Source organism: Rana temporaria, chromosome 4 (genome assembly GCF_905171775.1).
Source record: "Rana temporaria chromosome 4, aRanTem1.1, whole genome shotgun sequence".
Classification (NCBI taxonomy): Eukaryota; Metazoa; Chordata; class Amphibia; order Anura; family Ranidae; genus Rana; species Rana temporaria.
In genome coordinates, this window is record NC_053492.1 from 112,341,937 (window position 1) to 112,486,115 (window position 144,179).

The following is a 144,179-nucleotide window of genomic DNA, read 5'->3' on the forward strand; positions in this document are numbered from 1 at the left end:
ATTTCCCTCTTCATAGACATCAATCAGAACCGCACTTCAGATGGGTGTGAATACTTTTTTTATGTGTAGATTTTTACATATTTCCCCCCCTCACAGAAATGTGCCCAGTCCCATTCCGAAAGCGAATTAAATTTGCGTTACAAATCGCACTGTCTTTAGCACAAATCACAATGCAAAATCTCAAGGAAAAATCTGCACGAGAATTGCACCCTTTTGCATCGCATAAGCATGAACCCAGTGTTAAGCATGTATTCTGTAGATGCAGTCAGAAAGCACTGTCCTTCTATCAATTACTTCCTAGCCATGGGTACTCTATGAAGGAGAGACATGATCAATATAAGAATTACCTGTAATGGAATTCAAAATACAGGTCCCAAATAAACAGAGGAAATCAGATGCTGGCGTACAATTTGAACCATCTTCTCAAAATCACTCAAGTTATAAAGTGCAAATAAATCCAATGCTGCCAATTCCCACCTTTAAAATCCACTTTATTTTGCTTTTTTTCCATACAGAACTTAAGGCATCTGCACAAGACACACAACTCTTGCAGAGGTTATAAAATCTTTCCTTTTTTTGTTTGTTTTTTTAATCATTTTTAATTCCTTATATTTGTTTGTACATGTTGGTCAGGTACCATTCACTTATTTGTCATTTTTGTTCCCTAAAACTGTGTAGGCGTTTGAGATATGACCGTTAAACCAGTGTTAAATCAATTAAATATTTACATAGCACAACACATTAAGCTTTGTAACACTCACAGAGGGGGCTTTGGGTGAGGGGGAAGAGGAGGGATAAAATCACATCAAAAATATGACGAACACCACCAGTATAATGTTCAGAATCAGCTATTTACAGGTCCCCTAATATGAAACGATAATTTATTTATTTTAAATGGTTTGTAAACTGGCCCCACACAGGGCCTTAGAGATGCGTTTAAAGGGAAGATTTAACCACTTATGAGCTGGGGATACGGGAAGCATAAACTCCATCTATATCTCAGCACAGAAGAAGATAAATCGTCAGGACTGGAAGCACACTCGTTATGCTACCCTGGATCATGTGCCATTTACATCGGTTTCCCAGATGGTTTCAAATCCTACAAAAAAGGTATGGCTAATAAAAAACAAAAACAAAATAATAATAATATAAAACAAAAAAGGGAGAACAAAAACAAAAAAACAAAAACAATGTATTCAATTGGACACTGTTTAGCTGCCTAGTTTTATTCCTTCATTTGGACTCTGAAATTGACCCGGCCAAGGAACTTGTCTCTGTCGTCCTCATTCTTCAGGTTAGGAGAGCCATAAATTTTGCATTCTAGCACTATCTCTGATGTACCGGTAGTATTGGAAGGTACGATCTTCACTGCAACCAAAGGCTGCACGTATTGCATCTGCAGAGGGGGAGAAAGTAACAGACAGGTTAAATGGAAGAAAAGAGTCATTCCAGAAACTAACAGGCACACAAATTACAGATCAAGAGGGCGACACCAGCTTATAGAATGTGGTTTTTAAACATACAGAAAAAAAACAAAACCCACACACACACACTTCCACAGTGCAAGTGAAGCTAGACACTTTATAAGCCTGCTCTATCATCTCATGTTCGGTGTGCCTGAAGGGTCTTCAGATCTTCTACTACCAATTGATGCCCTTAGAGAGATCACTGGGCAAATTGACCATGTAATGAGAAAACGATCCTCCTGTAAAGAGGAGATCTTCTACTTATCGGTCCCAACACCTATGCTACGGTGCTCATAAAATCCACTTCAGAAACTGTCAGATGCATGGCTCCCCCAACAAGCAATGCGGTTCCTTCCAGTAGTCCCTACCATACCCTCGCTTTCTTGGTCACCATTGTTACTGGCAAAGAAAGTAATGGCAAATGCTATATATGTCATCTTGTGATAACCAAGAAGGCATTACTATCCAATCTCGGTTTTGTCTTTAAAGCATAACATTAAGTCTCTAGATGGTCTAGATGGGGGTCTTAACCATTCCATACTTTGTTTTTTGCTAAAGGTTCATTTAAACAGGACAACTTCCCCTTCAGTGAATTTGTTTTTCAGCAGCGCTGCTCTCTCTCCTTACAGGACTCAGAGGAAGCCTGCTACTGAAAGTCAAAACATGTGAGGAGGGAGTGGGCGACCAAGCCCAGCTGTTCTCCGTGTGTCAATAGACACACACACACACACACACACAGCGCCTTGCTTGAGTTTGAACCTGCACGAGTGCCATCCATAGCAAGCAGCTTGCTTGAAATGAGCACTCGGCAGGGAGGAGGAGCCGAGAGCACCAGTGGGGCAAAACAATTGCACAGAGCAGCAAGTATAAGAGGTCTATTATTAAAAAATGAAACAAATCAGTTGAACTCCCGTGCTGGAAATGTATTTTGGAGGAGCAGTGCATGTAAAGATTGATGATGTTATCTGGAGTGACCAATTTCCCTCTAATGAACAGAAGGACCCTTCCGTTTTCATCCCACTAAACTCATTACGCCTTTTCTTCTTTTGTATCCGACACATCAGACTTTAGCTTTCATGACATCAACTTTGGCCCAGTTCACACTGCTGTGACTTGGGATTCGATTAGTAAGACCCCAAGTTGCATGACATGTGAAATCCCATGTCAGTCAATGAGAGCCGTAATTAGCACTACCGAAATCGCTCCGACTTTAGAAAAGGTTCCTGTACTACAAGGTGACTTCTGTTAGACCTGTGCCCATAAACTTTAATGGAAGACTCCTCCAAATCGGATCCTCATCTATATTGATGTGATTTGGATCCGACATTACAGAAAGATTACACCTGGCATTCCCTGCGTTGTAGTCCCCCTCTCACTTCAAAGTCGCATTAAAGTAGTACTTAAGCTGCCAGCAAATTGCCTGGCAAGGTTGCACAATAGGTCACAGTAGTGTGAACCAAGTCTAAATCAAGACCTTAACGAAATTGCAATGCACAAATGAGGAACAAAAGAAGATGAGATAAAAAAAAGAAGATGAAATAAAAGAAAAGCTTTAAATGTAAATCTTAATATCGGTTACCAAAACCAATCATTGTTAAACCCATCATCTCTAAGGGAGGTCACTTACATGGATTTTCTTTCCATAATACGGAAAATACATCAAGTCTAGCTTCCCGTATTCAGGGTAATACTGCAGGCTGACGTTATCTACCTGCAAAGGTTAGAGACTGCTTGTTAGGAAACATGCCATCATGTGTGTTAAAAACATTTATTATAGCATATTTGTAAAGACATATTAATTAACTTCTTAAAGGGACAGCGTCACTTTTACCATTCAGTGCAAGCAACCCTGTCTTTGAAAAGGCTTCCACCTTCCAACCCACCGATACCTTTCTAGCCATCACCTGCTATTCCTTCCCTTGCGGCAGTGCTCAAGTCTACTGGCCAATCGCTGCATCCAAGCACTGTCATGTGATGAGTCAGAGGGTCCTTTTCAAAGCCATGGCAGTAAGCACAAGGGGGAACATTTATCAAATCTATCACAAGGCAAAGCAATGCTAAACAGAAGTGACACATCACAAGCCAGATTTGTTACAAGATTACAGCCCAGGTCATAAATTCCTCCTTTAGCTGCTCTAAAGTGCACACCTGAAGCTACATTAAACCTGACCACTAATAATGTGCGTGTTTGGAGTGCATAGCTGTCTCATCGTCAATAATAAATCTTTGACCTTTGCAAACGGTCACACTTGGCTGCATAGGAATACAGAGGCATAGATAGGTCTGTAAACTTGATGCAGAGACTTCACTGAAAAATATGCAGCCTGATTTGCAAGTTGGATAGAAAAATCCAGGATTAACAAAAAATATATTTTTTAAAATTTAAATCAAATTTAATAAAATGCTTTTGAAGTAAACATCTATCTAAAAATAGTTCTCTATTTAAGATACATCGTTTTAGTTTATTCAGCATGAAATGGAGCTTAGTTATGTAGCATGAGGCTGTATATTCTGCAATATTGAATAAATCCAAGCTCTGCAAGCTGAGATAACATGCACTGCGTTGATGCATTCACACAATTTCACAGTAACCATGTGATAAAACAAAGTTCAGGAATATTCCTTTATCCCAATGTTTTGCAAATCTATGTACACTACAAACTGTATGATTAAATCTGTTCTGATATCGCTGTTTTACTAACCTCACAGCTTATTATTCTAAAAAGAGGAAACCTTCATTTTTTGGCAAATATTAAAGATTCTAACTACCAGCAAGAATAAGTCCTTACATTTAAAGAGCACCAGTCATTTCAGATTCATAATGGCAGCACCTGTTAGTGGGCATCCACTCACCTTGTTGCGTCACTGCCGCATCACCAGATGTCCCATTAAAGTGAATGGGACGATCGGTGAATCAACAGCGGGTCAGAGAAGGAGCCACTGCGGGGCAGAGATGACAGTTGCCCTTTAAAAATTATGATTTAACTAGAAAGTTGATTTAAATCAAGCCTTTTTACTAGCGATTTAAAATCAAATCCACCCTGCCAATTTGTGTTGCCAATTTGCTTGATAAAATGTCCCTCAACGTCTCTTCAAAATGACTGAGACAATTTTAATGCACTTTGCTGAAGTCACACCAGTAAAAGATAAAATTCCAATTGGTTTCTAGAATCCAATTTAAATTCTTTGAATACATTTGCAATTGTCTGGCACAGCCCCTTCATCAGATAAGATCGTTATTAATCCGCTTTGAACACATGGCTGCACCACTATCAACAATGAAGGTGGCGATACTGGACTACACCCTAAAAAGCATGAAGCATCATCGTCCTGCAGACACGGCAGGACAGGGGACAAGATTTATGAACATTTGTTCCATAGCTTGTGAGGACGATTGTGGATTTGTGTATTCAGCTGCTCTCACAAACTGAGTTAACCGAGCGCAGCTACAGCTGCCTGAAGAAAAACAAAACACGTGGGGCAATGAGTAAGGGTGTGACTGTGTGACAGGGGGTAAAAGGTGCTGGCTTACAGCCTGCAACACAGGAACAGACCCTGCTGTGTTCTGTACACCCCAGCAGTGCTCTGTGGCATTGTGGGAATTCTCCACATACTCTTGTAAGAAAAGTATCAGCACCACAATCTCATCTGATCACCCACAGGGAGAACTCGCAGCCTTATTTATCAAAGGTTTCCAGGAGAACTCTTCTGACTGCACAAAGCCACCAGCCAGGTTAATCCTTTCACTTGCTGCACTAAAAGAGTGAAAGCCTCTTAGAAAGAAGCCGGTAGGTGATTAACGGATAAGTTCTCCTTTCTAAAAAAAAATAAAATAAATGCACATCTTTTTGCAGGTCAAAAAAAACATGCATTTTTTTTTCTTTTCTTATGAGCCTGCAAAGCACTGTACCCACGGATCTGCAATCTCAGGCTTTTGCAGACATCAGTGTATCAAGGTGGCTCTCAAGTACCCCCAACGGGTCAGGTTTTCCCTTTACTTTGCACATCTGCTTTAAATCCAAATCCATATCAATGACATGGTATTGATACCAGCTATTTTAACTAATGGAAGTTCGCAAAAACATGGCCTGTTGGGGGTACTTGAGGACCACTGGTGTATCCGACAGCTTGCATGGGCAGGTAGCTCCACAATGACAGGAATACTCAATGAAATACCTAGAATGCTCAACAGTGCTGCGGTTGTTCTTTGAGGGCTCGTTCACAACAAAACTTGTTGCATTAAAACTGATGGGAAAACTGCAGCTCTCACGTGCAGACACATCAGTTTTCATTCATGTCAGTTATGTGCCCCATTCACACCAATGTTGATGTCACGTCAGTTATGTGCCCCATTCACACCAATGTTGATGTCACGTCAGTTATGTGCCCTATTCACACCAATATTGATGTCACGTCAGTTTTTTTTCCTGCGCAGAAAACTGCATACACATTGCAGATTCCTGCGCAGAAAAAAAATCTGCACGTTGTGGTGTGAACAGGGCACATAGTGAACCATTGTTTTTTGTACCCTTGCAGAAAAACCGACCTCTCTGCACCATGGTGTGAACGAGGCCTGAGAACTACAAGCTGTCAGCAGCAAAGGATATTGGTACTTGTAGTTTATTCATTCACAGAAAACTGTGAATCAATGATGTGGTCCTGTGGGTGGAGCCAGGCACGGCCATGTTCTTTTCACATTGTGACAGCGGGTGCGGAGTGACTATCCCCAGCCCGCTGACACAAGGAGGGAGGGGGAACCTGAATCGACAAGAGGCTGCAGGAGTGGGAACAAGTTGCAGGCTCCCAAAGGTGAACTTATCCTTTAAACCTTGCAGCATCAATCTGAATGAAATATCCCTTTTGGGTGGAGCTTTTAAAAATGTGTTATGTTTTTAAACTGCTGCTAAGATTCACGATTTCCTATATAAATCATTTTACTTACCCTAGAAGTACAGTTTATTTTCGGATTTCCTAGTGGTTTTAGTCCAATTATCTATAAAAAAAAATACACAAAATATGGTCATAAAATGTGAATCCACAACATTAAACAAAGTTTGATAAATAAAAAATCTTGTGATAATGTGATTAATACAGGAAAAACTTAATATAGGGAGAAAAACCTCAAATTACCCCAATATTCCGACCAATAAAAGATTTCCCTTCCTGTCCCAGGAACAACAGGAAGTGACAGATTTTTTAGACACCTTTAGACAGCTGTCAGCAGAACAGGCGTCTCCTCCTCTGAGCAGATGAGGCTTCTTTCAGGCGCTTTTTTTTTTTTTTACGCTAAAGCGCCTGAAAAACGCCCCAGTGTGAAGGGGTCTAACAGTCTGAAAAAGCAGGCAATTTCAAGTTGAAGGCTTGTTTTTCCAAGAAAGACGGCTCATGCAAAAGATCTTTGAGAGGCAATCAGAGAAAGTGAACTGCACAGCCAGATTTGTCTAAAGATTTCCAAGAAAACCGATTAGAAAGGACCGTGGGAGGCAAGTGTGATGAGTCATGTGTATTTCAATTTAAAGTTATTATACCAATTGCAGTACGAGTTTCCTGTGCCCAGAAGCATTGTTTCAATATGTCATTATATTTTTCAAATTTCCTTCTCAGTTGAGAAAACCAATAATGAAGCCAAATCTTAATGTTGAGAACGGCGCGACATTTACCAATAGGCATCTGCCAACCTACCTGTTGGATACCCGATTGCTGTTCAATATGAGCTATAGAAGCCTGTCTCTTTCAATGCATAGTAAAGGCTAAAGTTAGGCACGTACCATGGCTTGTATAACACAACACAGCTGTATTTTCACCCATTAGGCACAAGTGATCTCTTTAGAGCCGGGTCACACACAGGCGACCCGACTTTGGGGGCGACTCGGCAAGGCGATCTCAAGGCGTCTTGAGAGGCAACTTGCAAAATGACTTCAGTATTGAAGTCCATGCAAGTTGCCCCGAATCGCCCCCAAAGTAGTACAGGAACCTTTTTCTAAGTCGGAGCGACTTGCGTCGCTTCTATTAGAACGGTTCCATTCACTACAATGGGACGCGACTTGTCAGGCGGCTGTGTCGCCTGACGAGTCGCCCCAGTGTGAACCGGGTCTTAATCCGAGACATTATCCGATTATGATGCGCTTTGTTACAAAAAATATTGTTAGTACAAAACTATACAAAATGGATCAGGACACTGGCAAAAGGTTAGATTCGTTATCACGTCACAATTAAAAGTTCATGTTTTGGGGCACCATACATGCTTCATCTTGCTCAAGACACAATGAGAATAGCAGAGCTTGCACTGTATGTAAAACGGTTCTGGCATCTTAAAAACTGTCTAATTGCACTGATTGGTCCTTGTAAAGGAACCTCATACAACTTGGGTCATAGCATTCAGGCATATAGAACTTTCTGCAGACAATGCACAGACATCAGACAGCATACCCTGTTCATCTTGACAATCACGCAGGGGCTTCCTTCATTGTACCCAAAGAACTCGTTTCCTTCAAGCCCGGCGCAAGGGCCCAGGGAGGACCTGTTAAACTGGCAGGACTGTTTTTTCTCTTCTGCGTCCTGTTCAAAATAGTGGCCTGGCGGGCATTGCAAATTTGAGGCTTGAAGGGTGTCGTTGTATGCTGGAAAAGACAACAGAATCAAGAATGGCAGAAAAAAAAACCCCAAAAAATCATAGTTTAGCGGCCTTCCATTCCTGAAAGCCATGGTTTATCTTTAGAAAGAAAAAAAAAAAACACTGTACCGACCATAAGACAAATGTGATTGTTTACATTGGCCAGTAATTATAGCCATTGCGGAAAAAAATTAAATAAAAAAAAAAACATAATTTTTATGAAAGTATCTCCTCCACCTTCCAGCAGGACCCTAAACATGAGAAATGAGACAGATTGCTGCTCCAGGTGAGTATAATCCACCAAAAAGGAAGGGCTGGGTGCTAGCTCCGGCACGTGTAAGACCAAGTGATAAAAATTAGCTGCACACCAACATTCGTCCAATAGGTTTATTGAAATTTATTGAAATAGAGTTTATTATCACAAGGAGAAAACACAGACCATGGGGTGACGACGTTTTACACATACCATTGTTCTGGATCCTAAACATACTGATAACACTTCAGTGGTTTAAAAAGGAACATTTAAATGTTCTGGAACAGCATAGGCAAAGTCCAGATTGAGAATCTGTTGATCGGCTTGCTGTACACCAAAGCCACCATCTAACTTGAAGGAGCTTGTTTAGTTTTGCATTAAATGATGGGCAAAAACCAAAAAAAAGTGATGTGCAAAGCAAATGGAGACATACACCTAGGAAGTAGCAGCAAATGGTGGCTCCAAAAATATTAGCTTTGGGAGGGGACTACTTATGTACACAAGATTTTTTATTTTTGTGTTGTGTACATCACATGGTGCAAATCCCCCCAAAAATACATTTTAATTCTCGGTTGTAATGCAACAACCACGGGGCTGAATACTTTCACAAGGAACTTGCTTTATTTCCATCACTGCAACCCATTAAATAGGAACTAGTAAAATTGTTAGCTCCAAGTCAAAGTCTGGTTTAACCCACAAAACGGCCGTGTCTGCAGCATGAGTGGCAGGTACTCTTTAAGAATATTTGTTAACACAAAGAAACATGTTGCTATCAGTATGAGAGGTACAACGCTGGAAACAGCAATCTTTGCAGATATTTTTCTGCCTCAATTCTACGGGACAGAAGGTCATTTCAGCCCTGCTGGGAAGTGAACAAGTGACCTTCTGATCACAGCATGTCTAAGAAAGGCACATGTAACCATTTCATCACTGGACAGCTTCACCATAAACACAGCTAAAGCCTTGTGAAATCTTAATAACCAGCTTCAGTTCAGCTCCTCCAGCACTGGCTCTGTAAAGCCCGGCAACATAACACCACAAAAGTTGTAATTTGACGGACAGCGTACCTAGAGCAGATTCTGGTTTTAGGGTCAGTTCATACACTAGAATCCCACAGGAATGCTCTGCATGTTTATGTGCGATTCCCATGCAGTTCAGTTGGGTTGCGATTTGAGTCCATTCATTTTAAATGGGCTCAATTCACACTGCACCGTACCAAAAGTAGTGCATGCACTAGTATTGGAAACACTACCATGCCATTTCGTTGACGAAATTAACACCATTTTAGTTGACTAAAATATGACCAATTCAGATGATCAAAATACAACTAAAACTAAAGTTGCATTTTAGTCAAAAGACTAAAACTAAATTTAATGTTATATATACAGTGTTAATTTTGGCGAATAAATTAATACTATTTTAGTTGACTGAAATGGGACAAAACTAAAATGACATTTTAGTCAAAAGATAACTGAAATTAAATCAACAGCTAAATCTGTGTCTGTAGTGTTCAAACCTTAAAGCGAAGTTCCACCCAAAAGTTGAACTTCCGCTTTGCTTTAAGCACTCCTAGCCCACATTGGCATGTCATTTTTTTGTGCGTGTCCTCTTTAGTGGGACTTCCTCCTTCTAGGTCCTCGGCCGCCTAGGAGACTCATCCTCTCGCCCCTCCCTGGCAGTGATCTTCTGGGACACAACACAGATCCCAGAAGATCGTTGGCCAATGGCAGAGCGATTTGCTCATGTGCAGCGTGTTGCCGACCGTGAAGCCGTAAGCGGTCACGGCCAGGTGCCCACCGTAGATATGCCCGCAACAAGGAGAGGAGGAGTTGAGGAGCAGAGCTCCGTGTGGCCGCATCGCTGGACCTTGGGGAAGGTAAGTGTCGGTTTACTAAAAGTCAGCGGCTAGGCTTTTTGTAGCTGCCGACTTTGAGGAAGCTAAAACACGGGTGGAGCTCCGCTTTAATACCATAAATCATAACATATTCGATTTTTACTCCAGGAGTATATAATGTTTGTCAGTTCTAAAGAAATTATGCATTCAAATTTAACTAAACCCATTCGATTTTGTCAACTAAAAATGTACTAGAGATTTTAGTAGACTAAAATACGACTAAAACGTCATTTTAGTCAATATACAATAGCTAAATCGAAATACGGTGTAAAAATGGCCACTGGTGACGGGGCATGGGGGTTTGAAAAGTTTGTTTCTATGCCACCTCATGCTGATTTTGTGACAACCATTGTGCCCTTTTTTCCTTTCCGGAAGTGTATGTCAAAGAAAAATCAATAAAAATTGTTTAAAAAAAAAAAAATGGCCACTGGTTATATATCACAACGGCTAAATCTGTGTCTGTAGTGTATGTCCAAACCTTAATACTATAAATAACATGTTTGGATTTTTTTTTACTCTAGAATTTCCAAATTTCTTGTAAACTTCTGGATAAATGCTTAAATAATGCATTACAAATTTAACTAAACCCATTCGATTTTAGTCGACCAATATGAACCAGAGCTTTTAGGTGACTAAAATGAAAACAATTCAGATGACTAAGATACGACCAAAACTAAAAATGGCATTTTAAATTAAAAGACTGATTAAAACCAAATCAAAATTTGGCGTGAAAATTAATACTACTGGCAAACATTTTGAAAACGTAAGTTAAAAAAATTGTTGACATGTACTCGGTACTCATCCTCTCGCAGGACTGATGGAGCCACATTGTTTAGTGTACGGATGTACTCCATGACATATGTAGAGGTATGGGTGGGTAAGATTTGAATGTTCTGAACAGTCCACAAGTAACCATCAGCATAGGGACGGGTCTGTTGTCATGAAGATCACTGACCTACCGTATTTTCCGGCGTATAAGATGACCCCCTAATTTTCCAGGAAAAATGTTGGTTTTGGGATATACTCGCCCTATAAGACTACCCCCTTCCTACTAGTCTGTCTGGAAGCTGAGGGGTAGCCAGAACAACCGCTGACAGAAACAACCGCTGACAGAAACAGGCTTTTTTTAAGCCTCACTGTGCCATCACTTGCCCCCACAGTGCCATCACTTGCCCCCACTTTCCCCCCCACTGTGCCATCACTCACGCTTTGCAGGCCGGTGACAGTCTCCGTCTGCTGCGGGCGTCCATGATTTCAAAGCCACGCCGTCTTCTCAGCGTGTCCTGTGATTGGCGGAACACAAATTTTCCCAGTAGCGCCTCTGTTCTGTGTTCCGCCAATCACGGATGCCTTCTCATCTCGTCCGAGGATGAGAAGGCATCCGTGATTGGCGGAACACAGAACAGAGGCGCTGCTGGGAAGATTTGTGTTCCGCCTATCACAGGACACGCTGAGAAGACGGCGCGGCTTTGAAATCATGAACGATCGCAGCTGCACGGAGACCGTACCCGGCGTATAAGACGACCCCCGACTTTGGATGCATTTTTTTGCATCCAAAAAGTCGTCTTATGCTCCGGAAAATACGGTATTTACCATTTAATCTTACTGCATGTGCAAAGAAAGCGCAACAATCAAAAAGGCTGCAGAGACTTATTTACCTTTTGCAAAGAATAAAAAGGGCCCAATACTGCTACCTAGGACCACACTTTTTTTTTCCCCGTTTAACCCAGAAGGGACTGACTGCTCAGGAGAAGCCGTTGTACCAACAATCTCATGTTAGTACAGCAATCTCCCCTGCTGTTCTATTGTGTTCTGACAGGACGACAGCCCCCATAGCGCCCCCCCTCCCAGAACACCCCGGTCAGCTCTCCCAGCTATTGGCCGAGAGTGCTGTTCGGGAGCCGTGCAACATACCTTTTTCGGTCATGTCCCATTGACACAAGCCTGAACAGCCGGCTTCTGTTGAACTGGCTGCCGTACACACGAAGGCCAAATATTGGCCGTTTTTTATTGAATTAGCTGATGGTGCCCGACATTCGGCCCGTGTGGACTAGGTTTTAGCAATTCTAAGCACAGGAGAAGTCATCTAGGGAGGTATACACAAACTTTTACGCCTCCAAGATCACTTTTTCCTGTGTTTAGAAGTGCATTTAGAGAATCAAACGCAAGTCTGGACGTGCAGAATTATTTTTTTTTAACAAAAAGGTAAAGCACAATGTGAATGGGCTTCATCGAATAATCATGACCTACACGCCCCGGCCCTTTTGTAGCAGAGATAAGAAATTCCTTTTTTTTTTTTAAACTTGCATTTTCTGCGAGCTGGCTCAGTTCTTGCGTTTGAACAACCAGACAGTTATTTTTAAGATATAAGCAATTGCAGCATACCTACACATACAAAATATACACCGACCAACCATACCTTTATGACCACTGACAGGTTAGGTGAATAGCACTGATTATCTTGTTACAATGGCATCTGAAAGTCTGTGGGATATATTAGGCAAGTAAACACGTTTCCCCTGAAATAGATGTGCTGAAAGCAGAACAAATAGGAACCACAGTTTGTTGTGTATGGGGCTGTATATCCGCATACTGGTCAGGGTGCCCATGCTGACCCATGTCCACAACCAAAAGGGCCTGCAATCGGCACATGCGTGTCAGAATTGGACCACAAAACAATAGAAGATGATGATGGCCTGGTCCGATGTTTTCTCTTACATCATGTTGGACGGGAGCATGCAAGTCACTTACCTGGGAAAGAGAAGATGCCAGGATGCAGTATGGGAAGAAGGCAAGCCAGCAGAGGCAGGGTGATGCTTTGAAGAATGTTCTGCTGGAAACCTTGGGTCCTGTCATTTATGTGGATGTTATTTGACCATCTACCTCAACATTGTTGGTGACCAATTACACTCCTTTATGGAAAGGATATTCACCGATGACAGTGGCCTCTTTCAGCGTGATAATATGCCCTGCTATACTGCAAAATTATTCAAGGTTTGAGGGAAAAAAATGAGTTCAAGGTATGGACTCCAAAATTATCCAGGTCTCAAGTCAATCAAGAATCTCTGAGATGTGCTTGAAAAACAAGTCCAATCCATGAAGAGCCCACCTCGCAAACTACAGGACTGCCATTGACAGCCTGGTGCCAGATACCATGGTATACCTTTAGAGGTTCAGTGGTGTCCATGCCTCAACGGGTCAGGGTTGCTTTGGTAGCAAAAGTCTGTTCTGGCAGCAAAAAAAGTAAATAAAATAAAAAATATATGGACCTATTCAATATTAGGTGGGTGGTCATACAGTTATGGCCAATTGGTGTATGTCTAAAGACTACAGAATGACTGAACAACAACCTCTGTGTAAACTACAATGTCCAGTCCAATTAGACAGCCTGTAAACAAATTCCACTAGTAATATAGAATGGCAAGATTATACTTACGCTTTAGGAAACTATGAAGAGCTGTCACATAATCATCATATGAACTCCTTTCATTTTTATTAAAGATGAGTTCCAATCCGGCTGATTTAGGGGAAATCATAAGACCTGGAATTATAGGGAAACAAATGAGAATTCCACTTCATTTATTGAAGAGGCATGAACATTAAATTGCAGTGATCAGACCAAGATTACATGAAACCCATCTCCCAATTCATAAAAGACATTCATTTCCATAGATTTCATTCACTAAAAGATAAAATGAAGGCGAGAGTCCGAACAATTTCAACAGGATAAAACCAAAGTTTATTTTAACACAATTTGCAATGAGTGGTAGCAAATCAGACACAAAAGACAAACATGTAAAAAAATGAAAAACAAGTTGTACACAATTTGTGTGCAATCGGTGCCAGTGCCAGGAGGAGGTGGAGCCCTCGAGAGACAGGGGGAGACGGGGCTCACAAAGCTGTGTGTGTCAGGCCGGCACACTGACAGTGTAATGTGGAATGTGGAATTTCAGTATGAAAAGATTTTTTTTCCCCCATCAAGGGGGAAGGTGTGGACTGACGCACAGGGCACACTGGGCCCGTTGTCAGGAGATTTTCACGAAAATGAAGGTTAAAAAACAGGTGAAAAGGAAGTTTATAAACTCAAATCACGTGGACTACAGAGATTACAGCAGAGCCATCAGCTGGCCCATCTATTTTTAAAGACAAAATCCTGGTATTCATCTCTTACAGGGTAATTCAATTTATTCAACCTAAAGGGTTTACGGATCAGTGAAGGGAAAAAACACATGGAGCACATGGCATTAAAGATTGCACACGTGGTCACATTAGGTCAGACGGCAGGGTTAAATATGACAGTGAAGGACGAGAAGCAGCTCTGTTCCTCTGTATTCTCAGATCACGTCTTGTCTACTGGCCTCATCACTGCAAGCATGGTCAGCAACCTTCAGTATATAACATACTACTGAGACACAGGGATCAATGGTGAATTACGGCCAAACGTGTACCAAGCAAGGGCTCCTAAACCAGATTTCTGTTTCGCTTGGATCGCATGCTTAAAGTGATATTAAAGTTTTTTTAAACAGGTTATACCTACCTACTCTGTTACAGCAAGCAGCTTACTATGGGGGTACTCATACAGGCTTGCTCCCGAGCGGTCTCGTTTGTGTCCCTTGACAGAACAGGTAGATCAGCTCCGCCTCAGCATTTGAATGACAGCAGCGTGAGCCAATGGCTCCTGCTGCCATCGATCTGCTGAGAGAGGGACAGCGCCTGGAGAGCCTCAGCTCTCATGCACAGCGCTGGATCGTGAATGGGCTCAGGTAAGTATAAGGTGGGACGGGGAAGCAGGATTCTGTTACACAGAAGTTTTTTTTTACCCCGATGCATAGAATGCATTAGGCTTTAAAACCACGTTATTGTATGCAGAGGGAGGTGAGCCATTTTCCAGCATCTCCCATTTCTATATGTTGTGAGAAAATATTGGTGTGGGAGACTGCAATCATGAAAGATTGATCCGAATGCCATTTTTACCAACACCTGCGTGATGGTTTAATTCACCAAATACATGGAAATGGCCAGAAAGGCCCGAGGACAGCTCGGCTGACCTCGGAAATTGAGTATTTTCGTGTCTTTCCGAACCGCGCCGAACGGCTCAGGTGCCCCTCCCCAACCTCAGGGCAAACGCGGTACTGCACACAGATTTGGCCTGAATCCTGTTCGTGTTGCGAGACAACACTCGCAAACCGAGTTAGGATTTTTTTATTTTTTTTTAAATACAGTGCTCGTATTGCGAAACGCTCGTTAACCACGTTACTCGCAATCCAAGGTTCCACTGTAAAGGCTTCTTGCATATTGTTCACTAGATCATTGCCGACATTGGTGATCCACTTGAATTGGTTCCTGACCAAGTGATCCTATTTACACCTAAATACCAGTGTAACGTATCGTGGTTAAAAAGGTTAACTTGGACTTTACACTGCTGTATCTTGGCTTTTGCTTTTTTTCGCTGGGTACAAAGCTGTATTTGCTAAGGTCCACTGCATTAATGCAACGAAGAGAGCAGGATTTTAGGAGCCCCCCACCCCCCCTTTTTTTTAACATAAAAAAAAAAAACCACCCTAATTGAGGACTAACCGTTTTGCAGACCGGCTTGATCTTACCATGACCAGAATAGGTGGCTGCTTGCTATTTTAGTAATGGCTTCTATGCCCATCACCGCAATATCTATGGAATATCTACAGAAAAACTGGCTGGCACAGCAGCAAGAATGGCTAGAGCTCTGGCTAACAAGGTATCCAAGGCAAGTAAAACCGGGTATAAAGCCCAGCACCTTCCCTGTGTCAAGCTCAGATCCACTCCAGTCATTTCACAGCCCAATGCCAAAACATTACTGGACAGTAGTGGCTCAGGTGGTCAAGTGCCAAATGGAGATGTCGAGGATTTATGTGAAAGTTGAGGCCCTGTGTACAGGGTACTATAGGAGAACACTGAAATTGATATTAAACTGGTCCACATTTAATGTCCATTTAACTAGTTTATGCAGGCCAAGCTGGCCCACACAATTTACTGCACTACCTGGTGCACGTGCTGGGCACACTATTAATTGTATGTGGGCCTCAACTACATACAGTGGTATACGGACTTAAAATCCCAATCCCAGAACAAAACAAAAAAAAATAAAAAAGTGTCAGACTCAGTGCTATTCTGCCATTCACAGGAAGATTTATATGGGCAGATGACGGGTGGGAGATGTTACAAGCTACACCTCAGCCAACCAGAGGCGGCTTTATATTCATTAATAGAATGGCACATCGTTGTATACTGTATGTAGCTGGAGCTACATACAGTTAATATAGCAAGCCCAGCAAGGGCACTTGTTAGAGCAGTAAATTGTTAGTTTTGGCCAAACTGACATTAAATGCGGAGATAGGCTTTAAGATCAAAGCAGAAACTTGCAGGCACTTTAGCAGTACTGTTCCCTATAGATGGTTAACTGAATGAAGCCTACTGGAAATGATAAAATCTCCCAATTGTTCATTCTATTTTTTTTTTGTTTTAAAAGGATTTATTTTTTTAAATCCTCAATGTCCGCAGTTTTGCAGGTTGCAATCAGATATGGAGTACGTTATCAATGCTATGTTGATAAATGTCCCAGGATCAATCAAAACCCCATCAGATTAAGAATTGAAGGTGATCTAACAAATATGCACAAACAAACAGTCTGCATGGAACGAATACGCAGTTATACTGGGAAACTCAAATCCATGGGTTTCTGCAAGCAAGAGCTCAGCACTGTGGAGAGAAAATAGTTTACATAACAGGTTAAATTAGAATGGTCCATTATTGGCTTGGCAAATGGATAAAGCAACCCATTAAGCTCAGCCATGCAGCTTAATTCCTCCATCCTTTTCATAAAATATGAGATTTACAGACAGATTGGTTTTTCTGGTAAGCAGTGAAGCCTTGTCTAAAACAAATAGAGTAATCTTCTACCATCTCCACAGAGGTATAAAATGACAGCCGAAATCTGGTTTGTTAGGTATATTTGTACGACAGCTATACATACAGGCAGAAGATTATGCACAGAGATATTCAATTCACCATATGTGCCCAACATGTATATGACTCATGACCATATTTTGTCCCAACAAGGTACCGTATTTATCGGGGTATAGCGCGCACCTCTAAAGTTGCCCCGAATCCTGTGGAATTTTTTTTTTCCTACTTACAGTTTTGGTGTCTTGCGCGGCGTCCATCGGCGGCCTCGTCGGGTTCGGGTGTCCTCTTCGTCGGGTCCGGCGTCCTTCTGCAGCGTCCTTGCATCCTCCCCGCTCGTTTCCCGCGCAGAGTTTGAATACTGCGCCGACATATACAGAGCACAGTACACTCGTGTATTGTCGGCAATGCTCGGCTACTCTCGTGCTGACGTCCTGGACGTCAGCGCGGGAGGAGCCGAGACTGCCCGACAATACACGAGTGTACTGCGCTCGGTATATTTCGGCGCAGTATTCAAACTCGGCGCGGGAAAGCGGGTATCGGCGTATACCGCGCACCCACGATTTTGCCCTGATTTTCAGGGCAAAAAAGTGCGCGGTATACGCCGATAAATACGGTAATTTCCATCTTTACACATGGTTCCACCTTTTAAACACCCCTACTCGGATGGCAACCTAGATCTCCTGCATTCCTGTTTATGGGAACCACATTTTCTGTGTTGCAGCTCCTCCAGTTAAAACATGTTTAAATACCTGCAAATCTTCTACAAAAAAAGAGCATTGGAATGTAAAGAAAAATCCCCTCTTTCCGACTTCTGTTTTTCCCTTGACTGAAGCCCAATTTGTGGGGGTTGCTACTGTGCCTGTTCAGTGAGTGTGCCGGGGGGGGGGGGGGGGGGGGAGACTGTCAGCTAGAGGGCTCCCACCCAGTTCTCCTGTTTAACTCCATCTTTTAATTATTTGTCCGTGGTGCCTAGCATCTTTGGTCGCCAGGACGCTGGCATCATTGGTTGTTATAGTGCAGGCAGCCTCCTGCATCCTAGCAACCAATAAAAAGGCAGAGGGTAGAACGGAGGACAGATATGCCCCCTTGCCCTGAATAGCTTGTGACCGCGCTGGTTTTGGAGAAGCACCTGGCCCCAAAGACAAGCACTGTCCATCATAGTTAAACTGAAATGAAGTATTCATCTCTTTGCTAGATGCATGGTCAGAAGGTGGTGAAATGGGGGCAAAGGGGATTCTGCTATCTCATCACTGAGACAAGCTATAAACAGGAGGAAAGTGCTATATGTACCTGGGGGGCAGGGTGCAAAAGGTGTAAATATGGATTTCCTATATTTACTTGGCCTTTTGACTGAATTTCTAGTTTAAGGCGGTTTAAAAAAATAAAAATAATGGCCAGGGAGGCAAACTTTTCATTCGGATGAGCTAGCAGATCTATGTACAGTCCTTTTCCAGAGGTCACATAGCAATCTAAGGAAAGGAAAAGCTTTTGCAGTCCAAAAGCTCACAATCCCTAAACAACCATTCTGTAATACAGAATAGGCAATCATGCTCTTGACAGAAGTACTTACAAATATCCAGTGTTTATATAGTACCATCATATACACTTTGCAGGGTACATTAGGCCGTCGTCAATCAGTAGTGTTGACATATGTACACACGATTCTGTTTTACAAACACTTTACTTATCTCTTCATGGGCAATAAAGGACACAGAGAGGAAATCCAACAATTTCCAACTCAGCTAATCATTTGTTTTCTGCTGTTCCAAGGTTCTACCACAAGTGTTTGTAGAGATTACTCTATCTGATCCGAGTATCTAAAGTCCCTTTGATCCAAAACATACTAACAGACACAGAATATCAATAAGAATACATACAGATGTACAACAGTGTGAAATTACAGCCTTACCTGGAGAGGAAACCCGATCGCGATATTTAGGAACATTGTCGTCCAGTGTCTGCAGCATTACCCACATAGTCAGGGTGAAGAGTCCGGCCAGGAAGCCATAGAACACCAGGTAAAAGAGCAGGATCAGAGCTGGGGATAACAAACAGAATACATTAGTTCAATTATTCAATTTATTACGTATCACACATTGCTGCCAGAATTCTTCTGATATAAGGGGGGAAAGAAAGGACAAAGAGCTCAAATGTTAAAGTGACACAAGTCCTCTACATCAGCTATGTGATCATGAAAGGAGTTTTGCATTCTGCATACAGCATGTCTGTTACCTAGGCCGAGCACAGAAGACAAATGTATTGGTCTGACTGTCTCTGCTTCAAACTGCCTATGTATTTTATTTTGAAAAAAGTATAAAAGCATATTTTTTTTCCAAAGGAATTTACATTTGAAAGGTAGGCTTGGTGCCACCAACTACCACCTGTCAAGCCAAATACTGCAGGACCCTCTCAGAAGCTAAAAAGCCTGACCGCTGCAGCATTCAATTTTACAAAAATGTCATTCAGGAGCACACTGCCTCCTCATCTCTTGAGAAGTTGTTTTTTTGGAGAAATCATACTCAGGCGGATGCAGCATGGGTCTGATGCTGCATCTGTCCCCCGCCAACTATAAAAGACTGAGAACCAAGCAAGCAGACACCGCCAATTGCTCAGTTCTCAGTGTTCTGAGCAGAGAGCTGGTGACTGTCAGTCACCAGCTCTCTGCCCTGCCCCCCCCCCTCATGCTCACTGGAGGGCTGGACTGTAGAGGGGGTGGGAGCAGCTTGCTCAGCCCCTCAGCAGCTCGCTGAGAGGCTAAACATGGTTCCGGTCGAGGCATCTGGATGGATCCCAACCACATGGTCACAATCTTCCCACAGCCTGGACTGGCAATGACGTCAGCCAATAGCAGGCTTCAGCCCACTGTCTGCTGGAAATGGGATCACAGGAGTGCAGAACGAACTGCACTCTTGTGATTCATAGAAGTACAGCCAAACAGGCTTCGGCTGTACTTTTTTTTAAAGGAATGCAATGCAGAGTCCTCAGGCACCCATTGCAAACTGTAGAGGGGCGTGCCCTAAAACTGAAAAGTGCCATACTGCAAGTGCCAGGGTCTTGGGACTCTCAAGGCATTCTATAGCAATAGTTTAGAAATTAAAGCACCAACTGGCACCTCCTAACCCAAGGGTAGGCAAACTTGGGGAGTCAAGCTGTGCTAAAACTACAAATCCAATAAAGTTCTTACCACTGGATGTCATGCCTGTGCCTGTCTGAATCTTGCAATGCCTCAAGGGACTTTTAGTTCCACAGCTGATGGAGTGCCAAGAAAGCCGAACTCTGCCCTAGTCCATTCAAAAATGAGTTTCCTTTAAAACTATGGAAGACTGCATGCTAGAGGTACTGTATACCTACATACATCTTATTTGCAACGATTTTGCTACGTAACACGCACACACCTTCACCTTTATTAATAAGATAAAATAACTGAATATTGCATGAGGTTATCGGTCAATTATCGCTACTGCGCCCTAGGTTGCCCAGCCGTTTGGCTGCCAGGGCATATGAATGCACAGCCCAAAACCAAAGCAGCCAGGGCAAACAAGTGTGTTGTCCGTTTATAATAAAAGGGCAGACTTTCTAGCTAGGAGAGTTTTTCAGTAGTGGCCAAGCTCATCTATAATTTAGGAGTTAATGGGAGCAAACTGGGAACCAGAAGGCATTTTAAAGAAACCAAGAATAAAGTGCTTCCAGATGCATACAAGCAAATAAACTGGAAAAAGCTTTCAGCTTAGCAGATTTTTACTTGAATTTAAAACAATGTTTACCAATACCAACTCTTTAGGCCCCTTTCACACTGGCAGAGTCCACCAGCGAATCTCTCTGCTCAGCTCAGCAAGGGATCCCTCCGGTGATCCCCACTGACCAGGCAGGTGCAGAGCCGACACGGACACAGCCTGCTGTCCTCCATGGGCTGTGGGATGGAAACCTGTCAGTTTTTATCTGACTGTCATCTGATCTGCCAGAGAGATGTGGATCCCCACCCATCTGTTTTTAGTGGACAGGATTGCATGTCTGCCGACATCCACTGCTCCATAGAGAGCAAAGAATGGTCCAATCAGATCTGTCTGAAAAACTGACACTTATCGGTCCCATCCGCGTGAAGGGGACCTAAAAACATTGTTTGCAACAAGTTGCCCTGTCGGGTTCTTGGGTATGTCTCCGATGGCAATCTGTGAGCCAAAAGCTATATTTTTAAAGAAGCAAGGTCTCATATACATTTTTTTTAAACAAGGGGGGGGGGGGGGGGGTGCCTAATTTTTTTAAAAGTGATCACAATCTCTGTTCTCAACCAAATAAGGGGCCTTAGGGAGGTGAGGTGGAGAAACAGCAATACACCAATATTCCCAGTGAAAGGTGTTACAGGGGGGTCCAATGTCTTGGCCATTGGAGAGTAAGCAGGCTGAAAACTGACCACACTGGATGGATGCATTTTAATGCCTAGTGTGGTCAATTTGAAATAGGAAAGCAAGTGGGCACTATCAGGAACATTATGAATTTCACACTAAAGGGGGCAATACAAGGACAGGATACTTAAAGCGGAGTTCCGGACACAATTTCACTTTTTAAATATAAATACCCCTGTAATACACAAGCTCAATGTATTCTAGTAAAGTTAGTCTATAAACTAAGGTCTTTTTTGTTAGGTTGTTACAGCATTTAGACACTTTATAAAATAGAAATTGACTGGGGCCATCTTAAGTGTGGGCATCATGAAGCCAGACTGTATGACTTCCTGGATTTCAGCCTTGCACATCTCGCACATGCTCAGTGCTGCACAAGCAGTGTAATAGGTTTCAGCACCTGTACTGTCCGTCACATGATTCTTCGAGACTGGGGAGTGCACAGACTCCTGGAAAGTTACACCCACTACATTCCCAGGAGTCTGTGCGGTGTAGGTTAGGAAGCTTAAGCACCTAGGTGCAGGAAGTGGGAAGATTAACTATTCTGCCTAGCAACAACACTTTGAAGGCATCTAAAAAAAAAAAAAATTATATATATATATATATATATCTCTTAAAAGGACTAATGAAATTTTTTTTAAACTACTGATGTAATGTTATATTTATGGGTGGAACTCCACTTTAACACAAAAACATAGTATGTTAAGAGCCGTCAAAAAAGGAAAAACACAAACACACACACACACACACACACACACACACACACACTTTGGAAACAAGCACATTTTACCAAAGATGGATGGACATACAACACATTTAAATGGAGGAAAGGGTAATGAAAATTACTGAGCAAGAAATTTCATATCTAAATATTTCAGGTCTTTTCTGTAATAAAGTTAAGACCCACTCAAGTATGTTCAGCATGATTATCCAAATCGCAAAACACTTGAGTCTGGAAAGGGCCTGAAAAACCCCAATGAAACCATAAACCCCCTCACATGGACAAGTCCTAAGCACACCATTCAGCTGCAAAAACAATCAACACTGCACATCATAACAGAAATGGAAACATTCCTACGTGGGCATAGGAAGCTCAGGCTGTGTGCTACTAATGATCACACAATCAAAAGATCCTACGCATGTCCACGTTTTCATTGGTCAAAGGCTACAGGGCGTGCCACATAAATCTGACTTATTTCAGATGAGTTTATCAGTCGTAGTAAATCTATTATTTGAATGAAGTGGAACTTGCATAAGACAAATTAGACAAATTCAAGGTGGTGTCACATCACCCATGTAGATAGGTGCTAGCAACGTATGAAAGTGAGAAAACCTGAGCCTGGAGAGATAAAAAAAAAAAAAAAAAAAAAAAAGAAGAAAATAAAAAAAAATAAACTCAGCTACACAGTTTCCAAGAATGAAGCTGAAGATAAAAGATATAGGACGGTCAGATTCACCCACAATAAGAGACAACCCATATCTGTACCAGTACTAGCAAACTGCACAAGACCTCCCTGGCCCGCCCACTGGTCTGCAGAACTGTGCTTGGCCATGCTGCCAATGTATTGCCAGAGATAAGCTGGTGCACATCAAAATATAAAAAACACCAAAGTATAGAGTAAATGGTTAACCCCTGGCAACTATTCTCTGCCTCCTGTGTGCCACTTGCCCTGTAGACACAACATGTAGCTTTATTATATACTGTGCAAGAGTATTAAAAGGGAACTGCAGTCGTGTGATTTTTGTATCTACACACAGGAAAGCATTCAGTTTGATGTAAAAAAAAAAAAATAATTTTTGGTACATAATCAGTAATTGTCTACATGTTCAGGGGGAATGATAGTGCATTCCTCTATACGTTGCTGATCCTCCAGTCAGGTTTTGTGTGTCCTATTTAATGATCGATGGCAAGAGACCATGTCTTCTAACCTGCCGAGGCTGGGAACCTGGAAGATTTGTTATTTTTATTATAAACAGCAAGCAAGCAATTCTTTAGTCAAATGGTATAATTTGGTACGGCTGACTCCACTTTGAAGACCACTGGACCCAAGAACAGCCCTTTGCTCACTTTTTAACTGGTCCTTGGGGCATTATTCTCTTCATGGTCAGCAATGGTGGTACAGCGTTCCTGCCGCACCAATGGTGGGAGAGGTTTGGACAACGCTTGTTTCTGTCGAGTGTTTTTTTCTGTGAACCATTTTTTTGTTTCCCTGTGATAGCTGGATAGAAAACACCTTAGAAAAGAAAACAGTTGACTGGAGTTGAGCTTTAGCCCTGGTTCACACCAGTGCCGTTTTGAAATCACGATACTTCAGTGCGACTTCAAAGCTGAATAGTGCGACTTGGAACTTAGATTTTTAGTGCGGCTTTAACAGAAGTCAATGCAAGTCACAATGGGAAAAAGTAGTGCAGGAACCAAATTTGCAATGATTTGAACGGTTCCATTGCTGGCAATGGGGTGCAACTTGTCATGCGATTTTGAACTGTCAAATCGCATGACAAAATTGCACTGGTGAGAACCAGGGCTTAAAGTGGAACTTCACTGAATCCAAGCTCCACAAACTTAAAAAGTAGTATGGGATTCACGTTCTTGTTTTTTAAAATCGTACTTGCCTAGCTGGATGCTGCATCCCCCGCTGGCTCCAACACTGAACCGAGCGATTGAACACCGCCGTGAGCAGAGAACTGATGACCGTCATCGGCTCTGTCCCCCTCTCACTCCTGCTGACTGGAGCACTGGGCAGTGGAGGGGGCGGGAGTGACTGGCTCAGCCTCTCCCAGGTGCTGGTCCAGACATGTGGGCAAATCCTGACCATATGGTTGCAATCCTTCCCAAGCCTGGACTGGCTCTGTGACTTCAGCCCGCTGTCTGCTGAAAACAGGTCACAGGAGTGCAAAACTAACTGCACTTCTGTGATCCACAGTTTTGGCTGTACTTCACCTTTAGGCCTCATGCCCACTGATGTTTTAAAAAACTGTGTTAACGCGATTTTTCCCACGTTTTGCATTGAATTTAATGCACGTTTAACCCCGCCCCCTTATGTTGTCACCACCCGGAGCATGCTGGGACTGACGTCATAAGAGGCCTATATAAAATCACCGTGCACCGCACACCCGGCATGTTCAGTAATGCTAGCAGCGCAAGGATTGAAAAAGAGGCCATATTGATTGCAAGAGTGAAGTTCCGCTTTAACCATCATGGTAAGAACAGATCTATGTGTCAAGTGTGGAATCCAAGTACAGTTAACCAGCTTTAAATTTACACTACCGGTAGTAATAGTGCAACGGGACAATGTTATTGGTTGCTGTTTGTTAGTGTAGGCTGCGCTATGCATTACCTAATAAGACTGGGAGGGGACTGTCATACTGGGAAGCCTCACATGGCATGTATGAGCACAAATGCCCTGCATATAATTATACAGACACACACATGATTTAAGCGAGATCTGCAGCACCATGTGTGTGTGTGTGTGTATACACACCATGTGTAACGTACACTTTTCTCAGTCTTGTACTGCACTGAAGCCTATCAAATGATCTTTTGGCTGAAGGACATCCTCTTGTTACGGCCTATCAATCACTTGTCTGCTGGAGAGCAGTGCAGGGAATTGTGAAGTGGCTCATCTCTCACCCTCTACTCATTTAAAAAAAATCCATTTTAGGAAACGCATTAAGCAGGGCCATCGCACCAATTGCCAGGAAACCCAATCAACACAAGGATTTAAAAGAAACAAAATACAAACTTTCTACACTACGCTGCACTATAATAATCTGCTAGGCCTGATTTGTGATGGATTTGTTGTGAAAGCAGCCTCCAGGGGCCGATTACATGTAATCCTGATTACACGCTTGTTAAGAAAAGCAGAAAAATGTCATATGCATACTTGAGCTTGTTCGACAGCAATACAGGCAACCTAGTAAACACCACATGTCCCAGCATTCCATCACAGCTTCTACTGACCCAGGTCTATTTACAGAAAAAAGAAATACTGAAAATTTACCACATCAGAAAGGCTGGTGCTACCCAGCTTCCTATAAAGACACCTAAATGATGATCTTTCCACAACGTGTGCTAAATTTGCCCGAACATGCAAGGTTGGGCCTAGAAAGGGAGCACTCAGCAAATTCCCACAATAACCAGACCAAGTAATCAATTCTTCCTCCAAGAAGTCTCAATTCACAGAGATCCGTCAAGAAGGGGTGCATACACATATGATCACTGCCCCACCCAGCCAGTTACAAAGTTCTTATGTCTGTATACACTTACCACTGTACGTATATGGCCAGGCAAGACACGTGGGATGTGCAGGTAGGTCATGTGCGCCCCTGGGGACATGTGATCGCTGATCGGTGTAACAGGCCACTGTGCTCCTCTACCATGTGATCACTGTGACCAATCACAGCGATTACATATCCAGTAGTAAACAATAACGTGCTTCATGACACCACCGCTTACTACGGTTATCCCGATTGATCATATGGGTACAGGGCCAATCACAACAGCCCTGTACCATGTGACAGCTGTGGCCAATCACAACTATCACAATAGTAAACCATGTCATTAGATGTGGATCCCAAACAGTGTTAATGACTGCTTATACAGTGATCATCACTGTAATAAGCGATCAGTGTAAAAAAAGAAAAAATCCCAATGACCTCCCCAGAGCAGTAGTGTGTCACTATGGTAACTGTACTACTCTGGTGACAAGAAAAAAAAAAAAGCCGCCCATGCTATGCGAGAGAAATATCTTATGAAAGATGACATTTGTGTAAAAAAATAAAAAGAAATCCCCCAAAAATTGTGGCAAAACAATTACATCTTCTTAAATACCTTGGGGTGTTTACTTTCCAAAATGAGGTAAATTTGTAGGCATTTGCACGGTTCTGGTGCCTCCAAAAATCAGTTGTCAAAATCGGATACATACCGTATTTATCGGCATATAAACACGCACCCTAACTTTAAGAGGAACGTTTCAGGAAAAAAAAACTTTCCACAGCCCCCGGCGTATAACACGCAGGCACAGTTTACCCTTTAGTTTCAGGGTAAAAAAGCGAGTTCTACGCCAATAAATACAGTAATTTATGCTTCAAGGAGCACTTTTGAGCCTTCAAGGATTTTGGGCACTTCTATGAATCTAGGCTGCGAAAAGTCCCACACTTTTGGTATCCCCATACTCAGGAGGTATAGCAGAAAGTGTATGGTTTTTGAAATGTAAATATATGCATGTCCATGTGCATGTGTGTGAGAAATCGCCTGTTAAAATGAAAACTTTGTGAAATAATTTTTTCCAAATTTCTTGAATTTTCCAAAACATTCCAACAAAAAAATATTTCAACTTCAAAAAACTGGCCATGCCTCTTACTAAATACCTTGGACTTTCTACAATCACAGACAGTCCCCGAGTTATGAACGGGTTAGTGACTGTAGGTTTGTTCTTAAGTCAATTATGTTCGTAAGAACAGCATGCGTAGAACGGCAGATACGTTGTTTTCCGATGTTCCAGCGAATGTGCCTGCCATCGAAAAGTGGCCACGCATGCGCAGAACTCTATAGCCTTCACACAGACTTATTATACACCGATTTGGGTTCCGTTTACCAAATAAATGGAGCAGAACACATTTTGGCCTAAATTTGTGAAGAAAGATTTGCAAAATAGTAACAGAAAAACATTGTTATTTTTGGGATTGTGCACGGCTGCCTCTCTATTACCAGAGCTACAAGCTACATATAGCTCTGCCACAGCTTTGTATGCCATTTCTGAGCTAGCATAAAAAAAATATATAAATTATTATATACATTTCAATGGTAAGCAGTCACCCTTAGACATTTGTGATAACCCGAATCACAGCTCTTGAGCGATTACAACAGTGAAGCCCTACCTCTCTCAGGACCACTTGATTTTTGATTATTTACTAGTATTTTCTCCCTGCCAAAGCTGAAGTGCAGGCCGAGTGTTTGGCTGTTGTATCTCCTGCCTGAGCTCAGTGCCGATAACAGACACTCAAACTGTCAGATAACAAGCATGCTGCAAGGATCATATGAAAGAAAAAACAGAAAGCTTTGGAAAAACTGAGTTTTACCTTAAGAACCCTTCCACACCGCCAGCGTGGCCGCGTTGGCGATAAAGCACCGCTAGTTTTAGCGGCGCTTTACTGTCTTTTTAGGAGGTGCTCTTTGGCCGATAGCAGGGCGCTTTTAACCCCCGTTATCAGCCGAATAAAGGTTCAAAAGCAACCGTAAAGCACAACTGCCCATTTTAATGGGCAGTGCCCCAAAGATGTGGCTTGCAGGACTTTAATGTCCTGTCTGCGCAGCACCTCATTGTGAAAAGCACTCAGGCTTTCACACAGGGATTGCAGATCAGGCATTTCCAGGGTGCCATTTTTAGCGCCTCCAGTGTGAAAGTTGTCTTAGTGAGAAGCCTGGAACAAGTGTGATCCAAAGGCGAATGGAAATGGGCTTGCCTCCATTGGGGTCCTTAAAGCAACACTTAAGGCACACTTAAGGCTCGGTGGCCCCAGTGTGAAAGAGGTCCAATTATATTTGCTTTACCAATTCATAAAATGTTATTCTCATTAAAAGTAGAACGCCACCTTCATTTTTTTCGTGACATTCAAAAGTCAACATTTGGTAATATTCTTCTGTGGGGTTATTAGACATTAGCACTATACCAGCTATATTTTATTGTCAACATTTTGCATCTATAATGAATTATTAAAAAACCCTTGAAATGCCTGCATGGGTTTCATCCGGGTACGCCCGTTTCCTCCAACACTCCAAAGACATGCTGGTAGGATTGATTGTCTCCTGTCCAAATTGGCCCTAGTATTTGTATGTATGAATAAATGCGAGTAAAGCCTCGTACACACCAGGGCTGTGGAGTCGGAGGAGGAGTCGGGGGAAATTTTGGGTACCTGGAGTCGGAGTCGGCAAACAATGCACCGACTCCTACTAAATTTAGATTGGAATAAAAAATAAAAAAAAAGCAAGTTTAAATGTCCCAATTCACAAAAAGTTATAATTAATGACTTCTCTACTGTAAGAATAAAGACCAATGCATGCAGTGCCTCACGTAACCGCAAAACGAACACGTTAAGTGACCGTGAAGAAGCATGCTTTTCATGTGCTTCACTATATGGCACGCAACGCACAATTAGGAGCTGCAATACTTATACTTTCCATAGTGTTGTGTTCTGCTTTTACAGGGAACGCAGCGTCCATGTGTAACCTAGCCTCTCACTGATAAGGGATTAAATAAATATGTTTTTTGTAGGACTAGAGAGTGAGACACTTGTATAAGTGAAGGGCATGGAGGGCCAATAGTTCAAGACTGAAGCTGTAAACCATTGGAAAAACTGCTGTCATTTAGCTAAGGCTATAAAAACTTGTAAACTCCGATTGTTAGCCTAAACTTTAAACATGACTATGGGATTCTTCTAGGAAAATCATGTTTTAGAATAAAAAAAAAAACTTTGTTTTCATTGTGTTTGTCTTTTGCTTAAACTGTGCAATACAGTAGACTGTTGGCTTCCCAGCCAGTAGTCCTGTGGTAGGTTGCGTTTCTTTCCCTCAAGGAATGTATAAAATACATTCGCATATTAATACAGAGGAGTCGGAGTCGGAAGTACATAAAACTGAGGAGTCGGAACATTTATCTACCGACTCCACAGCCCTGGTACACACGGTACAAAAATCAGAAGGGGATTGTCGTTTGAAATTAGTACACTCCTTTAGACAATGGTTTTCCAATTTTCGGCCAACAAATGTTGGCGAATGATTTTCGGGTGGTCAGTACACAAATCCGTCACACAAAAGTACAAACATGCATGCGCAGAATCAAGGAAGGACTGGGAAAAGCTCGGTCTTGTAAACTACCGTTCGTAATCTAGAATTGGCATTTGTGACGCGGCAATTGATGAAATGTCAAAATTCTCATCTTCTTTAATGGGATAATAATGAAGCTGCTTTGCTGGCGATACTGATGTAGTTATGCCACACGTAATTTAAAAAGGCATTTGTTTAGTACGATCTGAAAATTGCGAATCAACGTTCAAACTTCTACTAACGGGAAATTAGCAGAAGGGGCCCAAAGGGTGGCGCTTGAGAAATTAACTTCCTCTTTATACTCTCATTAGTACATCACTACGTTCACGTTTGTCAACGATAATTCGTGACGTTAGTATGCAAGACGTACACAGAACGTTTTTCAAACTCTCCTAGAAGCCTTTCCTCCTGACGCTTGTAAAAGTTTATAAAGATTTTAGGTGCGTTTACAGGCTTCACGAGTTTGGGTGTTCATTTCATTAGCCAGACTAATAATTCATTTCAATGGCCAGAAAAAATTAACACGCAAGCACTAAATGTGCCTAGAATTTAGGTTTAGATGCGTTTGCCAGCATCAAAAATAAATACATTTCTGCCTCTAATTGCTGCTTAAAGCCTGTGTGCGCGCATGGACATGAAAAACGCAACACATTTTAATGCATCTGGGATGCAAGCTAACTAGCTATCCCCTATCAACCTCAATGGTTTATTGACCCAATGTAGTGCAAAATGCACATGAACACACATCTACACAGACAGAAAATATGTGAACCCAACAAACATGTGTTGCTTGTTTTTGCCGTGCAATGCAACGCACTTTGTACCAAATGTGAAAGCAGATCGAGATGCACATGGGCACGAGCTGTGATGCACATGAAGTGCATCTTAAAACATGCATTTCCATGTAAGTGGAAAACACATCAAGCAAAAAACACAGATGTGAAAAATCCAGCCCCACACATTAACCAACATTCCTGAAAATTCTATACAATCCCTTCAGCAAACGGCACTGGGAAGAATGTTTAGGGCCTGAATTTACAGACTAGCAATCATAAAAGGATGGGAGGATCTTTTCTTGTCATTTGTCAAGGCATCAAGTTTAATATAAAAATATAACCTGCCATACATGTTTATTTCATGTATGGCAGGTTAGGTGGTTAGTAATCAGGCTCTGGGTTACACAAACCTAATAAGACATGGTAGATGTGGAATTTGGAAACATTCCAATCCAGTTTAGACAAACTGGCTACTTTTAGCCTTATTCTTTCACAGACATCAAATTAAAAGGAACTGAAATTGTTAAACTCAAAAAATGTAATGGTTCCTAACTTTTAGGTCCTTCCAGCAGGACAATGACCTTAAACATACAGCCAGATCTACAATGGAATGGGTTAGATCAAAGCATATTCATGTGTTAGAATGGCCCAGTCAAAGTCCAGACCTAAATCCAATTGAGAATCTGTGGCAAGTAGAGCTGCACGATTCTGACTTCAAATGAGAATCACGATTTTTTTTGCTTAGAACAGGGGTGCCCAACCAGTGGCCGGCGGAGCCCTTTGATGTGGCCTGCGGCCTCCTGCTCTGGGATAGAATAGAATACTGTTATTAAAGGTAAGTTTATTACTAAAATCACAGTGTATATATGGGCATATCTGTTCTGCAGTGGTTACTGGGCTGCTTTCAAACTGACCCGCAGATGCAGAGCAGCGCACCTGCGGGTTACCTGCACTGAGCCATAGACTTCTGTTAATAACAGAGTTTGGTGAGCTTTCTGAAAGTGCACCAAACCTGCAGAATACAATAGAATGTCTATTGCAAAGTTCAGGAAAGCCAAAGGTACACTGCATTGCCCCCAGCGGTTGCTAGTTAACCGCAGCGCATCAGAAAAAAAAAAAAAAAAAAAAAGGAGTAGAGTATAGTGGGTTGTGTCCATATCCACTCTGCATATGCAGAGCGGACACGGACCTGTCATCCGCCTGCTGCGCTCATTGTGGCCCGCGACCAGTTATAAAGTCGCTTAAGTGGCCCTCGTGCTTCAAAAGTTGGGCACCCCTGGCTTAGAAGATACGCCACGATAATCGTGATCTAACATCATTCACATTAAAAAAAAAAAAAAAAATAATTGGACTAACTTTACCGTTTTTTTTTTTTATAATTCATTGAAGTGTATTTTTTCCCAACAAATTGCATTTGAAAGACCGCTGGGCAAATTCAGTGCGACATAAAACATTGCAGCAATTGACATTTTATTCCCTAGAGTCTCTGCTAAAATATATATATGTTTGGGGGTTCCAAAAAAAATTCTAGCAAAAAATATTGAATAAATATTGTAGAGCGCTGAAATAGCTCTGACATTTTTACCTATTGCCTCCATATTGATGCCCATATTTATTTGATCTACATTTCAGCGCTCTACATATGCTCATTCTGTTTGCACATGTTTTTATCACATCACTCCTGATGTGTTTTCCATATAGCTGCTGATTGTGGTTGGGCAGGACTTCCTATACTCTGTAGTCCGTTTTCCATTACTACACATATCCGTCATTTGGCGCCAGACTTTTTGTTGTTTTTGCTGCCAGTGTAAGTTGTCTGATTGTATATCATACAATGACATGAAGAATCAATGAAATACCACAGCGCTCAACAGTGCCATGGTCCAATGAATGGATGCGCCCAGAACCCCACACGGTCACAGTCTCTTTGAATTGGGACGAGTGCAAGGAGAAGGTCCCCTGCTTGTGGTCACAAGAAAAGGGGGGGGGGAATTGAGGGGAAAGAGGTCAGACACTGAACATGTAATATGTGCCACCCTAAAAATGGGCGCAACATGTCCCCAAAAATCAAAACGTAACCTTTAAAGTGCACCCGCTAATAAACATTTGCAGAGCATTCAGCAAGCTTTGAGCAGCTTTAATGAAGCTGTTAAAGCCCAACTGTGGAAAAAACGGTGGTGAAAACTGCGCTGGTTGGAGGGCACTATTGGAATATCACCTATCAACATGCGTCACGTTTTTCTGTCTGAGTTCACAATAATTAGGATCCTTTCACTTGGGGGATGAGGATATGGACTTTCCCTTTCTCTCCTTTTTTGAGGATTTCAGAACTTTTGGACACTGTTTTTTGTGTTTTGTTTTATGTTTTTTGGTTGACAATTTTAGGTTAGCCCTCTCCGCCAGGAGAATTATGGGCCTTTGCCACTTAAGAGGACACATACACTAATTTTCATGTACAGTTTTCGTATCAGTGTTTTCTCTCTTTTTCCCCCCATGTACATAGTATCACTATATGTATTTTGTGTCCATCAAGTTAGTAGCGCGATTTTTAATTTTTTCCATTTCGTTAAAGCCCAACTGGACCTCCATTATTGTAACGTCGTCAGTCTGCATACACAGAACTAGTGTTGCAACGTGCAGCTGGCAGCATCCTGGACAAGAAGGACCGCTGCTCAACACAGAGTGCAGCAATCTAGGCCTGAAATACGGTCAGACAGGCCTCCTACACTGTGCTCCAATCAGCTCTCACCAAGCAACTTTCCAGCATTAGGACTCATGCACACTGGGCGTTATAAAAACGGCAGTAGCGTTGGCTGTACAATGAGTTTTGCAGTAGCGTGTTTCAGCGTTTGCCTTTTTAGCAAAACTATACTCCCCGAGCTTTTGGCTCAAGAGCACTCAAACATTGAACAGCAGTGTCTTTAGTGTTTTTTTCAGCGTTGGAGCATTTTTACAGCTGAAAAACTCCTCTTCTAACCCAATAGGTTCTGGGGGGGTTTTCCCAGGCAAAAACCGCTGATAACACCCTATATGTGCATGTACACATAGGATAACATGCTGGGAGTTTACTGGAGAAAAAAGCTTGAAGCAAAAAACAGCAGCTGTAAAAACGTCCAGTGTGCATGAGGCCCTACAATCATAATAAACAAAGCTTCAGCTGTAGTCTATGAGTACTGAATACATCATTTGGTAGTTTCCAGTGTCAGCGTCCTTGCTGAAGCCCCATTAAAAGCTGAACTCCAGGATCAACAAATATTATACAAGAGTTATGTGAATATGTATTTCTCCCATATCTGAGCAGTAATTTTGTGTAAAAACGTTACTTCTGTAACGGAGCATTTGTTATAAACACCGGTCACTGCTGCTCTTTTCTTGTGCGGGGTGACTGGTCTTGTCTCCACCCCCTCATATAGTTTCTGCAGGTACCCTGTAGTGGGTGGGGCTTGTTGGGTCCCTCCCACAGTTCTGCTCAGGCTATCTATCTATAGGACAGTAATGTCACGGTCAATATCTGGGTTTATAAAGGGGGGACTTAAAAGCTCTGCTTTCCTTGGGGCTTCCAGGACAGATCATAGTGATGATTGGTGAGAGCGGTCACGTGTCCTGGAGGATGTAGGGTATTCGTTCACCTTTTCATTATTGTGTGAAAAGGTGAACGTAAAGTGGTTGTAAAGTCAGGATGATAAAACACTGCCATCCCCTCTGTTTTATCAAGATCTGACAGTTTTTTTTTAGTTTTGTACTTTTCTTACAGCAATGACTATTCCTCTGCTCATCTTCCCCGATTTAAAAAAAGTGGAGGGAGGGGCTAAGATAACCTTCGGACATCAGCCAGCAGAGGCATGTCACGTGACCGCTGTGAGATAAGGTATGATTAGAGTAAAAAAACAAAAACACAAACACTGACAGATCTTGATTAAACAAACAGAAGGGATGCAAGTTACTTTTAACTACTTAAGACCCGGACCATTATGCAGGTTAAGGACCTTGCCCCCTTTTGCCATTCGGCACTGCGTCGCTTTAACTGACAATTGCGCAGTGCGAAGTGGCTCCCAAACAAAATTGGCGTCCTTTTCCCCCACAAATAGAGCTTTCTTTTGGTGGTATTTGATCACCTATGCGGTTTTTATTTTTTGCGCTATAAACAAAGCTAGAGCGTCAATTTTGAAAAAAAATTCAATATTTTTTACTTTTTGCTATAAGTATCCCCCCCCCCCCCCCCAAAAAAAAATTCTCTCAGTTTAGGCCGATACGTATTCTACCCATTTTTTTTTTTCTTTCAAAAAACGCAATAAGCGTTTATCAATTGGTTTGCGCAAAATTTATAGAGTTTACAAAATAGGGGATAGTTGTATTGCATTTTTATTACATTTTTTTTACTATCAATGGTGGCGATCAGCGATTTTTTTCATGACTGCGACATTATGGCGGACACATCGGACAATTTTGACACATTTTTGGGACCATTGTCATTTTCACAGCAAAAAGTGCTATAAAAATGCATTGTTTACTGTGGAAATGACAATTGCAGTTTAGGAGTTAACCACTAGGGGGCGCTGTAGGGGTTAAGTGTGACCTTATAAGTGTTAAACTGTAGGGGGGCGGGGCTGGACGTGTGACATCATTGTTCCCTGATATAGGGAAAGACGATCAGACGATCAATGACAATGCCACAACGAAGAACAGGGAAGGTGTGTTTATACACACACACACACACACACACACACACACCTCTCCCCGTTCTTCAGCTCCGGTGATCGTTCGCGGGACTCCGGCGGCGATCGGGTCCCGCAGCTTCGGACCGGGTCGCGAGTGCGGCGCCGTGCTCGCGACCCCACGACTGGGCATAAAGAGACAGGTACGTGATTGTGCCCAGCCTTGCCATTCTGCCGATGTATATCGGCGTGAAGGGGTCCTTAAGTGGTTAAAAGACATTTCAAGTGACAGGGAAGAGCAGCAGGAAGGGAGGGGCAGGGAGGAGATAGTTTTCCCACACACACAGGCATCAGAATTGACAGGCAGGGAGGGAGCAAAGAGGATGACGACGGTGGCACGTAAACTGACCACAGTATCACAGATCAGGAGCCATGATAAAACGTGGTCAGCAGAATCAACCAGGTATTTTTACATCATAAAATGGGACAACATTACACAGCACAAGCACTGTACTATTTAACATGCTTTATAGGAACAGGATATATACACACACACACACACACAATCCATGGGGGTTCAGCGCTTCTACATGGCACTGGAGGAGGGCAGACCTGCCACATAAGGGGGCCAGCTGTCTAAATCCATAAGAGCCAGCTCCCAATGAAATCAGACAGGAAGATGGCAGTATGGGACCCAGAATGCAGCAAGAGGGGCAGATCACAGCAGAACAACACTGGATCCACTAGGTGTGCGAGTATGTGAATTAAAGCATTAAAGAAAAAAAAAATAAGTTCTTTAGGGTGACGTGGCCACGGGCAGATGGAACCCTGGCACACAGCGGATTCAAATACCCTCTTAAAGGCTTGTTGTTAACTGTACACTTTGGCAAATGAAAAGATCATTGTGTGCTGATAACCAGAGGAATCTCAATACAATTACTTTGACAGATGGTACACCAACGCTGTTTGACTATGCTTTATATGTCACTTCAGTTATTAGGGATGACATTGTGTACTCAAGTCATATTTGAATTACTTTCCAGGGCAGGAAGCAGATTTAATCCAGCCAAACAATGATTGTCAGCACCAGCAGTCAGGACAGGCCTGTGAATAAACTGTAATTTGGCCTACATTACTGAGCAAAATTAGGTAAACACAACATATCCGGTTTAAAAGAACAACTCCACAGAAACCTGTCTCTGGGAATGCTTAGTCAGCTGTTACACTGCACTACAGCCAAGCCACATGCTGCTGCCACAGATAAAAAGCAGAAGATGTGTGTGCCGCACATCAAACTATACTACAACTTCCAGCACGTCCTTCTGGCCCTGAAGCGCAGAGCACCACAACTGTGGGTAGCTCCTAGTGAAAGGAAATGTGTCAGCTCACTTTCTATGCATTTTCTGGCCTGCAGCTACACATGCACAAGCCGCCTATGATTGGTGGTGTGCCGTGCGGGCTTCCTGGCGGGTTCGTTCTGAACACGCAACACCCGAGCCCATCGCTACTCTAAAGCAGGGTTTCTCAACTCTGGTCCTCAAGGCGCACCAACAGGTCATGTTTTCAGGTTTACATTATTTTTCCCAGGTGATTGATCAGTTTCACTGCCTTAGAAATTACCACAGCCGTTTCATCTGAGGGAAATCCTGAAAACATGACCTGCTGGGGTGCCTTGGGAAACACTGCTCTATATTAACAACCAGCCGTGACTTTCCCCAAATTCATGCAACTTATTCTGACAGTCACCACACTTTGCCCAGTAAAGACCGACAACCAAGCCATCAGCAGTCGTCAGAATACTTTATTAATCCCAAAGGGAAATAACTGCGACATGTGACTACTCCATTATCAGTCTTAGCCCTGGTTCACACTGGGCTGCGGGAGTGAAGCCGTGCGAGTTCAGCTGAACTCGCACGGCTTCACTCCCGCTGGCAGTCCCGATTTCGGCCGCGATTTAAGAGACATCTGTGCAGGTTTCTGCACAGATGTCTATGTAAATCGCGGCTCGAAATCGCAAAAAGTAGTACAGGAACTACTTTTTGAAATCGGTGCAGCGCCGCAGATGCGGCGTCGCACCGATTGGGACAGTGTCATTCCCGACAATTGCCGCCGATTTGAGATGTGATTTCACATGTGAAATCGCATCTCAAATCGAAGCAAATCGTACCCAGTGTGAACCTGGGCTTAGCCCCAGTTCTTACCGAATGCAGCTTCACAATCGCACTACTTTAGTGTGATTTCAAAATCATCAATTTCATGGGTGGCTTGCTGACATTTGTGCGATTTCATGCATAGAGGTCAATGCAAGTCGCACATGAATCGCCAAAATAGTGCAGGAACCGTTTCAAAGTTCCGATCTGAACAGTTCCATAGCCAGAAATAGGGTACAACTTGTCATGCGACTGATTTGCCAAATGGCATGGCAGGGTGTACCAGTGTGAACGGGGCCGTAGAGCCAGCAGTGAAAGCTGCAGCATCAGATCGTTGCTGCAGCTACATAGGCGAGTGTTTTTCATATCCCTGTTTAACAGGGCGGGAGCCCTCATTCTGCGTGAACTACATATGAAGCCCTCCCAGTGGCAGGACGTCACCCATTGTGTCCAGTGGATGGATGACAGATCAGTGTACTGGGCCCGCTGCTAATACCATGTGATCGCTATGACCAGAGTCCCTGATCACAGCCATTATGTGATAACTAGGGGTGGACCAATATCGTTTTTTTCCAGGGCCGATACCCATTATTCGGCTACCTTTAAAGCTGATATCAGGTACCGATATTCTCTAGATTTAAAGTTTTTATTTTTACAAAATATAAATAAATTACTTATTACAGTGAAACCTTGGATTGCGAGCAACGCGGTTTACAAGCTTTTTGCAATACGAGCCAATTTTTTTTATTTATTTTTTATAATCCTGATTCGGTTTGTGAGTGTTGCCTCGCAAGACTAGCAGGATTCAATCTGCTGGGGGGTGCAGTACCGCATTTGGCCAGAGGTGTGGAGGCGACCGTGATGCTCAGACATTCGAAACACGCCTAAAGGCGCCAGTTTAAAAAAAAAAAAATTATTATATATTTTTTTTTAAACTGGCGCCTTTAGGATGCCAGTACTCCAGAAGTGATGTCATTGCTTTCGGGTTACTAGATCCAAGAGAACAAAAGCAAAAAAAAAAATCTGCTTTGTTTGGGTCTCGAGCCAGCAGGCAGACATGCGGAGTTGTGGAAGGCGACGTCCTCTCCCATTGCTTGTGATAACGACCAAAGAAAAAAAGCCGACTGTCCGCTCCAAAGAACGGTCCCGGGGTGACTAAGCACTAGAGCTCTGTGCGAAACGCGCTTGCTGTGCTTTTATCCTTTTTGCACCAATAAAGGCTACCTTTCAAGGTTTGTTTTGGTGTGCGGCTGTCCATGAATTTTTTCCATTGATTTCTGCCGGGGTGATATGTGCAGCTGCATTCATCACCCCGGTACAACCGTTTGAAGCAATATCGGTAAGTTTGTTGCCGATTCTACAAAAAAAAAAAAAAAAAAAAAAAAAGAGTGAATATCGGCCCTATTTCTAACCCTCCACCACTCTATCCAGAACTAGGAAACAGTAGTTTGTTTCTGTACTGCAGAGTGTGTAAAGGGATGAAACATTCACGTATTGCAGAGATGTACAATTCTTTAATCTTGCATTGACATTTGGATCAATCAACAACCTTTTTTGTTCTACTCGCATAAGGCTTCATTCCTGAAGATTTACACAAGGATTAGGAACTTTATTTTCCACCATTTCAATCACATAGGACTGAAAATAACAGTCACTGAACAGAAGCATCATTATGGTGCGATAGCCATGTCAGCTGATGGTTTTTTAAAAGGCAAAAGTAGAAGTTTTTTTGATCTTGGTTTACTTTATTTTATAAACTTGTAATCATGGAATATAAAGGTTATCTAGAAACATGTTTCCTCAGCAGACTGGAAACATCCACAAACATTCAACTCTCCTAATAGATACGGGACCAACCACTAGAGGGCGCCTACACTGACAAGTCCATTGGTAACTGAATCAGCAACTAAACACCCATATGAGCTGCCAAACAAAGACGTTCCTCCCATAAACAAACACACTTATCATAGGATAGAAACCCTTTAAAAAAAGGAAAGCTCCAGTCACAATACATGCGCCTCTGCCATTTCTTTTGCTTGTGAGTTACTTCAACACATAAAAATCACTTTATAGTATCCAGGAGCACATTGCTAATCCAAAGAACACAATGAGCAGGATTCTAAACTGCATGATAGGTAGTGGCAGCAGCAAGATATGATCAAAAACAAGCTTAACCAGCTACAGAGCAAAAGATCTATGAAACAAGAAGTCGTATCATCGCAGTACAAAAAGGAATTTGAAAATTTGGAGGAGACCGAGACCAATAGAAGGTACTTTTTCCCTAAGTTAATGCGTATCTATGGTAAAAACGGAAAATCATATACAGAAGTACTTTTAATCCAAAGCAAGTTTCCCCATAGGAATCAATGGAAACTCAGAGAATTGGTTCCACAGTCAGTGCTGGTGTATGCAGTACCACATTTGGCCAGAGGTGCCGGGGCGCTCGGAGACACACGGGAAAAGAGTGTTTCGAGTGTCTGAGCATCACCGTCGCCTCCACACCTCTGGCCAAATGCGGTACTGCACCCCCCAGCAGCTTGAATCCTGCTAGTCTTGCGAGGCAACGCTCACAAACCGAATCAGGATTATAAAAAATAAATTTAAAAAAATTGGCTCGTATTGCAAAAAGCTTGTAAACCGCGTTGCTCGCAATCCAAGGTTTCACTGTATTAATTTCCACATTACACTTCAATTATTTCTAGTCTACACCCATTATTCTGAACGATCTTGAAGAAGTTGGTAAACTTACTTTGAAGATCCCCACATATTTACTTCCATAAATACTGTAACATGTAGTCACTATTCCCTATGAATAAGCACTGATGTGTCACACATTTCACAGAGCCTGCCTTCTGATCTACAGAGGTGCGGAGAGTTGGCGGAGCCAGTACATGAATCACTGCTCACATGCAAGGAACCATGGGATATATAGTCCTTAGAAATTGAAAGTAAACCGCAGAGGAGAAGCTTGCAAAGCACGCAGGAAATCCAAAAAAGTTGTGGAAAGATTTACAAAATTTAAAAAAAGTGTATATATATTTTTTATGTCTACAGGAGGGCTGCACCTACTGTATTGTGGAAAGAAATAGGCTGTCAGAAATTTGTGTTCTAGTTAAAATTGCAATGTACAACATTTAGTCCCAGAGGAAGAGACCAAAAAACAAGGACATTAACTTCTAGGCCTCATTCAAAAGACCATCAGGGGCTGTTCACTACTCAAATCAGTGTAATTCTGCAGTGGGTGTGGCCAGGTGTTTGCAATCAGCTGGTGACAGGAAGCCTGTACAAATCAATGACAGGCTGACACTGTCCACGTGTAACTACACCGGCATTGATTATAGGATTAGGGATAGATGGGCAGCCCTGAACAGAATTTGCATCATCTGTCTCTAACCACTGGCAGCTGCCGAGTCTCTCAGCCTGTCATTGATTTGGACAGACTTCCTTTCCGCAGCTAGCTGACAACACCTGGCTTTATCAGCCACAGCAGAAATGTGCTGATCTGAACAGTGAGAGATCATGAAAACTCATGAAACAAGATCATAAAATGTAGAACAGAAGGTGTTATGTCATGAGAGAACAATAGAGGAAGCCTATGCTGAGAATTCTAGTTTCCAGGCCATCATGGGGAAAGGGAATAGCCGCTCCAGGTGGGAACCCAGATGAGCATCCTCCACTGCAGACAACTCAGGTGCAGGCAATGCACTTAGCAAAGCAGGAACAAGAAATGTCTCTGGACAGCCACACTCTGAAAAAAATTGTAGCCTTTATTAAAAAGGACAGCACTACAAGTCACAGCAAAATGAAATAAAAACCCGACTGCTGGCGCGTTTCGCACTGAAACTAGTGCTTAGTCATATCTCTTCTGAAAGGAATAATTTACAACAGCCAGCAACCCACTCCATTGATATGCCACCCATTAGGAATAAGAATTTTAAAGTAGGATTATAGGTTATGATCGTATCTTGTCGATCGCACCCATTTCTCCCATGTAACCTCAATCTGATCGCATTTAGAAACAAAAGCATCAGTGTTGCTGATTGATGCAAAACAATCAATGATATTGCGCTCCGGCAGTCTGACTTTGCATGATCAATACTGATGATCAGAATGGAAGTGTATAGCTATTAGCTTGTTTGAGGATTTGATCGAATTGCACAGTGTGTATGATCACTATAAGGCAGTGGGTCTCCTTGACATAGCTGCTGATGCCATGTTCTCTGCTCTGGGGTCCAACGCCTCTTGCTGCATTCTGTTCAATACAATTTCTGTGATGGTGGGAAGGCCCGAGAATGAAAACGTAGCAATCTTATTACCAGAGTCCCGAGTTAATTCACCCTAATCTCAGGACGCTTCGATCGCTGCCGTCTAAATGGCATTAACTTAGAACAGTGTACCTCAAAAAACACAGGACTGCTGATCCATCTAGTAACCCCAGTTCCCAGGAAGCCGGCATTGCTCTGCAGAGAAATGTTGCAGCCTCTTGAGAACCAGTGGAAGCCTTCAGTTCCACTTCACCTAATTAATACTGCATGAATAGAGGCTGTTTTCTGAGCAAAGGGGGGGCAGGGCACGGCAAGAGCGGCACCAGAGCCAAGAATCGGCCACAGGACAGCGCACTGCAGTACAAGAATATATACCTGCTCTCAGCAGTAACTCTGCAATGCATTCATTAGAGAGCACCATCTGCACTGCACAAACCTGCATTTGTGCAAGAGGAAAAAAAAAAAAAAAATCTTCCAATCTAGCCCATAATGATCAATGGCCTGGAAACAAAAAGGTCAAAGAATGGCTTTATAAACGATCTTGTCAACCAAGTCAAGTTGTATTTCATTAAAACATGGCTACCAATTAACACAACACTAGCGTTTTCAAGAAATGGGGTCACCGCAGAGGGCTACAGATACAATACAGGTCTTTATGTAGGCATCCAAAAGGAAAAGATCTCTATCTATACACATACATACATACATACATACATACGTAGTATTGTATCTATATTTATTTTTTATAGCACCTACACTATAGTACATTACATATACTCTTATTGTGCTGCATAAAAAATAAAAAAGGGGAAGAAGGAGAAGGCAGTATTTTTTCCTGCACCGTGTTAAAGTGTCCATTAGGGGGAACCCCTGGTGGGTGAAATCAGGCAGTGTATTTAGACTCTAGTCTCTCACAGAGAAGCAAAGACTATGAGCCGTTACTTATACATGTAATAACAAAGATTATATATTCAATATTTTCACGTTTCCTTTTGCAAAAACACACTTTACTATAAAATGTTTGATCCAAAATACAGAAGACGGATTTCAATCCGATTGGATCTTCTGCCAGGGCTGACCGCCCTTTTTACAATGCTGTTGATTTGTGGAGAACACAATGCTTTGATTGAAAATCTTATTTTGAATGATCACACAGTCATCTGTACAGTAATGTGAGAAGTTCATACTGATCACTAAAAATCAAAACGTGGGAAGTCACAGAGTATATAGGAGATTATGGTGTTTTCATTGCAGCTTTCGATGCTCTTTAGCATTTAAATAATGAAAACAATGTTCCAATGTAAACCCACAGGTTCCAGCACAACAATCTGACCTCCCCCTGATAGAAGTAGAGCAGCCTGTGCTGTATAATGAGGGCCCTGGCAAACAGCAGGTTAACCCAGATGTGACGCAGAACAAGTGCAAAAAAAAAAAAAAAGAAGCAGACAAATTCATGCGGGTGCTGTAACGGTCTCTGTGACACTCACCTATTCATTCGACCTACGCACAGAATGAATAAAAGGGAGGCAGAGAAAGTGCTGATTGGGTTCTGAAATCACAAGACGAGCAGCAGCGGGAGTGGAAATTTCCCTTCCTTTTTCAGTGAGTGGCATTACCAGGGTCTTATTTCCATTTCAATTGTAAGGGGGGCGGCACATCACAAAAGCAGCCTGGAACATTCAAAGGAAGCCATGCCCCCCCCCCCCCTTAAAGCACCCGTTCTGGCCCCTAGAAGTACCCCCCGGTTCAGACATCTCTGCTCAGCATACAAGAATGATAATACTGCCCATAGCTATGGCATTGTTGGGAATGTGACATTTGCAGGCAATATCACACAGCAGGCACGCTTGTATCCTATTGCACACAGACACAAAAATAAACCATCAAGCATGTTGGGGTGTAAGCTTATACCCCAGAATGTTGGGATCACCTGTAATACAGGTCAAACGTTTCAAAGTCAGAGCTGCGGATCGTAAAAATGGTTCATAACAAGATTTAGCCCTGGTAGGGTTCATTGTACAGATCGAACAGAGGTAGATTCTACATCTACTGTATACCTATTCCCTACACTCTGTGGAGCAAGGTATAAATGCTGATGGCATCTCTGGAAACTGGTTAAAGCATAGCTTCAGTCTCCCCCCAAACAATTTAAAGTCAACAGCTACAAATACTGCGGACTTAGAGTTATTGTAAAGCAGGGGTTGACAAATTTGCTTGGAATCTAGGAGCCAGCTAAAAAAGTTAGGAGCCAGAAAACGCGCCCCGTCCCGACGAGCTTGCGTGCAGAAGCGAACACATACGTGAGCAGCGACCGCATATGTAAATGGTGTTCAAACCACACATGTGAGGTATTGCCGCGATTGGTAGAGCGAGAGCAATAGTTCTAGCCCTAGACCTCCTCTAACTCAAAACATGCAACCTGTAGAGTTTTTTAAACGTTGCCTATGGAGATTTTAAAGGGTAAAAGTTTGACGCCATTCCACGAGCGGACGTAATTTTGAAGCGTGACATGTTGGGTATCAATTTACTCGGCGTAACATTATCTTTCATAATATTAAAAAAAAATGGGGATAACTTTACTGTTGTCTTATTTTTTAATTAAAAAAAGTGTAATTTTTTTCCCCAAAAAAAGTGCGCTTGCAAGACCGCTGCGCAAATACGGCGTGACAGAAAGTATTGCAACGATCGTCATTTTATTCTCTAGGGTGTTGGGATAAAAAATATATATAATGTTTGGGGGTTCTAATTAGAGGGAAGAAGATGGCAGTGAAAAATTACATTAGAATTGCTGTTTAACTTGTAATGCTTAACTTGTAATACCAACGGCCACCACCAGATGGCGCCAGCTTACACATCTGGTGGTAATAACTTGTAATACCAATGGCTCACCACCAGATGGCGCCAGCTTCCAAGCCCTTCCAAGCCAAGTCGCCAGGACCCTATTTCTAGTCGCCATGGCGACCTGGCGCCCGGGATTTGTCGAGCCCTGTTGTAAAGTCTACTTTTCTTTCCCCACATAAAAACAAACATGTTATACTTACTTGCTCTGTTGCAGTGGATTTACATAGAGCTACCCAGATCCTCTTCTCTTGCCAACCCCCCTGTTTAGTGCTCCCACAGCAAACAGCTTGCTATGGGGGCACCCGAGCCGAGTCACAGCTCCCTGTGTCCATTCAGCCACTTCCTCTCTTCCCTGATTGGCTAGCTGACTGACAGCAGCGACAGCCAATGGTGCCGCTGCTGTGTCTCAGCCAATCAGGAGGGAGAATCTCAGATGGCTGAAACATTCGTGGACATTGCTGGACAGAGAGGGGGCTCAGGTAAGTGTTAAGAGGGGCTGCTGCACATAGAATGCAATAAAAAGAAAGGGAAAAAAAAAAAAAAAAAAAAAAAAAACCTTCTGCCTTTACAACCCTTTTAATAAAATGTACCTGCCCTTGGATGTCCTCACCCGAGCCAATTCTTCAATAGTCTCCGGGTGCAGGCACCAGCATCTTCACGAAGGGAAACTGGCAGTAAAGCCTTGCAGCTTCACTTAAATCACCACAGCCATCTGGCTGGAAGTGGCAGAGTGGGTACCTGTCAAAATCAGGCTGAAGGATCGTGGAACTTTCCCTTTTGGTGCTACATTTATGAGTTGGCCTCATTCCCCAGGTTCATGCAGAGGACCACATTTATTCAACTTTCTTTGTTGCTGTGATCCGACTTCCTGTTAGACAGTGGCTACATTCATTCTCCATGGTCCTACAGTATATAGAAACATAGCCACCCTCTCTTGCCGGCTCCCAACATGGACTGTGAGATCTGTAGTGTACAAAATGCAGTGCACTGCTCATTCCAAACAAAGGCAAGCAAGAGGGAAAAGGGTGAGGTTTGGGAGCTTACAGAATGTTACAAGGTGGCAAAAAACACTTAGTGGATGTGTATGGACTATTTTTGGAAAATAAAGGATATGGTTTAGTATCAGATTAAAGGAAAAAAATGTTTTGCCTAAAATGAATGTCTGCAAGGTAGACAGAAAGAATAGTGTAATGATTCTGTTAAAAAACGAGTAAATACCCATTATATTCCTTCATCCATATCACCTCCAGCATTCTAGTTTCCGTTTTCTCATTCACTTCCTGGTTTGCATCGCTCGTTCATGTAAGAACTAAATTTCCCGGTATGAATTGCGGCACACCCAGTAATTCACACCTCCTTGAAGTCTCTAACATGTAGAGAGCGTCCTGCCGCACAGATGTAGTTCCCAGGAGGGGGTGAGCACGTCACTGACCACTGCAGTAAAGCCTCCCTTCACGGTGGTCAGTAACAATCAGACAAGCAGGAAGTGAACAGAACAGAAAAGAAATAGAGCAACTTCTGAGCAAAAATGAACAATGAGGAAGTGACAAGAGGAATGTCTGCAGGTAAAGGATGCTTATTATGAAAAAAAAAATCCCTTTACAACCCCTTTAAGTGGACGCAAAAAATATTAGTTTTTAGAGGGTGACCATCAAGGACCCATTTACACCTTTCCAGTGCCTTGTGGGAATGCATGAGTTAACAAGTGCGATACAGCAACACATGTGCTTAAGCATGTTGCAGTGCTGCTGTCAAGGGCACCTCCGCACACTAACTACACCGCTGGTGCACATGCCTTGCAGCACACGATAACATATACTATGTGTGGAGGTGCATGGTTTAGAGGGGGGGGGGGGGGGAGGAGTCATACATGCCCAATTTTTTTGTTTAATCTAGTCTGGTGCACTAGCAGTCTATTCATTTGCATGAGCTGCCCAACACAGCGATTGTAACTCCGGGCTCCTCCCCTGCAGGAAGCTACTTCCTATGGGGGCACTCATGTACTCGATCCCGAGCCAGGTAGTTTGTGCCTATTCGGACACACAGCCCGGCTCGGCCCAGGTTTTGATTGACAGCAGCAGGACCCAATGGCTCCCGCTGCTCTCAGCCAAGCCTGTGAGAGCGGGGAAGAGGAGAAAATAGCTGCTACACACTTGCACAGTGCTGGACTGAGATCGGTTTCAGGAAAGTATTTAGGGGGGCTGTGCTACTATTAAAATATTTTTTTACATTAAAAGCCGAAAACGCATTAAGGTAAAAGGCCTTTTACCTTTACAACCACTTTAATGCATGACACTATTGCACCAGAATGGACAAGTGAAAAACGATCCCTTCATGTCTGTGGGCATATTTAGACAAGTTCTAAAGGCAGGCTGAGCTGTCATACAAAATAGCCTACTCCAGCTTGTATATTGAAATTTACAACTCCTGCAAGACAAAGGACCTGGAGTAATCATGATTTGCTAAACTAACAAATTAAAAACACTCATCTGCAACCTGGGATCTGAGAGCGGCTATTAGTCAGATCTGGTACCATGCCGTAATCAGATATAAACTGACAACCAACCACTACTGGGCTGCCCCAAATTAAACCCATCTTTCACAATTTGTGCTCAAACAAGCTGCTGCAAACACCAAGTGTGTTCCCATAGCAAGCAAACATCATCTAATAATATTAAAGTGGTTGTAAAGGTACATGGTTTACCTTCATGCAATATATGCATGAAGGTAACAAAACCTGCAGAAGTCCCCCCAGCTCCCCCTAATACTTACCTGAGCCCCCTCTTAATCCAGCAATGTCCACAAGAGCCTTGCCTCTTCAGGGACTTGCACTCCTGATTGGCCTTTAGCAGCAGTGGGAGCCATTGGCTCCTGCTGCTGTTAATTTCAGCCAACGAGCCAATCAGGAGACAGAGGTAGCGGGGCCAAGTCACGGCTCTGTGTGTGAATGGACACAGCCGCAGGTCGGGAGTGCGCCTGCTTGGGAGTGCGCATGCTGTGGGGGTACTCAGCCGGAGGGAGGGGCCAGGAGCGCCAGTGGGGGAGAAAGGGATCCAGGCTGCTCTGTGCAAAACCATTACACCAAACCGGCAAGTACAATGTTTTTTTATTTTATTTATTATTTTTTTTTAAATAAATCGCCATTCAGCATTTAAAATCAAATTAGACTATAGTTTTGTACTCCTAGTTATAGGTTTTTACAGGACAGAAAAAAGTATTGATGCACTAGAGAACTCCAAGTGCTGTACCACCAGAATCTGTAATGACGTTAACTGGATCTTTCCAACGCGTTGCGTCATCAAATCACATTACTTCACCAGGGAAAGCCCTGATGAAGTCATGTGATTTAATGGCATTCACAAGGCTAAATGTGAATATGCCCTAGCTAGACAGTAAAAAAAAAAAAAACCCGCACAATAGCAGGTAGATTTCATAATTGTTCACAAAAGCACACCTACAAAGCACGCCATTCCTCCACATACAGCCAATATCATCTCACTATACCTCCATCTCCAGAAAAAGGAAAAAGAAGAGTTGGAGATGTCAACATTCTTCCTTTCAGATGTAAGACTACTACATAATGGCTGGATTCACACATGTGCATTATAGTAATGTACAAGTTAATGCACCATATATGTGAATGCCTAGAGCAGCTTCATGATCTCAGACATTGAGGCATGCTGATAGGTTGCCTCATTACTTATCTAAACAAAAACATTTTATGCATTGAATGTGCTTTTCGGCTCTATTTTTACCAGCTAATCCTGACATTAAACTCCGTTCCTGTCCTAGGGTGACTACGCTGACTCACTGTGCTGTATTTACGAAGTAGCAGTGTCGTCTCCCCAGGCTGCTCACCTGATATGACATACCACTTCCTCCTCTCCATAACAAAGGGGAGATATTCTGTAGTCCAAAGAACAGAACTGGGAAGGCCGATAACATGGTTTGAGATTCCCGTTCAGTGCAAAGGAATTTACAAGATCGCTGGATTTCTGGCAGGACCAGCAAGAACTTCTCTGTACTCAATACACAAAAATGCTTAACCACCAATCTGTTACAAGACTAAGCAATGACCAATAAATAACCCAAATGTTGAAATGGATGTTCTCATTCATATAATGGAAAATGAAGGTTGCCTCTCCTCCTCCCCCTCCCCTTGGGGCTTCCTTCTGAATAAATGTACAGCTGCAACCACTTCTGATCCTAGGGAAGATCTGCACAAATGATAATGCAAAGCTCCAACCCCCCAAAAGAATCAAAGTCAGCAGCTACAAATACTGTACCTGCTGACTTTCAATATAAGGAAACCTTCACCCGAGCCAATTATACTATCGGCTTTAGGTCCAGGCGCTGGCATCTTAAAGGGGTTGTAAAGGAATTTATTTTTTTCCATAATAAGCATCCTTTACCTGCAGACATTCCTCTTTTCACTTCCTCATTTTTGCTCAGAAGTTGCTCCATTTCTTCTCTGTTCTGTTCACTTCCTGCTTGTCTGATTTTACTGACCACCGTGATGGGAGGCTTTACTGCAGTGGTCAGTAACGTGCTCACCCCCTCCTGGGAACTACATCTGTGTGGCAGGACGCTCTCTACATGTTAGAGACTTCAAGGGAGGTGTGAATTACTGGGCGTGTTGCAATGCAGGGCTGTGGAGTCTGAGTCGAGGAGTCGGAGTCAGGGGAAATTTTGGGTACCTGGAGTCGGAGTCGGCAAACAATGCACCGACTCCTACTAAATTTAGATTGGAATTAAAAAAAAAAATTCCAACAGGAGTTTTATAAAGCACTAAAAGAAGTTGAAAAGTATGATCGCTCATCAAAACTTACTGTTGAAGAAGCCATCCTTGTTTATCCAGAGATCGTTAGTGATGTGGCCAGAATAGTTACTGCAATGCCACCCACCCAAGTCCGTGTCGAAAGATTATTTTCAGCCCTAAAAATAATAAAGTCTGACTTAAGAGCCTCTATGAAAGAGGATCTGGCAGAGGCAATTCTCTTCCTTAGAACTCTACATTGAATTGATTTGCATTTGCTAAGCCTAGAACTACATTTCAAGATTAATATAAACCATTTCTAGGTTTTACAGATTTTGTTTTTGGTTCATTATAGATAAGCTTTGTTTTTGTTCTAAAACAACCAAATAATGTGGTTTGTATTTTTGAACTGGTAAAGATCCTGTTCCTGATGTTTATGCCTGCTGCTACTATCCAGCCACTTGATTGATTAATATTTTTTTTTTTATAAAACGTTGTTTTCATTGTGTTTGTCTTTTGCTTAAACTGTGCAATACAGTAGACTGTTGGCTTCCCAGCCAGTAGTCCTGTGGTAGGCAGGGCCATCTTTTCCATTGGGCACGCTGGGCAGTTGCCCGGGGGCCCCGCTTGCCTGGGGGGCCCCACCGGCTGCCCAGCAACCCCAGTAAAAAATTATGGAGTGTGACGGGTTAGAACTGCCCATGCCCAGTTCGCAGAAATCACAGAGAAGATCCGGTCCTCCACGAGTGCGGGGGGTTGCTGATGTAAGGGGGGAGTGAATGCAAAAATGTAAGGGGGCACTGATATAAAGGTTCCCCCTCCTATATTAGTGACCCCCCTTACCTTAGTGTATTTAATCTAAGCAAGGTGGTCTCTGGTCACCAGAGTACCCCCCACATCAGAGTCTGCAGGATTCCCCCTTACAATGCAAGGGGGAACTCAGTCTGCGGACCCTGATGTAAGTGGGAAAGAGAAAGCAGTGGACTCTGATATAAGGTTGTCTCTGGTCACCATAGCCCCCCTCCACATTGGAGTTCCCCCCTTAGACATGATCTGCAGCGTTCCCCTTTACATAAAAGAGTTCCCTTTCACTGTAAGGGGGAATCCTGCAGACTCTGATGTAAGAGGAAACTCTGTGCTGGCTGGGTTATAGTAACCTGACCTTCATGTCAATGAAGACATTTTTTTTTTTTTACTTTTGTTTAACTTAAACACATTTCTAATAGCACTAGCTATATGTTTATAGTTTAAATACTGACATTTGCATTGTTGGGCACTGAAAACTGTAATTTTAGGTACTTTTTTTGCAGTGGCAGTAAAAAAAATGTGGTTCTGCCAGTAAATGTTATGATTTTTGTCAGTAATTCTCATGCGTAATTGTGTAGACAGGGCCCCAGTGCAATGCTCTTAAGATGACACTGGTGGTAGGTTGCGTTTCTTTCCCTCAAGGAATGTATAAAATACATTCGCATATTAATACAGAGGAGTCGGAGTCGGAAGTACATAAAACTGAGGAGTCGGAGTCGGAACATTTATCTACCGACTCCACAGCCCTGTTGCAATGCATACTGGGAAATGTAGTTCTTACATGAACGAGCACCGCAAACCAGGAAGTGAATGAGAGAACAGAAACTAGAACGCCGGAGGTGATATTGATGAAGGAATTGAATAGGTATTTACTCGTTTTTTAACAGAATCATTACACTATTCTGTGTCTACCTTGCAGACATTAATTTTAGGCAAAATATTTTTTTCCCTTTACAACTCCTTTAAGTAAGGAACCTAGCAGTGAAGCCTTTCAAGTTCACAGCGGTGTCCTACTGCGCACGAGCGAAATGTGCTTCACTTTGTGAATGGTCAACCCCTTAGAGAGCAACTACACTTATAATTGATACATTAAAAAAAAAAAAAAAAAAAAAAAAAAAGGAGCCCTAACCTAAAGGCCAACTCTGGGAAACTATAAATATACCCTGTAGTGAGGTTCTGCCCACACTGCAATGGTTTTGGTCATTTAGGTCTGGGGGACACAGTAAAGCAGATTTTCCTTTTTGGAGTAAAACTCTAGCTAAAGAGTTTGCCATTTCAGATACATTAATTGTTTATTCAGCATGAAATGGAGCTTAGTTATGTGGCATGAGGCTGTATATTGATAGGTTAATTGGCTTCTGCCTAAATTGGCCCTAGTATATGAATGCGAGTTAGGGACCTTAGATTGTAAGCTCCTTGAGGGTAGGGACTGATGTGAATGAACATTGTATATGTAAAGCGCTGCGTAAATTTACGGCGCTATACAAGTACCTAGGGCTTCAACTAACAATTATTTTCATAATCGATTAGTTGGCCGATTATTGTTTCGATTAATCAGATAATAGCCTCCAAACAAATGCCCTTTCCAAATACGCAGCAGCTGAAAAAAAAAAAAAAATCATGGCTGTGTCCCATAGGAAAACATGTAAATGAACTGTAGTGGGTTTCTGCAAAAAGCGCCAAAAAACAGAGGTGTGAACCCAGGCCTGACATGTTTAGTAACATAATGGGGTTAAAAACAACAAAAAGAACAAATAATCGCTACTGTAAGGGGTTCATTTTTTTACCGTGGGATAGTGAAAGTAATATTTACAGTAGCGATTTGCTTTTTTGTACTATAAAGGGCTAATTTGTTTTTTTAACCCCCTTTAGTTTACTGGCCGATTAATCGATTATGAAATGAATAGATTATAATTTTCATAATCGATTAATTGTTTTGTTCGTCCCTACAAGTACCATAATAATAATAATAAATATATTCTGCAATATTTACATTTTTGGTAAACTCATTTAATGAATCCAAGCTCCAAGAGATAACAGCATTGATGCATTCACATAATTTCACAGTAACCATGAGATAAAACAAAGTTCAGGAATATTCATTTATCCCATTGTTTTGCAAATCTATGTACACTACAAACTATTATTGAATTGGTTCCGATATCGCTGTTTTACTAACTTTACAGCTCATTCTAAATGGGAAACCCAAGAGTCTTTAATAAAGATTTAAAAAAAAATTAACCACCAGCAAGAATAAGTCCTTTCAGATCCATCATGGCAGCGCCTGTTAGCGGGCATCCACTCACCTGCTGCCACCACGTCCCTCACCTTGTTGTGTCACTGTCGCATTACCAGACATCCCATTAAAGTGAATGGGACTGTCGGTGAGTCAACAGCGGGTCAGAGGAGGAGCTGCGGGACAAAGATGACAGTTGCTCTTTAAAAAAAGAAAAGAAAAAAAAAAATCATGATTTAAATCAAATCCAGCCTGCAAGTAATTAACCCAATACACTGCAGGCAAAGCCCCACTGCAAGGGATGCAGTTATAGTTTCTCAGGGTTGGACTTTAAACCAGAACCCCTGCCCCCCTTCGCCTGCCCCAAATAAATGCTTACTTACCTTTTGGACAACAGTGGCCTTCTTCAGTGCAACAACCTCTGATGAAATACCCTCCTGCTCTGACCTCATTTGCACACTTGTATTATCCCTACTGTAGTATGGCCCGTCGAGTCTACAGAGTTACCAACACAGGAGATGTACAGGGCCTCAATCAGCCAAAATAACAAAAAGGAGACCTCATAGCTGCCTCTGCAAGAGGAAAATAGCAACGTTTTCAAATTAGGTGTCAGAGACAAACCAATTTGAGATATATCCTCACTCACCATTAGCACATAGCAACAGCCCTGAAGAAGGGGGAATCTGTTGCCCCGAAACGCCTTGGCTTGATCATCTGTTGCGACTTTCAATAAAACGATCACATTTATTTTGCTTCTCATTGGATATTGGGCGCTCATTTTACCTACCCTTACAAGCTTATATTTACAGACCCTTTAAATAGGTGGCAAACTATACACAGGCCAATTACTAGTAGAGGCCCTAAAGCAACCTTGGTCATTAATATGCCTGTATAGCAGCAATTTAAGGCCCAGCCATCCTACAGATCCCAAACAATACCTACAAATAGCATACACTGAAATGGATGAGGTTGCTTGGTATACGGCAATTCATCTTTCTCGCTGGGGTTGTAAAGGTAAAAAAAAAAAAAAAAAAAAATCACCTTAATGCATTCATTAAGGTGAAAAAACATCCGACAATACCGCCCCCCCCCCCCCCCGTTTTACTTACCTGACCCCTCGAAAGTCCCGCGCTCCCCCTCTGGTTACAGTGGATGGATTGAAAGCAGCGCAGCCATTGGCTCGCACTGCTGTCAATCACATCCAATGACGCGGGGGCGGGGCCGAGTGATACAGCCGTATCACTCGGCTGTATCACGGGAGCACGCCAGCAAGAACTCAACACCATGCGAGCACGCTCACAATGAAGGTGTTGAGTCCTTGCAGGAGGGAGCCGAGACAGCCACCGAGGGACCCCAGATAACCAGGTTCGGGGCCACGCTGTGCAAAATGAGCTGCACAGTGGAGGAAAGTATAACATGTTTGTTATTGAAAAAAAATGTAAACATTTTTTTTCATCTTTAGTGATCCTTTAAACCATAAAGTCTTGCAGCCCTACTGTCCCCTAGAACAGTGCCCATCAACCCTATCCTCAGGGCCCACTAACAGGCCAGGTTTTATGCATTACCTTGGGGAGATGCAGACTTGAATACTGCAATCACTGAGCAGCAAATGATATCACCTGTAATGTATTTCAGTTATCTTGCAAACCTGGCCTGTTAGTGGGTCCTGAGGACAGGGTTGATGACCACTGCCCTAGAAGATATGACATCCTCATTTAGGTTCAGATTTCATTTGGTCCCTTGATAATGCCCTCTCTACAGACATCTTTAGAGATGTATCAGTATCTCATCACTAGGCCACAACAGTGACCTTCAGCCAGCAGACCTCCTAACTGCAATGGAAATAGAAGTGCCAAAATGCTTTGCCCAATGGTTAGCTGGACCTAGTGATGCTTTGGCTTGCTGAATCTTGGAATGTCAGTTGGAAATCAATTACAGTAGTAGTCCCTCAATGGCCTGCAAGCATGGGCAATAAAACAAAAAACTCCAAAAAGCAGGAGTCCTATTTCCTTCAAGCATCTTATTCTGCATGTCCTGTGACATTTCATTTAAGAAAGGTGCTATCTAGATATAAAGCACAAGGTCTGTAAACTGCTGGGTAAGGATAACCCAAAAATGAGAAAATATAGCTTAAGAGCCGGTTCACACAGGGGCGACCTGGGATCAGACTTCAGGACACCCCAGGACGCCTCAAGTCGCGCTGCATGAAGAAATTAATTGAATGGAGCCGTCTTAATATCCACTACTGCAGTCGCTCCGACTTGAAAAAAGGTTCCTTTACTACTTCAATCCGACTTGTAGGCGACTTGTACCCATTGATCTCAATGGAAGTCGTCTCCAAGTCGGATCCCCGTTCACAGTGAGGCAACTTTACAGGAAGTCGCTCCAGTGTGAACCTGTTCTAAGGCAAGCTCCTCCCTCCCACAGGGTAACTCCACGCCAAATTTTAAATAAAAAAAATGTCGCAAGTTCCCCCTCCAGGAGCATACCAGGCCCTTAGTTCTGGTATGGATTTCAAGGGGAAACCCCTATGCAGAGTATGGGGTACATCGTACCCATTCACCTGGTAGAAGAAAAATGTCAATAAAAAAACACTACACAGGTTTTTAAAGTAGTTTATTAGGCAGCTGCGGGGGTCATCTTCCGACTTCGGGGGTCTTCCGACTTATCCCTTCTGCCGGGCTCCACCGCTGTCTTCTTTCAGCTCTTTCACCAGCAGGGGCCCGGTCTTGTGCGTCGCCGCCTTCTTCTCTTCGATGTTGACTCGACGTTCCCTCCCGCTGCAATGCTGCGTGTGCGGCGTTTTATATAGGCCTCTTATGACGTCACAGTCCCAGCATGCTCCGGGTGGCGACGACATAAGGGGGCAGGATAATGTCAACATCGAAGAGGAGAAGAAGCGACGCAGAAGACCAGGCCCCCACTGGTGAAAGAGCTGAAAGAAGCGGTGGTGCCCGGCAGAAGGGAAAAAAGAACCAGAGAGCGGGATAAGAGAGAGAGTGGAGAAGTCGGAAGACCCCCCGAAGTCGGAAGAAGGGAGAAGACAGGTTTTTAAAGTAGTTTATTAGGCAGCTCCGGGGGTCTTCGTCCAACTTCGGGGGTCTTCAGACTTCTCCCATCTGCCGGGCACCACTGCTGTGCTTATACCAGCGGGGGTGCCCGGCAGATGGGAGAAGTCTGAACACCCCCGAAGTTGGAAGAAGACCCCCGGAGCTGCCTAATAAACTACTTTAAAAACCTGTGTAGTGTTTTTTTTTATTGACATTTTTCTTCCACCAGGTGAATGGGTAGGGGTACGATGTATCCCATACTCATTCACATAGGGTGGGGGGCCGGGATCTGGGGGCCCCCTTATTAAAGGGGGCTCCCAGATTCCAATAAGCCCCCCGCCCGCAGACCCCCGACAACCAACGGCCAGGGTTGTCGGAAAGAGGCCCTTGTCCCCATCAACATGGGGATTCATACTCAAGTCGTGTTAAAGTTGCCTCCCAAAGTCGCGCTGAAAGTCGTGTTGCCTCTGTGTGAACCGGCTCTAACGAGTACATTTATGTGATACAAACAAGAAACAATGACAACCCAACATCTTCACTATTGTTGAGATGTCCAGACACCAGCATGTCCCAGTTCAGTGGCATTCAATGATGGCCAGCTACCCACATCTATTACCAGCTACCCACATCTATTACAAGATTGCAGCAAATCAAAAATACTACCTCCATCATGGAGAAGGGAAAAACTTTTACTTGATGGAATGGATTACTATCATGCCAGTCCTAGAGGGATTTAATGCTGTCTTGATGCCCTCCAAAACACTAGATATCTGCTAGTTGTTAAAACACCATCCAGCAGGTCATACGACCTCACCACAAAATAAATGAAGGGGTTAAAAACCACAACCTGGCCATATTTGCTTAGTGAACTCCTTAATTCTATGTAATTAGTGTCCAACGTGGCTGCCGCTGAATGCATTCACACAACATTTACCTAGTTACAGCAGTGGTAGCAACTGTTTTAACATTATAAAAAACAGTGCAGACCAAAAATAGGATTTCTTTTTTTACTTGATGCTACAAAAATTTGGTGTTGGAGGTACTCAGTCCCACTTCTTCACCTACTGGAAGACATTGCTGAACAGTACAATTGATGTTGGCTAGTCTGTGTATTGATCAAAATGACTGTATCCAAGGATCCCTGGAAATTAGCAAAGTTTATCCAATGTTCTAATCAGGTTTGCAGATAAAGCTGTGGTACATACAGTAGGTCACATTGCTCCACAGTACTGCTCACACAGTAATACAGAGATTGCCTGGCATGAGCTAAATGGCCAAATTAATTTGAGTGGCTCCTTTTCTCTAGGCCACAGAAACTTACCAGCGCAGTTAGAAGTCCAGCTGTAGAAAGCCCCTTTCTCTGTACATGTTTTTCAAGGTAATAAAAGCTCAAATTAATCTGCCTTGAGCATCAAGTGCAGAAAAAGAAAACCTGTTCTGAGAAAAAGAGAGGGGCCGCCATTGCTGATCTCCTCAAATTTCTGTGTGTCTGGCACTCATACTGACTCCAATCATTTGAATCTTGGCCCCAGAGAAAGCATGCAGCAAGTGAAGTCTAAATTCCTGATCAGATACTACAGTAAGAAAATCAGCAGCCAAGTCTATTTTTTGGAGGCGATTAATGATAGCTTCCATAGCGAGGAAGACCGGGACATCGCAGGCTTCTCCTGCAGGTAAGTGACACATAATGGGCTACTATGCGATGCATAGTAGCCCATTATGCTTTACCTTTGCAGAGAAACAAAGAGGAAGTAACACCCATCAGGGTTTACTTTCTCTTTAATGACAACCTTGGGCTTCCATCCATTGCTGCAGAAAACCAAAGGCTGGCTTGCCGAAGCGGTGTGGATGCAGAAAGGTGATGTGGCTGGAGCTGATCTAGTGAGGCAATGGCGGCCCCCCAACATCAGATGGGAAGCTCAGCTGTGACAGGCATTGAGTGAGTGAGAAACTTATATAGCGCAACACACATGTGAACTGAATCGCTGAGCTTCTACAGGAAAATCAACATTGTTATTGAAAAAAGCATAGGCTTTCAATCAGCGTGGATTTGATTTAAATAACTACTAATAAGGCTCGATTTAAATCATAATTTTTAAAGAGCAACTACCATCTCTGTCCGGCAGCGGCTCCTCTTCTGTAACCGCTGTTGACTCACCGACAGTCCCATTCACTTTAATGGGACGTCTGATGATGTGGCAGCGACACAACAAGGGGAGTCGGTGCATGCCAACAGGAGCTGCCATGATGGATATGAAATGACAGGTGCTCTTTAAAATGCAAGGACTTATTCTTGCAGGTAGTTAGAATCTTTAATATTTACATTCAAAATTAAGGTTTCCTCTTTAAAATAAGCTGTCAGGTTAGTAAAACAGCGATATCAGGACTGATTCAATCATACAGTTTGTAGTGTACATAGATTTGCAAAACATTGGGATCAAAGAATATTCCTGAACTTTTTTTTTATCTCATGGTTACTGTGAAATGATGTTAATGCATGTCATCTCAGCTTGCAGTCTACCGAAAATGTAAATATTTTAGGGCCGAAACAACTAATCGATTAAATCGACAACTAATCAATTATGAAATTAATCGATTACAATTTTCATAATCGATTAATCGGCCAGTAACATAATGTGGTTAAAAAAAAAAAAAAAATAGCCCTTTATAGTACAAAAAAGCAAATCGTTACTGTAAATATTACTTTCACTGTCCCACAATAAAAAATTAACCCCTTACAGTAGCGATTATTTGCTCTTTTTGTACTTATTTTCGTTTTTTTAACCCCCATTATGTTACTAAACATCTCAGGCCGGGGTTCACACCTCTGTTTTGGTGCTTGTTGCAGAATCACTACAGTTCATTTACATGTTTTCCTATGGGAAACGTTCACATCCATGATTTTTTTTCAGCTGCTGCGTATTTGGAAAGGGCAAGGACTTAACGCAAAATGGTGCTATTTTGTTTTTTTTGGTTCAATATACTTCAATGGAGAAGCTGCAGAAAAGCATGTAGTGTGTTTTTGTGGCAATTTGTGTTTTGTAATCTGCCCAACAACAAATTGGCCCAAAAAAAAAAAAAGCAAATTTTCATTTTTTAAGGCGATTATCCGATTAATCGAAATAATCGGCCAACTAATCGATTATGAAAATAATCGTTAGTTGCAGCCCTAAAATATTTCAAAATATACAGCCTATTGCTACATAACTAAGCTCTATTTCATGCTGAAGAAACTAAATAATTAACGTATCTTAAATAGGAAACTATCTTTAGATAGATTTTTTACTCCAAAAGCATCAAAATAAATAACAAACATTTCAATGAAAAAAAAAAAAACACAACAACTTTTCTATCATTGATTTATATCCACCATGTATTTAAAGCTGGAGTTCACCCGAAAAAAAAATTTTAAGATTAGATTGATGCTCATTTTGTCAAGGGGAATCGGGTAGTTTTTTTAAAATCTGAGCAGTACTTACCGTTGTAGAGAGCGATCTTCTCCGCCGCTTCCGGGTATGGTCTTCGGGACTGGGCGTTCCTATTTAATTGACAGGCTTCCGACAGGCTTCCGACGATCGCAGACATCGCGTCACGAGTAGCCAAAAGAAGCTGAACGTCGGTGCGGCTCTATACGGCGCCTGCGCAGCGCCGTTCGGCTACTTTCGGAAAATCGTGACGCGATGTATGCGACCGTCGGAAGCCTGTCAATCAAATAGGAACGCCCAGTCCCGCAGCCCATACCAGGAAGCGGCAGAGAAGATCGCTCTCTAAAACGGTAAGTACTGCTTCGATTTAAAAAAAAAATACCCGATTCCCCTTGACAAAATGAGCCTCAATCTAATGTTAAAAATTTACTTTTCGGATGAACCTCCATTTTAATACTTTCACTGTATCGCTTAAAATGTATTTCCACTTTTGCAGCCAAATTAGGATAACTACTTTTTATTTGTTAAATGTTAATATAGCATAACTTACCAAAATATATAAAAAAAAACACTGCTGGTTACCTTTTTAAGTTTTTTTTTTACTTGCTTAAAAATTCTTACATGCCCTCCTTGCTCTGTAGTGTTTAGAAGAGGGCTGTGGAGTGATGCTTAAAATAATTAACCTAGTCTGTAAACCAGATTTGAACATTGACCAATCTAACAAAAGGGTTAAAGTTTTAGAAACCGCCTTCATGCTTTGCATGTTAATGAGATATGGAGACAAGACACTTTAAAGCAGGCCATAGACAGTGCAATTTCCTTTCCCGCAAGCACAGGATGCAGGAAATAAAAAAACACATTCGATTCCCCCCCATCAACACAGTTAGGCCCCTTTCAGACGGACGGATAGAATGGTGCTTTTAGCTGCGGATTTTCTATTTTTCTACTGCAGCTAAAAGCACACAATGTTTTCCTATGGCCCCATTCACACACAGCGTTTGCGTTACATGCGGTTTGGTGCGAATAGAAAAAATAGAATTGAATGCGTCCAGGTGCGATGTAGCGCAGCTATATGCACATAACCGCAGGTAATCGCAGTCTTTTTTGTCAACTGCGGATAGCAGCGTTTTAGAATTCAAGTGACCCAAACAAAAACAAAAAAAATAAAAATGGTTGCTATGGAAATGAATACCGCAGCTAAACGCGGCCGCAGTTAAACGCACGTAAACGCATGTAATCGCAATGTGCAAATGCAGCTAATCGCAGTGCCTGGAGCCTTGAATTTCACAAAACATTTGTAGTGCTTTTAACTGCGGCAAAACAGCCGTCCGTCTGAAAGGGGCCTTAGTGAATCTCTTCTGCGTAGCTAATGTGTTCTCCTGAAGGGGGCGCAGGGAGCTGTCCCTGCCACTGGGAAAACACACAGTAATAATTGCTAGCAGCTATATGTGCTGGCAAAAACCGCATGAAAAATCTGAAAGGCTTGTTGTACTCAAGTGTATCGATCAACTTGGGTACAATCAGCTTGCCCATAATTGGTTCGAATCTTGGCCAGTCCCTGCTGAACAGGCCAAGATTCAAACCCTCTATGGCCAGCTTAAGACTGTTCATAAATTCTTATAATGAGCTACTGCACCTTCTCCTTTTAAAGTAGTTGTAAAAGCAGGTTTTTTTTTTTAATCTTAATGCATTCTATGCATTAGGATAAAAATAAATAAAAATAAAACTGTGCGCAGCAGCCCTCTTAATACTTACCAGAGCCCCATCTTGGTCCAGCGATGTTGCACAAGTGTCTCGGCTGCCGGGACTGTCCGTCCTCATTGGCCGAGACAGCATTGCTGTTAAAGTCAATGAGGATAGAGAGGGGACGGGGCTGAGCCACGGCTCCGTGTCTGAATGGAGATACAGAGCAGTGGCTTGGCTGCCACCACAGCAAGCGGCTTGCTGTGGGGGCACTTGACAGGAGGGAGGGGCCAGAAGCGCAGGCAAGTATGACATTTTTATAAATTTTAAACAACAAACACACAAGACTATTTACACTTAAGGCACCTTTCACACGATCGGACCGTTCAGGTGCGCTGTCAGATTTAATGGCGGACCTGAACAGCCGCACCATGCAGTCCTATGGAGAGTCAGATGTCAGCAGACACATGTCCGCTGACATCCGACCCGCCAAAATCGCATGGATGGCGATACGTCCCCATCCGTCCATGGCGATCAGATTGAGTGAGATCTGATGAAAATAGACATGCTGTCCGTTTTCATCAGATGTCCCCATAGGAGACAGTGGCGCTGCACAAGGCCCTCCCCACTCAGTAAGCGGAGAGGGATTTGTCATCCACCGGCTCAGCTGAGCCGGCGGACTCCGTAGCGAGTATGCCTGTGTGGAAGAGGCCTTAAAAAGGTATGCTGTGTAAATGGGAACACAGTAGAGGTTTCTCAAATTTGGAGCATTCCATGTGCGTTTCCTGCATCACATTTAAAACGCACTGGGTGTGCAAGCTGCTGCTGCAGGTGTCAATGTATTCCTAACAAAACCTCAAGTGCAGATCACAAACACGCTTTCCCCAGATCGCATAATATAACAGTATTATGTGATGTAGTCACAGTGCATTTTTAAAAGTAGTGGAATCCAGAGCAATTGCAGCCCATTCAAATAAATGGGCTAAAAAAATCTCACAGGAATGCAGTGGTCCTGTGTGATTCAGGTGTGACCAGCCCCTTGGGCATCACTTTCCACCCAACGGTATCACTTGAACTCCAAACTGTCTACTTCTTTAGCTGAATGACAAGTCCTCGTTGACTCACCTACAGGCCCGCAATAGGCACTTGAGATCTAGAACCCCCCCCTCCGACCAATGAGAAGCTACGTTATTTAGCATTCCCTTACACATTACGTTGTTTAGGAACAGCTGCAGAACACACTACCCCAAGCATATTCAGAGGGGTGCAAAATTAGCGGGACCAGATGGCATCCTATACCAAGAACGGCATTTGATGTAATACAGGAACATGGGTAGATCAACTGTACAATCTAAATGCCCATTCCTGCAAATTTACTACTTCCCATACCATAGGGCTTGTGCGCTCATAAATAGAAGTAAAAAAAAAAAAAATTCTTCAAGGCAAAAACATTCCATAGAGACAACAAATTGCATTTACAGTTCTATCTGAATGTATGAAAGAAGCCATAAAGAACAAGTGCTGGCTCTGATGGGCTGGTCTCCAATAACAAACCATCCTCAATGCACCGCAGAGAATATATTTCTCCACATAATGGGTTAAGAAATCTTCCAGAAGCTGAGTGTTTCAGAGACAGTACCCACACATTTATAGCAAGCGTTTCTGCCAGTGTGTGGTTAACATTTCGCGCCACTTAAATGTGACGCCTGCACAAGAGAAAGGAAATAACACACAAAGCTGAGAATCTACAAAAAAATAGACACAGGAGGATGTCATCTATAAAGGGATTCTTGGCCATCAAGACAGGAAAGGGTTAATGGATTGTGTTCCTGCAGTTGTGACTACGACAGACCATCCCCCACTCTATCCCCATCTCCTCTGAGAGGCTGAAAGATTCATTCAAACAAGGCGATGGGAGATTGAGGAATCAGGACACTCATCTAACACATCAAGAATCCCCCACTTATGTCATCAGCCTCAGCAGACCTATCTAGCTGAGCCCACCTTCCTTCCTAAATGAAAAGACCAGAGATGTCGTGATGGTGGGATTTTCTGCCAGGATAGAAGATGGCAGCCCCCCTCAATGTCTCCCATCCACAGTCACAGAGAGCTATTTATAGCATCCAATGCGCCTGACTTCAGAAGCGCCCCCCACCTCCTCCCAGATACCAAGAAATGTGTCACACCACCGATACAGAGCCTTCCCCACTATTTCTGCCTAATTTAACCCCCGCTACCAAAAGGGTTAATGCAAGGTGCTCCATAATGGCGACCATCACTACACACCCAGCACAGCATCTTCCTTGGCTTCCACAACACAAGCTCCATTCACTGACCCATTTTATCAGAAGAATGCCACTGCAGCAACCTGGCACAATGCAGCAATAAGCCAGGAACAGACATGTCATCGGAATGCCAACATTAATGGGGGATTTGTTTTTGAGCAACACAAGGTATTTATTGGAAAATACCAATCCATTCCCTAGACTTCATAATTACTCCTGGTATACCAGACACCCACATAGTCATTTAACATTTGCCTGCTCTGAGGGGCAGATATCTCTCCAGATAGAGTCATTCTAATGGAAGAGATGCTCCATCACTGGGAATCCTCGCCATTACACAAGACTCCATTAGCCACAATTTATTTCAGCTCTCGTCCACCAGGGGTCACTAAATTATGGAAGTCATCACTTCATTGCTCCCCCCCTCTTCATCTCAGCCATTCCAGTTATGAAGACAAGAATTAGAGGGATGTCATACCATTAATACTACATCCCGAGATCCCCTACACCCAAGCACCATTAATACTACATCCCGAGATCCCCTACACCCAAGCACCATTAATACTACATCCCGAGATCCCCTACACCCAAGCGCCATTTATACTACATCCCGAGATCCCCTACACCCAAGCACCATTAATACTACATCCCGAGATCCCCTACACCCAAGCGCCATTAATACTACATCCCGAGATCCCCTACACCCAAGCACCATTAATACTACATCCCGAGATCCCCAAGCGCCATTAATACTACATCCCGAGATCCCCTACACCCAAGCACCATTAATACTACATCCCGAGATCCCCTACACCCAAGCGCCATTAATACTACATCCCGAGATCCCCTACACCCAAGCGCCATTAATACTACATCCCGAGATCCCCTACACCCAAGCACCATTAATACTACATCCCGAGATCCCCAAGCGCCATTAATACTACATCCCGAGATCCCCTACACCCAAGCGCCATTAATACTACATCCCGAGATCCCCTACACCCAAGCGCCATTAATACTACATCCCGAGATCCCCTACACCCAAGCGCCATTAATACTACATCCCAAGATCCCCTACACCCAAGCACCATTAATACTACATCCCGAGATCCCCTACACCCAAGCACCATTAATACTACATCCCAAGATCCCCTACACCCAAGCACCATTAATAACTACATCCCCTACACCCAAGCACCATTTATACTACATCCCGAGATCCCCTACACCATTAATACTACATCCCCTACACCCAAGCACCATTAATACTACATCCCGAGATCCCCTACACCCAAGCACCATTTATACTACATCCCAAGATCCCCTACACCCAAGCACCATTAATACTACATCCCGAGATCCCCTACACCCAAGCACCATTAATACTACATCCCAAGATCCCCTACACCCAAGCACCATTAATAACTACATCCCCTACACCCAAGCACCATTTATACTACATCCCGAGATCCCCTACACCATTAATACTACATCCCAAGATCCCCTACACCCAAGCACCATTAATACTACATCCCGAGATCCCCTACACCCAAGCACCATTTATACTACATCCCAAGATCCCCTACACCCAAGCACCATTAATACTACATCCCGAGATCCCCTACACCCAAGCACCATTAATACTACATCCCAAGATCCCCTACACCCAAGCACCATTAATAACTACATCCCCTACACCCAAGCACCATTTATACTACATCCCGAGATCCCCTACACCCAAGCACCATTAATACTACATCCCGAGATCCCCTACACCCAAGCACCATTAATACTACATCCCAAGATCCCCTACACCCAAGCACCATTAATAACTACATCCCCTACACCCAAGCACCATTTATACTACATCCCGAGATCCCCTACACCCAAGCACCATTTATACTACATCCCGAGATCCCCTACACCCAAACACCAACAATAATACTACATCCCGAGATCCCCTACACCCAACAGGCATTAATACTACATCCTTTGATTCCCTACACCCAACAAGAGCCAATGTTTATTTCGATCACCTATACCCACCCAGTATTAAACGCTACAGCCTCCGATCACATATACCCAACAAGCATTATTGTTGAATCCTCTGAACACCTACACTCAAGCTCAACGCTACATCCTCCGATCGCCTATACCCAACCCAGTATGAATGCTACATCCTCCGATCGCCTATACCCAACCCAGTATGAATGCTACATCTTCCGATCGCCTATACCCAACCCAGTATGAATGCCACATCTTCCGATCGCCTACACCCAACCCAGTATGAATGCTACATCTTCCGATCGCCTACACCCAACCCAGTATGAATGCCACATCTTCCGATCGCCTACACCCAACCCAGTATGAATGCCACATCTTCCGATCGCCTACACCCAACCCAGTATGAATGCCACATCTTCCGATCACCTACACCCAACCCAGTATGAATGCCACATCTTCCGATCACCTATACCCAACCAATATGAATGCTACATCCTCCGATCACCTATACCCAACCAATGTTAATGTTGTGTATCCTCCGATCCCCCTACACCCAACCAGTATTAATGCCACATTCTTCGACCACCTATTCTAGATCCTCAAAAGCACCAAAACCCAACCAGCATGAATGCTAAATCCTCCGATCATCTACATCCAACCAGTGTAAATTCTTCATCCTCTGATCCCGTTCCTGCTGCATTACTGCCCCCACCACTGTCCTATAGGATAACCTCTAAGACTGGATGCTCAGCTCAAGGCTATGGTGACAACACTGGCATCCGCATTACTACACCTCACTACTCAATGTCAGCAAACAGAGATGGTGCAGGACTGCATAGATCTACATAGGAGAAAAGGGGGGCCTAATACTGGCCCCCAGCCAGGGTGCCAAAGAAACCCATCAACTGGAAAACCACCATTCAGAACATTAATATTTAGGAACACCGAGGGTCTCCTCCAATAACAGACATTGTAGACAGGTTGTAGGATACAGCGACCTAGCCTGGTGACGAATGAATGAAACTTTCAGAAGGCAATCACACGCACATTACGGGGTGGCGATCTGGCAGCTCGGAGACCATTCAGTTGTGGGAAGAGGAGTGTTATTGTAGGGATAGACCACTAACATGGCTTACAATGGTGGACCAGGTCACCCATCAGCATTGCCTATTTCATGTGTGCCAGCCCTTGCTATGGACTCTCACTCCTTCTGCTGCATTGGTCCCATCTAATAGGGACACATAGACGGGGGTGTACAGATTTGGCTGTGACATGTATGAAGATGGTGGGGGTGTCAGGGAGCTGTCATGAGATTTAGGAGGACAGAGCCTTTAAGGAGCAATGCGATAGGTGGAGTGAGAGGATCAGTGATGACTGGCACACTGCAGTGGAGGGGGGGGGGGATGAGCCTGAGGCTCTCCTATGGAATGGTGGTCGTAGTCTGCTTACCCCAGCTGCTGGCCGTGCGGCCCAGGATCTCTCCGCTCCGCGGGTTATAGATGAACTGCTTCCATTCAGAGCTGGACTGCTCCGTGCTCTTGTTCTCCTCCTTGGCCATGCTGATGCTGGAGATAGCGGTGTGTGTGTGTGGGGGGGGGATAAGGCAATGGAGTCCAGGCGCTGCGGTACACTCTGTAACGTGAAAGCACAGCCTGGACCACTCTACGTCCCCGCCGGCCGCTCTCCAATCTGAGGCTGCTGCGGTACCAGCACACAATTCCCCGGCACAGCAAAATTTGGGCGTGACCGTGCTCAGCCAGTCAGAACCTTCGATGGAGAGAAGGGGCGGGGACGTTAGCGGGTCCAAAGCCTATCCTTTTAGGAGGAAGGCGTGGCCTACGAGCGCGGTCAAGGCTAGTGGAGGGGAGTCCTGCGCAGGAGGGCGGAGCCGTACACGCCGAATCCAATCTCCGCTATTGCTGCAGAGACGAGAGCGCGCGCCTAGCCAGATAGCGGTCGTCTTGCGCTGCGGGGGCTAGAACGCGCCTTCTACAATGAAGTGAGCGTGTTCCTGTGTTTGCGCGTTCACGCCAAGACTGATAGGAGCTGGGGGTCTCCTCAGCCGCAGCCTGGTCACGTGTATTGCTATAGGCGCTTACCAAGTGAATACATATATACACAAATAAAGAGTGTCACTACAATTGGGGTCAGAGTACATGAGGGGGAACAGGTCCCCTGAGCACAAGCCCTATTTGCATTCTACCAGAGTAGAGATGGACTGCTCAGACTTTTTACTGACATGTCATGAACTCCTTTCTGTCAGTGAAATGCATAGTTCACCTTTATCATAAAAGAACCTATGTAGATAAAGGGCATCTGTAAATAAAAACAAACTGTTTAGCTCTGACTAAAATGGAATAAAGCCTTTGCTATAGGTGTAGGCCATTTACATAGCTTATGAAGACTGAGTGGAATACTCCTAGGACGTTGCTAAGTGAGGCCTAGTCACCACTACTCACCAATGTCCTGGGAGTACTTAGCAACATCCTGGGAGTACTTAGCAACTTCCTGGAAGTATTCCAGTCAGGCTTCATAATGTATGTAAAGCAAGGGTATTATTCATCTTTAGTCCCTTATCTGCATAGGCAGTTTTTTTGTGAAGGTTAACTATCCCTTTAAAATTATCAACATATTATTAATCATATTATTCATTGGAACTATGTTGCCTATCACAGGTAACACATTGCAGGCAATTAGCGCCATGCCGCCTGCCGTGGAAGCTTTATATGTGGCCTCATCACCTCATACCGTGTTTCCCCGAAAATAAGACCGGGTCTTATATTAATTTTGTCTACGAAAAACACACTAGGGCTTATTTTCGGGGTAGAGCTTAATTAAATACGGTATGTACAATGACAATCTTAAAGTAGATGTAACCATAAAAAAAATCCTGTTCCTTTAAAGCACAGTGCTTGTGCTGTGTAATTTACCCCTCTCTACGTTCTATGTTCTAAAAATCCTGGAATAAAACAATAAAAAATTTTTTTTTAAAGTTCCTGTGTTCCCTGTGTTCTCTCTCTCCCCACCTCCCCCTGTCAGGTCAGGAGTACATTTTCAACATTGTTTTAAAAACATTTTGGTTAAAGCGGGAGTTCACCCATTTATTTGTTTTTTTCTCTTTTCCCCTTATATTCCTGCTCGTTTTGTCTAGGGGAATCAGCTAGTTGTTTTAAAATATGAGCAGTACTTACCCGTTTTCGAGATGCATCTTCTCCGTCGCTTCCGGGTATGGGTCTTCGGGAGCGGGCGTTCCTTCTTGATTGACAGTCTTCCGAGAGGCTTCCGACGGTCGCATCCATCGCGTCACTAGTAGCCGAAAGAAGCCGAACGTCGGTGCGGCTCTATACTGCGCCTGCGCACCGACGTTCGGCTTCTTTCGGAAAATCGTGACGCGATGGATGCGACCGTCGGAAGCCTGTCAATCAAAATAGGAACGCCCAGTCCCGCAGCCCATACCCGGAAGCGACGGAGAGGATGCATCTCGTAAACCGTAAGTACTGCTCATATTTTAAAACAACTAGCCGATTCCCCTAGACAAAACGAGCATCCATCTAAGGGGAAAATGTATATTGTAGGGGTGAACCTCCGCTTTAAAGTCCTTTTAAAATTTATGTAATCCGTTTTATAAAAGGATCACACTGGTATAAGGTGCAGTGTGTCTCCCATTGCAAATGTCTCATGGAGAATACCTCTTTACAGCTCCCCTAGTCGCTCACTTGATCTGCTCTTATCCGTGCTGAGATCCCTGCTGATGTCAGCCCGCTCCGTGCACTGAAGAGGGAGGGGCCACAGACGTCAGCTGGGAGGAGAAGAGAAGGGGGAAGACCCGAGATCTCCACTGACGTCAGCCCGCTCTGTGCACTGAAGAGGGAGGGGCCGCAGATGTCAGCGAGGAGGGGAGAAGAAAACCTCCGGCGGGACAGCGGCGGCTGCTAATAAAGTATTTCATAATACAGTCACAAGGGGAGACACACTGCACTCCATACCAGTACGATCGTCCTACAAAACAGACCACAGTTTTTCCATGTACTTTACTAGGGCTTATTTTCAGGGTAGGGCTTATATTGCAGCCTTCCCCAATAATCACGCTAGGTCTTATATTCGGGGTAGGGCTTATTTTCGGGGAAACAAGGTATATTGTCCGTGACACATGAACCCGACATAAAACATTGCAAATGCACGGAAAAGGGGGGAAATAGTTTTAAGCCCCCCTTGTCTCATGGGATTGCTGCAGCGGGGTCTCTAGTCTCCCCTCAGAGTGTCCCATTGTTTTCAATGGGAAGGAACTCCTCAGTGTGAAAGGGGTTTAAAAGTTTCCCAAATATCTCGAAAATTATTGAAGGCATAGTTCACCTTTACCAAATAGTGATGGTGGAGGTGAACAGTAACAGCTAGGCCTCTCTTATGGCCCGTAAACACGATCCGAAAATCGGACGACAGATTGTCCATTTTTTATTTATTTTTTGCATGCTAGTCACATATCGAAAATGGAGAGGTTACCAAAGGTACGAAAATTCTCGTTACGACAGAATAAAAAATCGTAAGTCATGTCACGTGTTGTAGAGTATTTCCATTGTATTTTTGGATGACAACTGTACTGATTAAACGAAAATTGTATCTGGTATCATACGAGAACATTTTTCGTGCTTGTCCGATCGGATAATATCAGATGAACTGTCGTAATCGGCTTTCGAAAGCTCTGTACTACCCATCTGATTATCGTACGATCGATTCAAAAGTGGTATTTTTCCGATTTTCGGATCGTGTGTACGGGCCATAAACAATGTCCAGGATGGGATTATGCCATCTCTGGGAGTATTTTATGAGGTAAATAAATGGCCTACACCTATAGCAAGGGTATTATACAACTAGGGTCAGAGCTGCACAATTTGTTTTTATCTACAGACACCTCTTATCTGAATAGGTTGTTTCTTGGCAAAGGTAAACTACATCTTTAACCGCTTGCCGACTTACATATACGGCGGCAAGGAGGCTCAGCTGTCAATCACTAGGTGGCGGCCAGTTTATTACCACTGGCACCTAGCGATCGTCATGAATTCACACAGGACAGAGCCCTGCCTGTGTAAACAAGGCAGGGCCCTGTCCTGTCAGAGGGGAAGTAATAGATTATCTTTCCCCGCAAAGCAGGGAGTAAAATCTATTACTTCCCCTAGTAAAAGCACTGGCTAGGCACATATTTAACCCTTTGATTGCTCTAGATGTTTAACCCCTTTCCAGCCAGTGTCATTAGTACGGTGTATATTTTAAGCACTGATCACTGTATTAGTGTCACTTGTTCCCAAAAAGTGTTCAAATGTTCGTCGCAATATCGATGTCCCGCTATAAGTGATTTATCGCCACGATTACTATTAAAAAAATAAAAATAAATACTCCAGTATATATCCCATAGTTTGTAGACGCTATAACTTATGCACAAACCAATCAAAACCAATCAATATCGGATTTATTTTTACCAAAGACATGTAGCAGAATACATATTGGCCTAAATTTATCAAGAAATTCGATTTTTTTTTAATGGTTTTTTTTTTTGTTTTTGTTTTTAAAGCAGAAAGTAAAACTTTTTTTTTTTTTTTTTTTTTTTATTAAATTGTCTGTCTTTTTTTGTTTAAGATGCAAAAAATAAAACTCTATTTGGGTACAGCGTCACAAGACTACCCAATTGTCAGAAATGGCCTGATCAGAGGGGTAAATCTTTGGAGGGCAAGTGGTTAATTTGCATTTGGGAAAGGCAGTCAGTGTCTTGAATCAAGTTGTATACAGTCCCATGCCAGGGGGAGATGCCATCTGAGGCAGCCATTCTTGCTGTTCTAATTTCCTCCCATTCAGTTGCTAGGACACAGGTGGCTGCATAGTGTCTTTCCTTGGATGCATGCAGCCAAACAGCACAGCTTCCAGCTGCACCATAACAACCTGTGGCATCGTGCTGAATATGCACTGAGGATGGAATGTCCTGTATGGGCACTCCAGCCTCAGTGCTACCCCCTTCTGTGCCTACATGAGTGCCCTCTTCACCTTAACAACCAATGATGCAGTGCGGCCCTGGGGCTAAACATGCATTGAGGATGGAATGTCCCATATAGACACCCAGCACCACCCACCTACTGTGCCTTCATGAGTGCCATCATCACTTTAACAACCAATGATGCAGTGCGGCCCTGGGGATGAACATGCATTGAGGATGGAATGTCCCATATAGACACCCAGCACCACCCACCTACTGTGCCTCCATGAGTGCCATCATTACTTTAAGAACCAATGATGCTGTGTGGCCCTGGGGCTAAACATGCATTGAGGATGGAATGTCCCATATAGACACCCAGCACCACCCACCTACTGTGCCTTCATGAGTGCCATCATCACTATAACAACTAGGGTTGTCCAGATACCGATACCAGTATCGGTATCGGGACCGATACCGAGTATTTGCGGGAGTACTCGTACTCGCGCAAATACCCCCGATACCTAAATAGAATACTTTCCCCCCCCTTTCCCCCCCCGCCGCTGCCGCCGCATCGCGCCGCCGCATCGAGGGACATGGCTAGAGGTACATTGCTGCATATGTGAGGGACATGGCTAGAGGGACATGGCTGCATATGTGAGGGACATGGCTGCATATGTGAGGGACATGGCTAGAGGGACATGGCTGCATATGTGAGGGACATGGCTAGAGGGACATTGCTGCATATGTGAGGGACATGGCTAGAGGGACATTGCTGCATATGTGAGGGACATGGCTAGAGGGACATGGCTGCATATGTGAGGGACATGGCTAGAGGGACATGGCTGCATATGTGAGGGACATGGCTAGAGGGACATGGCTGCATATGTGAGGGACATGGCTAGAGGGACATGGCTGCATATGTGAGGGACATGGCTAGAGGGACATGGCTGCATATGTGGGGGACATGGCTGCATATGGGGGGGACATGGCTGCATTTGGGGACACATTTAAAAAAAGTATCGGTATTCGGTATCGGCGACTACTTGAAAAAAAGTATCGGTACTTGTACTCGGTCCTAAAAAAGTGGTATCGGGACAACCCTAATAACAACCAATGATGCTGTGCGGCCCTGGGGCTGAACATGCATTGAGGATGGAATGTCCAATATAGACACTCTAGCCCCAGTACCACCCCCTACTGTGCCTCCACGAGTGCCATCTGCACCATAACAACTAGTGTTGCACCAATGTCAACAGCGGTATCAGTGCCGATACAAAGCATTTTCACGAGTACTTGTACTTGTGCAAATGCTCCGAAACTAAAACCGATACCTTCAAGATGTAGCGACTTTGAAAAAGGTTCCTACACGACTTTTTTGCGATTTCATTGTGATTTGCCTTGACTTCTAGTAAATGAAGTCGCAAGTTGCAATTGAAATTGGAGGCCTAAATCGCACTGATCTGCGGCTTTGAAATCGTGCTGAAGTAGCATGATTTTTAAGCCGCACCGGTGTGAACCAGGGCTTACAGTTCTTCATAATTATAAAGAAATTGTAATAATTTTTCATTAGTCAAGGCTGAACATACAGTACACAGGGCTGAATATGCTCAGAGGATGTAGTGTCCAGTGTGAACACCCTGGCATCGTTGCCACCCTACAGACACTCTTGTTTCTGTGCCTCCATGAGTGCTGCTTGAACTAGAAAAAACAATAAAGCTGGTCGGCCCGGGGGCTGAACATACACAGGGCTGAGTATGCACTGAGGATGAAGAGTCCAATATTGACACTCTGGTCTTATGCCGCGTATACACGATCGGAATTTCCGACAAGAAAACCGTGGATTTTTTTCCGACTGAATGTTGGCTCAAACTTGTGTTGCGTATACACGGTCACACAAATGTTGTCGGAAATTCCGACTGTTAAGAACGCGGTCACGTACAACACTACGACGAGCCGAGAAAAATTAAGTTCAATGATTCCGAGCATGCGTAGGATTTTTGTGCGTCGGAATTACATACAGACGAACTTTTCCCGTCGGAAAATTTGAGAACCAACTCTCAAATTTTTGCTGTCAGAAATTCTGACAGAAAATGTCCGATGGAACCTACACACTGTCGGAATTTCCGACCAAAAGCTCACATCGAACTTTTCTTGTCGGAAATTACGATCGTGTGTACACGGCATTAGGCTGGATTCACACCTATGCATTTTTTGTGTTGCACTACAGTCGATTTAACATGGTTTCTTATGGAACACGTTCTGTAGAGCAAATCTGCAAAACGCAAAAAGCACTAAAAATGCATAGGTGTGAATACAGGTTATTGTCCCCCCCCAACCGCCTGAAGCAGCCAATTTACCTCATGGGCAGCCAGGGCTGGGTATTTGGCGCACTTTGATATTTGTCAATCCCTGTAAAATGTTGCTGCCAAGATCAGAAACAACAAGAGCAAAGCAACCTAAAGACAATTAGGTGGATTCAGGTAGGCGGGCGCATCCTTGCGGCGGCGTAGTGTATCGTGTTTACACTACGCCGTCGTAAGTTAGCAAGGCAAGTACTGTATTCACAAAGTACTTGCCTGCTAAGTTACGGCGGCGTAGCGTAAATGGGGCCGGCGTAAGCGCGCCTAATTCAAATGAGGATGTGGGGGCGTGTTTTATTTATATGAAGTGTGACCTGACGTGATTGAAGTTTTTTAAGAACGGCGCATGCGCCGTCCGTGTACATATCCCAGTGTGCATTGCGGCTAAGTACGCCGCACGGACGTATTGGTTTCAACGTGGACGTAAATTACGTCCAGCCCTATTCACGGACAACTTACGCAAACGACGTAAAGTTTTCAAATTTCGGCGCGGGAACGACGGCCATACTTAACATTACTAGTCCAGCTATTTGATGGAATAACTATACGCCTGAAAATGCCTTACGTAAACGGCGTATCTGTACTGCGTCGCCCGGGCGTACGTTCGTGAATCGGCGTATCTAGTGATTTACATATTCTACACAGAACGCAATGGAAGCGCCACCTAGTGGCCAGCCTAATTACACTTTAAGATACGACGGTGTAAGACACTTATGCCGCTCGTATCTTAGCCTAATTTAAGCGTATCTGGTTACCAGAATACGCTTAAATTTGCGTTGGCGCAGATTCTGACTTAGGCTGGCGTATCTACTTATACGCCGGCCTAAATCTTTCTGAATCTGCCTAAATCTGTGGCATAGACAGTTGTTTTTATGTTACGCTTAACCACTTCAGCCCGCGGAAGATTTTACCCCCTTCCGGACCAGAGCACTTTTTACAATTTGGCACTGCATCGGTTTAACTGACAATTGCGCGGTCGTGCAATGCTGTACCCAAACAAAATTTGTGTCCTTTTTTTCCCACAAATAGAGCTTTCTTTTGGTTGTATTTGTACTGTATATCACCTCTGTGGTTTTTATTTTTAGCGCTATAAACAAAAAAGAGCAACAATTTTGAAAACAACAATATTCTTTGCTATAAAAATATCCACAATTTTTTTTTTTAAAACAAATTTCTTCATCAGTTTAGGCCAATATATATATTGCCCAAAAATATTCTTCTGCATATTTTTGGTAAAAAAAATCTGTGTATATTGATTGGTTTGCACAAAAGTTATAGTGTCTGCAAACTATGGGAAAGATTTATGGCATTTTTATGGCATTCTTTTTTTTTATACTAGTAATGGCGGTGATCTTCGATTTTTTGTGGTACTGCGACATTCATTGCGACGGACAGATCGGACACTTTTGACACATTTTTGGGACCATTGACATTTATACATAGCTTATAACATTAAATGTTTCTCCAGTCTACCTACTGCAGGATTTCTCTTTATAGCGCTTCAGGACCTTCTTTTTAGTTAAAGACGTCATGGCCATCTGGTGAGCAAGTTTTTCATTTGAGCACTTTGGGTGTCATTTGGATGGTTTCAAGTGGTGAAGGGGTAACTTCATTAGCCAAGGAACACTCATCGAGGTACCTGTCTGCAACTAATTTCAGATTGTTAGGGGAATCTGGCTGCCTTGACTTATGAACAAACCCCTGTTAATTGCTATTCCCCTTTCCAATGAGCGTGCCCTTACTGGGAGTGTGGGAGATAATGGAGGTTAGCACTCCTCATAACAAAGTGAGACCTAGCAAAATAATAGCAGGTATCCTTTACATTTAAATGTTTAAAATGATTCAGAAGATTGATTCAGTGTAGTCACTCACTGAAAATGCAACCTGTGAATGAAGCATTCTGAGCCCTATGGGCAGTAAATCCTCCACTGTCTACTTCCACCAGCCCCAATCTGAAAGCACAATGTACAGAGCAGCACTCAGTGAACCCTCTGGACTTGGCTCCAATTTCTTTCAGAAAATAGGCCCCCCAGCTCCTACTGAGCTGGGACCTCGATTATTCCAGAAAATAGCCGCCCCCCACCAGCTCTAACTGAGCTGGAAGTCCGATGAACTCCTGCAAACTTCAGCTAAACTGCCCAGAAGGGCAACAGCCCTTCAGTCTGGGATCTTCTCTTCCTGGACAAGAACCATGCTACTCCAGACCTCATGCTATTTATGCCCTCCTCAGCCACCTACTGAGCACAACTCCCAGGGATTTGCTGAGCCCACATAAATATTCAGACTAATGGTCTGCCTCTTCCAACCCACTACATTCTTAAATCCACTAGAAGCCAGGGAGAAGCAGTAGAATCTACAGACAGTAAGACCCAAAACAACTAAAAACAATCACGCACTGCTCCAATTTTTACAGAGGAGTCAAAAACTAGATTTACCTGAGCCTTTCTCTAGTAACCTATTCTAGGAGGGTGCTACGCATATATTTATTTTCTGTACTTCTAACATTACAGGTTTGGCAGGTTCATTTCAATCAGTCCCTGGCTTGCAATGGAGATTCAAATCTAATGTAATTTTCACCATCAAGGGGGCCAGATTTTTTTTTTTAGAAGCCGGCATGATTTTGGATTGAGGGATTAAACCCATGAAACGAATTAACTTACAAACTCAATGTCCAAGGCGTTTGAAGACAAGGCCTAGAGCTGCAAGGCATAAAAGGCTAAGAACTTTGCCACTTTTCTCACTTTCTGAAGAAAGCAAGGAAATATATGTGAAGTGAAGGCACTTGTTTACAATTTAATACATTTCTGTACCTCACTGATGCTGCCTTGTTTTGATACTCCGTATTTTTCATTTATCATTTTTTATATTTGGAATATCCCCAACCCTAGGGTTTGAGGGTGTTCTAGCCCAAAAACCCCACTCCTTATGCTTCTGCAGTGTAGCTCTAGCAGCCGCTCTGTATTTTCGTCCTATCTAACGTACACTGAAAAATACCATTTGTCATTATGTGGTTTGACTTATTTTGTAATCTTTCTGAAATATAACTAATAAAATCATTGTGTAAAAAATGAAGGCAACCTTAAAGTGGAGGTTCACCCGAAAACTAAATTTTTAACATTAGATTGAGGCTCATTTTGTCAAGGGGAATCGGGTAGTTTTTTTTAAATCGAAGTAGTACTTACCGTTTTAGAGAGCGATCTTCTCCGCCGCTTCCGGGTATGGGCTATGGGACTGGGCATTCCTATTCGATTGACAGTCTTCCGACAGGCTTCCGACGGTCGCATACATCGCGTCACGATTTTCCGAAAATTGTAGCCGAACGTCGGTGCGCAGGCGCCGTATAGAGCCGCACCGACGTTCGGCTTCTTTCGGCTACTCGTGACGCGATGTTTGCGACCGTCGGAAGCCTGTCAATCAAATAGAAACGCCTAGTCCCGAAGACCATATCCGGAAGCGGCGGAGAAGATCGCTCTCTAAAACGGTAAGTACTGCTTCGATTTTTAAAAAAAACACCCGATTCCCCTTGACAAAATGAGCATCAATCTAATGTTAAAAAAAAAAATTTCGGGTGAACTCCCGCTTTAAGTTAGAGAAGTATTCATAGCCACTGCAAAATATCTTATACAAGTCTGTTATTTGTTTTAAGATTATTTTTTTTTATTAGGATGTTTGTATTGTTTATGTTTAGGCACCAATAACGTCACATCAGTAAAACATAACTTCCATTTGGAGAATGTAGACATCACCAGCTATGTCTAGAATGTATTTCTAAAAAAATCCATGTTGGAGGTAAGGCTTCATGTACACGGGACATTGTTCAACCTCTCCTGAACTAATTAACTTTGACAGCTAGAAACCGACGTCTAAAAACGGCTGTTTAGCCGCGTTTACATGGTGCGTTTAGATGCGTTTTTTTTGGTTAACATGAAAAACGTTTGTAAACGAAACCCTGCTCAACGCGAGTTAGCAGCGTTTGACGCTTGAAATGCCTCTAAACACAGCTTCTGAATGCATTTTTTCAGGGTTCAAGAAAAAAGCCCCTAAACTCAACTGCCTAGAAACGATTATAAACGACCCTGTGTACATGTACCGATAAGATAACATAGAGAAGAGTTCAGGAGCAGTTGAAAAAAATACCCAACTGCTCCTAAAAGCCCTTCTACCAGCAGCAGTGTACACGAGGCCTAATACCCATCAAAGCAAAATGAGTCTAACTATATTAATATTACAGTATCTCACATATGGACTTTTTTTAGTTGAAAAATAAGATAATAAATACATATACGCATTGTGTGCCTATTTTTTTTTCTATATAACTAAACACGTAATTCACATTTTCATTGCAATCGTTTTTATAAAAATTAATTAAGCAAAAGTATACGTTTTGTCTGGTTACTATATATGTCAGTAAACAAAGCACAATTCACACAGTTCACTTTTATACAAACAAAGTATTGCCTTTCTGGAGACAGTCATACAAGTGCAATACATCATTTGGAACCCTGAGACAAAAAGCACTTGTTCCTGCATTTTTGGAATTTTGGTATTGATCTGTTACACGTTGCCATGGTGCCAATACAAATCATCATGATATCTTTCCTTTCTAAAAGAAATCGTATTTGTGTCCTGTCACAAATAATTCAGACCGACACAGCCATTGACTTTACTGTATTGGTAGGGATTGGTTGAGCAATTCTTTCTAACTGTAGTAAAATGTATCTGATGGTATATTCAGTCATGTGCACCATGGAAGGTCTTCTCTGTCTTTCCTCACAATGTGACCTTCACTCCAAAGACCTCATGACCCAACTGACCTTCCAAATAAAGAATGGAATGCAGTTATTGTCTCTTGTTATGCAATGAACGCTGCAGTATGAAAAAAGACTAGCCTGGCAAAGGTGACACTAAAAATCAATTGTTCAGTTGTTCAGAACAAGCAGTATTGTTCTGTTGTGGACCAATTTTACGTCTTAAGCAGCTGATACTATAATGAATTGCAGTGAAATTAGCCATTTTGTTTAGCATGTACAGGCATTTGAGGCATTTGAGGCGTTTTGTGCTGTGAACCTTGCATGGGCAGCACAGAACAATAAATAAAAAAAAATGTCGGGCAAATTTTGGTGTGCAAAAGGACTAGCCTTTAAAGCGCAGGTTCCCAGCTCATGGTTGGTAAAACAAGGTTAGTGTAGTTAGTAGACTAAAGGCAAAAACTTTTTTTTTTTTTTCATTTAGTATGGGAAATGAGGGTTATCCCATCAGTTTTTTTTTTTTCATTTAGTATGGGAAATGAGGGTTATCCCATCAGTATATATATATATATATATATATATATATATATATATATATATATATATATATATATATATATATATATATATTTTTTTTTTTTTTTTTTCATTTAGCATGGCAAATGAGGGTTATCCCATATTCTTTTTTTATTTACAATCTGTGTCTCATTGGGGAGATATCCCTTTGCTTCCTATCCTATAGCCAAAATAGGAAATCTTTTCATTACTGCTAATAATACTTTATTGTCATTGTATACCTACAATGAGATTTCTCTATGTACTCTACAACAGCAATATAAAAAACTAAATAACACATATGCATATTTCCTAACATATGCCCCCATATCCGTCCGCCCAGATAGCAAGCAACTTTGCTGCAAGTTTGAAAACGACTTGCTAATAGGGTTGCCACCTTTTCTTCAAGCCAAGCCCAAACACTTTAGTCGCCTGCGACACCTTTGGGTGCCCCAAGTAGAGTATTAATGGAGTGCGCATAGCGTGCCATAGCGAACAGTGGGTGTGGTCAAATTGCTCTTGCTGACATCATCACCCTGCCCCCCAGTGATACCGAACCTGCTCCCAGACAGCCACCCGCAGTGTGACTATTTTGGTTACTAGGGGAGCCACAGCCTGGTCTGTCTAATGTGTCCGGGTTTCAGCCTGCGATGATTCAAACCTTGGACTGTCTGGGTGAATCCCAAACAGGTGGCAACCCTACCTGTTAAGGTTGTTGCGCAATTGCTGCAAGTCTGCATTGCATGACTTCAGATCAACTTTCTTTGCAAACATTCTCCAAGTCTGTTGCAAGTTTTGGTTCAGTTATGTTGTGCAATAGTCATTCCACCACAGGGGTCACTGTGGCTGAATTTTCATGCTGTAGACTTGCAGAGCTCTTTCTGGAGACTCACCAGTGCAACTTTGCTCTTGCTAGAGTCTTGCCATGCAAATTTGCTACAAATTGGAAAAGTATCAACTGAAACGTGTGCATCAGTTGCTTTGCAAGTGTACAACTTGCCAGTGAAAATGTGTAGCAAGTTAACAGAGTTATAATTTAACACTGCCACAAAATTGTGGTGAGTTATTCTTGCTATCTGGGCTCACTGCTAATAGCTTTTTTGCCTGCTTTGCTAATTGGTTGGCATATGTTGTATCCAAATTTAGCAGATTTGTACCTATAATCCGCTGTGCTGTTATCACCACACAAGACAGACAATTCTTATCCTCTGCCCTGCAGCTGGCATACCACATTACAGTACCGTGGGGAAGAATATTCTCTGTGGTGCAATGATAAAAATTGACCTTAAGGGCAATCCGGACTTTCTGCGATCTCCTAAGGAAAAACTATTTATGGTCGAAACGCATCGGACGGAGCAATAGTGATGATGTTATCACCCCTGCTGAAGCGCTAATCGAGTATTAATGTTACTGAAATGCCGTTACACCTTTTATGTTTGTAAATATATTTCTAATTTTATTCAAAGTTCTTGTTAATATTACACCATGAGAGATCTTTTTCCTCTTGCTTGTTATCAACATAATTACGAGCTGATGTGCTGCATGGTGGATTGCTGCTGTTGGTGAAGTGAGGTCCTTTTTGACATACTGGGAAGCTATCACCCATCCATTATTCCATTTGGGTTATTTCCTTTACCGCGTAGCCAGACCTCCTTCTTTTGAGGTCTGAGGATCCGGTAAGCAGGTTGCGACTGTGGGTGCACACAAGTGGTGAAGAATTTGGGAGAATATTTGGGTCACTCACTGTATTTGCACGTTTTCCCTTGGTTATGGACTTTTTAAGTAAGTGTGACTTTCAATTAAGTTGCTTTTTTTTAACACGTGTTGATCCTTTTGTGTTTTTATTATTTATAGTATTTTTGTTACGCACTTACAAATTGAATTTGTTGGCAGAGCATCACAATTAGGTTAATGGCTGTTTATATTTTATATGTGGTTATTTAGTGAGTACAGCTGCCTCTCAGTTATTCATATTTTTTTAATATATACATTGGTGACACTTTTAGCGCAATTACTATCGTTTTTTCAGATTGCAAGAATGTCATTGGTGGTATTGCTAGACTGGGCACCTGGGGCACATGTACCACAAGCAAATATAACTTTTTGAAGCCAGCATACTGTACATACACATAAATGGCCAGCGTGAGACTGCCCACATTTGTCTAATGTCTGTAGGTAATCCCCCAGACCAGAAGAATTTTCTACTTCTTCTCATTTTTCACACCTCCTGTCTCCATAGAAGTAAACCAATTAGTGTCACAGAGTTGAGTTGAATTTGTAGGCCAGTTAGGCGCTCTTTAGGTGAGATGTGCCCCTTTATGTAACCTTCATTGCACACCTTCCTCCGATATTGTTCAGGAAATTGGCGTATTATGCTAGTGAATTATGTACCAGAAAAGTAGTAACTGCTCACTACCTCTGATTTAGACCATTCTACATGGCATACGTTTAACACTGTGTGAATTGCAAACAGATTAGCTATAATTGGGCAGAAAAAAACAAGGTGAAGAGAACCCAACAACCTTATAATTAAACTGACTGCTTCTAATATGTCTGTGGGCATGATTCCCTGTAAGTGAGCTAGATGCCACCTCATTCACTTCTAGCATTAACACCTCTGCCTTCTTCAGGGGTTGTAATTTCAGTCATGGCAAACTTGCCAATTTGTATCCACCCCGAAATCACTATGTACCGTGTTCTTCTGACACCTTCATGTCAGTGTGCCAGTCACTGTATAAACAAAACATGAGTATACCTCTGCGTGCAAAGTATATAATGGCACTACTAGGAGTGTAGTACTAGGAGAATTGTAACACTAAACATGAGTAACAAATACTCATAACCGCCTTTTTTTATACGTCACACATTGCTGAATATAAAGGAGGTATGCTCCAACCAGTGTAACAGTTCTCTTTATATTTAGTGTAGATATGAATTTTAAAGCGTAACTTTTTTAAGAAAAAAACATTCCCCTCTGGGTTATCTATGTATATTGCAGGATTTTTTAACAAACTTTGTTGCAGATTCCTACCTTTTGTTATCATGAAGAAATCCCTGTTTGTTCATCTGTGCCCCTGTGCCCGGTGAGTCTAATGGGAGTGGTTTCAAAATGATCAACCAACTGCTACACCTGCAGGGCTCTAATGAGGAAAACTGCTGGGCCTGCATTCCTTTAGATGTCATTGCCTATTGGGAGCATCTTACCAAAAATTACATTTTTTTTTGCAGGGGATGCCTGATATCTGACTTGTATCAGACGTCTGGGAAAATCAGTGAGCCAATCGCACAAGCAGGAAATTAAGCTTCTGGGGGCGTCCTGTGTATGGATCACCTCCAGGTAGCCATATTACATTGCATTTTACAGAAAGTTACAACGGCTGCAGATTGAAAAGGAAAGGTCATTTTTAATAACATTTAAAGGAGAAGTCCTGCCTGAGCTTATTTGGCTGTGCTTCTCCTACGGGGTCACAGGAGTGCAATTCGTTTTCAGCGGAGATCGGTCTGAAGTCCGCTTTCTGCTGACATCACACAGATCAGTCCAGGCACTGCGTCATCCCGACTCTGGAAGTCTGGATCTGCCAGGTGCCTAGACTGATGGCCATCTCAGTCTCTCAGCGAGCCGCTGAGACCCTGAGTTGACTGCTCCCCACCCCTCCACAGCTCAGCGCTCCAGTTGATTGACAGGCATCAGCTCTGTGCTTGGGGAACCGAGAGAAACGAGCCATTGGCGATGTTCGATGGCTCGGTTCTCAGTGCAGAGGCGGCAGGGGACAGATGCAGCATCCTAGGTAAGTATGATTATGGGATTTTTTTTTCCATACTTATCTTTTAATTACAATATGACCTGTGTTGTTTTTATTTGCTATTTTTTTTCCATGAAAGTGCAGTTACTCTTTAAGTATTGGTAAACCCTAAATTAATGCCATTTACTGTGCTAAAAGTAAATTTAGCTGTAAAAAAAGAATTGCCATTATTTTCATAAAATACTGTTTTCAATTCGTTTCCATCCTTTTCTGTTTTTGATTCTCTTTGCTTCTGATCTCCTCCAGCATTGTTTGGCCATTTTCTGTCTATATGCTCTCATTCCATCATTGGCTACACATCATTGCTCTGGACTAGCATCCTGAAAGGGCTCATTCACATGCCTGCAGAGAGCAAAGCGTTCTCTGATTGGATGAGGCGGAGAGGCAGATGACGCTCACATTCTCCCTCTCATCCAATCAGAGAATGTTTTGCATACTTTTCAGCAAAAATCAAGCATTTCTGAATAATGTCTATGCCCAGTGGCCAACCCCCTGTGTTTAGAACACAGCAGGGCAGCCCTGCTTAGCACAGGAGCTGGAAACAAGCAGAGATCACTAAATTAGGGGTGCCTACTATAGTGATTTCCAGCTTCTAGAGGGATCCCACAGGTATGGTATATGCTTAGTTACATTGGTCCAAACTTTTTTCAATGAGGGCCAGATTTGATGAAGTGAACATGCGCGAGGGTCGACCATTTTGCCTGACATTCTTTGAACCATTAAAATTTGTGAGCACTAATACACTGCCCAACAAGAATAGCGCCAACAGATTACATACAGGATAATCTCCTCTTTAATACAAATTCCTATCTCTTATGATTATCCAGTTGTCCAATGGCAGCCCATGAGATGGGACTTCCTATTACAGACGCCACAGAGTAAACAGGAGATTTTCCTGTATGTAATCTAATGCCACTTATCTCGACAAATATGTAATCTGACGGCAGTACCAATAAATACGGTATCTATCTTTTGTGGCCCTGGGGGCCACAAAAGATATATATATCCAAATCACCAGGGGGGGCATATTAAACCAAAATGCGGGCCACAATTGGCCCACGGGACGGACTTTGGACATGCCTGCACTAATGTTACTATGTAAAAATATCCATACATGGAATTCTTCTTAAAAGTCCAGCCTGGTTGGCAACCATGGATCCCTTCATAGATACAATGAAGGAAAGCGCACAGCCACCCCAGAGTAGAAATAATAAAAGCCTGGAAAAAAGAAAACGAATGCAGCCACTATATTTATTTAAGGACTACGCTGCAATAGACTTTTTTACATTTGTTTTGACAGGTTGGTTGCACGTGGATGCGCAGAACATTTGTAATTTCCCAGGTGCATATACATGACCTTCTGTAGGAAGGTATGGGTCTGTGGGCCTTTGTGAATGAAACCTAAGGCCTCGTACACACGGTCGGTTAACCAGGGGATAATGGTCTGATGGACCGTTTTCATCTGTCCAAACCGATCGCGTGTGGGTCCCATAGGTTATTTAACCTTCGGTTAAAAAAAAGACAACTTGCTTTAAAATTTAACCGATGGATTGCTAACCGATAGGTCAAAACCGATCGTTAGTACGCGCAACCATCGGTTAAAAATCCACGCATGCTAAGAATCAAGTCGACGCATGCTTGGAAGCATTGAACTTCGTTTTTTTCAGCACGTTGTTGTGTTTTACATCAGCGCGTTCTGACACGATCAATTTTTTAACCGATGGTGTGTAGGCGCAACGTTCTCATCGGATGGACTGATTGTGTGTACGCGGCTTAGATCATCTGCTGAAAAATAGCTATAATAACCGGGGGCCGTGGTTTTCATTGATGTACATTCAGAGTGAAAGGAGAATCATTCAGTAGTTTGCGTTATATTTATTCACTATATATACTGTATGGCCACTTAGAGGGAAACCCTAATTAACATTTATTTCAAGGCAACATTTGCTATGTTTTCATAAAATGCTTGCTTTCCCCTTTATTCATCATTTGTTGCATCTCAGTGACGCTGATTCCCTACTGTCTCTATGCAGCCATTTCCTATCTCCGGTGATGGCTGCATGACATATCTCAGGGCAGTAAGTTATGTGTGTCTCCATCATAGGATCACCAGGTATTATATTAATAAAACAGTTTTATTTTTTTTATTTTTTTATTATTACAATAACATGTGATAGCTTATATGAGGTTTTAGAAACTCAGTTTACATATACTTGAAGTATTGTCATCAGAGGTAGCATTCATTAAAAGCAACATTACATGTAAAATGATCACCCTCCCATTGCAGTCCCACAGCCATTCATGGACTCTGTACAACCTACCTGAATAATTCCAAATCTGACCCAGCAAATTGGACCGTAATACACAGAGACCATACAACTGGAGCAGAAAAATAGATGTATTCAATTTAGCATGAAACCCTTTACCTTATCGTTTGGGATCCAAATTCTGGACAAAGATGGCACATGATACAGTTACAAACAAAACAAATACACATCCTTTGAAATAACACAGATGCTAATAGCACACTGATGAATACTAATTGTTACATTGTTTGGTGTCCAATTGTCTTAAAATAAAACAATGAAGAGAACAATGCACTGCAAATAGATTGAATAAACAATAACTATTTATACGTCTATTATCTTCACGAGAACCTCAGTACTACGGTCCTCACATCTCCTCCTTTTCAGCTCTTATCTCATCTGATGAGCATATAATGATACATATTTACTAAGTTTATTTTGTTTCTTCTAATCTTACACAATGAAAGGCTGACGTCTCTAGCTGTCAAAGTGAACATCACCTTTCTTCAACAATTTACACAAGCAAGCTCTCCCATATCCCTTTGTGATCACATCTTATTTGTTTATTCCTCCAAGACATCCATTGTTGAGATGGTCCCTTCACAGACATTGGTACACAACATCAAAGTTTGGGTAATTATCTGTCTGTCTTAGATAAGGTACAAGTAAACATGAAACTGCTGTATAGTGGTGAAAGAAAGAAAGTTACCGCTCCAGGTGGATTGTGTTAGGATGATCAGTATGGTCTCAGAAGATCAAGGGTGCTGGCAATGCAAGGCAACATGTGGAAAAAGAAAATATGGACAGCCGCACTCCAAATATGATTAAAGCGGAGGTTCACCCTCAGAGAACACATTTTCCCCTTAGCTTCATGCTCGTTTTGTCTAGGGGAATCGGCTAATTGTTTTAAAATATGATCCGTACTTACCGTTTACGAGATGCATCCTCTCCGTCGCTTCCGGGTATGGGCTGCGGGAATGGGCGTTCCTTCTTGATTGACAGTCTTCCGAGAGGCTTCCGACGGTCGCATCCATCGCGTCACGATTTTCCGAAAGAAGCCGAACGTCGGTGCGCAGGCGCAGTATAGAGCCGCACCGACGTTCGGCTTCTTTCGGCTACGAGTGACGCGATGGATGCGACCGTCGGAAGCCTCTCGGAAGACTGTCAATCAAGAAGGAACTCCCGCTCCCGAAGACCCATACCCGGAAGCGACGGAAGAAGATGCATCTCGAAAACGGGTAAGTACGGATCATATTTTAAAACAAATAGCCGATTCCCCTAGACCAAACGAGCAGGAATCTAAGGGGAAAAGGGCAAACATTAAATAAATGGGTGAACTCCCGCTTTAAAGCGGTAGTTCACCCTGACCCACATGATGTTACCATCGAGACAGGCATTGTAGCGCGAGCTACAGTATGCCTGTCCCGATTTTTTTAACCCCGTACTCACCTCGTAGTCGTCCATCGTAGATTCCGGCTCCCGCGGGGAATGGGCGTGCCTATGGAGAGGGAGGATGATTGACGGCCGGCCCTGGCACGTCACTCTCCCCGAAGACAGCCGGAGTAGGTCTCGGCTCTTCACGGCGCGTGCGCACAGGCTATGCGCACGCGTCGTGAAGACCAAACCTATTTCGGCTATTTCCGGAGAAGCGTGACGCGCCAGAGCCGGCCGTCAATCATCCTCCGTCTCCAGAGGCACGCCCATTCCCCGGTATCTTCGATGGACGACTACAAGGTGAGTATGGGGGGAAAAAATTCGGGACAGGCATACTGTAGCTCGCGCTACAGTGCCTGATTTAAAGGTAAAAGAAAATTTTTTTTTTTTTTCCTGTCGATAGGGTGAACCCCCGCTTTAAGCACTAATTTATAGTGTGAAACGCGTCAGCTGTTTTACTCCTGTGTTGTATGCTGTGACTTGTAGTGCATTTTTCCTTTTTTAAATAAAGACAACCATCAAGGTTTTTTGGAGTGCGGCTGTCCATATTTTTTTTTCCATTTGTTGCTGTATAGTGGTGGCAAGATTTTCACTTTGCATACTGTATATGTTTTTTTTTTAAATAAATTGAATAAATTAGGCTGCCTTAATTTAGGGCATCTTAGGGAATTCTTCCATCCATGCTAAACAGCAGGAATCCCCCTGTAGGGCTATTGTGTTTTGACAGGTGGATGCAAACATTTTCCAGAAGGCTCCTTTGCAAAAGTCGATCAGATGAATAACCTTTGTCAAGCGGAGCTGGGTCGACAGTGCCACCCACTTAGTGAATTTATTCCATTTCATTTGATATTCTCTTAGTATATACCCAGCTTAAGACCCCTTTCACACTGGGCCATTTTTCAGGCGCTTTGGCGTTAAAAAAAGCGCTTGTAAAGCACCAGAAAGAAGCCTCATCTGCAATGCCAATGTGAAAGCCTGAGTGCTTTCAGAGCCCTTTCACACTGCCAGCGCCCGAAAAACTCTGGTAAAGCTCCACTAAGACTCCTTTTACACTGGGGCGTTTTTCAGGTGCTTTGGCGTTAAAAAAGCGCCTCAATGGGAAGGGGTGCTTTAGGAGCGGTGTATTCGTTTTTTTCCTGATGAGAATCCGGGGCGTGTGTACAGGGATCAAGGCCTCGTACACACGACCGAGAAACTCGACGGTCGAAACACATAGTTTTGCTCGTCGAATTCCTTGTGAAGCCGTCGAGAAACTCGACAAGCCAATTTTCTCCATTCCGTCAAGGAAATAGAGAACTTGCTTTCTTTTTGGCTCGTCGAGTTTCTCGAAAGTTTCCTTGACGAAAATGTACACACGACCGGTTTCCTCGGCAAAAAAATATCTCCCAGCAAGTTTCTTGCTGGTTTTTGCCGAGAAACTTGGTCGTGTGTACGAGAGTAAAAAATGCTCACTTTCCAATGTAGAAGGTGTTGTACATTGCTGGAAAATTTTGCCATTTTTTTTAAATAGAAACACATATTCCGAAACATCGTTTTTACCTTAGTGAAAGCACCCATTATACCAATCGGCTGTAAATTACTTTAGTCTTCCTGTAAGTTGACAGGAGTCAAAACAGGTGTTATAGCCTATACAGCTGCAAGGCACATACGCCAAATTAAAGAGGATTTCTCAGGGCTTGGGTTTCTTTGGAAATCCAATTGCTGACTTGCCAGGGGTAGAGAGCGGAAGAGAGCATTCAGTATTCATTTTCTTCTAGGAAATCTTGCACCATTCCTTTAAATATGATCACAATATATATATATATATATATATATATATATATATATATATACACACACACACACACACACACACACACACACACACACACAGTTGTGCTCAAAAGTTTGCACACCCTGGCAGAAATTGTGAATGTTGCCATTAATATTGAAAATATGACTATTATTATCACATTGTTTTTGGGATTCTATTTAAATCATAATGATAACAGAAATGACCCAAATGACCCTGATAAAAAGTTTACATACCCTGGAATGTTTTACATTGGTACAGACACAGAAGGTGGCACACAGGTCTACCTGACCTTGGCTTGGCATCAAAAGAGCCCCTAATTTTCCACTTCTTAATAAGTGATTAAACAGTACTGACCGACATATTCAAAGCTTTTTTTATCTCTTTTTTCATCTTTGTAAAGTTTCATTACCTTGTTACGCAGGTCTTTTGACTGTTCTTTTCTACCTCCTCATGGCTTAGTGTCTAGCCTGCTTAATGCATCCATGTGAGAGCTAACAAACTTGTTGACTATTTAGACACAGACACTAATTGTGATTTAAAAAGCCACACATGGCTTTAATTTCTATTTTAACCTGTTTGTGTCACCTTCTGTGTCTGTACCAAGGCCAAACATTCCAGGGTATGTAAACTTTTTATCAGGGCCATTTAGGTGATTTCTGTTATCATTATGATTTAAAAATCATGTGATTGCAGCCCTTAAATACAAGACAGTTTTTTTTTGGCATGATCAGTCATTATTTAAATATTAATGGCAACATGTCACAATTTCTGTCAGGGTATGCAAACTTTTGAGCACCACTGTATATATACCTGTATATGATCAGATCATCACAAGCAGTGCCTTGTACCTTGGGCTCATTTTAGAGGACCTGCATTACACGACTTTTCCTAAATCTGAATGAAATCAATGTTCTGAACCAAAGCTCAAAATCCTAAATATGTTGGCTCAGAAGAAGCAATCATGCCATGATCACATATGCAAGTAGATATAGTCCTTATAAGGTTGGCTATGAACTATGGAAGTTCTAATATAAAGGATCAGAACCTAAGTATAAAGAATACCAAAAGGAAACAGATGGTACTTGTTCCTGTTGAACACCCTCTGGTGTCTGTTTTATGATTAGTGCAGGAGGTGCGCTGGCGGTATAGAGGCGCAATTTTTAGCGCCGCTATACCGTCGTATTTACCGCGATATTCGGCCGCTAGCGGTGCGGTTTTAAACCCCCCAGCGGCCGAAAAAGGGTTAATACCACCTGCAATGCGCCTCTGCAGAGGCGCATTACCAGCGGTATTACCGCGGTTTCCCATCGTTTTCAATGGGAAGGAGCGGTGTAGGAGCAGTAAACACACCACTCCTTCACCGATCCAAAGATGCGGCTAGCAGGACTTTTGGAGCGGTCCTGCTAGTGCACCGCTTCAGTATAAAAGCCTTCGGGCTTTCACACTGAAGCCTGCAGGGCATGATTTTTTCAGGCGGTAAAGCAGCGCTATTTTTAGCGCTAAACTGCCTGAAAAACTTGTTAGTGTGAAAGGGGCCTAAGGGTTCAAAGTATATTCCTGTACTCTTCATGGTGCGCTGTGTCAGCAAGTTGCAAGCTTGATTATTGCTGATGCTCCTTGATTGTTATATACCTTTGGATATTGGTGCAAAAACGCACTGCAATTGCCATATTGTTTATATATGTCTACCGCAGGCTTGCAGTCAGCTACTGACAGGCAATTGTTTCTATTCTGATGTTTACAGGATTTAGGATTAATGAAGCATATGACTCTGAAGCCTCGTACACACGACCGAGTTTCTCGGCAAAAACCAGCAAGAAACTTGCTGGGATTTTTTTTTTGCCGAGGAAACCGGTCGTGTGTACATTTTTCGACAAGGAAACTGTCAAGGATTTTCTCAACGCCCCACCAGCGCAACGCCTCAGTGTGAAAGCATCCATTGAGATTAATAGAAGACATTTTTCAGGTGCTTTAGAAGCGCTATTTTTAGCACTAAAACGCATGCAAAGCGTCTCACTGTGAAAGGGGCCTAAATGTATCTCTTTTTTTTTTATGTAAACAATGAACCCATATAGTAGACATATTGTTATATGTGTCTTTTTTAACATTTTGATGTACAATAAACGTAATGTTTTTATATACCGTATTTATCGGCGTATAACGCACACTTTTCCCCCCTTAAAATCAGGGGAAAATCGCGGGTGCGCGTTATACGCCGATCCTCGCTGTAGGTAAAAGTGACATTACATTAATTTACCATATTTATCGGGGTATAGCGCACGCCGGCGTATAACGCGCACCCCAAGCTTAGAAGGGAAGTTTAGGAAAAAAATTACATTTTGGATGCTCAGCATTGTCGGTGTCTGTCTGCTGTCGGCGTCCATCGGCGGCCTTGTCCGGCGTCCGTCTGTGGCCTTGTCCGGCGTCCGTCTGTGGCCTTGCCCGGGGTCCGTCCAGCCTTGTCGGTGTCCGTCTGCTGTCTTCCCCGGTGTCCATCGGCGGCCTTGTCCGGCGTCCGTCTGCGGCCTTGCGCCGACAAAGTCCAACAAAGACCGAGCCAAGCTGAGTGTACTGCGCACTCGGCTAGGCTCGACTAGGCTCGGCTCCGCCCGCAGCCACGCGAGAGGAGCCGAGAGGAGCCGAACACACCGGAAATCTGGCTCTGCACAGCTCGACCGAGGTGCCAAATTCAAACACACAACGCTGCAACCCCCAGCAGACAGACGCGACGGACACCGACAAGGCTGGACGGACCCCGCGCAAGGCCGCAGACGGACGCCGGACAAGGCCGCCGATGGACGCCGGGCAAGACAGCAGACGGACACCGAAAAGGCTGGACGGACCCCGCACAAGGCCACAGACGGACGCCGGACAAGGCCGCCGATGGACGCCGACAGCAGATGGACACCGACAAGGCTGAGCATCCAAAATGTAAGTTTTTTCCTAAACTTCCCTTCTAAGCTTGGGGTGCGCGTTATACGCCGGTGCGCGCTATACCCCGATAAATACGGTAAACTAATGTAATGTCACTTTTACCTACATGCCCTCAAAAAAGTTCATGGTCATTTATTTTTGTTATTGTATGGGAAATTCAGGGGGTTACCTACAGATAAAATCTAAAGTGGCCTATTCTGCTGAGGTTCTGGTATGTGTAGATGGCAGGTCTTTATTGTTTAGAAGCAAGATACATTTATTCTATAAGAGGATACATATTAATACTTATAAATATAATTTTTAACATGTTGTTGACATGCTAGTGACAGACTGCGCTACTTGGTTACTTTTCTGTAATTTCAGGTTTTTGTGTCATCACCACTTCTCAGAGGCACTTGTCACAATCTCCATCAATCCCTTCTGCCAAATCTAATATCCCGCAGTTGCAGTTTGTAGCAATTTACAGCCATCTGCTCACTGCAAACAGATTCCACAGAACCTCCACAAGATAAATCCCTTGACTAGATTTGATTTGCTTTCTGAGAAAGCTTTTATTTAATTTATAATGCAGGTCCAAGCTTTCAGAAGCCTGCTTATTTATATATCAGCACTCTACTCCTCAGATAGGACATGATATCTGTATTTTTGTGTAGTACAGACATAGGATTCGTCTTCAGTTGATGTGCTTACAAGGCCATTTTCTTGTAACAAATATCCCGTGTTAACATATGAATATGATTTCCCAAAATAATTAGCTTCAAAATATCTGAACCAGTGATAAAAGACGACTACACTGTATAAATAATAACTGATTCTAAAACATAGGAACACTTTTAATACATCCAGAGTTAACTAGCAACTTTACAAATATACCCTCAACCTTAGCATTTCTTTCTCTGTGCTTTAAGAGCTGCCATCACATGACCATCACATGACCATCACATGACCAGCCCAGTGTAAACTCTGCTTTGTTTGTGTCAGTGCAGAATGTCTCAGATTAGGATTGAGAACAAAAAGGCATCCAGAACCATTTTAGGCGTTCACTCTGCTTTCAACAACTAGTTGTAAGGATGGGGTTCGAGTTCGCTGCTACCATGGGTTCGAAGTTCAAAATTTACGGTCCTGGTGAATTCTAGTGCAGTCTTTTTTAAAACCATAATGCACTGCATCTGCATGGCCTTTGAACTATGACCAGCAAGCTTAGAAGGACCATGAAGGGGTTTTTGGATAAGTCAGCCCCCTTACTAGAAAAGAGGGGCACAAAGCAACTATTGTGTCAGTTTATTGAAAGCTGTCATAGATAAAGGTTAGGGAAAGGTTAGGATCAATTGGAAAATTATACTTTAATTCTGATTGCAAGCTCCTTGGGCAATTAACTTATTTGCTGCCTTTATTTTTTCCTGTTTGTTACTGATTTGAGGTCTGTGATCACTCCTAGTTCTGTTCATACCAAAGTCTTTTTTTTTTGCTGCTACAAAAAGCATTACTGTTTGTATAAGGAAGGCTGGGGAAGGGTGGTTTGGGGTTTTCCTTTATTTTGGACGTTTATTGTTTTTATTGTATATGAATAGAAGCAAGAAAATTGTGCACCAAAATCACCTCAAATTATATCAGTCACATTCACTGCACCTCCTATCCTAATAGTAAAATCATTAGGCATGCAGGCATGCACTGGTTATGGCAATTATCCCCAGGGCCACTGTTAGAAATCATAGGGCTTCTGGACAGGGCCCACCAACTCCGCCTACGCCCCACCCAACCCCAAAGGTGCAGTAAATAGCGGCACTGACTGATCTCCTACGCCCCAAAAATGAAAAAGTCCCTCCTTTGCTTCAACCTCCTGGGCTCCACTGTTGACCTGATGAGGCCCAGGGAAATGTAATTGAGTAGGAAATGTAATTTAGTAGGAGTGTGTGGTCTCGTAAAATCCATTTATTTGTTTAGGCAGAAATCAATAAAGCTGCCCTGGGTCTATTTAGCTGATGAGGCCGGGGCCCAGTACTACAGGACTAGTAGTACTGCGCTATCAGTGGCCCTGATTATCCCTGATTAAAGTTGTCCTGCTACTGGTCAGTTACTGCATTCTTTGAAGTGCCCTCGTTTTTGTAGTAAAACCTGTCTGTACTTGTCTGGCGGCAATTTTGACCTAGCCTTGCTCATTACAATTGTCCTGCTGCTGGTCAATGTGTTGCTGCTGTATACCAAGTCTCCTAATAAATGTAGTAAAACAGTAAACATCTGCCTATACTCTTTGGCCCGGATTTACGTAGCACTTACGCGACGTATCTCGAGATACGCCGCGTAAGTGTAAATGTGCGCCGTCATATCTGTGCGCCCATGCCCACAGAACTAGATACGTCTGAAAATAGGCTTCCTACGACCGACGTAAGTTTCCTATGCCGTCGTATCGTGGGCGCATATTTACGCTGGCCGCAAGGGGCGCTTCCATTGATTTACGAATCAAGTATGCAAATAAGGGAGATACGCCGATTCACGAATGTACTTGCGCCCGTCGCAGTAATATACGCCGTTTACGTAAGGCGTACGTCCGGCGTAAAGTTATTCCACATATAGGGAGGCGCAACCCATGCAAAGGTATGGACCAAGGAACAGCTGTCGTATTTTACGTCGTTTACGTAGTACTACGTGAATAGGGCTGGGCGTAGGTTACGTTCAGTGATTTGACGTATCTTAGGCGTTCTTTCCGACGTGATTCTGAGCATGCACACTGGGAAGCGTCCACAGGACGGCGCATGCGCCGTTCGTTCGGCCCATCATTTGCATGGGGTCACGGTTCATTTAAATGTATCACGCCCACTTCCACCTACTTTGAATTAGGCCGGCGTACGCCTAGGAATTTACGTTACGCCGGCACAACGTTGGGAGCAAATCCACAGAGCAGCGTGGTGTCTGGAAGGAAGGAAGTGTGTAAGTGAGTATGCTGCAGACCGGGAGATGAAGCTGCGAGTTTGGACCGGATCAAACCCCCCCTGAGGCCGGGAGGCAGTGGGGCGGGGGTGATGGAGGACAACACCAACGCCACCCCATTGACTCCTACAGAGGAGGCAGTTTGACCGGGGAAGAGACCAAGGAAACCACCGTGAGGTGACAGGTCTGACTGGGAGAAGCGGCAGGTAAGTGTGCCGCGGATCAGGGGGGGAGAGTGACAGGCTGACAGGGGAGCGGTGGGAACAGTAAAAGTCAGGCTGACCAGGTGTGACCGAAGGCATTGACAAGCCCTGCACGGGGACTGTGAGTACATGTGGGCTGCGAGTGCACGTGGTCTGCAAATGCACGTGGGCTGTGAGTGCACGTGGGCTGCGAGTACACAGGGATGTGAGTACCTGTGTATTGTATTGTTGAGGACCTGTGTATTGTTGAGTGTTAGTGTCAGGAAGCTATTTGCTAGTTAATTTGGACAGGGTATAATCCCCAATCCTCATTTAATTGGTAGGTACGATGCCCGGCGGGTGTGGAGATGTGACTCGGTGTACATCTTGCGGTATGTATGCGTTCCTTGATCATCCAATCGAGGGCGAATACTGATGTGTAAAATATAAAATGTAAGCACTGTGGCCCAGATTCTCAAAGGTGTTACAACGGCGCAACACCATTTGCGCCGTCGTAAGTCCTAATCTGGCCCCGGGTATCTATGCGACTGATTCTTAGAATCAGTTACGCATAGATACCCATTAGATCGGACAGGCGTAAAGCTCTTACGCTGTCAGATCTTAAATGTAATTTTTTTTCCCGCCGCTAGGTGTCGCATCGTCGTTTTCCCCGTCGTCTATGCAAATTAGGTAATTACGCGAGATTCCCGAACACACGCGCGGTCGACGCTGAGAATTTACGACGTTTCCGTAGCTTAAGCGACGCGTAAAGTTGCCCCTGCTATTATGAGGGGCAACCAATGTTAAGTATGGCCGTCGTTCCCGCGTAGAAATTTAAAGAAATTACGTTGTTTGCGTAAGACGTCCGTGAATGGCGCTGGACACCATTTACGTTAACGTCTAAGCAAATGACGTTGGGGCGACGTCATTTAGTGCAATGCACGTTGGGTAATTTCCCGACGGAGCATGCGCAGTACGCTCGGCGCGGGAGCGCGCCTAATTTAAATGGTGCCCGCCCCATTTGAATAGGACGGGCTTGCGCCGAGCGCTTTTACGATACACCGCCGCAAGTTTACAGGTAAGTGTTCTGAGAATCAGGCACTAACGCTGTAAACCTGCGGCGGTGTAACGTAAATCACATACGTTACGCTGCCCAGGAGCAACGTAATTGTATGAGAATCTGGGCCTGTGTTTTTAAGGTTTTATTTATAATTTTTCATTAACAAGTACAAAACGTTAGCCACAAAGAAGGTTTTATACAATTAACTATATGCACGTCTTCAGAATTTGACTCCTTGTAAAACTCCAGAACCTCTACCTAGTAATAAAGTAATACAAATTAGGGGGCGCAAATCACATGTAATAACAGTTGAATGAGAGAGTGAACATTTCTTATGCTCCCGCATCATATCCCCCATCACTGATATACCTGCGCCATCATATATCAGAGCCCATCCCCTTAACTACTCATATGGAACAACAAGCTCCTATAAAGCATGCAGTTTAGTATCTACACATGTATTCATTTTACAGATTATCCAACCCTAGTACTGTATGACCATTCAGTCTGACAAAAGTAGTCTCACTATTCATCCAACTGCCCCACACTTTATCAAATTTTTTGGTATGCCTCTGCTGGTATAGGTAGTCTTGTATAAGGGGCTGGCCTTGTCAGACAAGGCTTTCCATGCTGGAATAGATGAGGGAGTAGACTTTTTCCATGATAGTATTATCACTTCCCTAGCATAGTAAATGAGAAATGTCAGCAAAGTACGTGTCACTCTTTTTGGAGCCAGATTGTCCACCAATCCCAAGAGACACACCTCTCCACCGTTGGCTGTATATGAATGGTGGTAACCTCTTCAATACACTCTGTGACCCCCTGCCAAAATGCTTGGATGGCCTTACAATTACAGAATATATGTAGGAAATCTGCAGTGGGAGAAGTGCACCACCAGCAACAGGGCGACTGGGTAGGGAACATTTTAGCCATTCGAGCTGGAATAAGGTATATACGATGTAAACGTTTCTAATGGATGAGCTGATCTCTGGCTGACACCAGTCTAGTAAAATTAGGAAGCCCAGGTTTTGAATCTAGGGAAGCAACTGTCAGCACTGAAAAGACCCTCCATACTAAAGGAGAGCTGGGAACGTACCCGGGAGGGGGCCTGAAGGGGCCAGCACAGAGGCAGGTGGAGACAAAGAGGTGCAGGCACTAGAAAGAGTAGATGGGTGACAGTCAGGAAGGGTAGAGGGAAAAGTGCCAGGAAGGCCAATCTTGGGCTGGAACATCCCAATAAGTACGCCCTGTTGAGTGACATTGGTGAAACCAGTCAGGGACCACTACTGCTAGAGCTGAGAGACTCCCCTAGCTGCCAGGGGAAGAACTCTTCCAATGAGAGTGGGGAGCCAAGGAAAAGGAAAGATAAATTCTGGTGGTAGGGTACTCAATTCTTAGAAGGACAGAGAGGGCAATCTGTAACAAAGACCTGAAGCGCCAAACTGTATGCTGTCTACCGGGCGCTCGAGTTTGGCACATCACGGATCTGTGGACAGACTACTGGGAGGGGCACCAATGACAAAGTCAGAGGAAGATGGAGTGTCCTAAAGAACAATTTTAGCAACTTAGGAGCTAAATTGAGGAAAAGGACCTCCAAGGTAGTATCAGAAATACTACCGGTACCTCAAGCCACACCAGAAAGGCAGAGGGAAATTAGGGAAGTAAACAAGTGGCTGAGGAGCTGGTGTAGTAAGGAGGAGTTTGGGTTCCTGGAGAACGGGGCCGACTTCTCAGTCAGTCACCAGCTCTATAGAAGGGATGGACTGCACCTAAATGAGGAGGGTGCAGATCTGCTGGGAGTGAAGATGACCGAAAAGCTAAAGGGGCTTTTAAACTAGGCGATGCTGGGGAGGGTCCAGAGATAGAGATAGTCAGCGCGGAACATATTCCAGAGGGTAATATTGGGGGGCGTTAGTGGTAGGTTGACTGAAGCACATAAACTTGAGGTAAGTATAATAACAAGTCCTGTTTGCAACCTTGGAACACTCAATAAGAACACAGTATGCGACTGGTCTAAACTACGTGGGGTGTTCACCAATGCCAGGAGCCTGGCAGACAAGATAGGAGAACTAGAGATACTGTGGTACGAGGAGAATTTAGATTTTGTGGGAATTTCAGAGACTTTGTTCAACAGCTCTCATGATTGGCTGGCAAACATTCAAGGGTATTCCCTTTATCGCAGGGATAGAGAAGGTAAAAATATGCCTGTATATCAAGAATAATGTATAAGTGAATGTGAGAGATGACATCGCTAAGGGAGTGGAATCCTTATGGGTAGAGCTGCAAAGGGATGAAACTTAGGGGAAAGTAATACTGGGAGTATGCTATAGGCCCCCTAACCTGAGGGAGGAGGGGAGATGGACCTCATATCACAATTTTGATCAGCGGCAAGGATTGGAAGTGTCATTATAATGGGGGATTTTAATAATCCAGAAATAGACTGGACGAAAGGAACCGGGCATTTGTCTAAGACTCGCCAGTTCCTAAATGTCTTGCAGGACAATTTCATGGGTCAGATGGTAGACGCACCAACTAGAAACAAAGCGTTACTAGACTTACTGATTATCAATATTTCAGACCTGGTCTCGGATGTGGAAATACGGGCCAATTTAGGAAACAGAAATCACAGGTCAATTTGTTTCAATATAAATTACACAAATAGGAAACATAAGAAGAATACAAAGACACTGAATTTCAAAAGAGCCAACTTCCCTAAACTACGAACCTTGCTAGAAGATATTAATTGGGATAAAATCTTAGGAACAAAGAACATGGAGGAGAGATAGGTTTGCTTTAAGAGCATAATAAATAAGGGCATTAGCCAGTGCACCCCATTGGGAAATAAATTTAAAAGAGCAAATAAAAGTCCTGGGTGGCTTAAATCCAATGTAAAAATGCAAATAAAAGCAAAGGAGAAGGCCTTCAAAAAATACAAAGCCTTCATCAGCATTCAAACTTTCAAAAGATCATCATCAGCATTCAAACTTTACAAAGAATGCAACAAGAAATGTAAGGGTGCAATTAGGGTGGCTAAGATAGAACACAAAAGACACATAGCAGAGGAGAGTAAAGAAAAATACCAAGAAATTCTTTAAGTATATAAACAGTAAAAGAGGAAGGACAGACCATATTGGCCCCATAAAGAATGAGGAAGGGAATCTGGTTACAAAGGATGGTGAAATGGCGAAGGCATTGAATTTATTTTTCTCCCCAGTCTTCACAAGAGAATCGGGGGGAGGGGGGGGGGGCTTCAGTAACCCTCATGGCTAACAGTGGACAGAATTAGAAAAGGACTTTAAAAACGTAACATTAATAAGTCACTGGGACCAGATGGCTTGCACCCAAGGGTCCTTAGGGAACTCAGTCAAGTAATTGCCAGAACATTGTTCCTAATTTTTACTGACAGTCTACTGACTGGAATGGTACCAGCTGATTGGAGAAGAGCCAATGTAGCACCAATACTTAAAAAAGGGCCAAAATACATCCCTGGGAAATACAGACCAGTTAGCTTAACATCAATAGTATGCAAGCACTTTGAGGGGATGATAAGGGACTATATATATATAAGATTTTAGTAATGAAAATGGTATCATTAGCAGTATTCAGCATGCATTCATGAAGAATCGTTCTTACCAAACCAATCTATAACCTTCTATGAGGAGGTGAGCTGCCATTTAGATAAAGGGAGGCCCGTAGATGTGGTGTATCTGGATTTTGCAAAAGAATTTGATACAGTTCCCCATAAACTTCTACTGTACAAAGTAAGGTCCATTGGCATGGACCATAGGATGAGTACATGGATTGAAAACTGGCTACAAGGGCGAGTTCAGACGGTAGTGATAAATGGGGAGTACTCGGAACGGTCAGGGGTGCAAAGTGGGGTCCCCCAGGGTTCTCTCCTGGTACCAATCCTATTTAATTTATTCATAAACGACCTGGAGCATGGAATAAACAGTTCAATCTCTGTATTTGTGGAGGATACTAAGCTAAGCAGGGCAATAACTTCTTCACAGGATATGGAAACCTTGCAAAAATATCTGAACAGGTTTAATGTGGAAAAATTTTAAATAATGCATTTGGGTGGCAAAAATATGAATGCAATCTACTAACCGGGGGGAGAACCTCTGGGGGAATCAAGGATGGAAAAGGACCATGGGGTTCTATTAAATGACAGACTCAGCAATGGCATGCAATGTCAACCTGCTGCAAACAAAGAAAGCAGAATATTGGCATGCATTAAAAAGGAGATTAACTCAAGAGATAAAGCGTTAATTCTCCCACTCTATAAGAGTCTGGTCCGGCCGCACCTCGAGTATGCTGTCCAGTTCTGGGCACCAGTCCTCAGGAAGCATGTGCTGGAAATGGAGAGAGTACAGAGAAGGGCAACAAAACTAATAAAGGGACTAGAGGACATAAGTTATGAAGAAAGGTGAAGAAGAGACGCTTGAGAGGGGATATAATTTCAATTTACAAATACCATACTGGTGAACCCTCAATAGGTATAAAACTTTTCCACGAAAGAGTTTAATAAGACACGTGGCCACTCATTAAAATTTGAAGAAAAGAGGTTTAACCTTAAACTGCCCAAAGCAGGACTGTCCAAACTTTTTTCAAAGAGGGAGGGATTTGATGAAGTGAACATGTATGAGGGCCGACCATTTTGCCTGACATTCTTTGAAACATTAAAATTTGTGTGTTCGTCCGAGTACTAATACACTGCCCAACAAGAATTCTCTTGCCTTTTGGCTGTGTGTGGTGAGGAGATGAGCTCAGGCGTGATATTTAGATATACAGTTGAGCTCATAAGTTTACATACCCTGGCAGAATTTATGATTTCTTGGCCATTTTTTAGAGAATATGAATGATAACACAAAAACTTTTCTTTCACTCATGGTTAGTGTTTGGCTGAAGCCAATTATTATCTATCAACCATTTTTACTCTTTTTAAATCATAATGGCAACAGAAACTACCCAAATTACCCTAATTGAACATGAAGTTTACATATACTGGTGATTTTGGTCTGATAACATGCACACAAGTTGACACAAAGGGGTTTGAATGGCTATTAAAGGTAACCATCCTCACCTGTGATCTGTTTTCTTGTAATTCGTGTGTGTGTATAAAAGGTCAATGAGTTTCTGGACTCCTGACAGGCCCTTGCCTCTTTCATCTGGTGCTGCACTGACGTTTTTAGATTCTATAATGTCAGCCACAACTGCCAGGAAAATTTTTGGGATGCAAACAAAAACCCACAAATAACTTCAGGTGAAATACAGGACTTTCTGAAAAAAATGTGGTGTGGCTGTTTCAAGATGCACAATAAGGAGGCACTTGAAGAAAGATGGCTGTTGAGTTGCCAGTAAAAAGCCATTACTATGCAAATTCTACAAAGTATCCCTCTTATAATACACCAATCAGCACAGAGACAAGCCTCAAACCTTCTGGCACAAAGTCATTTGGAGTGATGAGACCAAAATTGAGCATTTTGGCCACAACCATAAATGCAACTTTTGGAGATGAGTCAACAAGGCCCATGATGAAAGGTATACCATTCCTACTGTGAAACACGGAGGTGGATCGCTGATGTTTTGGGGATGTGTGAGCTACAAAGGCACAGTAAATTTGGTCACAGTTCATGGCAAGATAAATGCAGTATGTTATCAAAAAATACTGGAGGAACATTTGCATTCATCAGCCAGGAAGCTGCGCATGGGATTTACTTGGACTTTACAACATGACAATGATCCAAAACACAAGGGCAAGTCGACCTGTCATTGGCTACAGCAGAATAAAGTGAAAGTTCTGAAGTGGCCATCTCAGTCTCCTGACCTCAATATCATTGAGCCACTCTGGGGAGATCTCAAACGTGCCGTTCATGCAAGACAGCCCAAGAATTTACAGGCACTGGAGGCTTTTTGCCAAGAGGAATGGGCAGATTTACCATCTGAGAAGATAAAGAGCCTCATCCACAAATACCACAAAAGACTTCAAGTTGTCATTGATGTTAAAGGGGGCAATACATGGTATTAAGAACTGGAGTATGTAAACTTTTGATCAGGGTCGTATGGGTATTTACTGTTGCCATTATGATTTAATAAGAGTAAACACAGTTGATTCATAATAAATGGCTTCAGCCAAACGCTAACCATGAGTGAAAGATAGGTGTTTGTATTATCATTCATATTCTCTGAAAAATTGCCCAGAAATCATAAATCATAAATTCTACCAGGGTATGTAAACTTATAGCACAACTGTATATATATCTTTTGTGGCCCCCAACGAATACCCGAGCGCTGCTCAGGACTAAGGATGAGCTTATAAAAATCAGTTTGTATTTATTCATGTAAAAAGAACAAAATTGCTTGCTGTAACTGCTTATAAAGTATTTGATGGAGTTGGGTTCAATTTGTTTGTGTATTTAAATCCGCTAGTACATCTAACACCCCCCCCCCCTAGACTGACAATGTTGCTATCCAAGGGTGCCCCCTTTGCTCATTCATTCAGAGTGGGGGCACTCTAATACAGAAGGTGTGTTACTGGCCAGATCACCAGGTGAAAACAGAGGGAAAAAACATACGAAAAGAAAACTGATTCAGTCACCACATCTAATGATTGGTAAACTGCAATATTTAAATTTTGGTTTTGGATTTAATACCCCTCCTGCCATGGTCTATCCAACAACAGCCAGCAAGCAGAGATGGGCTGAATAACTCCCTGTTCCATTTGCGGCAGAACTTTTGAACATTGCAAACCCAAATAACAAACCCCATTGAAGTCTAAGTCTATGGGACCCGAACTGGAAATAACAAAAGTGGCCATATGCAAGCAATTGGGCATACAACGTTTATTGGGGTCCGGGTAATGCCCTGGGGGGACATGTATCAATGGAAAAAGTTTGTAAAAAACATAATTTTTAACCACTTCCGGACTGCCCACAGCACATATACCCGTATGTACCTGTACGTCGTTCTGTGTATGAGATACAGCGGCCGCGTTCCCGCCGCCGGAGGCCACCCACGATCGCGGTACAGAGAGGCAGAACAGGGATCTGCCTATGTAAACAAGGCAGATCCCCGTTCTGACAGTACAGTACAGTACAACGTTGCACAACCGCGCAACTGTCAGGTAAAGCGACGCAGTGCCGTATCACAAAAATGGCCTGGTGATTTACTGATGCTTAAAGTAAAACCATAAAAATAAAAAATATTAAAAATGAAAAAATCCTTTAAATATAGTGACTGGGGGGGGGGGGGGGGCTGTAATGTCTGCCTGTAATGTGGCACATCTGTACCGTGTATAGAGCCTGCTGCAGCAATAATGACATTTATAAAGCAATTTTTTGGATAAATTCTTGTTTCTCTTTTGCAGACTTTGAATAGAAGTAACAGGTGTGGAAAAATTGGTCTTTTGGTTATTGGTGGTTCCTTTACACCCGGCATGTCCAAAGTCCGGTCCGCGGGCCAATTGCGGCCCCCGTTCCAGGTTAATGTGACCCCCCTGGTAATTTGGATATATATATCTTTTGTGGCTCCCAGGGCTACAAAAGATATATACTGTATTTATTGGTGCTGCCTCGGAAGGGACAGGGAGGGGGGGACGAGTGCCTTCAGATTACATACAGAGGAATTTCCTGTTTACTCAGCGGCATCTGTAATGCCGCGTACACACAATCGGTTCGTGTGATGAAAACGGTCTGATGGACCGTTTTCATCAGACGAACCGATCGTGTGTGGGCCCCATCGGTTTTTTATCCATCGGTCAAAAAACTAGGAACTTGTTTTAAAATTATCTGATGGTTAAAAACCCGATAGAAAAAAATGATCGTCTGTGGGCACGTCCATCGGTTAAAAATCCACGCATGCTCAGAATCAAGTCGACGCATGCTTGGAAGCATTGAACTTCATTTTTCTCATCACGTCGTTGTGTTGTACGTCACCGCGTTCTGACACGATCGTTTTTTTTAACTGATGGTGTGTAGGCAAGACTGATGAAAGTCAGCTTCATCGGATATCTGATGAAAAAATCCATCAGACCGTTTTCATCGGATGAACCGATTGTGTGTACAGGGCATAATAGGAAGTCCCGTCTCTTGGGCTGCTATTTGATGACTCTTCTGTCTATCATAGGCGGTGTGACATTGTATTAAAGAGGCTGCTGTGTAAACTGGAGAGTCTCCTGTATGTAATCTGTTGGCGCTCCCCCTCCGAGGCTGAAGATGGGCATCGATCAGGCTGCACTGATGGCAGTAGTGAGGCTGCAGATGGGCACTGATTAGTTTGCATTAATGGGCATTGACCCTTATTTTACTTGACAGTTCTTTATTTAAAATTTTAGTTTTTTCCTGAAACTTCTCTCCTAAAGTCAAAGTGCGTGTTATACGCCGATAAATACGGTATATCCAAATAACACGCCCAAGCTCATCCTTAGTCCTTTTTTTTTATTTTAATGGTTCAAAGAATGTCAGGCAAAATGGTCGGCCCTTACGCATTTTCACTTCATCAAATCTGGCCCTCTTTAAAAAAAGTTTGGACACCCCTGCTTTACACCATAACCATATAGAGGTACTCTTGATAAAAGTAAGAATTGTACTTGCTGTCAAAAATTGCAATGATATGCACCTGTCAAACAGGTGCGGAAAAACTGGTCTTTGGGTGTCAGTGGTGCCTTCACACCGTAACCCTATGGAGGTACTCTTTATGAAAATAAGAATTGGCCTTGCTGGTAAAAACTGCAATGATATGCACATGCCATACAGGTGCAAAAAAATTGGTCTTTGAGTATTAATTGTGCCCATGAAACCTACACCAACATTTTTCTTCAAGATGAAATCAACACCCACAAAGCTAGGCAGCCTAGACAGTATTTCAGAGATTTGAGATCCAGAAAGCACTTAATCTGTGGCTTGATAGCTGCTTCTAATCCAGGACTGATTCATTTTTATAAGCCCAGGTTCACACTGGGCTGCGGGAGTGAAGCCGTGCAAGTTCAGCTGAACTCGCACGATTTCACTCCCGATGGCAGTCCTGATTTCGGCCGCGATTTAAGAGACATCTGTGCAGGTTTCAATGTCAATCACGGCCCGAAATCGCAAAAAGTAGTACAGGAACTACTTTTTGAAATCAGTGCAGCGCCGCAGATGCGGCGTCGCACCGATTAGGACGGTGCCACTGCTGACAATTGCCGGCAAATGCCGCCGATTTGAGATGCGATTTGACATGTGAAATCGCATCTCAAATCGTACCAAATCGTACCCAGTGTGAACCTGGGCTAAATGTCAGCCGGTTCATGGAGTCTGTGGACAGACGTGCTCTCTTATCTGTCACAAAACCTCCGGCAGCACTGATTGCCCGTTCAAAAAGCATGCTGGATGCATGTCAGCCCAGCAGTTTTATTCCATACTGGTCAAGTTCTGGCCAGTGATCTATTTTTATGAACAAGTAACCCAGTGGATCGTCAACTGGAAAGCTCTTTATATCTGTTTTCGCCCCTAGATAATCTCCCACCATATGATGAAGACGCTGCTGGTGGGTAGGGATGAGCCAAACACCCCCTCGTTCGGTTCGCACCAGAAGCTTCGAACGGACCGACCATTCGCGCAAACATTTAGAACACTATTGACGTCTATGGGACTCGAACGTTCAAATTCAAAAGTGCTCATTCTAAAGCCTAATATGCAAGTTATTGTCGTAAAACGTCTTTGAGAACATGTATCAATGGAAAAAAGTTTTAAAAACGGTTGGTTTTTCTGGAGCAGTGATTTTAATGATGCTTAAAGTGAAAAAAAAAAATCATTTAAATATCGTACCTGCTGGGTGTCTATAGTATGCCTGTGAAGTGGCACGTGTTTAGAACTGTCCCTGCACAAAATGAGATTACTATAAGAAAAAGGTAATTTAAAACTGCTTGCGGTTTTAATATAATGTATGGTCCCTGCAATATGGATGAAAATCATTGAGAAAAATAGCACAGTACACACACCACGTAGCTTTAGGTGCACACTGCAGAGGACACAGGCAGTACACATATAACGTAGCTTTAGGTGCACACTGCAGAGGACACAGGCAGTACACACCACGTATCTTTAGGTGCACACTGCAGAGGACACAGGCAGTACACACCACGTAGCTTTAGGTGCACACTGCAGAGGACACGGGCAGTACACACCACGTAGCTTTAGGTGCACACTGCAGAGGACACGGGCAGTACACACACCACATAGCTTTAGGTGCACACGGCAGAGGACACGGGCAGTACACACCACGTAGCTTTAGGTGCACACTGCAGAGGACACAGGCAGTAAACACCATGTAGCTTTAGGTGCACACTGCAGAGGACACAGGTAGTACACCACGTGAGAATACTGCAGCTAGCACAATCACCTGCCTGCCAGAAAATTAGGAAGTGCAGATCTAGCTAAACTATACAGTGTATAAATATACAGTATATACAACACCTGGGATGCATATATATCCTCTACACACTGTAACTTTAACTGACTAGACTGCCTGCCTGCTCTATCTACCTACTAAATATGACACTCTCTCTCTCTCTGTCTTCTCTCTTTTAACCACCGCAACACACTACACAAGGCCGACCTACAGGCGGACCTACAGGCGGTCTATTATAGTGTGGGGCGTGTACTAAACCTCCTGAGCCATAATTGGCCAAAGCCACCCTGGTAAGGGGCCTAAATATTCTTGCAGGAAACTATGGTTTGTTGGAAACTACATCCATACTTGATTTACATCCATACATGTTGACTTAAAGTGATTTGACTTAAACTGAAATTATATTGCAATAACCTCTTCCCATCTCCCCATAAAACTGTAAATGAACACACAGATGTTAGTAGCCAAACCTCATACTGCCTCAGTGTTTCCATTTTGCAGGAACCCCTATCTCTGCAGCCTGCCTCCCAAGGCCTCCCTCGTGTTTGGATGGGCCATAGAAAATCATGGCTGTCCCATTCTCTGCATGCATGTATGTGCATGTCATGGTCATTTTTATTTAGTGCCAGCTCACACACAAGTTACAAACCTTTCAGGGCAGTTGGACAAGCAGGTAGACTCTAACTGCCAACATGCATCACAGTCACATGGCTTGTACATAAACATGAACACCAGGTTCAATGATTCACATAGAGGGGGTAAAAAGTACAAGCAGACACATCTAGCGCTGGATTTCTTTCGACAAAATTTTACAAATTTTCTGAACCAGATGAACTGTTATCTTCAGAAAGCAGCCATTGTGTGCAGACACCTTTAGCAATAAAAGTGTGCCCATTCCAACAACTGCCTTCCCATGTCTGTTGGCAGCTTAACACCAAATCATCTTTATCATTAGCAGTCCATTGCCTAATTGCCTAATTTTATCGTGAGAACAGCGCCTGGAAGTGGGATGAGGCGTAAATAAACAGATGTCCAGTATTGTGAGAGATGACTCACTCACACAACTTATTAACAGATGACAGCACACCTCTGTGTACACAACACTCAGACAAACCAAAATCACTGTAATGTCTTCTATTACAGGCATGCACGTGCCCCAGCACACTATTACTTACTACGATGAACATGTTTCTTCTTTAATACATAAACTGCATTTACCTCTGCTGGTGGGGACTGTATTGGCATTAACTGAAGAGCAAGGGCCTCAAAAGCTCACCAGGCATTTTGAAGACTACACAAGAAGCACGAATACTGCAGTCACTGAAGACTTTGCAAACTACACAAAATCACTGTAAAAATTGTAATTTACAGTTTTGCAAACATAACAATAAAGAAACATACGTTGTAAGCCTGTTCTAGTTTTTTTAATAATGAGATGTGTTAAATGCTGGGTGCTTGAAATATTGCAGCAACATTTATTTACAAACAGTATTGAAACCATTGACTGAAAAACAATATGCAGTGTTATTTCTATTAAATAATAAAAAAATGTGTTCATAATAAAAAATAAAATTAGTGGCCAAAACTGTTCCACTCAGTGCATATAACATATATTAAAACAATACATGTTTACATCACGCTAGAACACAGTGATATAAAAATCTCAAAACACAAATCAAAGTCCCGTGAAGTGCCAGTGTCATCACAGAGCGCTTCCCTGAGAAGCATTGCTCCCTAAAGATTGAGCGGTAATAGGCAGCTTAGTAACACAAGTATGCCCTCACCCCTGTTTGGTCACAGACTCCTTCACCTTTTACATTTAACCATATCTCCCAAGAAGTTCCCAGCATAGCAACTGAAATGACCACAGTGTGCTCTCCTGCTTAGAGTGGTCAGTTTTTAATAGGACAGCAAGGGGACTAGCAGGAACACCATTGATTTCATACAAAGGAAGCAATACAAACAGAACAGGATACTTTCTCCTACAAGTACATCGTACAGCAGGCACATATCAGGAATATGAAATGTTGGGGTAACAAACACTTTAATTTACCATATCAGTATGGTTGTTTTCTACACAAATTATAAATTAGCAGTAATTTACTGAACCGTTTTGAAGGTGGACTTGTCAAAAGAAACCTTCTTCTGAAAAGGATTGTTACTGCTCTGTCATGTTGACCCATTTGTAGGCAATTATTATGAAAAGCAATAGTAATCAGTTTTTTCTGTAGACCTAATTAGTGGGAAACACTGTTTCCAGGAGAGAACGGGGACCAGTGACGGCGTGTCGCAATCCTCGTGCATGCGCAGTAGGGAATCGGGCAGTGAAACCATCACTTCCTGATTCCCTCACCGAGGATGGCGGCGGAAGCAGGCGAGGACCGAGCGATTGCTCAGCCTCTGCTGCTGACATCGTGGGCGCGCTGGACACATAAGTGTCCATTTTTTAAAAGTCAGAAGCTGCCGTATTGGAGCTGCTGACTTTAAAAAAAAAAAAACGGCGGAACCTCCGCTTTAATGACCCCTGATCTCTTCAACTCAGCCAGCTGTTCCCAAAGACCCTCCAGATCACACAAAGGAATTCGTCTGGCTCTTTCACGGAAAGGTTTATCTTCAGTTAGCCAAATTCGATGTTGAGCACTCCTGGCACAGCCCACACCAAAGTCATTCTCGGAGAACATTTTCTCCCATCGGGCTATTTGAGCCTTAATCTTCTTCTCCAAGCCGGAGGGCAGATTTGGGCAGTGGACGGTAGTCTCTCTTCCATCTCCCTTTTGGACTAGGTTTGTATGAAGACCTCTCAGTAGAGAAAAAGTAACATAACCTTAAAGTACCATCATCCTAACATAATTTTGAATAAGGACAGGGTTCCTTGGGACACACTCGGCCCTGGGATATGCTTTGATGGTATACCTACCACAAGTGGCTCTAAACGTACTTACCTTTACCGCTGGTATCCCTTAAATTGGCTTCCTTCAGCGCTGTTTTTCTGGCGGTTGCTCTCTAGCTCCTGCCTATTACCAGTCAGGTCCCAGGGCCTTAAAGTCCCTTTTTGAATAGTACACATAGTCATCACAGATCCTCACCTTGCTGGGGGCATACCCACCATCTTGTACCCTTTGCAAGATCTCTTTCTCCACTAAGGGCTTAGGCTCCCCCAAGGAGTGAATTTGTGTACAGACTAATTTCTCCTGACGAAGCTACCACAAGTAGCGAAACTAGTAGAGATCCTGATATATATGACCCCCTCCGCCTCATCACTGCCCGCAAAACAGGGCCCATATACCATCTCGATGATGTGTTGGCTGGTCGTATAATCTGTTTTACACTATTACTGTTGTAATTTTAAAACTTTGTGTATTCCTCAATTCCCTTATGTTATGTTTATTTTTTAATAAATTAAACTTTTGTACCTTTATTATACTTTCTTTGTATAACTGATTTACCTAGTACTGATACAGTCCACTTGCCCTTACCCACTCTCCCTTTTGGACTAGTTCATCCCCCGTCACTGGGGTGGCAGCACTCACTTTCCCAATCACCATCTGGGGCTTTAGGCTGGTTGGGTGACTAGTGACGTTCCTTACACTGACAGGAATTCACCTCCCACTTCTTAGGGCCCTTTCACATGGGTGGATCAGTAATGTGAATGCGGAGGCGGGCGAGATCGGGTGTCAGCTGACACCCGCGATCTCATAGGGACCAATGTATGTCCCTTTTTCATCCGCACACGCATGGATGAAAAAGCGGACATACGGTCCGCAAGTGTGAAAGGGGCCTTAGCAAGGCCCTAGTGGGTATGATCTCTGGGACCAATTTGATTCCAACCTCCTCCTCTGTTGGATCAGCTTTCACCACCATATATGGACCCTGCTGGTTCCATGACAGTTTAACCGTGGCCTTCAGACAGGCCCTCTCACCTGGCTGCAACACCTTTTCATGGGTATCCAGCTGCCACAGTCTTCCTACACCTTCTGTGGGGGGCCTTCTTCTCTTGCAACACTCGATTGAAAGCTTGTCGCAGTTGAGGATGGATCTTGCCTACTGGTGCACCCTCCAGGGCCAGTGGAGTGAGTAGCCTCCGCAGAAGATTGGTGTTGGTGCCTATCAACAAGGAATTTTGGCCTGCCCCAGGGGTCGGGGACAGACAACAGCCAACATGTTAAAGGTCTCTGGTTTTCCAGCCAGAGCAACATCAAAAGTTATCTTGATGGGTATGTATCCATCGTATGGGCACTTCTGGGTCCCTATGCCCCAAATCTCTAACTCCTCCAGTTTGCACAAAGGGATATGCTTCAGACATCTGTGATAAAAGTCTCGGTACAGCAACGTCACCTGGGCTCCAGTATCTAGTAGGGCTTGAGTGTAGATGCCCTCTAATTGTATCAAGCCTATAGGTGAGGGCCCCACTAGGTTCTTTGACAGGTTCCCTGTGGGTGATGCTATAGCTTGTGCTCTAATCATCCTCTTTGAAAGCAGTGGAGTTGGTCTAACTCCTCGCTCAGTAAGGTGTGCACTGATTTCTTGCCTCATTTTTCCTTCCCTGAGAATTTTGTTGCTTTTGTTTTTCTTGGTAAGGAAGGGGAAGGGGCAACAGGTGAATTGTGTCCCTTTTTCTTCTTAGATCTTTTCTTGACCTTGGAGCACAGTTTTCCCCCGACTAGCTCCTTCACTGAGGTCCCCTGAAGTTTCCCGCCGGCTTTGGGCAGAGTAACTTCTGTAATGTTTTCAGAACTTCCGTAAGTAATTGAGGGCCGATGCTAGTCTTAGGACACTCAGATTGAAAGTGTCCACCTTCTCCACACTCATAACATCTCTTTTCTCTCACCTGTGAAAGTTTTGGCTCCCCGTGATAAGGCCCCTTGTTCTTGAACCTTCGCTTGGGTCTCCATCACTCGCATTAAAGCATGATACATCTGGGTTTAGGCCTGAGCTATATGGGCCATCAGTTCGGTTGGCCCAAGTTGACTTACTGGCTTATTAGTGTCAGAAATGGCCAGTCCCACAGGTTCAGGCTCAGTTCCCCTATCCTCTTTTGAGAAACCCATTTCTGCATGAACAGCTCGAGCCACCACTTTCTCTCTACTTCCAGCAATAGAGCTCAATTCTCTCGATCTTTGGCTTTTCTCTTCTAATAGAGCCTCCTCTTCTCATACTTCTCTTATCAATTCAGGGTACGTAGGCACCACCTTGGGTGCACAAACAGAAGAAAGGGGTAAAACACAGTAAGGCTACTTTCACATTGGGGCCGCGGCCACGTTAGTGCTAAAGCGCTGTTTGTTTTAGTAACCCCCGAAGCAGCTGAAGAAGGTTAAAAGCGCCCGTGTTGCGGCGTTTCCGAATCGTTTTGCAGGCACTTCAGAAGTGCTGCTCATTCATTCCAATGGGCAGGGGCGCGCAGGAGCGCTGTATACAGCGCTCCTACACCGATCCAAAGATGCTGCTTGCAGGACTTTTTTTCCTGTCCCACACTCAGGCTTTCACACTGGGGAAGCGCTATTTTTAGCTCTAAAACGCTTGAAAACTGCCTCAGTGTGAAAGGGGTCTTATAAACAGAGAAAGAAAAAACAGATTATAGGTCAGAATGGCCATGTCCAAAGGGGCCATTAGACATTAAGACTAGGTTCACACCTGCGGAGCAGCTCACAGAAAGGGTCTGGTGAGGCTCACAGAAGGGGTCCTGTACGTCCCTGTTCACTGTTTCAGTTCCAAATTTGGTCCGAATTTTGGGCTTAATTTGGACCTGAAATGGACCAGAAGACACACAGGACTCCTGTGCAATGCACTCCGCAGCCGTCCAGTAGCTGTGTGAATCAGCTCCATTGAAAGTTAGTCACAGTCTCCTGACATGCGAATTGGATGCAGAGAAAACTGCATCCAATTCACAATAGTGTGAACCCAGGCTAATGGGCTAGAATGTTTAAGGTCTTATGTGCATATACAGTGATGTTTCTGTAATAGACTTCTGTTAGGAAAAAGATTCTTAACCGCTTGCCGACCAGCCGCCGCAGTTTTACGGCGGCAGGTCGGCTCTGCTGGGCGAGATCACGTAGCTATATGTCATCTCGCCGAGCAGCCAATAGGGGGCACGCGTGCCGATAAAAATCGCTGATCGCCGCCATTACTAGTAAAAAAAATATATTAATAAAAATGCCATAAAACTATCCCCTGAGTTTGTAAACCCTATAACTTTTTATATATTTTTGGGGGATATTTATTACAGCAAAAAGTAAAAAATATATATTTTTTTCAAAATTGACGCTCTATTTTTATTTATAGCGCAAAAACGAAAAACCGCAGAGGTGATCAAATACCACCAAAAGAAAGCTCTATTTGTGGGAAAAGAAGGACGCCAATTTTGTTTGGGAGCCACGTCGCACGACCGCGCAATTGTCAGTTAAAGCGACGCAGTGCCGAATCTCAAAAAGTGGCCTGGTCTTTGACCAGCAATATGGTCCGGGGCTGAAGTGCGACGTTAAAAACATAATTAGAGGCAAAACGTTTTTTGTGGATAGAGTTGTGAGAGGTTTGAACCATTGACAGGTTATCATTTCTGTCTGTTTCCCCATTAGAGAGATTGATTCTTCCTAATTGTCATGATCATCAAAGTCATTGGGAATGAAAGTGAGGGTAAATCTAAAGTTTTGAGTTGCCACCAGAATATGAATAAATAGGAAATTATCCAATAAAGACTCCATGAGAACTGTCTAAGACTGGATATTGCTCTTATTGGATATACTCTCAATTCCTGTTAAGTCTACAAAACAGTAAGGGCCCTTTCACACGTACGGACCGTATGTCCGCATTTTCATCCGTCCGTTTGCGGATGAAAACGGGACATACATGGGTCCCTATGTGATTACGGGTGTCAGCGGATGAACATCCGCTGACACCTGTAATTTGTCCGCCTCCGCAAAGATCCGCAATTGCGGACAGAAAAAATCCTATTTTTCTTCCGTCTGCCGGATCGGATGAACACGGACATACGGTCCGTGTTCGTCTGATCTCCCATAGGGGAGAGCGGAGGAAACACAGGGCGGTCCCTGCACAGTGTGCGGGGACCGCCCTGTCAGCTGCCAGCTCAGCGGGGATTTTACGGAGGATCCCCGCTGAGCTTTGCGGACACACGGAGCGGATCATTACTGATCCGCTCCGTGTGAAAGGGCCCTAAGTGAAAAGACATCTCCCTAATGAGACACAGGTGGCAAAAACTGACACTGGTTTTAACCCTCTCCTACCCTATTCAGTCTGAGGATTGCAGAAAACAACACATTTGAAGCCATGGCATAAAAATGTTTCAGGGTTTTTGCTTTCGGTAACCAACTGAGCAGATGTATGCTAAAGTCCCACAATCCACTCTAAGGGCCCTTTCACACGTGCGGACCGCATGTCCGCATTTTCATTCGTACGTTGTGGATGAAAACGGGACATACATTGGTCCCTATGTGATTTCGGGTGTCAGCGGATGACTATCCGCTGACACCCGTAATCGTCCGCCTCCGCAAAGATCCGCATTTTTCTTCCGTCTGCCGGATCGGATGAACATGGACATACGGTCCGTGTTCATCCGATCCCCCATAGGGGAGAGCGGAGGAAAGACAGGGCGGTCCCTGCCAGCTCAGCGGAGATTTTACAGAGGATTCCCGCTGAGCTTTTGCGGACACACGGAGCAGATCATTACTGATCCGCCCGTGTGATAGGGCCCTAAGACATGTGGCCTAAAGGAGTATTTTTCAACCTTTTTGTTTGTAGTCAAGGCCCGCTGTAGAATTGCAGACAATCCCGGGGCACACCAGTCTGAGAGCTAGTTCACACAAACAAACATGCAATTGGTTGATAAGTGGGGGTACAATGAAGAATAATAAGAAGAAAGGAAAAGCGGCGCCTTCTAAGCGTAGTAAATAGATATATTTAAAGCATATATGGAAATGCACTCACAAAGGAGCTACATAGCAGTGCTTATCTGTGTATAAATTTATCCGCTCTGGTCCCGGGTACTGCTGGTGTTGCTCGTGCCTGGATGTAAGGCAGACAGGATCGCCGTGGCTCCTTGCCTCTATCGACAGCGGTGGAGGAAACAAACGCTCTTAAAGAGTGGAGAAGGAGGACGGAGTTCCCGGGCGCACGGCCGTAGATGACGTCACTTCCGGGTCAGCAGTCAGCGGGGAGGTGCTCGCGTTCGGAGCATGCGTGCGCTCAATTAACCCATTGTTTTTGTACAACTTGTACACCCGTGCACAACTGCAAAAGGCAACGCATTTTTGTGTGGTTCGGGAAAACATGCAAATTTACACGTTTTACTTGTAAGCATAGTCCCGAGCCTCTTTAGGTTTAATGATTACCTCCAGAGTTAGGGAGAGCTAACATCCTTCATTGTAGAGTGGGCTACAAGGTATGGTGGATGCAAGATGAACAGGTGGGCGCCAGACACTTTTTGAATGCAAAGAGATTTTGGGGGTTATTTACTAAAGGCAAATCCACTTTGCACTACAAGTGCAAACTACAAGTGCAAAGTGCACTTGAAATTGCACTTGGAAGTGCACTTGGAAGTGCAGTCGCTGTAGATCTGAGGGGGACATGCAAGGAAAATAAAAAACAGCATTTTAGCTTGCACATGATTGGATGATGAAATCAGCAGAGCTTCCCCTTGTTTCAGATCTACAGCAACTGCACTTTCAGTGCAATTTCAAGTGCACTTTGCACTTGTAGTTTTCACTTGTAGTGCAAAGTGGATTTGCCTTCGTAAATAACCCCCTTACTGTCTCTTGAACAGAAATGTGGGAGAGAGGGTTAGGGCCAGGACACCCTTAGGTAGATGCAAGAATAATTAGCAGACTCCAAGACTTCTATAGGTGGACAGCTATACAGGTGAAGGCTTCCAGTTGGACACTACTTTTGTATAGGTAGGATCGCTGTCTCCTATGGCGACAATCTTGTAGCTGTTACTAACGGTAATGGTATTCAACTATTTGCAACTCGAACAGTTCTCCTTACCCCATACTCTGTGGGTCTTCACTAAATGCCACCTTTGCTGTCCCGCTGGGTCTCTGACTTGGCACTTGCTGAAGTTTTCCCACTTCTTCACCGCCCCCTGCTGGTGATAAGTCTGCTCTGGTACTGGCCTCAGCTTTCTGTGGTCTCTGGTAGCAAGGTGGATGGTCCCTTATTGGCAACAGCTTCCTTTCTACCTCCGACTGCCACTGGTTCCCTGGCCAGCGAAACTGTTACTTCTGCTTGGACCATGAAAGGGTTACTGTGTTAAGTTATGCTGTTATCTGTATTTTGCTGGCAAAACCGAAAGCTGTCCGGGCTGCCCGACCTTCCCTTAGCAACCGATAATGTAATTGGTTGGTAGGACGCAGGAGACAACTTTCAGTTTTGCTGGCAAAATACAGATAATTACATAGAAGGAGGAGATAGCACAGAGGGGGAATGGAGTATGCTCTACCTTATCTCTGTACACAGAACTTAATACAGGAACCATGGTTGGACTGTACAGGGTTATGTGTCATTTTGCCACGGCACCCCTGGGGACTCTTTGCGGTAACCCGGTTGAAAAACCCTGGCCTAAAGGAATGTGCTTATCTTGGTGCTAAACAGAACATGAATAATCTTTGATTTGAAAATCTGCAACCCAATATATAATTTCCCAACAATAATGAATATTATGTATCATGTTTTGTTCTCTGATTGTTATGTATCATATTTTGCAGCTGAATCTTGAACACATTTTGCAATGGCCACCTTTTTAGATCCAAAAGTGCATGTGCGACAACAGACACAGCCATGCAATGACCACATTTGTAAACGTATCTATTCCACTCCAGTAGATACCATCTTGTTGTTGTCCTGCATACCAACTATTGTACCTTACAGATGGGCTAAATATTCATAGAAAACACCAGAATTATGAAAACAGGGATGAAACTTTCCTGCCTCAAATATATTTTATAACTAAGCCCTTAAAGTGTTTGTGAACCCATGTAAGTAAATCTATACCAGTCCCTCTATTAGAGCCTGGCATAGCACACTGTACATGTCTTTTAAAAAACTAAGGCTTGTAGATATCGTTTTATGGTGATCTTCAGGCTGGTCATGTGACCTACAGCCGCTTTATATTTCCGATACATAGATACTGCAGGAGGGGCCGAGATCTCCCTCTGACGTCAGTTGGGGGGATCACATGGCCGCTCAGCCCCTCCTGCAGTAGCCCTGGAAACTGGCAAAGATTCACATGACCGGCCTGAAGAGCGCTCTAAATCGGTATATGCCTCGTTTTTATAAAAGGCACGTACAGTGTGATATGCCAGGCTATAATAGAGGGGCTGGCACTGCTCATTTGATTTATCATATTAGCGGTGAGGGGGGCAGGAGGCAAAGACACAGGCACAGAACTGATAGGCAGGGAGGAGGGGTGAGGGGGAGAGAGGAGAGCTAAGAGCAGGGCTGCAGATGACAAAGGGATGTCTATTGACCACGGTGGTCAGGGCTCAGCAGCCCTGATTTTCATGGTCAGTGCAGAGAGGGGGATACAAGAAGTGGCAGGTTCAGGCAGTTTTTTTTACAGTTTAGAGGGGGCAGATTACGCAGCACAAGCACTGTGCTGGTTAATCTGCTTTAAGGGACTAGAATATATTTTTTTTTGGGGGGGGGGTTAACAAACACTTTAAATAATCCAGGGAGTAAAAGTATATTGGCACCTTCACTGTAAGGCGATCCCATGTTGTAGCATGTTTTCAGGCCAGGGCGGACGCGCTGTTTATAGTATTCGGTGAGAACTGATTCTGCTGCTCTGCCGGCCCTCTCTCCAAATCAGAGTTGGCAGACTATCTGGGTTATTCCTATTAAACAAAGCTCCTTCTAAAGGTGAAAACACTATCAGAGGACTTGTTTGTCTTGAAAATAATGGTTGTTATATTTATGATTAGGCAATTGGCACTATTTTTTCTGATAATCCTAGATGGCTAACGAGCAAGGCCCTCTGCTTCCTGTATTGAATTGTATTGTCACTGTACTGTTTGCCCTAATGTTGTAAAGCGATGCGCAAACTGTTGGCTCTATATAAATCCTGTATAATAATAATGTAGTGCCTGGTTACTTCCAAGTACCGGTGCTATTAAAATTTAATTTTAGGGCGAGGGCGATCAGAGTACTAATGACTCTGATCCAAATTACAATGTTCAAATAGGGTCAGCTTGGCTGTGCTGTGGGCACATTCTGTTGTTGCTGGGGTGCTATCCCACCCCAGGGTGACAGGTGGCAGTGGCGGAGTCGAGACTTGGGTGTTCTTTTCCAGCAGCCAATCAGGAGGGAGTGTCCTCGCTGGGCATGCTGGGAGAGGGTACTTATGGGACAGACACCATTGAGTCTGGGTCTTCTTCCAGTGTGACACCCACCTTTAGGGTGACAACATCACGGCGCCCCGGCGTTATGGCCTAGCTGGCCGGAGTGCGCGTGACACGCGGTGTTCCTGGTTCCGGGACCATGTTGGTCCGGAACGTTTGAGCAGCACCAGCGACCCAGTGATCGTCTGGGCTCCCACTTTTGAAGATCCCAAGCGGTACAGCTGTTCGGTGGGGAGTCCGTCTGAGGAGCGCCAATGAGTGGCTGGCGGTCCAAAAGTATTTCGACAAACCACCGGGGATCAAGGTAGGATTGAAGGATTGATCACCTGTCAGTCGGTACCTAGGTGACGTTAAGTAGGAGATCCAGGCGTAATTCTTCCGAGGAGGATTGCCTCCACATTTGCAGTCAGAGAGGGCCTGTGGCAGAGGTGTCTCCCTGAAGTTCATTCCAAGGAGGGTCTGTGGCAGAGACTTTTTCTCAAATCCAAGTACATTCCAAGGCGGGTCTGTGGCAGAGACTTTTCCTCAAAAGGTTCGAGTGATACTCCAGCTGCCAGGTCAGTGAGAGAGGCCTGTCTGGCTACGCTAAGCCCACTCAGGTAGGAGTGGTGCGGTAAGTGTTACGTATGGGAGCAGGACTGTTCCAAATACTACGCCTGCTGTTCTCCTTCTTCTTCCAAACTCTATCCTTTCATCACCGGTTCATTGTTTTTACCCGGCTGGGTAATAAAGAGCACAGAAAAGACACTTGTTGCGGACATTCCTTTACTATTGCTAAATGCATCATGCACCCCCTAGGAATTCGGAAGAGCCACGAGGTAAATGTGCCACCCAAAAACAAACCATCAGCTCCTCCGGGGGTAGTGCTACAATAATAATATCTTCGGACTTCTGCGGATTGGCCTTAGATGTAAAAGATCCTTGTGACCAAGTCTATGTTTGTTGAAAAGATAATTTCTTTATTTTAGATGCACTTACTTATTATCCCTCTTTTTAATCAGCTTATCTAGCAACAATTACGTAGTTATAGTCTTCCTTTTTCCTGTACAGAATATGTAGAGATCAGATAATGTTCCTATTAAACTGACAAACCCATTGTGAATTATGGCTGATTTTTTTTTTATTGAAAGGAAGAGGTTCAGAATTCATTGGTTCCATCTACAAAGCCAGCTTGTGGTGTGATGTGAGTGTCTGAGACTGTGTGTGCTGGATAGAGACATGAATTAGTGCTCCCTTCACAGAGGGAGTCATCAGTATTCATTGCTCCCCTCCCTTGTCAGCTGCTGGGGATATTTATGACATGCAGGCTGAGGGCAAGCATGAATTGGTTCTGATTGAAAAGGCCACAGAGATCATTGCATCTGTACTTCTACACTGTACTTCTACAGAGGGAACCGGTGATAGCAATTTTTAAAGGGTTATCCATACTCTAGCATATCAAATGAGAGAGCTGTCTGTGCAGTGATCAGTTCAGAAGTCCCATCCCTGCCTATGTACATCATTACCCTGTGCAGTGTTTGTACTGGAGAAAGTTGCCTCGCAATGGCTTTGTTCTTCCTGATTGTAGTTGTCTTTGTTATGATTTCAGGACACTGACTGCTTTTGTTTTCTCTTTACTCCTAACATCTGTGTTTTTTCCCCAGCTTTAGTCTGTCTCTGAGAATGTCCTCTCTAAGTTTATACAGTGTCGTTGGAAAAAAAAAAGCTTGAAAGTTAGCCACCCCCCTGCCAGGAGAGGGAGGAAAAACACAAGAGGACCAAGGCACAATTATCTGCTGGAGGAAATGCTTATGGCCAGGACTAGACTGTGATATAATGCTGTGCTTGCTAGGCACCATCAGCAACTATATCTTATTTATAAGTTGGCACCACTTCATTTTTAATAAAGGAAAAGCTGGGTAAAGTGACACTAAACAATACTTATAGGCAGATTCAGAAAGATTTAGGCCGGCGTATCAGTAGATACGCCGGCCTAAGTCAGAATCTGCGCCGACGCAAATTTAAGCGTATTCTGGTAACCAGATAAGCTTAAATTAGGCTAATGCCGGGTACACACGAGAGGATTTATCCGCGGAAACGGTCCTCCGGACCGTATCCGCGGATAAATCCTCTGGCAGATTTTGATCTCCTGGTTGTACTAACCAGGAGATCAAAATCCCAGCGGAATTCCATCCGCGGTGATGTGTCGCGCCGTCGCCGCGATAATGACGCGGCGACGTGCGCGACGCTGTCATATATGGATATCCACGCATGCGTCGAATCATTACGACGCATGCGAGGGATGAGTTCGGACGGATCGATCCGGTGAGTCTGACGGATCGATCCGCTGGAGCCGATTCCAGCGGATAGATTTCTTAGCATGCTAAGAAATTTTTATCCGCTGGAAATCGGTCGGCCCGAAATATATCCGCGGATAAATATCCGCTGGATCGTACACACCAGCGGATCTATCCGCTATAACCGATCCGTGGATCAATTTCAGTGGATCGATCCTCTCGTGTGTACGGGGCCTAAGATACGAGCGGCGTAAGTGTCTTACACCGTCGTATCTTAAAGTGTAATTTTTAGGCTGGCCGCTAGGTGGCGCTTCCATTGCGGTCGGCGTAGAATATGTAAATCACTAGATACGCCGATTCACGAACGTACGCCCGGCCGACGCAGTACAGATACGCCGTTTACGTAAGGCATTTTCAGGCGTATAGTTATTCCATCAAATAGCTGGACTAGTAATGTTAAGTATGGCCGTCGTTCCCACGTGGAAATTTGAAAATTTTACGTTGTTTGCGTAAGTCGTCCGTGAATAGGGCTGGACATAATTTACGTCCACGTTGAAACCAATAGGTCCTTGCAGCGTACTTTCCCGCAATGCACACTGGGATATGTACACGGACGGCGAATGCGCCGTTCCTAAAAAACGTCAATCACGTCAGGTCAACCCATATTAACATAAAACACACCCCCTCAGCCTAATTTGAATTAGGCACGCTTACGCCCGCCGCATTTACGATACGCCGCCGTAACTTAGCAGGCAAGTACTTTGTGAATACAGTACTTGCCTTGCTAACTTACGGCGGCGTAGTGTAAATACGATACGCTACGCCGCCGCAAGGTTGCGCCCGCCTACCTGAATCCAGCTATTAGTCTCCAAAAATATTCTATATACAGCACATCCATTACTTAACCACTTGCCTACTGGGCACGTTTACCCGCTTCCTGCGCAGGGCAATTTTCAATTTTCAGCGCCCTGAATGACAGTTGCACGGTTATGCTACACTGCACCCAAATTAAATTATCATTTTTTTCCACACAAATAGAGCTTTCTTTTGCAGGTATTTATTCACTACTGGGTTTCTTATTTTTTTCTAAAAAAAATGAAAAAAGACTGGAAATGTTGAATAAAAATGGAATGTTTTTCATAGTTTGTTGGTAATTTTTCTTCTTCACTAATGTGCGCTGATGGGGCTGCATTAATGAGCACTGATAGGCTGCACTGATGGGCACTGATGAGGCTGCACTGATAGGTGGCATCGATAGGTGGCAGTAATGGGCACTGATAGGCAGCACTGAGGGGCACTATTAGAACTGCACTGATAATCAGGACACTGGTAATCAGTTGCCTGATTATCAGTGTAGATGTCCCGTTCACACAAGCCAGTTATCGGCTCTCCTTTTCTCACGCTGTCAGTGTGAGGAAAGAAATTCCAATAACCGGCTTGTGTTTACATTGTGATAAGCTGTGATTGGACACAGCTGATCACGTGGTAAAGGGCTGCTGTGATTGGCCCTTTACCCCGATCTGTGATCAGCTGTGTACTACAGACAGCAATCACAGAGCATGTTGCCCGCACGCTGCGGCGAACGCGACCACAGGAGGATGCCATATGATGCATTCCCACAATTAGCCAGCCGCGCTGTAGTCGTCATTCGGTTATAGCGTGGTCGGGAAGTAGTTAATGACCCTGTAATCTATTTTTCATTAAATTGTTTCTCAAGGATCAGATGAACATGGACCGTATGTCCGCGTTCACCCGATCCGATCCGCCAGACGGATGGAAAAGTAGGTTTTTCCTCTGTCACACTTTGGCGGATCGGAGCGGGTCGGATTTTCATCCGCAACGGATGGATGAAAATGCGGACATACGGTCCGCACATGTGAAAGGGGCCTTACTCTTCTTCCTCCATCCTCATCCAAATTCATTAAAGTTAAATCCAACAAACTAGATGGATCTTGTATTGGGAAATGTATTCCTCATTTCCCATAATATCTCTCATTTATTTACAAGATTCATCGCTATTTTATCTGCTCTTAACATTTTAACATGCTCTTAACATCTCATTTGATGGGGAAAATGATCTGGGATGGAAACTTTGATACAGTGACAAATAATTCCTTTCAGTCTGTTTAACACCTTTTAAAAGGATCACCATCCCTATAAAGCAATGTGTCCATGAAAACAATCTCCTCATCACTACAATGTAGAAAGTTTTAGGATTGAGTCCATAGGAAAGAAGGGTTGAATGACGCTCTGCGCACATGTCATCAATATATCACAAAACCGGGGATACTGGTGAAACGGGATCACCAAAAGTTTCTTCATACATTTCCATAAATAGATTGGCAAAGAATGGGGTGGGCCATATTTGACCCCATAGCTGTCCACTTTATTTGCACATAGAGCTGATCTTCAAATAGAAAGTCGTATTGTGTGAGAACAATGCACAACAAATCCAATAAAAAAAAGTTATCTGCAATTCTGAATAGTGAACATGTTTCAAAAGACGTGAGATACTGTTTCAAAGGCATTGCTGTATATAAGCTTTAAACATCTAGTGTACTAGCAAATATTGTATGTTTTTTGTGAGAGTTTCTGTTTACTTACATTCCAGTATCACATGCATACAATCTCTGCATTGAAACATAAGGGAATCTGGTGGACATGCCAAAGGGTGAGACGATTTTGGATACGCACTTATAACTTTATCTACTCGTTAACTCAGGTTAATCTTGTTAAGTCGCCTCTGCATGCGCTGCTGGGACGCCCGGTGGAGGGAACGTCAAAGCACTTGAGAAAACTGATAGCTTTTATATTTGTGGCAGCCAGAATCTCCATTGCTAAGTCTTGGATGTCCCCCACTGTTCCCTTTTATCTGCTGAAGCCTAAATTGTCATGGATTATGGTGAACGAGAGGATGTCGGCCATTTTGAACGACAAGGTTGCGGTTTTTGACAAGGTGTGGGACCCTTGGATCGCCTACCTCACGAATATACATTGAACTACAACAACGCAAGGGCTTTCTCTTTTTTTATCTCCTTTTTGGGTCAAGGTAGGGATGCACCATCCTTTCTTCTTCTCTCTTCTTCTTTACCTTCCTCTTCCTTTTTATCTTTCCTTCTTTTCTTTCTTCCTCTTTCTCTGCATTTATATTGCTGTTTCCCATTGTTACAACACTAAATCAGCTATAGTCGGTTGTTGTCTGTTGGCCACTCAGGTCTAGATAGTGATCCGAATGACAGATCCTGTGCTGGGTCTGAAGTTATTCGTACTGATAGATAATTGCAGTAGGAGCACTCAAAGACATAAGTTATGTTAATGTTATATTTTTATCTGCAAAAAATTTGTATCAGTATGCTAGTCCTCCAGATGATGACTATGATTGATTTTCCCCTTCCCCTCTTTCTTTTGTATACCCTATTTTTATTTTGTAAAACTTAATAAAAAATATTGGAAACAAAACATAAGGGAGTATTACTGCAAAAGTTTAGTGAGAGAAACAACTACTGAATCATTCTGATACAATAGATCACCCAGGATATTTGTTACTGCTGGTAAAATATATAGAACTGGAGTAATTTGAAAATAGTATTTGCAAATATCTAGCCAACTTCTCTTCATAAATGCATTTCTGTAATGATGTCTGTACAATAACATGTATTTTTGTATTTCACACAAAGAACCTTTCTGCAAATCAAGAACCATTGACGTATCCACCAGAGGTGACTGGAACTGACGCTAATAAAAGGTCCCTCACTACCATCGCTCCCCTATTAGCTGTTTCACTGATAATTTTTGTCCTGCATCAAAATTAGCAAAGCATGATATTGGGCATCAGATTTTGTGAATTTTTGTCCAAGAGGGATATCACCCATCAACTTGTCCTTTTTTTGGTAACAAACTGTTTAATAACAAGATGTAATGTGAAGAAACTGGGTAAATTCAATCAGTTTTTCTACTTTCAGAAGGAAACATAGGTGATGATATTTTAAGCGAATCCTGAGTAAGAACCCTTGCAGTTCTAAATCCAGCTAAAAAAATCTGGATTTACAACCAAAAAAAAAAGAAAGTCCAAGGTATAATATTGACTTGTGACCCTCAGTTAAATCCACCAAGGATATATTCATCAGTGGGGATTCCTTCCTCATTACCACTTCTTCTTCCACCAGGGGCATGCATTCTTCCTCAGATGCCTTGTACACACGATAGGAATTTCTGATGAAAAAAGTCTGATGGAATTTTTTCATCAGAAATTCCTATCGTGTGTTGGCCCCATAGGATTTTTTTCCGTCAGAGTTTGGAAATTGAACATGTTTTTTTTTTTCTGATTGAAAAAAATACTATGGTAAATTCCGATCGTCTGTGTGGAACTCTGACGTAGAAAAAAACATGCATGTTCAGAATCAAGTCGACGCATGCTCGGAAACATTGAACTTCATTTTTCTCGGCTCATCATAGTGTTTTACATCATCGGTCGGAATTTAGTCTGACAGTGTGTATGCAAGACTGATGGAAGACAGCTTGAATGGAATTCAGACAGCAAATTCCATCAGATTTTAGCCCATAGGAAATTCCTATCATGTGTACAGGGCATAAGACCTTCTCTTCTGGTGTCCTCATCTGGTGTACTTCTTTCTCCTCCTGAATCCTCTATTGAAAATCCTTCTGTGGCATGGCAAGGTCCAAAAAAAAAGCCATAGACGTATCATCTTCCTCTCATTGTGTAGTAAATCTTGAAATCTTTTCTCTCTGATTTACAGAACTATCCTTAAATGATTCTACTTGAAGGCATTGCATAAACATACCCTGTGGCATAATGTTGAAAGTTTAGTCCCTTTGTTGTCTCCACCTAGGCCCAGATTCTCAAAGGCCTTACGACGGCGCAACGCAATGTACGCCGTCGTAAATCCTAATCTGGGCCGTCGTATCTATGCGACTTATTCTTAGAATCAGTTACGCATAGACATCCATTAGATCCGACAGACATAAGGCTCTTAAGCTGTCAGATCTTAAATGCAATTTTTTTTTTTGCCGCTAGGTGTCGCCTCCGTCGTTTTCCCCGTCGAGTATGCAAATTAGCAAAATACGCAAATTCCTGAACGTACGCGCAGTCGACGCAGTGAAGTTACGACATTTACGTTAGATTTGCGCCGCGTAAAGTTGCCCCTGCTATATGAGGGGCAACCAATGTTAAGTATGGCCGTCGTTCCCGCGTCGAAATTTTAAAATTTACGTTGTTTGCGTAAGTCGTCCGTGAAAGGGGCTGGACGCTCGGCGCGGGAACACGCTTAATTTAAATGCTCCACGCCCCCTACCCGGGTAATTTGAATTAGGCGGGCTTGCGCCGGGTGATTTACGCTACGCCGCTGGAACTTTACAGGCAAGTTCTTTGTGAATAAAGCACTTGCCTGTAAAACTTGCGGCGGCGTAACGTAAATCATATACGTTACGCCCGCACAGTTTTACGCCCATATACGAGAATCTGGGCCATTCAGTCTGTGGTTTTTCACAATATCTTTTAATCTGGCTTCAAACCCCTTGCCATTTTTCTTAACTTAACATACCCTTTAAATAGAAGTATGGGTGTAATTTTTTTTCAAGAATTATACTTATTTAGGTGGATGCAGCATTGGTCTGATGCTTTATCTGTCCACCGCCAGTTCTAAGGCACCGCTGATCGCTTGGTTCTAGAACTTCGTGAGGAGAGATCTGGTGACTGTCAGCTCTGCCCCCCCCCCCCCCTGTGCTGGGTTGTGGAGGAGGCAGGAACGGCTAGCTCAGGCTCTCAACACCGGGTGTCGGTCCAGGCATGTGGGCGACCATATTGTCGCAATCTTGCCCCAGCCTGGACTGGCTCTGTGCCATCGGCCAACAGGAGGCTTCAGCCCATTGTCTGCTGAAAATGGGTCACAGGACTGCAGAACAAACTGCACTCCTGTGAACCACAGGAGAAGTACAGCCAAACGAGTATTGGCTGTGCTTTGGGATTGCAATTGTTCAATTGTTTGTTCATATCCAGAGAACATATTACAAGTTTACATTGAAAGGCAAGCATGCATATATGACTAAATGGGAAAAGGCTCTTGGCGAGGAGATCCCAGTGAAACAATGGCATAAGATCTGGGTACAGGCGGCAAAGAGCTCGATTTGCACGCTATATGAGGAAAACATCTATAAAATGTTATGTTTCTGGTATATGACCCCAGACGTCCTCCACGCCATCTACCCCACTAGTTCGGACTGCTGCTGGCGATGCCTGGGGCACCCTCCTTCATGTTTACTGGAGCTGCCCACTGATCGCCCCTTTCTGGGACTCGGTCCGGCAGTTGCTGGAGCGACTCCTAGTGAGGCAGATCCCTTCCTCCCCAAAATACTTCATCCTAGGTCTCCCTCCGACAGGGCTCCCGCCCCCATATAAGAAACTGGCCCGACACATTCTCACGGCAGCACAATGCCTGGTGGTGTTGCACTGGAAACGCCGATTCCTCCCTCCCCCTGAGGCCCTGTACACCAGGGTCAAAGACGTGGAGACCATGGAGAAGATGACCGCCAGATTGCGGGATCGATTGGAGGCACACAACGAGGTCTGGGAGCTGTGGCACCGCCGGGAGGACCCACTCTGAAGAGGTACGCAGGCCAAATTGATGACACTCCCTCTCTCCCTTACTTTTTCTCTCTTTTCCCCTCTTCTCTTTCCTCTTTATCTCTGGAGACCCCTAGTGTCTCCCACTGTTATGATATTTAGAAGCTAAGATTACTACTCAGATTAGCCACAACATGCAGTTGGTTCGTAAGGACGATGGCCAGTTCGAATTCCGCCATGTTGGCGCCACCAGTTTTGACAAGAATGCTGGCATAGTAGCAAACGCCAAGCAGAGAAAATGCATATTCCTTGCTTTACTGTTAATGTAGTTTCTTTATATTTTGTCTTTACATGCTTAAAGCACTAAGGGCCAGATCCACAAAAGGGATACGACGGCGTATCTACTGATACGCCGTCGTATCCCTGTTTCTATCTTTGGAACTGATCCACAGAATCAGTTTCCAAGAGATAGACAGAAGATCCGACATGTGTAAGGGACTTACACTGCCGGATCTTAGGATGCAGTACCGCATCCGCCGCTGGGGGCATTTCGAATCGAAATGCCGCGTCGGGTATGCAAATTAGCACTTACGGAGATCCACAAAGCTTTTCAGCTTCGTTTTTTCTCCGTAAGTATTAGTTTGCAATCGTAAAATTAGGGCTGCTTTTACAGGGCCTAAACTGTTTAGGCCATGGGTCTTCAAACTATGGCCCTCCAGTTGTTCAGGAACTACAATTCCCATAATGCCTAGTCATGTCTGTGAATGTTAGTGTGTTACAATGCCTCATGGGATGTGTGGTTCTACAACAGCTGGAGGGCCGTAGTTTGAGGATCCCTGGTTTAGGCCTTGTAAAAGTAGACCCTTCTATCCCGCGTCGCCGTCTTTTTTTTTTCAAATTTTTTTTTTTCCCGCCGCTTGTATTTTTTTTTTACGCCAGTCGCGATTCTCAAAACCCGGCGCAACGTAAAACCGCGCTAAGCACGTCGGGAAAATGACGTCGTGAGCATGCGCAGTACGGCCGGCGTGGGAGTGCGCCTAATTTAAATGGGACTCGCCCCATTTGAATAGGAACGCCTTGCGCCGGCCGGATTTAAGTTACACAGCCGAAAATTTCTAGGTAAGTGCTTTGTGGATCGGGCACTTAGGTAGAAATTTTCCGGCCGTGTAACTTAAATTGAAAAAGTTGCGCCGGGTTTTTGTGGATCTGACCCTGAATGACTGAAAGTTGTGTACACTTGAACCTCTGACCAATAAAAAATTGTTATTGGTAAAATACGACTAAAACTAAAATGGCATTTTAGTCAAAAGACTAAAATGGGACTAAAACTAAAATGCCATTTCAGTCAAAAGACTCAGGCCCCATACACACCATAGAATCCATCCGCAGATAAATCCCATCAAATGGGTTTCTGCGGATAGATCCTATGGTGTGTACACGCCAGCGGATCTTTATCCGCGGATATATCTCCCCTGGGATGGATTCCAGCAGATCGGATATTCGCTGACATGCAGAACAAATCCATCTGCTGGAATCCATCCCAACGGATGGATCCGCTCGTCTGTACAGACTCACCGGATCCATCCATCCAAAGGGATTCCCCGCACGCGTCGTAATGATTTGACGCATGCGTGGAATTCCTTATATGACAGCGTCGCGCCCGTCGCCGCGTCATAATCGCGGCGACGGCGCGACACGTCATCGCCAGAGGATTTCCGCGTGGATTTCAATGCGATGGTGAGTACACTCCATCGCATAGAAATCTGCGGAAATCTTTGAGAGGATTTATCCGTGGAAACGGTCCGCTGGACCGTATCTGCGGATAAATTCTCTCGTGTGTATGGGGCCTAAGACTAAAACTAAATTGAAATTAGACTTCAAAATGAACCCTGATCATACCTCTATACCATAAATAATAACATATGAGATTTTTCACTCCAGCAGTATATAATGAGTTTGGAGTATGTAGAGAAACTAATGCATTACAATTTAATTACACTCATTAGATTTTAGATGACTAAAATGTGTTTTAGTCTACTAAAATGTACTGGAGATTTAGTCGACTAAATACGACTAAAACTAAAACAATTGCAGAAGACTAAAATGGGACTAAAACTAAAATGCCATTTTGGTCCCAAGACTGATGCCGCGTATTAAAAAATTACTTTTTTTTTAATGTCATTAAAAACGATCGTGTGTGGGCTCCAGAGCATTTTTCACGACGTAAAAAATGGGCATTAAAAATTTAGAATATGCTCTAAATTTTCACGTCGTTTTCAACGTTGTCGTTTTTAACGTCGTAAAAAATTGTCGTGTGTGGGCTTTAACGACGTGAAAAAAACGCGCATGCTCAGAAGCAAGTTATGAGACGGGAGTGCTCGTTCTGGTAAAACAAGCGATCGTAATGGAGATAGCCCATTCATCACGCTGTAACAGACTGAAAAGCGCAAATCGTCTTTTACTAACACAAAATGAGCAAAAACAGCCCCAAGGGTGGCGCCATCCGAATGGAACTTCCCCTTTAAAGTGCCGTCGTACGTGTTGTATGTCACCGCGCTTTGCTAGAGCATTTTTTTTCACGATCGTGTGTAGGCAAGGTCGGTTTAACAATAATCGGGTCTAAAAAAACGTTTTTTTTTTCTAGACCATTAAAAATGGTTGTGTGTACGCGGCATAAGACTAAAACTAAATCAAAATTTGCTGCCAAAATTAACACTGGTGGAGTGAAGTGGCGTTGACTGAATCAGAGAAGATTACATTAAACTAGGGTTTAAAATATGCCACGAACAAAATCTTTGAACAAATTTCAGATGTTTATAGAGTATGAGTATTAAGTGGCGCTTTCTTTCTAATCCAGTCAATAGGGATACAAATCGAAATATAAGGGGTTAAAAGAAGGGAACAGGTTTGAGGTGTGTGTCCCCATTTAATCCCCCCTTCCAACATTTCAGTCTTTAAGGAATTGATTTTACAGGATTTACAAAGAGCACATATCAAAAAGGAACACAAAAAAATATACATGAAGGGTAGAGTCTCTGTGTGAGGAAAAATGTAATTACCGTATTTATCGTCGTATATCGCGCACTTTTTTCCCCTTAAAATAAGGGGGAAATCGTGGGTGCGCGATATACACCGATACCCGCTTCCCGCGCTCAGTTTGAATGCCTGCACCGACATATACCGAGTGGAGTACACTCGGCTACATTCGGCCAGGCTCGGCTTCGTCGTGCTCACGCATAAACGTCACAGAGCGTGAGCACGAGCCTGGCCAAATGTAGCCGAGTGTACTCCACTTGGTATATGTCGGCGCAGGCATTCAAACTGAGTGCGGGAAGCAGTGATTCGATGGGGAGACAGCGCGGGAGAAGCCGGGAGGACACCACCGAAGCCGCAGACAGACGCCGGACCCGACGAGGCCGCCGATGGACGCCGCGCAAGACACCAAAACTGTAAGTACAACATTTTTTTTTGCAGGAATTGCGGGTCCACATTAGGGGTGCGCGCTATACGCCGGAGAGCGCAATACCCCGATAAATACGGTATACGCCCTGCTGAAAAGGGAGAATAGATTGTGCTTTTAAAAAAACAGGATTATTTAGATGAGATGATCAATCTCCTGTCAGATAAGCAAACTTATACTATTCTTAAAAGGGACTCCACAAGTGTATAAAAAAGACAGTTAAGGAAGGATATAGAAAGGAAAGTAAAGATCAGAACATTTTCATTCCTTTGGCACAGAGAATGCCTATTATTTAATACTTACCCAAAGTACACAAAAATCCGCTTCAGCCACCAGGCTGACCTATAGTTAGTGTGGTATAGACTCCCTTACATCAACTATAGGAAAATGTGTAGGTCATTTTTTACCACCCCTAGTGACCAAAACACCAGCTTTTTTGAAGGACTCTATGCAAATGATTAATGAAATTTCACAATTGTAAATAGGATAGGATGTACTGCTGGTAACACCTAACGTTTCTTCTTTATATTCTATTATTCCACATGTGTTTCAGATACCAAACGGCCAGATACTTCTTGATTAAAGATCAATCTATGGATACTCCATTATTGGACTATATTCTGAAGTTGTTACAATTTGCTATGGAGCATAAACATTTTTATTATGGAGGAGATTATTATTTGTAATGTACAGGTGTGGCGATGGGGGCAAAATATGCCCCCAGCCTCGCCAATCTCTTTGTGGCTCTTTGGGAGAATGATTATATTTTCTCCAGGAGATGTCCTCATCCCCTTTTCTGGCATCGCTACATAGACGATGCCTTATTTTTTGTGGAAAGGGGATGTGGAATCTCTGCATTCCTTTATGAGAAGTCTTAATGATAATCAGTGGGGTATCAGATTTACAAATGAATATAGTGGGACATATGTCAATATTTTAGATTTAGTTATCTTTAAAGACCAGGGACGGTTATTAACTAAAACATATTTTAAACTCATAGACAGGAATGGATATATACCAACAGATAGCTGTCACCACCCTAATTGGCTTAAAGTCATACCCAAGGGCCAAGGGCCAATTTCAATACATCAAAATAAATTGTTCCTGATTAGATGATTTTGAATTCCAAGCCAATATATGAATATATTAATTCATGGATAAGAGGTATGACCCCAGGATTTTAGGAAGAAAATGACAAGATATTTCTGTAATAGATAGAGAGAGGTTTTTTGGCCCCTAGGAATAAGGATCTGGTAAACAACAGTAGTTTTGAGTTTGGGCATTTATAACCACTTTCTGGGCCAAATTCTCAAAAAACCTGCCTAACTTAACTTTCAGCAGTTAAGTTACACAGGCGTTAAATTTCTACCTAAGTGCCCGATCCACAAAGCACTTACCTAGAAATTACACGCCATGTAACCTAAGTGCCTCCGTCGCAAGGCGGTCGTCTGATCGAGGGGGCGATTCCTATTCAAATGAGGCGCGCTCCCGCGCTGGACGTTCGGCGCATGCGTGTGACGTCATTTTTCCCGACGTGCATCGCGCGAACGTACTTTACGCCGGGCTTTGTGGATCGCGACGGGACAATAAAGTTGCGTCGGGTTAAAAAAAAAATACGCGCCGGGAAAAAAAAATAGAAATTTAAAAAAAAACGCGGCGATCGAAAAAAAGGTTTGTTTTTACAAGGTCTAAACAGTTTAGGCCTTGTAAAAGCATCCCTAATTTTACGCATGCAAAACGTAACTTACGCAGAAAACACAAAGCTAAAAAGCTTTGTGGATCTGCCTAAGTACTCATTTGCATACGCAAAGCGGCATTTCGACTCGAAATGCCCCCATCGGCGGATGCGGTACTGCATCCTAAGATCCGACAGTGTAAGTCTATTACAGATGTCGGATCTTCTGACTATCTTTGGAAAAATCCTTCTGAGGATCGTTTCCAAAGATAGCCACAGGGATACGCAGGCTGAACAGCAGTTCCGCCTGCGTATCTCCTTTGAAGATTTGGCCCTTTGTTCCCAATACTGGTGGGTGAAAAGAATAATGAAAAAGTCCTAAAAAGTGATAGGTTCTTGGGGCCCAAACTCCCAGATAAACCAAACATTATCTATAGGAAAAATAAAACTTTAAAACATGTGTTGGCACCCCAAGTGCAATCGATCCACCACCAAAAATCAGAATGTTTGGGAATAATTTTTTTTTCCATGTAAAAGGTGCAGCATATGTAAAACTTCCAGGACTATTAGGACTTCTTTTTTCTCTTCTCGAGTCACCTCTAAGGTATATAATATCAAAGATTTCATCATCTGCGGAACCATAGGGGTAATTTATTTGCTCAGGTGCCCTTGTGGCCTCCAGTATGTAAGGAGGATCACAAAAGCATTAAATGTTTGGATAGGGGTACACCTAGCCAATATTTGCAAAGGCTTCTTAAGACACATACAGTATGTCTAAACATTTGCGTTATCATCATGAGAAGAACCCTTCAGGTCATAGCTATTGAGAAGTATACTCCACATTAAAGGGGTAACAACCTCAAAAATACACATTTTACATTGAGAATCCCAGTGGATTTATGACTTAGTTCCCTGGGCCTCAATGTTGAATGGGACATTAATTGCTATATAGATAATAGATAGTTTTGGCCGCTTATCCTCCTCGCTTTGGACTAATATACCATTTATTATTCTCATTATTATATTTTTCTATCCTTTTCTGTATTGCCATTTTGTTTTTTTTAAAACTAGTGGTTTAGTCTCTATCTCTAGTTTTTGGTATGTTGTGTTCACAGGTTGTCCAGGTTGGAGCTATGTGTGTTGCAAATCTATTGGGGCATAATCGTGTCCTTTGTTTGATGATTGACACACATGCCACTCTAAATATGGTTAATTAAAATAGTAATCCTTTTGAGATGGGAAGTTGGAGATTAATAATTCATCCTATCCACCCCATTTATATGGGTTTTTTTATATTTATTTCTGTGTATTTATTTTATACATGTCATATTATTATTAATATGTTTTAATATATTCAAATTCCTTTTTTCTGAGTTTAATTATATGTGATACTTGATCTAGCATAAGGGGACATTGAAAATCATTTCTTTGTGTTTCTATTGGATATTTATTTTACTCATAATAATTTTATTATTATTGTATTTTTTATTTAATTCTTTATAAATTGATTTGTGATGTATATTTATGCATAAAAGTATTTTATATTATATATCAAACAGTTTTTATGAATTGCAATTATATTGTTGATTCTGAAATCTTTTGAAACAGATGACACTTTACAGGAAGAGACAGAAATGGCTCTCCTGCCTCATCGGTATTTACTGCGTGGTGAGTGACGTCCAGGTAGAGCCTCCTGTCCCAGTCGATGCCTTGTATGGGGAAACGCATCGGGTAGAGCAGCATTCCTTGATGTCACTACGTATCAGCGAGTTGGTAGGAGCCGCTGTTGTTTGAAAGTTCTATTTTCTTGGATGTAAGTGTTACCCATTTAAAAAAAAAAAATCTTTTTGAAATACTACACCATGAAGCCTCTTCCTTTTATCCTCTGATGCCGGAGATTACTTTGGATAACTTGAGAAAGGATGAGTTGTTTCTCCAAGACTTCCAGTTAATCGGATAGCCCACTGTATTGGGAAAGGATATTTCCCCTGGAGGAATCCGAGCAGGAGATTATCCCTGCTGGCAGGCATTTGCTTGAGTGTGTTTGATCCCTATAACCTAAGATCCAATGCTGATTTATCACTCTATGAACAAGAGCACCGGATGAATACATTGGGATTGATTTACTAAAACTGGGGATTGGAAAACCTGGGGCAGCTCTGCAATAAACCAATCAGCTTCCAGGTTTGTTTTGTCAAAGCCTAATTGAACAAGCTGAAGGTAGAAGCCGATTGAACCGCCATGCACAGTTGCACCGGATTTTGCACTCTCCAGGTTTAGTAAATCAACCCCTCTGTGTCTTTTTATCACCTTGCACCCCTTGGAGCACTATATGGACCTTGTGTTATCACTTATATAAACATTAGCATTTTATGTAATTTTTTTATTTCATATTTGATCACTATATATTTTTTTTTTCACTAGTGGATGTGCGTTTTTTTCTATATACAGTTTATATACACTATTAGCTGAGTATTCAGACTATTCAGGAAGCAGCACCTCTCTCACTTCTTCTTTATTTTATATTTTTTGGGGTTAGCACAGATATTTATTTTACACAGATAGCGGGGATTGCCCGCTGCAATAGCTTTCATTTTAATTGCCCGGTGTTCTTGGAGCTCACTGTTACACAGTCTGACCTCCTGGCCCGGTGCGTTTGATGATGTCACATGTCCCCCATTGGACAGGTGTTCTATCAAAGTCGCCGGGTCAGGAGACAGGACTGTGTGACAGTGAGCTTCGGTAACACCCGGCAATTTAAATAAAAGCTGTTAGTGGGGACCATCCCCACTATCTGATGATCTAGCAGACCAGCCTCTTCCTCCCCTCTCTCTTCCTCTCGGCAATCCCAGGGAGAACGGCTCCCAATCAACCCCGCCTGCCGGCGGTGCTCTCCCCCCTCTGAGGCAGCCCCACACTGGGCTGCTGTAGACACAAGAGGGATCTCTCCAAAATGAGAGAAATTTTAGAGTTATCACCAGAACAAGTGTCTTCCTTGCATTTAAGGTTGCCACCTCATCCCTTTAAACCCAAACGCATATGAATTATACAGGTTCTGAGGTTGATTTAATGCAGATAAGGCAACAAGTGAGTTTAATTACCACCTTAATCAGCCTGTGTAATTAATGTGTTTGGGTTTAAAGGGATGAGGTGGCAACCATACTTGCATTGCTGTTTTGGTTAAACATTTTGGATTTTTCCATCTAGTCCTGTTGACAATGGTTACCTAGACAAATGCAGAGAATGAATCTCCCTTAAAGTTTTGGCTTTAGATGCACTTAAATTCCTATAATTGTCAGGGATTCCAAGCATGGAGCTGGTCATACATTACTGGGGCAATCTCTGAAATTAACCACTCCTCCCACTTGTAGGATAAGTGAGATAAAGTTTTAAAGATCGATTTTCTATGGCAGCTTTGGTGGATATCATTATACAGCTATTAGTAAGTTTATAGTAACAGCTCCAATAACTCAGATATATACTAAGTATTCTTTATCCAGCCATACAGAAGCACCCAAAAAGCAAAATGGTTAATGGAGTGTTCTCCGAGTATTTCGGAAGAATTATTTGTGTGCACAGTGTACATGTACTGCATCGGTGCTACAATACTATTGGTCATCTACACTCTAATTTGGCAGCTGTTTCCAGACACACTAAGCCCCTTACTCTCTTACAATCAATTTGATGTTCACAGCAATGTGTTTTATTTTGCACTTGCTACTAAACTGACATAGAATGCTATTTATATTCAAACAATGCAAACAGTGGAGAAACAGCATTTAATCTCCAGCTATTTCTTGCAACCTGAAGTAAGGGGATGGGGTAAGAGATCAGCAAGCCGCAGGCTCCTGGAAAGGGCGCATTTGTTTTCTTTCCTTCCAGTGCCCTGTGTGTCATTTCATATTATGTAAATTCCAGGATGGCTGCAGCCGAGCAGAATGCAAATTGGTAATAGAAAATGCTAAAATAAACCACTGGAAGACAGAATATCTGCAGACATTTGCAAAGGATCCACTTTGACCTCAGTTTTATTTCTGCACTGTGTTGCAGTATCCGTCATAACCTTGCTGTCCTTCTTAGTTGTAGCGTGTGCCGATTTTAGTGGCTCACTAATAAAGCTAGTGATGGATTAAAGGTGATGCTTTTTGTCCCCGAAGCATGTATTCATAGCAGTGCCTTTATAATCTGCTTTATCAGCTGTTTTTTTAGAAGGCATTCCTTCCCTCCAAAATATATACTGTATACAGCCACCCTAAACACCTATGTAATTGATATGCAACAACTAAATATAATGATTAGTCAATATTTAAACCTTTTTGCTTGTAATGATTTAATTGACTTTGCTGATCATTCTAAGACAGTACAATTCAATAGGACAGACATGGAGAATGGCAGTAGAACAGTAAAGCTGGAGAATATTGAAAGAAAGAAGGGTCCACTGCAAGAGTTCTGCAAGAAATATGTTGTCCCCTTAAAGGCTTGGAGGTGCCAGTCCTTCAATGACTTCAACTGCTTGACTGCTGAGACACAATGGGCCTAGACACAAACCAACTGTAGACATAATAGAGAAAACCCTCCTTGCCCTCACCCCATACAAGAAAACACACTTACAACCATTAGGTTGGAAAGGGCAAGGCCACAGTTTTATTTAAATTCCAACACAGAACATGTGAACACTTTAAACCAGTACCAGACACAGTTGTACTGGGAGCACGCTTTAACATTAGCTATTTGGATTCCAAAAGGGGGCCTGACCTTACCATAAGTGCTGGACAGACAGCCTACTTCCAATTTTCAATCAAGGGCATAGCCTATTACAACAACTTTTAATGCTGGCAAGGTCAAGAAACCACAGCAAGCTGTGACAGACTATCAAAGAAAAAAGGGGCAGGAGGGTGGGCAGCTCTTCCAGCCACATTTCTTCAAAGGGCCCGGAATTCCCTGGGGCAGTACTTTTACTGAGCTCAGGCCCAGCCTATCCCCCATAGGTTTATCCAATCTTGAATAACCACTCACTAACTGCCTATGTCCAGCTCCTGGCCATACCCCCATCAGGCAGGGCTCTCTTTCTCTATAGGGGCTCTAGAGGCCTTCATTCTCAGCTGTTATTATTCCAGTGTAGCACTCTTTTTTTTTAGGGGGGGGGGGCGGTTGAAAAATAACTCTCCCCAAACAGGATTCTGCTCTAAACCAGTAGGTAAATAAGAGAACCAGAACCTTCGCTAAGTGAAAGAGTGGGTCTGATAAAAAAAGTTGACAGTGCCTCCACCCAGGACAGAGGGGATTCCCTTCCTGGGAAATTAACCAGTAATCTAATCAAAGTAATTGGAAGCAGAAGAAATACTTGAACTAGTGTATAACATAAACCATAAGTGGCACTTGATATTGATCCTGGGAGCATAGAGAGGAGGGCAATTTCTGGTGTTCCTGGGATGCAAAGGCTTGTTATTTGTTCATGTTGGACCCTCCTATGTAGGTGAAGAGGGTATAGTTTTTTCGTAGGGTTGTCCCGATACCACTTTTTTGAGACCGAGTACAAGTACCGATACTTTTTTTCAAGTACTCACTGATACCGATTACCGATACTTTTTTTTAATGTCATGTGACAGTGGCAGTATTTTTTTTTTTTAGGGGAGGGGTGGATTGTCAGTGTGTTTTTTTATTTACATTTTTATTATTTTTTTTCTCTTAAAAAATATATATTTATTGCACTTTTTTTCCTTTTTTTAATCAGCCCTGTTGGGGGTCTTTGGTGAGATATCAGGGGTCTTAACAGAGCACGGAGCACGGAGGGGGAAGACAGCACGGAGGGGGGAAGACAGCATGGAGGGGGACAGCACGGAGGGGGACAGTCAGCGTTGATCGTGTGGCTTTGGGGGGAGTTACAAGCACCGATCACCGCTGTATAACTTTAAACAAAACAGCTAAAAAGGGGGCAGATCGGTGCTTGCAACTCCCCTGCCGCACCGATCACCCTGACTGCCCAGGTGTCGGGAGAAGCATCGGAGCATTTCCGCGAGTACAAGTACTTGGGGAAATGAGCGGTATCGGTACCGATACCGATACTAGTATTGGTATCAGGACATCCCTAGTTTTTTGGTTATTCTGCTTACCAGAAAGATGGTCAGGTAAAACATAAAGTGCTCTCTGCTTACCATAGAGCAGGATCTATTGGTCAGGTCTGCTCATTGTGCCCAGGTGCAACTCAGCTTGTCAGACTGTCCTACACTGGTCCAATAGGGAGGCATATTGGACAGTAGGAGGGGACCTGGCAAGTGAGTGCACAGGCTTTGTTATAGTCCTGGCAATTGGCAAAGTGCTGCGTTGCATGTTGGGATTAGGGATGAGCCTGATGTTTGAATGGAATGTATGTTCGCCCGTTCGCCAAATTCAGAACATTATGGGGCGTTCATGGGAAATGCAACTGATCTGCATGTTTTGGCCAATCACATTGCGCTCTGCTGTGAGAGCCATGATTTGCCAAAGGCAGGGTGCCTTTGGCCAATCATGGCTCAGGGTGTTAAGTTAAAGCCCCATACTATTTAAGGGTGTTTACATAGCGACTGTACATCGTGTAATAAATGAGAGCAGCAAAATTACATTTCTAAAGGAAAACATTTATTTAAAACTGCTTGCAGCCGTAATGTATTTTCAGATGCCAGCAATATACATACAAATCATGGAAAAATAAAGGCGTGAGTCCCCCCCAGTCCCTTACCAGGTCCTTTGGTCTGGTATGGATATTAAGGGGAACCCTGCGCCAAAAAAAAAAAGAAAAATGGTTTGGACGCTGCCAAAGCTTTTGACAGCGTTGAATGGCCCTATTTTATGGGAGGTCTTGGGTCGCTTTGGCCTGGGTGACACTTTTATCAGGTGGGTGCGATTGCTGTATGCGGCCCCCACAGCTAGGATCCGCGTGAATGGAGACCTCTCAGACTCTTTCCATTTGTTTAGAGGCATGAGACAGGGATGTCCATTGTCACCCCTGTTGTTTGCATTGGCCCTTGAACCGTTGGCAGCTCTGATAAGATCGTCCCCATCGATGATTGGCTTCAGTAGGGGTCTGATCATGGAAAAGGTTTCCCTTTACGCGGACGACACATTACTATACTTAGGGGATGTGGATACCTCCCTTTCTACGGCTATGGAGTTGATTAAACATTTTGGCTCCTTGTCTGTTTTTTCAATTAATTGGAGTAAGTCTGTCCTATTGCCTGTAGATGGCCCAATTGCTTCGCTGCCAGATGCTGCAAGGTCCCTGAAGGTAGTCTCTTCTTTTAAATATTTGGGGGTTCAGGTATCGGCTAACCCACAGACGTACCTAGAGGAGAATCTCCTGCCTCTTTTCAAAAGATTACAAATGACGTGTAACACTTGGTGTAAACTCCCGCTTTCAGTTATAGGTAGGATAAATCTAATCAAAATGGTGTGGTGCCCTCAACTATTATATATCATGCACAATTCTCCTCAGTGAATACCCCGCAGATGGTTCACTTGCATAGATACTTTATTTAGGTCTTTGATTTGGAAGAAAAAATGTGCCCGTATTACAGCCTCAGTCAGAGAGGGCCTAGATGGTGTACTCACCGTGGTGAAGCCGGACGCTCTCAAACGAGTCAGCTCCCACCCAGGGCTCAGACAGACAGCTAGCCAGGCAGGCAGGTTCTCCCAGGGCTAGAACGGGTGCTAGTCAGTAATCAGCACGCGCTCCTAGGAGTAGGACGTTGTGACTCCTAGCACCAGACAGGCAGGTGGTTCTCCCAGTTTCCCTGCACAGGACCCAGGACCCAGGACAAGCGCTTCTTTCCTCCCCCTTTGCCCCCCCCCCTCCTCCCGAGCACCATCAAGGTAAGGCCTTTGTTTTCCCAGACCTATTCCATCGATTCCATTCTCCCCTGGTGACAAGTGTGCGGCCGGTCCTTTTTAGGATAAGCCGCAGCTCTCCAGCCAAACCTTCGGAGGACCCGGCATTCCAAGCCACATTCCAAGCTGTGATCGGTGCCTCTCCCTGCCAGCCATCCCCGCTAGCCATTCCCACAATCCCCACCAGCCTCAACCCACCGCGACCCGCAATTCCGTGGCTGGGTCGCGGCGGTCCCCCCAAAATCCATACCAGACCGAGCACGCAACCTGGCAGGCCGCAGGAAAAGGGGGGGCGAGAGAGCACCCCCCTCCTGAACTGTACCAGGGCACATGCCCTCAACATGGAGAGGGTGCTTTGGAGTCCCCCCAAAACACATTGTCCCTATGTTGATGGGGACAAGGACCCCCTACAACCCTTGCCCAGTGGTTATGGGGGTCTTATCGGAATCTGAAAGCCCCCAGATCACTGGTTCTCACTTTATTTTTGGGTTTAGGCAGATAAATCTGCCGCAGCATGCTTTACAGTTGAAGCCCAGGCCTTTTCAATATATATTTACACCGCAGCCGGCCGGGAGCGCTGCGGCGGATTAATCCGCCTAAACCCGAAAATTTAGAGATAGTCTGCTCTTTGTCCCCCGGCCCCCACTGAGAACAGGGGGCCCGGAGACATTTGTTTTCTAAATGGCTGCACAGCGGGGGGATTAGCTTATTGGTGGACAGGATTTGGAAGTCGCCACCCGCTCTACCTCTGGGCCCCCCCTGCTGAGACGACAGATTCAGGGACAGACAGCTCCGGGAAAAGTCCCCGGAAACCGGGGACTTCTGGTCAGCCTATCCTACAATCATTCATAGTTTAAGCTTCTAATTGTTTTTTTGCCACACAGCTAGGCAGCTATTCCCATGGCTTACATATTACTGACATTTCTGTACATCCTCCCAAAATTCCATGAGGACTGCGTTAGCCAGGCAACAGCCGGATATGACACATTTTGAAGCAATTCTTTAATATATTACTAGTTATGACACAGTATACAGGAAGCCAGCGCCGCAGAGCAGCGAGTTACCATTGTCATTTGTCCTCTTTCAGTTTATGTTGTAACACAGATATTTTGACAGAGAGAGACAGTCCAGGACCTGCCTGAGGGGAGCCAGATATTCCCAGAATCTGCAGATTCTCCATGTTGATGTAGTCATGACAAGCCTTTTATATTTATAATCCCACATGTTACAGGACGTCACAGTAGGTCACCAGCATTGGCCACTGGCCACACTCAGCCAATAATTATTACATGGTGTATTAATTCAGAATACATCGTTTTGTTATAATCACTGTGAACTCTGTTGAGACAGCTAGGAATAATCATACAAGATGGAATACATTAATTTATGGTAAGCATGCTCTTCTGTGAGACTTTTTTTCAACAGGAATTCTTATCTGTGAGAGACTTGACTGCAATTATCTTCTCTTTTCATTGGAAAATTCTTTGTAGTAGTTGGAAAACTAATTTAGAGATAATGCATTAGAGAGTCTGCTCTATTCCAGACATGGGGAATTCACAATTATCGCTGTTAAGGATAGAGTTTTATTTTATTTTATGGCTCTGGATCATGCAGTGCCTTGATAAAAGTATTTATACCCCTTGACATTTTCCACATTTTGTCATGTAACATCCAAAAACGTAAATGTATTTTATTGGGATTTTATGTGATAGACCAACACAAAGTGGCACATAATTGTGAAGTGGAAGGAAAATGATAAATGGTTTTACATTTTTTTACAAATAAATATCTGAAAAGTGTGGCGTGCATTTGTATTCAGCCCCCTTTATTCTGATACCGCTCACCAAAATCTAGCGGAACCAATTGCCTTAAGAAGTCACCTAATTAGTAAATAGAGTCCACCTGTGTATAATTTAATATCAGTATAAATACAGCTGTTCTGTGAAGCCCTCTGTAACGCTATTGGCGTTATGTTGAGCAAAACGAGCGCAGCCTCACCTGATACAGAGAGCTGCGCTCATCTCCCTGTCTCTGCAACGTCACTCCCTGTGCGCCGTGGCTTGCGTTCCACGCTGGAACGCGGAAGCGCGCCCCAGCGAGTTTCCTGGTTTCCCGCGTCGCACGGGCTATTTAAACGTGCAGCGATGACGGCAGGGTGTTCCGCTATTTTGTTGGACCCCTGCCGTCACCTGGGACCTTCTGCCTCACGCCACGGTCTGCTGCCAAGCACCCCTGATGCCTCTGAAGCTCAGTCTATGAGCCTCATTACCGGATCCTCACCGCCTAATAGAAACTGGACTTCCACCTTGCTACAGCGCTCCCAGCAAATCCTGCAAACTTCAGGAATTCCCTACAAACATCATCTCCATTACTCAGAGTCCATACACCTACTCCAGGATTCATTCCAATCTTCTACAACCGCAGATTGCAACAGAACCGCAAGTATTCCTATATGAGCATAACATTACTAAGTTAATTCCTGCAGTACTCATCTATAGACTTTGTGCTTATTAACCCTTATGCTGCATACTTGGGACGCTAACTCTAACAACAGGATACCTTTAACATTGCTGCTGCTTCTGTGCTATTGCTAACCATAGACATTGCTGCTGTTTCTCTTGCTATTGCAAACCATAGACATTGCTGCTGTTTCTCTTACTATTGCAGACCATAGACCTTTCTATTGCTTCCACACACACATATGATAGCTTATGCAGTAATAAGCTTGTTATACATTGTGATTCTCATATAGAGGTTGTGATGAATAAAACCCTAAACTCTTTGACCATATAAAAGAGTGAAGTAGTGGTTATATCTGAGAAACCTCCGCATTTGAGATCCTATTTCAATCAAATTAATCACAGGAGTGTTACATAATAGCGGAACCTTAAAAATGGATCCAGCGGAGATTGCAAACCACTTAGTGGGACTGTCACAACGTGTGGACACACTTACTGTTAATCTGAATGACCTGCGCTTAGAAAATGAGGCCCTTAGGGATCAGAATTTTACTCAAGCCAGGGAACGCCCGGAACCTAAAGTCTGCCCCCCAGAATGCTTTTCTGGTGACAGGAAAAATTTTCGCCAAGTTATCAGTTCATGTCGGTTAATGTTTGATTTACGTCCACGGACTTATTACTCTGACAGAGTCAGAATTTTGACTTTAATTTCATACCTAAAAGGGGAACCCAGAGTCTGGGCAGATGCCTATGTTAAAGAGCATGGCGATCTATTAGGCGCCCTCAATACTTTCATAGATGAAATGTCCTTACTTTATGAGGATCCTAACAAACAGCTTACTGCTGAAAATACCATCAGGAACTTGAAACAAGGGAAGAGACAAGTGGAGGACTATATCTCAGAGTTCAAATGCTGGTGTCGTGAAACTTTATTGACAGACATAGCTCTCAGAAATCAGTTTCGCATTGGTCTATCCGAGTCCGTCAAGGATGAGCTTGCACGTGTTGAAATTCCAGCATCCCTGGAAGATCTCATGCATCTCTCCCTATCAATTGATAGACGCATCAGAGAAAGAAAGGCTGAACGAGCTAATTACTACCAACCAGCACCAATCAGGAGGTCCAGGTCACCCCCCAAAGAGGTTCCTATGGAAGTCAGTATAGTTAGAGGTCCACTAACCCCAGCTGAGAGACAGAGACGCAGAAGCAACAATCTATGTCTCTACTGCTCCGCCCCTGACCACATGGTCTCTACCTGCCCCATTCTAAGGAATAAAACGGAAGGTAACAACTTCAATATTAGTAGTTTAAACTTGACTAAACCCAAAACTCGTACAAACATTAACCAATACATCTTTCTCACCCTTACTTTACAGTGGGACCAAGATAGTACCACCATTGACGAGATGATCGACACTGGTGCTTGTGGCAATTTTATTGATTTAAGTTTTGTTAATTTAAATAAAATTCCTTTTGAGTCAAAGCAAAACCCCTCGTCTGTCACCTTCATTGACGGATCCGAATCCTCCTTCGGTCCAGTAGTGTCTCAAACTGCCCCATTATTAGTTACTTGTGATAATACACATGTGGAGAATCTGGTGTTTGACATCATCCCATCACCCTTATTCCCAGTCGTTCTAGGGTTACCATGGTTACACATCCATCAACCAACCTTTCACTGGTCCAAAACTTCACTTTGTTTAGATTCCCCCTACTGTAAAAACATGTGCTATCCCACACATAACTCTCTTTTAAATAATGTAAACGCTGATGGGGTTCCGTCTTACTTAATGGACTTCTCTGATGTCTTCAGCAAAACCAATGCCGAGTCACTTCCACCCAATAGAATTTATGATTGTCCTATTGACCTGATTCCAGAAGCTACTATTCCCACTGCAAGAATTTACCCACTATCACAGCCTGAACTGGGTTATCTTAAGGAATACCTGGATGATAATCTTAGAAAGGGGTTCATTAGACCCTCTACCTCCCCAGCTAGTGCTGCAATATTTTTTGTTAAAAAAAAGGACGGATCTCTTAGACCCGTAATCGACTATCGTTCACTGAATAATATCACGATAAAAAATCGTTACCCATTGCCACTAATTCCAGAACTAATAGAAAGACTGCAAACTTCCAAAATTTTCACCAAGCTAGATCTCAGGGGTGCTTACAATTTAATGAGAATACGTCCAGGCGACGAGTGGAAAACTGCCTTTAAAACCCGTTACGGGTTATTCGAGTGCTTAGTGATGCCGTTTGGTTTGTCAAATGCACCTGCAACCTTTCAACGTTTTATTAATGACATTTTCCGAGATTTACTGGACGTTTGTGTTGTAGTCTATCTGGACGATATTTTGATTTATTCTGACACCTTTGAAGAACATACTAAGCATGTCAGATGGGTTTTAGGCAGGCTCAGAACACATTGCCTCTACGTTAAACTCGAAAAATGTGTCTTTAGTCAGACCAGTGTTTCTTTCCTTGGGTACCAAATCACCCCGGAAGGAATACAGATGGATGATTCAAAGGTTGATTGTATTCTCTCCTGGCCAGTTCCCCAATCTAGGAAGGCCTTGCAGCGCTTCCTTGGCTTCTCAAATTATTACCGTAAATTCATTAAAAACTTCTCGCAGATTGTGAAGCCTCTGAATGCTTTAACAAGTAAAAATGCACCTTTCAAATGGACAAATGAGGCGCAAGTAGCGTTTGAGACACTCAAACAATCCTATACTACAGCTCCAATCCTCCAGCTACCGAACCCCTCATTCTTCTTCATTTTAGAAGTTGATGCATCACATTTCGCATTAGGCGCGGTACTCTCGCAACAACAAAATGTGTCTGAACCTTTACATCCAGTGGCTTTTTATTCCAGAACCTTAACCAGTGCAGAAAGGAATTACCCAATTGGAGAAAAAGAACTCCTAGCAATTAGAGATGCTCTGGCCAATTGGAGACACCTTCTTGAAGGGTCCACTCACCCAATCACCATTTTGACAGATCATCGAAATTTGCAACACCTAAAGGCCTGCAAGACCTTGTCTGCCCGTCAGGTGAGATGGAGCTTGTTCTTTGATCGATTTGATTTCCAGATCTCCTATAGACCAGGTACGCAAAACTTAAAAGCAGACTCCTTATCCCGCATGAATGAGGATCACTTTACCGAGTTACCACCTCATTCTATCATTCCTGATAACCGATTCATAGGAACAACTACTTCTTTTAAACAGTTACTCTCTCAATCCATATCCACAGATGCTTCTGAACTTCCTAATGGTGTTACGAAACAACCAGATGGATTATACACCTATAAAGAGAAATTATATGTTCCTCCTAATTTACGGTTATTGTTACTTAAACAATTACATGATTCTCCTTTGGCTGGTCATCCCGGAATCACCAAGACAATACATCTTGTTAAAAGACACTATTGGTGGCCCCATTTAACTAAAATGGTTCAAGAATATGTCTCTTCCTGCGAGATTTGTGCTAGCAACAAACCTTCTAGGCAACCGCCTTTTGGTCTTCTTACCTCCATTCCAATACCCAACAGACCATGGGAGGTTGTATCAATGGACTTTATAGTTGAGCTTCCCAGATCAAATGGGGCTAATACCATCATGGTCACTGTAGACCTATTCACTAAAATGGCACACTTTGTCCCCTTAAAAAATCTTCCAACCTCACTAGAAACAGCAACAGCCTTCATAAACAATGTTCTAAAACTGCATGGGTTACC

The 144,179-nt window shown here is 43.3% G+C and overlaps 1 protein-coding gene across 1 annotated transcript; it reads right to left on the reverse strand.

The window, feature by feature from the left end:
- Window positions 1–474: 474 nt before the first annotated feature.
- On the reverse strand, window positions 475–66,066 carry ATP1B3 (ATPase Na+/K+ transporting subunit beta 3). Its single transcript, XM_040348797.1, has 7 exons — window positions 65,776–66,066; window positions 19,078–19,206; window positions 13,663–13,767; window positions 7,896–8,086; window positions 6,409–6,459; window positions 3,094–3,177; window positions 475–1,396 (listed from the first exon to the last, which is right to left on the reverse strand). The coding sequence occupies exons 1-7, from the start codon at window positions 65,882–65,884 to the stop codon at window positions 1,226–1,228; spliced, it is 840 nt and encodes a 279-aa protein (XP_040204731.1). The 5' UTR covers window positions 65,885–66,066; the 3' UTR covers window positions 475–1,225.
- Window positions 66,067–144,179: the final 78,113 nt, after the last annotated feature.

Excerpts from the sequence above, each read along its gene's own strand:
- ATP1B3 (XM_040348797.1), bottom strand. The coding sequence starts at position 65,884 with ATGGCCAAGGAGGAGAACAAGAGCACGGAGCAGTCCAGCTCTGAATGG. Across the intron at positions 8,087-13,662 it reads TCTTCATAGTTTCCTAAAGC|CATACAACGACACCCTTCAA; the intron begins GTAAGTATAATC and ends TGTCTTTTCCAG. Across the intron at positions 6,460-7,895 it reads TGATTGTCAAGATGAACAGG|ATAATTGGACTAAAACCACT; the intron begins GTATGCTGTCTG and ends TTTTTTTTATAG.